We start from the raw sequence: 144179 nt of genomic DNA on the forward strand, positions 1-144179 counted from the left end.
AAATTCCTTCCGCTTTTTTTCACCTCCTTTCTCTGCCATGCTGTTGTTCTTAGACCTCAAGGAAGAAGGCAGCACTCAACTCTCCCTCAGAAGCACACAGAGGGCTCAAGCAGCAAGTGGCGAAGCCAAGAAGAAGCCCATGTACATCAGTAGACCCCAGCACTCCAACAAAACCAAAACTCCTTTCTTCCCAAACCAAAGCCAAATTAAACTCATACTTTTCATCTCAGGAAAACAAAACAGAATCATAGAATCATAGACTACTTAGGGTTGGAAAGGACCTTAAGATCGTCAAGTTCCAACCCCCCTGCCATGGGCAGGTACACCTCACACTAAACCATGCCACCCAAGGCTCTGTCCAGCCCGGTCTTGAACACCACCAGGGATGGAGCATTCACAGCTTCCCTGGGCAACCCATTTCAGTGCCTCACCACCCTCACAGTAAAGAACTTCCTCCTTATATCCAATCTAAACTTCCCCTGTTTAAGTTTGAACCTATTACCCCTTGTCCTATCACAACAGTCCCTAATGAAGAGTCCCTCCCCAGCATCCTTACAGGCCCCCTTCAGATACTGGTCTCCATGCAGCCTTCTCTTCTCCAGGCTGAACATCCCCAACTTGCTCAGCCTGTTGTGCCAGGAGAGGTTTAATCTAGGTGTTAATACACAGCATTAAATGGAAGTTTAAACAAATGTCAACAAAACAACAGCACATCTTTGGCTTCACCATCCCAAGCCCTAGCGACAATTCAAGCAGTGAAATCACATCAGTATCAGAGATGCTTATGTAGTTTGGGCATTCTCCCACTGGATACTGTGCTTGCCTTCTCTGAATTCCAAAAGAAAGTATGTTATCCAGCCCTAGCCTTTTTATGGCCAGTTCTTTCAGGCCCAGTATGTGTTGCCCTTCTCTCCAGCTGTAGATTGTCCTCTTAGTAAATCTTGAGCTGCTAAGCATTCACAGGAGTCACCCCTCAACTGCTTCCTTGCAAAAAACCTGCTTCCAGCTAAAACCAGGCTGGCACTAGAGAACTTTTGGGTTGTACAGAAAACAAGCATCAGAAACACCAGTAGTCTCACCATATGACAGAACAATGTGATTTTGCATCACTTGCTACTTGTACAAACCTTGCACACGATATTTTCTGTGGCAGCAATAGTAAGAAGTAGTGGAGTACGTCTGAGACAGAAGCAGCCTTTTCCTGAAGTACCATGCAATAACTTCTCTCATCATTACAGGGAGCAAGTGGAAAGCCAATACTGCCTGGCAAGGTCTCCAAAGCTAGCAGCAGGATGAGGAAGGGCTCGCGAGCTCACAAGGGAACAGGAGAAAAAGGCTACCCTCATTTAGAGGAAGTCTATGTACCTGCCATTTCATGTTTTCCTGGAAGGTAAAGAAAAGAATGAATTTCAATCACTTTTCCTGTATTCAGAGTTGTAAAAGTGGGTGATACACAGGTATGTTACAGAAGCATTAATACTGGGGGCAGAGCCTAGCCTGCCTTAATCCTCAAACCTTTAGTTCCGTTTCATGCTATAGATTTGCTATAGTTCAGCCTCCAGCTTTGCCTACAGCCATGGACTACATAACTGTCTTCTGGTTTATGCTATAGAACAGTTATGACAATGGATACACTAAGAAAAAGCAACTGTTTTCCTAGGGTTTTCATTTCTCTTCCATCACCATCTCTTACGTATTTCACACTGTTCAACTCTATACCCAAATTGCTCACAAACCCGTAAAACAAAGACCTGATGGGATTAATTCTCATCAAGCTCTTTCCTTTTCTGAAAAGGAAATTGCACTTCTTGTACCTCAATCTGCTCATTGACGCTTGCTTCACATCTATGAATATCTACGACTCAAGCACATATATAATTATTTATTAAAAGCCAAAATTAGGATACCAAATTGTTGCACAATATACTAAAAGTCTTAGGAACATATAAAGTACACTTTAATATACATTTAAACTCTTGGAATACACCCAGTCTTAGGACAAGCAAGGATGTTTCTTTTCAAATGCAATTAGCATCTCTCTTGACTGCTAAAGCATCTGTCCAACTTAATATACCATTGTAAAAATTTCTTCCTGTGTAAAACACTATGGACCTCTAAACTAAGGCCTCCTGAAGCAAAAAGTTAATTTTTAGCTTATATTTAAACAATATTGTATGCAATTGAAAGTTCTGCATTATATTCTGTCAATGGTTTATATCAAAGTAAACTTCATATTTGTTTAGATTCTCTAAAAATACATTCTGTGATACTATCTGATCACAACTGCCAATGTTTTACTGCAGAATAATGGAATCACAAAGCACTAGTTAGCTGATCTTCATCTCTGTTGTTTCTTAGTTTGGCCATAAATCAGCAACGGTTAATTATAGATCCTTAGTCTGACAGTAATGTGTAGGGATGTCTAGGCTGTCATTATTCCATTTGGACACAAAACACTTCATAATTGAAAAATCGTAGCAGAAATCTATGTAAAAATAATAATAAAAATGTATTTATATTTTTAACATACTTAAAACTATTTGTATCATAGTAACCTGTAGCTCAGGACAGTGTAAATATGAGTACTAATTTTTATATGAAGGAGTTTAGTCCAAACATTTATGATCTATTTATCTCAAACAACCAATAACCACGCACCAGGGCAATTAGCTTATATACAAGAAACGATTACTACTCATACTTCTGTAAAACACAGAACTGAGATTATCTTACTTTACAAGCTTGACAAGGTGAGAAATTTACTCTCACCTAGATCAAGTCTGAAAAGCATTAGTCATTCAGTTATGTAGTTAATTTGTTATAATTAGAATTTTATAAAACACTTACTTTATGTGCTATGCTTGCTATAACCCATTCTCTTTGACTGTTAACAGCAGCAAGCTTTTGGAAAATGTCTATGGAACAAAGGAAGTCACATCAATTGAAGTTTTACCACTTAATATTTTTCATTTTACTAATCAGATAATAAAGTAAAACACTGGGTAAGTTCTTTGAACCATGACCAGCTCATTTTACTCTGTTTTTTCAGTGCATAAAAAGGCAGTAATTTCTTAAAAAAAGATGTGCTTTTCCACAGCAATTTCAGTTTTCACTCGTTGGAGATGTCTACAGTAAATCTAATAACATCTTATGTAGTGACCATCTCAAGTATTTTAAACCTTTTAAGCCTCACACAAAAAGTTATAAGTGTCCTTATAATTTAACACTTACATGTCATGTTGACCAACTTGTCTACATTATGCTGCTGTTCTCCGTAATCAAGATAGCCATTTGCTACTGTTTCCATATACTACAAGTAGGGGGGAAAAAAACAGTTTTAAGAATTTATAAACCTAGAGTGTAATCCACGGAAGTAGCCTGTAGGTGGTGCATCAGTTTCACAAAAAGAAAGGCAAACATGAAACATCTTGCATGCTTTTGCCGTAAAACTTGTCAGGCAACAGTAGAGATCATGGAAGCATGAGAATTCAAATAGCAAGTGTAAAATTCCACAAGAGGGAGACCTACTGAAGACTATCGAATAAATGACCCTACTTCCAGGGCCAGATTCCCTTCTTTGCAAGCTGCTAGAGGTTGATAAGTGTTTTGTGGCAAATTACCACTTTGTGTTTCTGCTCTCAGACTTTTCCCTTAGCATCTACTGTTGGGCACTCTTTGGAACAGCTAACAGCTATTTTGAACATAGGTAACTGGTGGGAAATGGTGGTCAATCTTTTTTAATAACCCTAACAACTTCCTGGTCAAACATATTTTCCAGGAAATGAGAATTACCACAAGCATGTAATGTTTGTTAGTGCACAAAATCATTATGTAATTCTCAGCATCACTTATATATTGGTCTTACATATGGTGGCATTTTGAAACTTCCAGAACACTGGGGAAACTACCACAGTTTCAAGTAAATGGTACAGAGAGGCTAGAGCTACAGCAGCAGCACATAATTTAGAAAGAAAACACAGGAGTTGGATAATACTATGCAAAGTAATATTGGTAATAACAATTAGCATTTTCTACTAAAACATCCCAAAACACTTTAAAATCAGAACAGCTTTTCTTATCTGAAACTGCCCAAACAGTAAAAAAAAAAAAAAGTTTTAATGCTGCATAGAACAGATTAAGTTCCCTAGAAGTTCAGAAATCATAAAAATTGCATCTCGTGGCTTTTTAAATTCTCTATGCCAGCAACACATGCATAGTAAAAATGATTATAAATTACACAATTTGGGTTCCTGCTGCTGGGGATGACACTTGCAGATGTTGCCAATGTCTCAGCAGGCGGCTGCATTTTGCAGTCTGCAAGCTCCTCAAAAAGTATGGCTAACCATTAATGACATACAACACTGGAAATGCCAAGCAGTTCCTGTGAGAACCATATCCATTACAAACTAGTAACCTTTAACTTCTGCAGGGAAGTTAAGATTTAGGGATGTTTCAGACAGGTGACTATCTGACCAAAGGGCTGAAAATGCACTATGGGTTCTCTGAAATACAGGTGGCTTCGTAAATATTAGTGAATGATGACTACATTCTAGAGGGACACATTTGTTAATAAGATTATAACAAATATTTTTTTCTAGAAAGAAAACTACAAAGAATTTCAAAGATATTCAGGATATGTCATATCTCACTGCTAACTTGGCACTGATGAATAAGTATTAGAAACCAAGAAGTGAAGCAGTATTAACACAGAGCAGTAACAATCATGCTTCGTGATGCAAAAGTCCTGCAGTCCCCAAATTTAAACCTGTTTCAACATTATATCACTACACTTCTACTTTTGAAAAGTCATTTGGTACAGTTCAAGGTGACCTTACTCATCCTTCTTTCCTCCTGATTGAAACAATTGTGCTGATTTTTCTAATTCTCCTCCCACTTCGGGAGGGATTTAAATCTCCTAACTAAAAGACCTGGGTTAGTACTGCTATATTATAAGGACAGTTTCTTTGTACACTAGTGAAAAGAAAACCCCCACATCAACTGATTATGTGCAGAGGAATGGACTCACTTCTTTCCATAAACCAAGAATTTATGTACGCTGTAATGATCTGACATGCAACATATTGGACAGAAGTACTATGAGGAACTCTACCTGAGCTAGATTTTCAATAGCACCCAAGCTGTGGAGCATTTCCCAGTAAAAAAGAAAAAACATTTAAAAGTTTTTTTAAAAAAAGGTAAAAATAAAGAAAAAGCTAGAATGAGAGAACACTAAACATAAATGCTCTGTTTGTTATGAATGTTGAGAAACCTTAATTCCAGTGGTTGAAGTCAATGAATTCTGGAGATATGTAGCACCTTCAGAGTTCAGAATATCTTAGAGCAAGTAGGTAAATAAAAACACAGAAGTGAAGTTTTAAAGGTTTTAAAACTGGAAAAACAGTATAAGCTTTGGAACACATGGAAAAAAAATACACAAATATCTTAACAGATGTCTGAGGCTTAGTCCTATGAATAATGACTATAATAGCCAGAATAAAATTGAAAGCTATTTGGTTTTAGTTAAGAACATCAGGCAGCTAGGAGGAATAGGGTTAGGCTTTCAGTTTTCTTAACTTACTACATTATGGGAATTTTACATATCTACATGGTAAAGTCAAGCACAGGGTTTAAGGCTCAGAGCAACAACCAAGCCATCTGTTACAGAGATTTACAGATTGTTTAAGGTTAGCAACAACAGACCCTACATAAGGAATATAAGAACTTGAGCAAGTTATTCAGTAACAGTGCATATTCACTCTTGTAATCTGTTTGTTTGCAAATCACATCCTCACATATAGAAATATAGGTACATACATATAAGAACATACATTTTTATACACATGCAACAATGCAAGTCATATGCATGATGCTTATGTGCATTCTTTCATCCAAGCAAGAAACAGTATTTTGGTATACTGACCTGATAGCATGGATCCCTTATTAATAATCTCAGACAGATTAATACTCTAAGAAAATGGATGGACGAAGCTTGATTAACCCATTCCCTGTAAAAGAAATATTCCACACATAAACCAAATGCATTTTAAGTGTTAAAACATGTCAAAAAGCCACTTTGATTTCAGGAATTGACTAGAAGATAAGTGACCTGCAACAGTTGTACTATAGTATAGTACAACATACTATACTATAGAACTTTTAATACCACTTCTATTCAAACATAATAACAGCTTTAAATAAACTCATTTCATTATATGACCATTGCCAGGCCATCATTTGTTGTCACTGACCTGATGCAGGAAAGTACATCCACAAACTGATCATGCTTTGATATAAACTTACTTTAAGTGTTTGGATCAAAGCCCAAAAGGGCAAAATCACCAAGAAACCACATATCAAACTTCAGTGCACAAAATACACATACATAAAAATATGGGTGCTACAGAAATAAAAATAGCTAGATTTGAAATATTTTGTTTAATTATTGTAACCTATCCTGGGCAATTAGAAAGTAATACTATTAGTCCTTGGAATAATTTATTTAGTTCAAATGCCCTTGATATGCTTCCAAATAAAACTTCCTCCTTTATATTTCTCCATACAATTCCTCAGCACAAGCCTTGGCAGAAAACACAACTCAGATTTGCACAAAGCATCCAGGGGCAGTAAACCTGCATAAAATACCAGTAATGGAATCACTATTTCCATTGTCTCTTGAAGGTGTATAGCCCCATTTTCCTATTTAAAATAAACATAAAATTGGACATCTCAATAGTGCTATTTCTGTTGTTGTTTTAACTAAGAGGACAGAATCTGTAGTATCTGGGCAAGCTTCCAAGGATTGGAAGAAGTCTATGGGATGTGGCAGTTCTCTTCCATTTTTATCATTTGCAATTGGGAACAATTCCAATAGCTAAAAATATTTTGATAAAAATAAATGTTTTACAAATACATGCTAACAAAATATCAGCCCTTCTATGCCAATATGCTGCCCAAAATCTTTTTTTCATTTTTGTATGGTTCGTTACTTGGCCACTTTAGAATGGCGCAAAACTTTCACAGAAAGAAAACAGCAACCTGTATGGAAAATTTGTTGGTCAGATTTTAAAGTGGCCTGAAGATCATTACCACAGTGGTTCTACAAATTCATTCTTTCAAAAAGCTTTGACTCTTGACAGAAGTTAGTTTCTTTAACAGAGCAATGCATCTGTCACATTTCAGAGCAGGGACAGTAATTCTCTGAGCATGGTTATTTGCGAGTCGCTTCTGCTACAGTAACATTTACAGTACACATTGCTAGATAACTTAGTGTATGTAAAGCATATGCCAGCAGGATTTTTTTCTGCTTGCTTAGTTATATTCCTTATCCAAACTACTTAAGCTAAGCTGATCACAGCTTTCTTACCTCCAATCAGGACTTCCGCTGACACAGCAATGCCAGTAAGTGGGTGTGATTTTCTTGCACCCCAACCAACATCAGTTATGCCAGCAGAAGTATGTCATGCAAATCAAGGTGACAATTTCAAAGGCTCTGACACAATGCAACGGCAGTATCTCCAAAGAAAGGACATCATCACAATAAAGTATTTACAAAGGGCAACTAAATCACCTTAGTAACTGCACTTAGTGCCTACTCATACGTATTTCACTGATCTTACCTGAGTGCTTTGATTTGTAATACAAGAGGCTGGTTTTGCTGTATCATCATCATCAACAGCAAGTGCCAAAGAAAACAAAAACCAAAATATGAGCTAGGTATGCCACAATGTATAAATAGAACTTGGGAGGACACAATGTGAATTCTTAGTTTTTTGGCAAATTAAGCTGAGCCACAGACATCCCATTAGTGGGTACTGGGATGATAAAGTTCAGTTGCAAAAAAGAGGTACCAGATTTACAAGTCACTTAAACTCACTGCTATTTAGATAATCAAAGATGAAACCCATAGTTCCCTAGTTAGTTCTGAAAAAGGGTCTAAGCAGACTATGTGATTTTTTTTTTTTTAGGTGGTTCTGTAAATTCTGGCAGTTACACTTTAATACCTTTAAATGCTCCAGGATTGCTTCTTTAAGCTTCGGTACCACTTGGGATTTTTTTAGGTGTGCTTAGGCTTAAAAAGGAAAAATACAACCTACTGGTGTGTAGGAAAAGAAATTCTGGGTTTGGTTTGTTGCTTTGGTTTTGGTTTTTTTTTTCCCAGAAAATACCTTTTTCTGTCCCCACTATTTTTTTTTAGGTCTTCACTTTTTCCTTGCTCAAATGAGAGTAGCTAAGAAAGGGTTTTCCCTTTTTAATCCTGTTACACACACAAACACAAAAATTAACAGTAGCATGAACTTATCTGAATTTTGAGAGCAACTGACCTTTCTATATAAAGACAGCAGTCCCTAAAATACAAATAAAATCAGTAAAATAAAAATTAAATTAGAAAAGCAAGCCATAGACTACAGGTATCAGATATGGACAAATTATCAAGGAAACATAGCAGCTGTTAGAATTTCAGTCATCCAAGTTTCACCGTATAGCCAGTCCTTCCTTCCTTCTTCCCTTCTCCCAAAGACCGAGCATTTGGTCTTCTAAGCCAATACAAAAGTGACTGTTTAAAACTGAGATTATGCAGAAACGTGAAGCTGGCAGTTTCCATACAGAGGTCTAGTGTTGAAACATATATGCCACGTATATTGTTGAACCAATATGAAACATTATCTATGCATCTCAGCAAGAAAGAGTGACTCTCCTTGTATAACAATGTTTTCAATATACTGACCTGCAGATAAGTTGGTTCTTAACTAAAGATGTAAAGATCTCTTGAAACAGCTTACGGCTGGGATGTTTGCTAAAATTACTCTCATTCCTGTAGGTCACATTAATGAGGATTTAAAAGAGGAAAAAATGCTGGATTGCTGATTATCTTGCCACAAGATGATTGTAGATTGCCAAAACTTGACATTAGCAATGTTAGGAATCACAGAATCACAGAATATTAGGAATTGGAAGGGACCTCAAAAGATCATCTAGTCCAGTCCCCCTGCCGGAGCAGGAACACCTAGATGAGGTTACACAGGAAGGCGTCCAGGCAGGTTTTGAATGTCTCCAGAGAAGGAGACTCCACAACCTCCCTGGGCAGCCTGTTCCAGTGTTCTGTCACCCTCACTGAGAAGGAGTTTCCTCTCAAATTTAAGTGGAACCTCTTGTGTTCCAGTTTGAGCCCATTACCCCTTGTCCTATCATTGGTTGTCACCGAGAAGAGCCTGGCTCCATCCTCGTGACACTCCCCCTTTATATATTTATATACACTAATAAGGTCACCCCTCAGTCTCCTCTTCTCCAAACTATAGAGACCCAGCTCCCTCAGCCTTTCCTCATAAGGGAGATGCTCCACTCCCTTAATCATCTTTGTTGCCCTGCGCTGGACTCTCTCCAGCAGTTCCCTGTCCTTCTTGAACCGAGGGGCCCAGAACTGGACACAATATTCCAGATGCGGTCTCACCAGGGCAGAGTAGAGGGGAAGGAGAAACTCTCTTGACCTACTGACCACCCCCCTTCTAATACACCCCAGGATGCCATTGGCCTTCCTGGCCACAAGGGCACAGTGCTGGCTCATGGTCATCCTGCTGTCCACCAGGACCCCCAGGTCCCTTTCCCCTACACTGCTCTCTAATAGGTTATTCCCCAACCTGTACTGGAACCTGGGGTTGTTCCTACCCAGATGTAACACTCTACACTTCCCCTTGTTATATTTCATCCCATTTTTCACAGCCCAACTCTCCAGCCTGTCCAGGTCTCGCTGGATGGCAGCACAGCCTTCTGGCGTGTCAGCCACTCCTCCCAGCTTAGTGTCATCAGCAAACTTGCTGATAGTGCACTCAATTCCCTCATCCAGGTCATTGATGAAGATATTGAATAATGCTGGCCCCAGCACTGACCCTTGAGGCACTCCACTAGATACAGGCCTCCAACTAGACTCCGCCCCATTGACCACAACTCTCTGGCTTCTCTCCTTCATCCAGTTCGCAGTCCACCTCACCACCCGACCATCCAGTTCACACTTCCTCAGTTTAGCTGTGAGGATGCTGTGGGAGACTGTGTCAAATGCTTTGCTGAAGTCAAGGTAGACCACATCCACTGCTCTGCCATAATCCAACCACCTTGTTATGTCTTCATAAAAGGCTATGAGGTTGGTCAAGCACGACTTCCCCTTGGTGAAGCCATGTTGACTGCCCCTAATGACCCTCTTATCATTGATATGCCTTGAGATGGCACCAAGGATAAGGTGTTCCATCACTTTCCCAGGGATGGAGGTGAGGCTGACCGGTCTATAGTTACCTGGGTCCTCCTTCTTGCCCTTTTTGAAGACTGGAGTGACATTTGCTTTCCTCCAGTCCTCAGGCACCTCTCCCGTTTCCCAAGACTTGGCAAAGATGATGGAGAGTGGTCCAGCAATGACTTCAGCCAGCTCCCTCAGTACCCAGGGGTGCATCCCATCTGGACCCATGGATTTATGGATGTCCAGATTGCTCAATTGCTCCCTAATCCAGTCCTCATCAACTAAGGCAAACTCCTCCAATTTCCCGACTTCCTCTGGGTCCTCAGGGGTACGGGGCTCCTCAGGACAGACTCCAGCAGAGTAGACAGAGACAAAGGCGGCATTCAGCAACTCTGCCTTCTCTGTATCTTCCGTCACCAGGGCACCCACCCCATTCATCAGTGGGCCTACATTACCTCCGGTGTTGGTTTTATCTGCCATGTATTTGAAAAAGCTCTTTCTGTTGTCCTTGACCCCTCTCGCCAGGTTTAATTCTAAGGAGGCCTTAGCTTGCCTCCCTACATCCTCTGGCAACAGCCTTATATTCTTCCCAAGTGGCCAGCCCCTCCTTCCATGATCTGTGAACTCTCCTCTTCCATTTGAGCTTACCCAGCAGTTCCTTGTCTAACCACTCAGGTCTCCTGGCTCCCTTCCTTGACTTCCTACGTGTCGGGATGCTTTGATCTTGAGCTTGGTAGAAGCAGTCCTTGAATGCTAGCCAACTATCTTGGGCCCCTTTACCTTCGAGCAGCCTTGCCCATGGGATTTCCCCCAGCAATTGTTTGAAAAGGCCAAAGTTTGCCCTGCTGAAGTCCAGGGTTGCAATTCTACTTGCTATTCTGTTCCTGCCGCACAAGATCCTAAACTCCACCATTTCATGGTCGCTACAACCGAGGCAGCCCTCAACCTTTACTGCTTCAACTAGACCCTCCTTGTTAGTGAGGATGAGATCCAGCAGGGCTCCTCTCCTAGTCGGTTCCTCCGCCATTTGCATTAGAGTGTTATATCAGAATGTTATGAATGTTATATCAGAAGTTCCTAAGGAATAAACCATTTCAGATTTCAAGACATTAACAGTATGGAAGAATATTCTATCTCATGCATAATTTGGAACTATTATAATGGTATAATACAAGCTTTCCAAATAAGGAAACTATTACTTTTTAAAAATTTACTGTATTAGCTCTCAACAGTACACTCTGCCGAGCAGCAGCATGTGTCCGAAGCTGACAAAGGCAGGAACATCCACAGTTAGCTTTAGAAAGTTAAAAATATGCAATTCATAGCTCAGATAGTGGGTTAACATGAAAGTACAAGTAACATACCTAAGTATAAAGGCCTTCCAATGCCGCAACAAGCTTTAGACACATGAAGATGTTCAGAAATACAAGTGCCATCATATTAGCTTTTTATTTTTTTTACCTAAAGTTTTCAAGCTCAACAGCTTCTGTTGATTCTTGCCATTGACCACGGGGTTTTTGTTCACTGATTTTAACATTTTGCCAAGCTCTTGTCACACTGGTTCGACCATTTTCAAAATGTGTAGCTGGAAGTTGAGGAGGAAAGGGATACTGCTCATGAGGCAAACACTGCTTTTTAAGTTTTATAACAATGTTATCAGGCAAAAGTACCTTTTCTCAAGTTCTGACTTGAACTTTGGACCTATTACTTGACATTATAAAATACATCCCACCACCCCCCGCAAAATAAAATTCGTAGAAATTTTAGAATTTAGGTAGAAATTTAGAAATTAGGTAGAAAACTGATGAGCAAGGCTAGAAAACAAGAACATGGAGATATATAACATGTGAACAAGTGTCTTTTAAAATTTATAATAGTAAAGCTCAGTAGAATCTGGAACACAAACTCATTATCTGTGTTCCTTACCTGTCCTACTTCTACAATTGTACAGCCTTCATATTCTTTTTAGGTTGTAGAACTCAAGCATTTCAGCTTTCTGCTAAGAAGCAATTCCGTGCCTCTATCCAGGAAGGGAGTGCATAACTCCTGCTTCACATGGCTGAACTTGTAAGTCGTCTTGTCGTATCTTTTTACAGACTAGAAAGGGAGAAAATGTTCTGGTATACCAAAGACTCTCACCCATCATTGTGCATTGGTTTTCTCTGCTTCAAATGGCAAATGCAAGATTCACTACGTGAGCTGAGGTGAAAGAGACTTTACTGTGTCCTGTAAGTTTCATGCATTGATATTTATGCCAAAGGTTTTTAGCTGGAGTGTTTTTCTCCGAAGACAAACTGTTTATTGTTAAAATGTTGATCTTATTTTACATTCTTTACCACTCTTCATCACGTTGTAACTAATACATCTCAGCCTACCTTCTCAGGACACTGTGGAAGGGCATGGAAGAAAACTAATCTGTTAGGCTACTTGACTATATGTAACAATAGCTGGATAAAACCTGCTCAAGATTCAAAACAAAGCATTTTTTTCTGTTAAAATAAAAATTATAGCAGAGTAGGAGGGGCTGCAGGTCAGTTTCTTTCTTTCACACTTTTTAAATGAGATTTGTCCCACAGAGAAGCTCTAACTTAGCCAAAAAAAAAAAAAAAAAAAAAAGACATCCACTACACAAGACTTTGTCAATATGTTTAATCACAATAGAACACAATAATAGTATCTTATGCCTCTGCCACAAATCATTACTTTTAATTATACAATTCTACAGCATTTAATAATAGTTATTAGAAAATACCTGTTGGTTCCTTAACTGCACATTTAAGAGAGACTGAAGTCTTTTAAGATCAGAATAATCCCTAGAAATACAATAGCATAAATACACGTGTTAATAGTCACATAAAAGTACTTCTGTAAGCGTAAAGAAAGTTAATGGGCAGCAGTGCTACTGACAGAAAATAAAGTCTTCTGGTGTTGCCTAGTGGCCCCGTCTTGCATACAAAAGAATTTAGAGCTTCTCCAGAATGCCTTAGATCAACAAATGTGTAAATAAACTTTGTGACCAAAGTAACAGTTGTCATGCTTATACTGCATTTCAAATTAAGCATTCTGCTTTGGCAGCTAGTGCAAATTCCACTTGGGTCCTGCTGAAGTTCAAAGTAAGATGTCAGATACTATACCTCACAGAGATCCCATGAGGTTTTTTGTCTGCTGCTTTTTCTGTGGTCTTCAGCTTTTTGTCCTGATCAGGCATTGTGTATCACTGTCAACATCACGTGGCTAAGAACTCATTTCCTAAAAAAAAAAAAAAAAAAAAAAGGAGATAGAATTGTGTCATTGCAGCAAAAGCAACACGTTTTACTTACAGAACTGACTGATATAACTTTTAAGAAAAAAACAGCTTTTTCATCTTCTTAACATGAACCCTTGGGCATTATATGAGGATATCCTTTAGAATTCCAGATATTTACAAGAAAGTAATTAAGCTACCAAACAGAAGCCTTGGTTTCCCAAAAAATAAGTAGATAATACTGGCTTTCTTTTTACTGTATGTATTCTTTATAAGGATGCTTCCTCTTCTTCCGTCTTACTACCATTATTTCTCACTGTGGATTGGCTACTTATGCTACAGCAGTGCTTACAGGCTGACATCAAGGTTGTGTCATACATACTGCTGTCCAGACAACAGAGAATAGTTTTATCATCTAAATAAACAAGACAAATGAAGGGTAAAAATAAAAGATAATAATACAAAAGTAAATAATACATCATGCGGTCTATCAAAGAACCATGTAAATTTTCAGTGATTTGGCATCTGGGTCTTCTGACTTTCAGGTGAATGCCTTATACCGACACTGCCCAGCTATTTCTGCAGTGGAACACACAGCTTATTGCCACATATGAGCAGAGCTGTATGGCCCAGCCTCATCAGGATCATTATTGCATAGCAGATCCACTGCAGACAAACATTTAATTGTAGGTCTGACTTCCCACCAAAGGCCACAGATTGTTGTTTGCATAGTATCAAACATTTGTTCGCTGAAAATCTTATAAAGCCCTAGAAAGAAACAGAAAGACATAGAAAAAGGATAGTAAAGAGAACTCTCTTGCTTCCACAAAAGCAAGTGTATTGATGTAGATCCTGCTCTGGGTGAAAAAAGGATAGTCAGGAGCAGTCTGAGGCTGAAGAATTCTGTCAGAGAACTGCATACAGCTGTAGCATATTGGTAGAGCACCTCCAATTAAAAAAATTAGATATAATTTGTGATTATTTTGTGATAAAATACCACTGAGATCCTTTCTACCCATCTTACTATTGGCTAAACATGGACCATATGAATGTTCCCTTTGGTGTGACTTTAATAGGATTTTCTATATGAAATACGATAGCTTCCTTTTCTCTTTGTGCCGTGTGGAATTCCTCTGCTATTGATTTTTATTCCTTTTCCTCATAAAGGCAAAAAAGAAGAAAACCTGTCAGAAAACAAAAGCATGGTAAAGTACCAGAAGCTGCTGCTTCTCAACTGAAAATCAAGTTATTTTCCCAATTACAGGTTCTTATCTCAGACACAGGACTACCCAGAATGAAACTGTTAACAGTATGAACTCATGCACAGCATTGACTCAATCTGGCAAGTGGCCTGCAAGCCCTGTTCATCCATTTCTATTCTACTGAACAAGCTTTTATCCTACCAGCAGTCCCTCCACAGATAATGATTCCCAAGAAATTCCTCCTCTCTTCTCCATGCATCCACAATAACAGGGTTATTAAAAAACACCTCAGAACACTTCTGTTGTACCAGTTATCACTAGGGAATTAATATAAACAGGATTCTGCCAGTCAATTCAGACTAAAGCAAATGAAATTAAATTATTTCCTTTGCTTCAAAAGCAGTGAAAGAGCAGTCATGTACATTGCTAAGCATGTTTAAGAATCCAAGACTAAGAAAATCCATGTATTGTTTTAGTGATATGTGTATTTCATATCCTCTCCCTTACTAGCCCAAACCATTCGGCATATTACTGACTCATGACACAATGCAACCACTTCACATTTGCACAGTAAAAAATACTGTGAAACTCACAAATTATCAACTTGCTCATGTGTATAAAGAACAGATTTCACCCAATTAAAAAATCATGAAGATCACATACAAAACAATGTGTCCATCAGCAAATACAGTTAAGGCTAAAAATTTTCAGCATCATATTTAAAAAAAGAACAAACAAATAATCCTTGGGTGAAACCTCTACACCATTAACAGCAGGATTCCCAGTCTGGCTACAATTTAATCCAAACCTGTTAGGTCTTTGTGATTATTTACAACATCTTACAGCTATAGGCCAACCTTGTTTTAGGGCTGCAAGTCCAATGCTTTTGCTGTTTGCAGTATCTTGGTAAAGATGAAACAGAGTAAAAGAGTTCCAGGTACAGAGTAAAGGTTCTTTGTCATTACAGATCCAAATGTCCCTATACACAATTGAACCTGACAAACACCAAGGCAAATCCTCTCCGTGCTATCTGAGGAGGAAGGGATGCAGTTGACACAAGGATGCAGTCCTCACCCTGCTCTGAGGACTTATCCTGAGGTTACCTTTACATTTCCTAGAAGCTCCTAAGCCAGCACACCTCAGGAAGAACTTCAACAGATAGAGGCCAGCCCTGGCCACAGATGGAATCTGCACAACCTCTTTGGTCTGTCAGCACAGTGTCACCACAGGGGCACAGCTCACTGGATTGGGAAACCTGATTCAGGTTACAAATAATCTCTCCTACTTTAATCTTGATTACTTTACAGCTTGTCCCCAAGTAGTTCCACTGTACAAGGGCAGGGACAATAAGCACAAAGGAGCATTTATCCACGCATCTTAGTGTTTTACCCTTCAGATTTATTAGAGAGATAAACCTATCTATCAACAGGCAGCTGCTGGTGAAAACAACAAATCCTTTCCCCTTTCCTTTCCCTTACTATCCCCAGGCACTACCTGCTGCTTCTTCAGCTGATTTGACCCAAACCTGAGCCAACTTAGGCAGAAAACGTGCCTCCCTTTGTACAGTCAGTTTTCTACCAATTGAGATCACTTTAGTGTGGCCTGATATGTATCTCTTCTGACAAGGCAAGGAGCAGGAATGCACCACTGTAAATAAGAGGAAGAAGAGCAGAAAACCCTTTCATCAGTAGCCAGTCATTAAATCAGGTACATGTATTAGCACCACACCCCAATGAGGGGCAGACAAAAGGAAACAACCCCCCGTTTTCCCTGTATCAACCATGAACCTGAGAGAAACCAGACATTAAATATTTCCTTACCTATTCCCACAGTTATTTGACTTACCTGAAATCACTGAATAAGTTCCCAGCCCTGTGTTTCTTCTTTACTTGTGCCAGCAGAAATTTCCATGGAGCCAGGCTATTAACTATCCTCATAACTCTCCCCCAGCTATTAAGCCAGCCATGAGTAATGTATAAGAAACAAACCAAACAACACTCACATTTCACTTAGGTTGTGCCAGAAAATGATTGAGATGAGACAAATCTTTAAAAGAAAAGAAACACACTGAAAGGAAAATGTCTTTACATCATAAACTCTTATTCAAGTCCATTTAAAACAATGAAATAAGAGTAATATTAACTAATTCATCTTAACTGGGGATAATTTCATTTAATTAGTTATGCTAATTCAATTACATAGGAAGAAAGATGCATTCTGACAGTGCTGGTATGCAGGACAGGACAAGAAATGCTCCAAGAACCCTGTCAGAAATGAAAGAATTCATATGATGAGAAACAGGAGACAAAGGAATTACCACCACAGACTTGATCTGTGGCCCAGTCTAGTGTCTGTCTCAGATGACACAAGCACATAAAGCTTCAGAAGGTGGAAAACAAAAAACCCAAAATAAATGAAAGCAGAAAGATACGTTGGAGTGTAAACCTACCACCACAAACTATAGTGTAATGGTTTGAAACTCCCGTAAACAAAAAGATGTCTTACAGCCTTTATGATCCTTATTAGCAATAACTACTGGATATGGACATTTGTAAGCCAAGTAGTTGCTTGTTTTACCCTTGAATTCCTCTCTTAATCCCTCCAGTGCCTGAGTTCCACTCCATAATTATACATAGAAGGTTAACTGGCTTAAAGTGGATAAAGAAGCAGTAGATATGCTAGATCTTGGCTTTAGTCAGACTTTTGATGCTGTTGCTAGAAAGGATTGTATCTAATACCACAAGCTGGGAGCGAAGTCAGGTGAAAATTCACTCCATTATATTATCAGTATAATATCATCAAAGTAGAAATGCATTTCAAATACTCTTAAAATGATGGCAAAAGAAGCATTGAAAAGTTTCCAAAAGGTATTTTTCCTTCTCCGGTCTGATGAAAGCAAAGGGAACCCTGGACCACTTCACTTGTTCCCAGAGAGCACAGCAGCCAGAACTGGTGACAGCCCACGTCTAGGAAATCCTACTGATGAACCCATACAATGTCTGAAGAATATTTCTTACTCATTTTATTGACTGAATCACTACGGAAATCTACACATTTTCTACAACTGAAATCTTCCACGTGCACAAACTTATTAAAGAAAATTAAATTTGAGATAACTTCCTTGAATATTCTCTCAGGATTAACTAGGGTCCAACAGAAGATTCCTGTTTTCCTAACAAATCAAAATACTCAAGTCACTGTTGGCTTAGGGCTTATTTTGTTTTGTTTTCCTTCTGCACCACCCCAGTTTCTGTGGAGCCACAAATGGTCAGGCCCATTCTCAGATTCCTGGAGCCATGCAATATGAGTCTCTATGCTATTTCCAGACCATAACTTTTATCTGCCTAAAGAACTTTTAATCTGCCCAAATTCACCCTGTTAACCTGCAGCTCACAGATGTAGGGAAGAGAAAAAAAAGATTTCTGAGGTCTACCGAGCAGCTCTGTGGCAACTTAAGCATAATAGATAGCTCTGTGAAATCCATCCTTTCTGCCCTTGCCATCAGGCAGACCTTTCTCGGGAATTGTACCACTATGGCTTAGAGCCTCTGGAAATCAAAAGGGGCTGTTTAATACTGAAGGCTCAGAGCTGGTGAAGGCGCAGGGCTGGGGAAGATGTCACTAGGTGTGGGGGAAAGATGGGGACAAAGCAACCCTTATTTTAGAGGCACTACTCCCAGTTTGCTGGGTGAGATCCGGGCTGAGATGCACTCTGGGTTGCCTGGTGGCACACTGTACCAACACGGCATCATTTCGAAGCACAGAGATCCCTTGGAGTCACCACACCTTAACCATGACTAAGCAGGCCTGCCTCAGCACTTGGGTTCCGTGAAGTCTTTTATACCAACGTGCACACTTACGTACCTTCCTAAACACTAACGTTATGCTTTGACTTCTTTAACACCAACTTTGAAACCTTACCACAGCTGGAGTATGTGACTATCCGGTAACTCTGCGACAAAGCAGTGACACGATGAAAAGCCAGCAGCCTGACCTTGCCACCTCCTTCGCCCTCCCTTCCCCTCCCGCGGTGGGTTTATCTGCCGCGGGGGCAGCGAGGCGCTCCGGGCCCCTCCCAGAGCCCCCTGACCCCTCGCCCGGTCCCACTCACTCGGCTCGCCCTGCTCCGCTCCTGGCTGCGGCACAGCTCCAACAGCCGGAGCTAAACCGCGCCCCGCGGGCCAATCGCAGGCCGTGTTCTTTGAAGAGATGTCCTCACCGGCCAATCGCATGCCGCCGTGTTCTACAGCTATGCCTTATCCTAGCGATAGCGGCAGCCGTTGCCATAAGAATGAACCAGAGTAGCCGCAGCTCTACTTGCAGGGGGCCGCCTCCCGTACTGCTCCCCACAGCACCCACCTAGAATATAACCTGCCTAAAACAAAACCAGACACGGCCTTCATATAGTTCAGTAGATTTTTATTGCTTTTACCGACTTTCTGAAACATTACAAAAGATAATTTTATTCTAGCAGTAATTAAAACAACAAAGGCTGGATCTTTCACATTGAAGATAAGTCTGAGAGTTGCATTTTTCCTGTATAAACTGAATGTTGATTTTGCATTCGGAGTGATGTTTTCATCTGCCTTGGGTTTTGTTGTGAAGTAAGAAAACATCAGTGTAATTAGAAAAGCAGTCATAAAAACTTCGAACCGTACGGTATGTAATCACATTTCAAATAATCAGTATTAAAATCAAAGATGTAGTTCAGCTACAGATGCCGAACCCTGGAAGACACCTTTGCTCAGAAGAATCAGCAACGCAGAAAGAAAAATAGTATAAATGATGTGTCTTGCCAATAAAGTCATTTAGAAAAGTATTGATTTTCAAACTCATTATTCCAAATAAACGTCAACAGTTAACTAAATTCATATGAAAGTGTCTTTAGATTAACTTCAATGCCAACTACACAGTGCAATGAGTTTTCACTAAATGACACAAAATAAAATCAACTCAAAGTCATTAAGAAATTTGCTTTATTTATAGCACTACTTTTATGCTGACTCAAAGCTGTGTGCCTATAGTCTTAAAATTTGCTGTACAATAAATTACTGTTGATATAAACAAAGTTATTTCACACACTGGTACTGTACTTGATCATTATTTGACCTAGATGAGTAATTAAAACATTACTAACCATATAAAGCGAAAGGAAAACTAAGGTCACGGTGGTGCTCATCTAACAGACTACATTGGTGAACTGAAAGTCATCTCACAGAATGTATGTACAAGAGAACCCTCCAGAATGGTGCAGGCCCCGTGACACGACACCTATTTGTTACAGACCCAATTTACAGCCTTTCAATCTGCCTTTGCAAAGGGCACAGATTAGGAAGTGACCATGTAAAGAAGGAGAAGAAGCAACAACTTACAGGAGAACTTCCATTAAACGTAGCAAAAAATAGCCAAGACAAAGAAAAACCCCCAGTGGGGCACCAAACTCTACCCTTACAGGTTTTATGATGACAAACTTGGCTATTTGGAACACTTCACTGAACAACCATAGAAGATATTGTGTTGTAGCTGTGAAATTAATCTAGGAGAAAGTGTAATTAACTTGGGCATATGTAAACAGAATACAAAGCGTGTCACTGTAATACGTATGAAAATACTACAAATGAGTTCTGTAGAATATAATTTAAACATGAGACTGCATTTTAAGTGAAATATTTTAGACGATAATTTAAATGGCGTGGTCAAGGTTAAGACCTACACTTTATGTAAACATTCAAATTTATAAATAAATTAGAAAAAGGAAAAGAAAAAAACAAAGGAGAGAGAAAAAGAGGGACTTCCTGAGGTGGCTCTGCAGCCAGACACACAGTAGCACTATGTTCCATTCCGGGAAATCAAGGCATCTAAAGAAAGTGCAGGGCTGTTTATTTTCCTCTAACAGTTGGAGTGGAAATATATTGGCATAGTTTATACACAGCTTAACCCCTATGAAAAAACAATCAGTGCACAGCAATTACCACTGCTCTTTTGCATCCATTAAGGCAAAACAAACATCTACTTACGGTAAACTACATCCTTAGCTGTTTAATACTATGTGGGATTTTAAAGCAGAGAAGGTGTAAAATGAGCAGCGAGTCAATCATAAATTATCAGTGGGGTTTTACGCACTTCATACCAGATCTCCTCCTATTTATACAGAGGGGAAAAGTGCAACTGTAACATACTACTGACCAAGAACAGCAGAACTAAAGGTCACTGTAAACTGCTTTGCAAGTTATGGTATTTCTGGCACTGATTAAAAAAAAAAAAAAATCTACACAATTAAAATCAAATAAATACCTTGATTAGACTTGTAGGGCTTTGGTTTGTTGGTTTTTTTTTTTTTTTTTCTATTCAGCATCCCTAGAAAAATATCTACTTCCTGTAATATTGACCAGCACTTAACCCTTCTGAAGCAGAAGTCAGATACAACGTGTGCAGCACCAGGGAACCCTGATTTCAGACATTAAAGTTAAAAATCAAAGAAGCTTACAGTCATTTTTTGGGTATTTAGAAATTGTTACAGGACTGTGTACATGAAGTGTAAAACATTACTGGAAGGACTAGAACAAAAGTAATGTGTTGTGGACAGCACTACATAAACTGCCCAAAGTATCTTCCCTCTTTGATTCAGCAAAAGCTACTCAGTAGTCAACAACTGACCTGCAGAAGTGGTTGGTTTGTTTTGTTGCATTTTTGTTTTGTTTGTTTTGAGTTTTGTTTGTTTAGGTTTGGGTTTTGGTTGGTTGGTTTTCGGTTTGTTTTTAAATAATACAGAAAGTTTTGGGAAACCATCTGCTAGTTTCACTGAATCTCAGTTTGACTAGAGGGAAAACATGGGTGTTTTCTGAAAGCACACATACTCAAGCTAAGGCACAAGCTATGCTATCATCTAAGAATGAAGGAACATCTATACAGATCCTTACACAGGACTGGTCAAATTGGTAATGCAGACCTCGCTTGCTTTGCCACTGACCTGAGCCTTTGTTATGACAGTCTGGATACCATTATTCATATTGCTGAACGCTATAATTTACTTTCTTTAAACTATCCTCTCAGAATTCAACCAAATAAAAAAAAAAAGTAAAAAAGAAAAACCTTAATTACATTACACTGAAAGGGAATGGTACCAGTCTGTGTAACTTAAATGCTATCTTTAAATGTTTCTACTTATTTTGTTTTATTTTTGTAATATCCAATTGTCTTCCACCTCAAGTGGCATTTTCAGATGAACTCTGCCCTCCTCTGGAATCAGCTCCTTTTTCAGTTGTTGAGAATTTTATCATGTGGCCCACAATAAAACTCCCAACTCTGCCAAAAGCAGAATTAAGCAAACAGTATCTTCATTTTAAATGAGCACAGATTCGAATTAAAGCCACTGTAATACACCCAGAATGGGCTAGTGGCAATTCAGAATGTAAAAGAAATAATTTCAAAAATTAAAGCAAAAAACCTAAAGTGTAAGGCAAAAAACTATTAACAATGGAAACTGAACAGGTAATCGATCAAGATTTTTGTTTATACATAAAATTCTCATTATCTCAAATATTATAATGCTGAACACTAGAAACTGAAAATGCAAGTACAACTGCATCTTTATCAGTGAGCCCTCAATCCCATTTATTTTAATAAATGAATATTTATTTTCCATCTTGCATGATAAAAGTTTATACTAATTAAAATAAATAAAATGTTTAAAAAATAAGTTGGTGTGCTATCATATATGCCCTTTACAATGGAGAAGATCAGAACTGTACACACAAATACCACAAGCAATTTCTAATCCATAAAATAATACTGATCATAAACTTATTACAGAATTAAACTACAGGTAATTCAGTAAAATACACAATAAAATTAAAAATTAAGAAATCTATTTGATGAGGACATGAAATACTCCAAGTTTTCAGTCTTAGAGCTGGGTAAATCAAACTCTGATGGAAAAAATAAGTACCAACAGGAACAAAAGACTTGAAGAGAACTAGTGTGGTAAGCCTGTGTAACTTCCTAGAGACCAAATTGCCATCTGTATCATGTAAACATGGAGTGTCCAGAATGATAAATACTGACTTGGGACTGTAACTACAATTACTGCGCTCATTCTGCTACTGGATAATAATAAGAAATCAAGAGTGAATTTAAAAGGAAGAAAAAAGTAGTGGAAGAAGGTGTATACATATATATATGTATATATATATTAAGGCTTAACTAACCTGACTTAGGGCTCTAGGCCACTTCTGTAAAACAGGAGAGACAGAATCCAGAAAACACTAGCATGTAGTGGAGACATAAAACACAGTAGTTCTTGTCAACAGCACATTAATATTTGTTCTATGAAATCACAAAAAAAGTATACCCTGCAAAAAAAGCAGTAACTGCCTGCATGGAGAACAAACTTCTGTAGCACACATTATAAACAGAGGTATTGCAAAATTTTAAGCAATGTGGACCGGGAATCAACAGCAAAAGCTGATTTAACTTCTATGCACATACTGATTATGGAAAAAAAATACGCATTCATTACAATCTTCCTATTTAAAAATTAAAATAAAATTTCCAATAAAATAAATAGCTAAAGTGTGATTACCACTCATTTGTAGGAAAATCTTCTCATTATGCAAGCATATCTACAGTGCCCTAAACAATGGCAGAATTAAATATATGATGCTCCTTAAACTGGAAATCACACTTCCACGGTATAATATCCTACAGCTATATATATACACACACAAATACAGGCAATTCCCCTTGGTTCACTTCTATAAAGATGTTTCGGCATCCACATATTTCACAACAGGTGAATCTTCCACGTTTATTTTCACACTTTCTGTTTTTTCAGGGCTGTTTGAAAGCAAAGAGGAATAGGTAAGGTTTGGTTCACCAGTAAAGGTTAACTTTCAAATATTTTATACTTCACAATGAACACTGAAAAGTATTTATGTAAGGATACTTTGATGACAGTGCATTTCTATTGCATTCTACTAATTGTTAAATACTATTCACAGACCAGTACAAGCTTAAAGAGAGAAAACATCAATATCTCATCTATATATCCATTTCCAGTCCCACTGCTTTGACTGATTCTAGCAATTTGAAAGTGTTTTGCAAAATTTCTTAAAAATAAAACAAACCAAACAAAACCATCCAGTTAAAAATACTCAAAAATACATAACAGGCATTCTTATTAATATTGCTTAATTACTGGACAGGGAAACAATTCTATTCACAATACAAGACCAGGAAAACATTACAGCCTTTTCAAAATGGGAAACACACTTGTAATAACAGTCAGAAATCTGCATGAGTGTCTGTTCCAGAAGACCCTAAGGACAATGGGCTGGCTGTCACCTGAACCACTGACACTCCTTAGGGGCATAGCCACTGAGCAGTGGCTTATCCAAGGACAGAACGGAACATCCTGAGGTAGTTAGAGGACAGTAGAAAAGAAACTGGAGCAGAGTAAGAGAGAGGATTCTCTAGGCATGAATTTTAGAAGAGATGACGCATGCACTTCCTCTTTAATGAAAAAAAAAAAGTATTAGAAATTCATGCAAAAAGAAAAATTCTATGATTCCTCAGAAAATTAACCTTAATAAAATACCTAAGAAAAATTCCTTAGCAAGTGTAGTACATGGACGCCACAGAGGCTGTAAAATATTAGAGATGGTGGAGGGAATAAGAAAAAGCAATCTGGACCAGTTTGAGAAAGACTAAAAAGATCTAAAATACGTACTTTTCTAAAAAAGGTAAGATTTTTAAGAAATAACACCAATCCACACAATGGGTTGTCTGGGATTCCAAAAGACACCACCTGCTTCAAACTGCATCTTATTTGAAACCTCTATATCTGAAAACAGCAGTACCTACAGAACAATTTTTACCACAGCACTAAGCATCTATCCTTATTATCAGATGAAGACTGTTACTCAAATTAACCTTAAAAGAATTGAGATGGAAAAACTACTGGGAATTGCTTCAGACTGAGCAGTGGCAACATCCCTAAATTTCTCCATCACCCACTATACAAGAAAGGGATGCAAATGCCTCAAAACAGAAACCAATTGAGTAAAGGCTCAAGGAAGTCCTGGTGCCTTAACATTTTCCAGATTCATGCAGTATCAGATTGCCTCTTGGAAGAGCTGGTTTCTAGCACCAGTGGTTTTTATTCTCTATTTGTAGTTTTAGCAAGTTCCCTCCCAAGATACAATTTTTACCATACTAATCTCAAGGTAAGCATGTTATGGAATCAAAGCGATGTGTCCTATAGCAAAATATAAAAGAATAGATGGCATACTGAGTGGATCAAAAAATATTGCAGACAGGTCAGAAGCCTAATTCGCTAGTGCTGCATATAATTCTGTACTTACTTAACCTACTCAGGAACAAGAGTCAAGGGTTTCTTAAAAACCATGGGTATACTGACACACATCCTGTTATCTGTCTAATGCTTCTGCTACCTCTCCTCCTGACAGTCTCTTTTCTGTAGTACTCCAGTTTTAAAAATGCTTAAGGCATGTATTTAAACATTTTAAATGTTTAAACCATACAAGCTGAAGAGTCACTGAAAATGGTGCCTGCACTGAGTCTTCTCAGCTTTTCCTATTACAATACCTCCAAGTTCTCTCCTTGTTTCCTTCTTTACCTTTGGTTGACCTACTGTTGGGCAAAACAAAGTGTATTTCCATGCCTAGTTTGGAGCAATGCATGTGATGAATAAACAGATGGTATGCAAATGGCTAAGTGACCAGTCACTATTGCTGTTTCCATGACGCAAGCTCAACGGTACCCGATAGCTCAATTACGTATGAACACTCCCTGACATCCAACTGTCCCACCGAGATGTAATTTTCCATAAAACTTGCCAATTTCATATCGCTGAAACCTGTCTTCCTTTGACAGACTTGGCTGAAAGGGATCAACCAAGAAAAGATGCATGAAAAGATTGCATAGGCTTATTTTTCAGAGTCAAGTGGGCCCATTCTCCCCTTTTTCCTACATAAAAACTACTAAGCAATAGATGCATTGTGATGAAACAGTCCACAGACACCAGTCCCTATAAACTACCAGCCTTCGAGGAAGTTGCGGATATTCCACAAATAGTCAGGATTTGCTTTGCTCCCCTTGACAGATCAGCCAGGCAGGGACCGGAGAAAGAACAGCCAACCAACCAACCCACTCACAAAAAACAGGTGGCATAAAGCAACATTGGAAGTTCTGGACTTACCTTTTATTCCCACTGGTATTTTTTATGTTCAGGATCAAACAATTCCCATGCTCAGGTACACTCTAGTAAAACTTTTAGAAACCCTATGCCCTTTAGAGTAGCATACAGGTTGTATTAAGCACATAGAGTAACTAAAATTGTACTAATACATTTAATAAAATACTTGGAATTTGTTATAGAAATTGTTTCACTTCAGAGTAAAGAGCAAAAAATAAAAGTCAAGTTCTTCGAAAGTAACAAGTCAATGCAGATTTACAAACCACAAATGCTCATTTTTTTGGAGATACATTTCAAGAAATACAAGTACAGCTATTAGCTGCTAAACAGAAGACTATAGTTAGAAAACCCGTGAGTAATTATAGCTACCTCAGGTTAGCTCTGGTTACTTTGGCATTCTCAGTACTCATGGCAAGGGCCTTCCACTGTGCAGTTTTGGCCATTTCATCTGATATGTTTACAATTGAGGGATCAGTGCTAAAGAACAAACACACTTTCTGGTTAGTATTCCGTACCTTGCAACAGCATTATACTTACTGTCACTCATCATTTACATCAATTGTGCCTTCTTTCAATATTTACACAGCCACAAGTTGAGTTCATGTCTTACAAATGCATTTGAAGAAAAACGTGAAAATTTGACTCACTAGCACTGCCTTAACCACAGAGTATCTTGAAATAGTTTTTCACATAGGTATCACTAAGATATTGAGAATACTTGAGAGGCACAGATGATTTAGAAATGAGGTAACCAGAAAATTAGTTAACATGCTCAAAAAGAATGAAATTAAGCACACTATTCTGCTTTTATAAATCAGAATCATTTTAAGTTGCTCTCAAAATAATTAAGGGCAAAGAAGCAGATGTTAACAACATTTTGAAACTGGTGACTCAGTTGAGATTTAAAACTAGTAAAAACTAGCCCAAATTATCTAGACAGATTTCAAGTTGGTTTTCTTTTTCCCCTACACTGCCTTACTATTTTTCAAGTTTTTTTGCTGCTAACCCCCAAGCTCTGCAGAAGTTGACCTTCACATATGGTAAGCTTTCAAAACCTATTTCTCCCTTTGCCCTCCACACATTTATATGTACAGTGAACTTAGATGTTGTCTGTAGATATGTTTTCTGGTTTGTTCCATATTTAAACTTCAGAATGTACATGAGGGTATCTGTAAGAGTTCTTGAAACTGCACAGAAATGTTTCAAAGCCATTTTTTCCTCAGGAATCCCCACAAGATGCAAGACAGTGAAATATATAGCAAATACACGCACTACAGAGAGAGTAATTAGCAGCTCAAGTGTCTCTTGAAAAAGCTTTATCATTTATCATTTTCATTTGAGTTGCTAAAGTCTGATTAAGCCTACTCCTAGAGTAGACAACAGCACATGGCAGGAATGTGTATCTAAATCAAAAAATCTGCTTGTTTCCAACTTGGATCAAGGTAGAACTAATACTACTCTAGACCTGTAGGAAAGCATATTTTTCAACCTAGGAACCCTTAGTATTAGAGAGGCAAAAAAAGCTGGCAAGCTATCTGTCACATCTTCTGGGTGTGTTGAACTGCAGTAGAATATGTGACAACTAAGCTGATTCACGTGACTGGAGTGCTGCAGTGGATGGCTACAGGCTCTTCAGAAGGGACAGGCAAGAAAAGAGAGGTTGTGGGCGTGCACTGTATGTCAGGGAGTGCATCAACTACCTGAAACTCAACATTGTAAGTGAGAAGGTTGAATGTCAGTGAAGATCGGGGGAAGGCCAACCAAGCAGATATTCTGGTAGGTGTCTGTTACAGACCACCCAACTAGGATAAAGCAGGTAGGTATGTAGGTACATACATCTGAGCGCTGAAGGAACTTGCCATCAATGAAATTCCAGCACTTCTGTTTCTGGAAGCAAACCAGTAACCCTGTCCTCACATTTACTTTCAGAAAATGACCTCTTTAACTAAAAACAGCTGCCTGTAAACGTTTGTTTTTTTTTTTTTTTTTATCACAGAAATTTTACAGACTTCAGCCCTCACTTAAATAAACCATCGAAGAACTGCACACTTAAGACTTTTTCCAAAAAATCCTAGTGGCTGGTAAACACATGGCTCAACTGATGCTATTAGTTGCTTAATACTCAGTATTTCATGCACAGCAACACACAAGTATTCCACAAAAACTGACCAAGGAAGCTTCTTTGACTTGAGCACAGCTGGTCGAAATTGAGTCATCTGATCTGTTCAAGATTGTCATGTAAATTTACAATTAGGATGCAGTTTGAGAGAACAATGCAACACAAAAATGCTACTACTGCACCACGAGATAAGCCTTTATACTTTCTAATCATGGCTGAGTTAGAAGCTTGGGGAAAAAAAAAAAAATCTAACTCATACACAATCAACTTACTATAAAGTGATTACAGCATACGATACAAAACTCTTAAAAGACCAACATTTTTATTATACCTGTATTTTAGTTTTTTTACAGGAAAATCCAAATTCGCTTCTCCATATGCAAGGTGTATACTTTCATTGTCTCCTGTCTGAAGCATTCTCTCTGCCTCCTGTAAATTCCAAGTAAAAAACCGTATAAAATTACCTAAAGAGCAGAAATCAAAGTAGTATCTCATACTGACAGTTCATTTCCATAGGGGTAAAGGCCATTTCCCAACAGGACCTGAAGTCGAATGCAGAAGATACAGTTTAAGGCTTTTTTTCTTAGAAGTGTTTTATCCAGGTAGGGGAGATGGGAAGTGAGGAAGAAGGGCGTTAAGAGTTTTGTGAGAAATTCAGTTAGATGGTGTACAGTCAAGTGAGACTTCTATGGAAAAGTTATACAAGCTATATTACTATAGTATTCGTAACTAGCAGTTGACTTTAACTGCAGCTCTGCAAACATACACAAGCAAGATGTCCCTAATATGATGAAGAGTTCTGTGATTAATGTAAGCAAAGATCCATAATCCACTGCTTTTCTCTCCCTCTCCCTTTTCTCTCCTTCTAACCTGATGAAAGACAAAGTAAACAACACTTTGTGCTAACAAATAAGAGCCATAGATCATAATAGCATCGTTGAAACTGTGACTGTTCAACTTAACTGCCAGTAATAGTTCCTCAAGCATTAAATCTCATTAGTAAAAAGTTTCAAAGTATGTACTTGGTATATAAGGTCATATGCTCAGGACACTTAAAGTTCTTAAGTCTCACTGAGTATTTCCTAGCAACTTACACATGCTTAGTTTGATTGTTTTCATACTTACTTCTTTCTCCTTTTTCTTTTTGTCATCTTCTTTCTTCTTTTTACTTTCTGGCATAAGATCATCAAGCCAGCTAAGCTCTCTTTTGGTGAAACATAAATCCATGAGCTTGCGAACGAACACCAATGCTAGAACCTTAAGGGAACCATAACGGAATCATTTATATTACGCTATTTAAGTGAACAAAAATGCATACACACTTTCAGTACATTCAGAATCTTTAACTGAAGCCCTTTTTCATTGTGCTATTTCTATCTTACCACAAAATTAAATAATTTCCACCTTCAATAGCTATTCACAACTGCATTGTTTATTATCAGGAAATGAAAAGTCCTTGTGTTTCAAAAGTGAACAAAACTTGTATTACAGGTTCTTTTGTTTCCTTCCCACTCCCTTCTTTCTCAAAGTAGCAAATATGTTTTGAAGAGATCCTGGATGATGCACACACTCTTGGAAAACAATTAACTTGTAAAACAGAAAACTTACCATCATAGGGAAAACAACAGCAGCTGCAGAGGCTTTTATCACCCACAACAGAACTAGACAGGTGAGCTGAACAACTGTAAAGATATGGACTTTCCAGAGTGGCACATAACGTAGATATATCAGGTCAGGCTGATGTTTGGCAGGCATTCCAAATAGTTTTATACGGTCAAAAAACTGCATTGAAGAATAAAATCACCTTTCAGTTAATTGTTTTCTTTCCCTCCATAAGGAAATAAACATGTTTAGGGGACCCTAGAAACGTAAATTAATCCCAAATAAAATACTCGTTCAAGTGGGTGGGGGTATTGGTGCCATTGTGTTTTGTTGTGTTTCTTTCCTTGCCATTACCACTATAAAATTTCATGTTATTTCAGAAAAGTTGTTGCTCAGCTACACTACTGAAAGAATAAACGCAAAAGAAGTGAGAAGTGAAGGAACAACATTGTAGGAACGAACATCTGAACATGACAGTAAATTATCCTATATGTTAGTCAGACAATACGGACTTGATTGTTGTTCACATAAAGCAATGTGTCATTTAGTGTTAAATAAAAGCAAATCACTCATTAAAATCAAACTTTACCTGAATGCCTTTTAATGAAGATACTCCCATGTAAAGAAAGACACCATACAAAACTGGCATTGGAATAAACTGGGAAGGAAAAAACACCCACAGTTACTTGTGGAATTAACATGGCATAACACAGCAGTCCATATTAGTGAAAGACATTGACCAAGTTACTTCTGAATTTGTATTTTAAGTAAGTGAATTCTGTAAAAGCTGAGACTTTCTTCATAGAAGAAAAAATATGCATCATTGAGCAGCTCACAACTGCCATGCCTTATTGTTTTCAGACCCTCACATACTTTAAAACATACAAACGGTCAACTACTAAGAATTTATATGTAGCTCTAATTATTAAACTATAGCTGTGTCTCCATCTTCCCATTACCTAAACTTAAACAATCATTAGAAGCTACCTTTTTGTGAATGACTTGTGATCTGTCTTTGAACAGAGTTTTACAAAATTCTTTAAAGGTATAAGCAGTTATGCAATAGCTGCTACTTTGGCAACAAAAAGGTGTGGGGTTTTTTTCATTTCTCCTTTTAACTGCTGGCTTTAAAACAGCTAAGCAGAAGTTGAATGGATTTTTCTCAAATCTGAGCAAAAAGGCTACTGAACCAACTGCTTTTCTTCCAGTGAAGTCTTTGGAAGGGCACTGTAGATATAAATTAAGAGAAAAAGTGTAAACTGAGGCCACAATATAACCTGAAAAATCTATTACACCGTGACAATGCATAAGATAATCTTGACACTTCAAACATCAAAGGAAGTTTAATAAGCTGAAGAATGAGAAGTGAACAACATAATTTCTGCTGATCACTTTTTAAACTAGATGAGTTTGTTTCTTCTGCTGTATTATATGGCTTCTGCTCAAGTAACTTTGTATTCTTATCAGACTCCTTCTCTCTCCGTTTATGTACTTACATGAAAACTACAGAATAACTATTTTAAGTAAGGAACTAAAGAAACTAAAGAATAGCTGGCAAGAAAATCAGGTAATATGGAAGAAGGTAGCTTTCTTCACTACTCAACTACATTTCTAGCTTGCTCAGCTTTCATTTTCTTACATGTCCACCCACTGTTTTTATTCAATTAACATCTGTTGTTAAAAAAAGCAAATTAAGAGTGAGTCCAGGTATGCTTTAATTACCATAATAAAACTTTGTAACATTATGAAATGCTAAATCCCAATATCAAAATCAAAAGCACAAAGAAAATATTTTGGGACAACTATCTTTTACCTTTAACACCGAGGTCATGAACACTGACAGCCCCATCAGGACAAAAATCATCAATCCTGTCACTCGCTGCTCCCGGATTCCCAAAAATTTTGGTTGCTCTCCTGGTGCTGAGCATTCAGATTCAACTTTCAGGCTGTTAACATGACTTATAGACAGGACAGTTGCAGCAACAAACCACGGTAAGCCCATGATAGAACATACCCCCAACATAACACCAACCATGAGCAGATCAAGATGATAGCCACAGCCTTTCTGTGAAATTAAAAAAACAAATAATGTTATAAACTTTCTATTTATTACACAATATTTGTAACTCAGCTGGTAAACGAATGATTACTAAAAAAGTTAAATACTTCGAGTGTCCACAAAATAGTATTTGTTCTTTTTTAGTCAATATATCCATCTATGTAGCAGCTGTTGGCAACATTTCACAAACTTGCAGAGTGAATCCAATTTAAAATAAACCTGACTCACACAACACTCGAGCTTTGTGAAAATCACTTTTACCTTCAGCTTATGCTCTTTCCTGTTTATAATAACAGCTGTTATTTGTTGATCCATGAAAATGAGAATAGTACAGAGTAATGCAGGAACAGCAGCTATCAAAAGTGTCCACCAAGGATTGCTTCCAAGAGGATCCATGAACCATCCTCGGTTTTTTAGGGTGGGCTGAAAAAATAAAGATCCACAACGAGAAATTACTAAAATAAAATGCAGATTTTATTGCTGCAAACAGCTGCAAATCAACAAATGAACAAATCAACAGTCTTTTAAATACGAGTTTAGACTTTTTTCCAATGGCTTTGACCAAAAGACTGATTTAGCTGTTATGTGTGAATATTAAATCTATATGGAATGGAATCCATTCCACTCCTTCAGTTTTGCATGTTTGCACAAAAGAATGCTTCAGTTTCAGAGATATTATAATATAAAGCATAGTCTATTCTGTTATTCTGTCAGATGAGACATACATCCAAAGCAGAAAAGTTACTTCATCAACTAATTTGTAAGTAAAGAAGATAAATTTCTGTTCCTACACATTTCTATCATTCTACTGTCCACAAAACCGCAAGCATTAAAAAAGGTAAGTTTTTTAAAAGGCTGTATTTCTTACTTCAAATTTCTCTGGAACGTGAAGCTTAGGAGAAGGTACTCCTATGAGATAGTCAATCAAAACCATTATTACTATGGTCAGAAATACTGCAAAGTCACTGATGGTAGAACGCACCTATAAAGAAATGACTTGTGTTAACTCTTGCTTTTTTATCATTGTAATTTGTGTGTAAAGAAAGACAATTTTCTCCCCTCTGAAAAATGAAGTCTATACTACACCACTGAACATTAAATATACTTTCTTTTTATTTTGAAATTTAAGCTGCCTGCCAGAACAGCATGAAGCTGCAGAAGGCAAGTATTCTGTACAACCGTTCATCCCACTACCTCATTTAAAAGTGACCTACTGCAAGAAGTGAATTACTTAAAATAATTCCTTCCTCATCTTCCTGTCCCCTCAACCCTACTAGGCAGCTGGGCAATCACAGCTAGTGTCTTGTAGCTTGATTCAATCACAGCACTGAATTGTTCCAAATCAATATTGATACATTTTATGATGGGAGAGGGATAATTTGCAGCAGATTCAGGTTATCAGAAGTGACTTTACTAAACAATAGGAACACATCGTAGGAATGGGCTGAGGTTTACAAAGTATCTAACCACTTTACACTGGATAGCAGAAATAAGCTGTGTAAATCACTCCAGGGATAATCATTATATTAGCCTCTATTAGAAACAGCAATCCCCTGAGGAACTACTCAGAACCCTTTATACGTCAACAGTTTGGGGAAAGCAGTAAGTCGTTCTGTACAGCTAGATGAGGAAAACCTAGCAGCAGTATTATCTCTCCGAATGGTACCTGGGCAGTACCCAGTAATACAGGGAAACAGACTGTTTTAGATCTTCTAATGTTTATAACATTTAGAGAGTAAGCACAGAATCTTCTGTAGCCAATTTCTTTCCTCTAATGTCTTCATTTTTGGAATAATCAGTTAATTTTCTTGTTTAAAGTTTGGATTGTTTGGTTTTTGTTTTTTTTTTTTTTTTTTTGTCTTAAAAGAAATCTTGCAATACAAATTTCTGAAGCAAAATAGAAAATTCAACTCCTCTAAGTTATACTAATTTTTTATCACAACGTAAAAATACTCTAATCAGAATTACCTTAGTTGGGAAATAGCGTTTGGTCTTGAATTGCTTAAGGAAAGAGGAGAGGAAAAATGTTGTAAAGAACAATATGACAGACCAGAAGAGAACATCTGGAATATATGGTCCGTGACGCCCACAAGCTGATCCATGAAACACACCATGCAATTCTAAACATTCCTGCAAAGAGAAAAACTTCTTAAATTCCTGTATTTTATTCATTTAGTATATTCAAGCTAACTTGCAGTTTTTAATATAAAACACATTTGAGAATTTCTACAATCACAAACAGGGGGGTTCTTTGCTTCATCTGCCTGAAATGCCAAAAATGCATGCTGTCTGTTGCAGAAGAGCCACACTGATTATCACTGATTATTTCAGGATGACAAAATATGCTGGAAGATACCAGAAAGGAAACCGCTTCTTTACATGCACCTCATTTCTGTTTCTCAAAGCATCACATAACTGAATGTATAAATAAAGACTGAGTACTAAGCCTGAGAAAAGCAGACTATTGACACCAACTTTCAAGCCAGCAAACATAAAAAATGATCTCCTCAGTTTCTCCCATCTTTATTCTTGACTTTGTTCTGTCCCAGTACAGTTAAGGAAAAAAACCAGACTCTTATAAAATGAGCTTTGTCCAACTGTAAGAAGAAAAAGTACTAAAGCATCATATATAATACGAATAAAAAAGAAAACTAAGTCGGATGATTCCTATCGAAAAGGCTTACTGAAATGCAAAGTAAAGAATTAAAGCAGACACACAGACTATGAGGAAACAACAATAAATTCAGTAAGCAGCACTGCCACAACCTGGTCTATAGAACAGGTTAATTTATTTAAAATTTAAGTGAAGACAAAAATTCATCCTGTTAACAATGTACTTTGATTATAAACACCACCAAATCTTGGATCAGTTCTGTATCTCTGGGAAGACTAAAGATGTTTAAGAGAATGAAAAGGTATATAAGTAATAAATATAAGAAAAATATAAAAACTAAGTTCAAAACTGCCATCCTATGTGATTATGGTAAAGCAGGAGCCATTGGTCATACATAGAAAACACTGCAGCTACGCCTCAAGTAATGCACTGAGATTTTTCACAGTATTTTTGCTGTGCAAAATGCCTACTTTCAGTTTGAATGCCTAGGCTCAGACACAATGAGAGCACATACATGGCTATCTGCTGCCATTTTAGATATCCTAAAATGGCCAAATTAGGCACACAGAGTTATGAAACACAAAATGCTTTCAAATCTACGCCTTCAAACAGTTCATCTGTTTTCTTTTAACTTCCCAGTTCCCAGGTAATTATTTTCTTCCAATCATTATTTAGGTAGTTTATTTGATTCTATTGTAGTTTCATGCCAATGTTTAACAAATGAAAAGTATTTGCTACCACATTTTAACTGCAGATTCCATCTTCAGTTTTTTAAGAAAAAAATATTTGTTCACTCTTTCCAGGAAACTGAGGGAAGCAATTTCTTATTTTTTCATCTCATCGACATTCACAAAGAAGACTCTTCTGCCTCTTAGAATTCCAGTGGTTACCTCAATCAGACGTTTTATGATATTACTGTGTATTATGATACTTAGCATTTACTGCCATGCACTCACTGATCCGAGCGACTACAATGACTGCTTAAAGCATTATGGGAGGAATAAAAAATTTCAAAATATAGGTTTAAAGACAACAGTCCAGGTTCAAATATTTCACGATGAAAGATAAAAAAAAAAGAAATCAAGAGTGGTACTCTGTATTTAGTTTTATAGACACATACACATACACACACACACACACACATATATAGCTTTTAGATACTCACAGGAACTGTAAGATTATTCCATGCTATACTTTCCACAGACTTATTCATATTACTCCATACCCGCAAAGTTTCATTGCTGGGATTCTCAGGAGCAGCACACACACATCTGAAGGGAATTAAAAATTAATGTATATGCTTTTAAGCTGTTGTGCCAAAGTGCACTGATGTGCAGTAATTTCAAACATCCTGAAAAGTTTAAACCACAGTTTACCCCAAGTTTTATGAAAGCAGCAGAGTATAAGGCTCCTCCTTACATGACATGAATTAGGATTATTGGGGGTGTGTGGGGAAAAGAAGAATCAAAGAGACAACTGCTCAGGAGGTTTAACAGATTGGACAAAAAACCCAAACTATGTATTTTAAAGATTTAGAAGCAGGCAAGACATTGACGTAATTATTTGGCTGTTCTGCCAGTTTCTATATAGAATGACACCCTATAATAAAATTAAATAGATAATATATGTAGACTTCTACATATTGTGAATAAAAGATTAAGTTAAAAATCCATTTAATTTTAGAAATTGGTGCAGATGACTCAGTTTCAGCAACTCCTTTTCAAACCAGACATGTCATTAGCTACTAGAAGTTTCTTATTCTTTTCTAAAATGTTGACAGCCGTTTATCTTGCGTTTGGCATGCTTTCTGATCTACACATGACAAAACTGGTCATCATGAAGTAAGACACCATTCTTGAGTATGTAGTGGGCTAACTGAAGATAGAAATGCATAAACTATTCAGATTTAAAGTAACTACATACATACTGTTTTCAGTAAGTTTTTGTACAACTAAAAGTGCCCCTTCCAACTGCAGTGGTTTGCAAATTTGGACTGCAGGGTCCTTTCTGTCAGACAGGTTGACAGACATACATATCAGTTAAAAAAACCCAACCAATCAAACCAACCAAAACCATGTAACATACTGAAGATTATTTGAAAACATCCAATTAAATCAAAGCTATTTAAGTACATCAAACCGTAAGCTTAACACATAAACATTTATGTAGAAGAGAAACAGAGTAAGCAAGAAGTAAGTCTCCTCTTTCTATGAGATTTGTCAAGATACCGAAAAACCAAAGAACCATAGAAGGGCAAGCTTGCATCCTGATGGAGTGAAGATAATGAAGGAAAAAGCACTAAATGCTCATGGGGAGGTTTGGAACTAAACTATCTTTAAGGTCCCTTCAAACCCACACTCTATGATTCTACAAATATACTTTCCTTCCTAACTGGATCCTAAAGTAACAGCAAAAAGAAATAGGAGAATATTGGAAAGCAGTAATTCCTATGAGGTAGCTGCAAACAGAGTAACTTATACAGCTTGTGTATAGAATGTGAAAGCTCTCCATGCCTCAGCTACCTGGAATTAATCCTCACCCAGGTCAGGTAAACTATCATGATTTCTAGAAGTGGAAAGGCAGAACTGTTCTGATCTAATCTCCAGACTGACCTTTAATAAAGGTGCAATTAAAGCAGGCAGTGTCACAGCCCCTTATCCCTTCCAACCACCCACAGCTAACACAGAAAATTTAATCCACAGCATCCTGAATAGAATTTTTCTGATGTTTCTCATGCCCGTACCACCCCCAGCATTCCTTCTACCCTTCCTAGGAGAGGCACACATTGCAGCTTAGTAAATGGTATGTCTCTGTGCTACAAACATTTTCATTAGGTATTTTACTAACAGACAGAAACTTTGTACTTACGAATATAAAGTCAGTTTACTCAAGTCATTGCGCATATTGAAGGCATACAGCTCTCCCAAATGAAAAAGCTTTTCCAATGCCTCATAAATAAATATGATGCATATAAGTGCTGCAAAAGCTTCCTCAGTAAATCGAGTGATGTAACACACAAGGCTGCTGGCATCTGTGGCTACAAGCACTATGCATAAAAATGCAGTCCACAGACCAATGCTAGTTCGCAGGGAGAGGTAGGAAAGATCATAATCCCTGTGTGAAGACAGAAACAGAAGTATTAACTGAGCCAAAAGTCACTCATATTCTATTTGAAAAAAGATACTGAGGCCAAGCTCAAGAGGCAGTCACTACTTTCCTCATCCTTGACATTAGATCCAAAGGAAGCAGAAACTTTTCTGTCTCCTCTTCCACCAAATCAAAGCAACGTTGCAGCGTGTTTCTAGGATTGAGAGTGCAACTACCTAGCTTGGGAAGCATCATGGGAATGGTCTTTCTAGAATTACTTAGATGTTTTCTCCTAGAAGGCAGATCAACCCGTTTATCCCTGCATAACCAAAGCCAGCATCTCAACACAATCAGAACATCACTTTTATTTAAGTCCTAGTCACTACTTATCACCGATTTTCTCAGCAAGGCTCACCAGTGCCTCACAGCTTGGCCAAACTCCATCCATCTCTCAGTCTCTTGACGCTGCATTCGTATCTTCATGGACGTACACTTTTAACACACATCTGTTTTCAATTAAAGCTACTGTAACAGGCTAGCAAGTTAGAAAGTGCATCAAGACAATACAAATATCACTTACCTGCAAAATTTAAATAATATTTTTTCAAATACTAGAACTGGTCCAGTGCTCCCCAAAATAGTAAGAGGTTGCCCAGCAAAGAGAGAATAGGCAATCCCAGTTAATGAGGCTCCAAAGAGAGACTCTATTGCACTCTGTTTGGGGGAAAAGAAACTGCAGTAACTATGCTGCCTTTCAGGTTAGCATTTAGCATCACATCTGCATAAACAGTTTTAAGATGCATTAACTTAGAAACAAGGTGTAAAAACATTGCAATTAATATTGATGTTTGAGACAAAAATAACAACACAGTTTTGCAGTTACAATACCATGGAAAAAAGATTTTGCAAACTTCAATCCCTGAGAAACATAAAGCCATCCAAAACCATGAGAACAAGTTACTAGTCCTGCCAACTATGGAGGAAAAACATACCAACAATTACCACAAATTAAGAAAATAAAAGTTACTCAACATGTAGTTTACAGAAAGAATAATCTGTCTCTGAAAAGAAAACAGACAAATATATTGCAACATACCTGTACTAAAACCTGCATCAGTCAACCAAGCATTACAAAAGAAAGAAACTTGACATGGTGGAGGTGTAGGGGAAGCTACAGAACAATACTAGTTTATGCATACATGACACCAAAAATAGATGAGCAGTAAAACAATGTCCCTCCTGGTAATGCATTTCTTTTCACTGAAGTAAGATACTTAACTTCAGCTCATGACTTAGGTGTCTTAACACTTTTCTGCTAAGAAGAAGTTATGCTGCACCTCAAAACAGAAGGGCAGGACTTTTTAGATGCTAAAATGATATGAAAATTACTTGAAAATAGTTAAATACACCATTTATAATTATGAGAAGTCATGGATTACAGATTAAAGGGCTCCTGGTGGAATTTTTAAGTGTTTGCTATTTTACAATTACACAAGCCTAAGAAAACAGTATTTATGCAAAGTTAAGCTCCGAATCAGGAAAGATCTAAAACTGGGCAAAATGGTTTGCTGTATTGGGGCTATTAAAAATGAAAACATAAGTCCTTTGTTAATTACATTAGGAAAAAAACATATATATAATCACAGTCTCTTGTTTTGCTACCTGTGAATTAGTGCTTTTGGTCAGTCAATGCATTAACCTTGGGGTTCTCAATCAGGGTGGCAGGGACAGGAGTACTGTGGAGGTGATGACCTCTGAGAATGTGAGGGAAGGTTTCAAAGACAAACTGTGTACCTTACAGTGTCAGCTACTGTGCTTGAACATGTGTGTGCAGTAACTAAATTTTATATTCAATGATGCACACCAAGTATCTGAAGGCAGCAACAAACCCGCAAACAATTCCAGATAGCTAAAAGAAAGAAGGTGTTTAAGAATCAAGCTTTAAAAGGAGCATATGTTCATAATTATACATAACGCACATTCAAAAGTTACATCAACATTTTGATAACCATTCCTACATTTACAGTGGCAAAAACAGCACATAGAACGATATAATTTATTTTGGCATTTGCCATCAGCTTGAAGTGCTACATCAATAAACAAAAAACCTGAGTCAACAGCACTACTTGAAACAGACATAACAGTTAACTAAATTTTAATATAATACAAACTTAAAGAACTTGATCTAAGTATCAGAATGATTTTTATAGCACCATAAGCTTTACCAGAACCTTAAAATTTGTAAAGGAGATGTCTAAATACATCTTTACTTCCCCCAAGAGGACAGAGCCTTGTTTCTTCATGACAGATTTACAAACAGAAAATACACTTCAGACTAGTTAATTCACAAGCCAATCAACAAAAATACTAAGTTATTAACACTGGTGATTTTAAGTATTCTTTCCCTGCCCCCAAAACCAGTTATCTGCTGCCCAACATTAACACTACCAAAATTTTGTACGTGTATGGTTTATATTAAAGTCATTTACAATTAAGAGTATTTTCTGCTCATAAACCTTAGCCACTTTATAGTTCACAACATACCATTAGTGAAAGCATATGCATATCCTGTCCATTACTTAAATACACAATTGACTGCTACCCATACACTGCAGGCATTATCATCCTCATAGGCCTACTACTCAAGGCCAATACATGCTCTTGACTATCCACCTTGAGCTTCTGACTTTGCCTAAAGTAGGCCTAGTGGGATGGTGCACCTTTACTACTATTCATTATTTTACGTAGCCAAAAAGAAGGCAATGCAAGCCTTTTCTCAATTCATGAAAGCCATTCATCCAATAAGGCAGGATAAACATTTTTTTACCTCCACTGTGCATCTTCTCCTGTTCACATGGGTTCCCCACATTTTCCACAGCAATTACCTTTTGGGGAAGATCTGCTTTGGGGCAGGCTAATCAAGTGCTGTGGGTAAATTCTTCAAATACAAGTATAAATAAATGAGACAAATGCACACAGTGACTTGCCTCTGAAGGTCTAAAAGCCTGGCCACTACCATTCTTTGTACTCACTATTCTGCCTTGTGTAGCTTCTCCCAGGAGCCCTCCAAAAGTGATTACAGGAGACATACAGGCACAGTATAGGAAAAGAATCGAGGCCAGGCACTGCAGGCTTAATGCATCCTTGAAGTCACTCAAGAAAAAAGGTGCTTTCCTTTGGATGTCAAGTATCAAACCACCAAAAAGCCTAAATAGGTGAGATGAAACTCGTCAAACTGTACACTAGAGGATTCTAGCTAGTTCAAAACTATGGGCTACACATGACTGCCAGTGCCTACTGCCAGCACAAATTAGCTATTTCATAATCCAGATTAAATCATAACAGTTTAAAATGTAAATGAGAATCTTATCTATTCCATTTCAGTAGTATTCTAAATATAATCAAGCAGGTTATCCACATTTTTAAAAGCTGGCTAGGTATTTTTGTATATGGGCTAGATACTGAAAAAATTATCTTTGCAAGTGCTTTTACCTAAATAACGCTTTAAGTCAAATCTGTCTTAAAACATTCAAAAGAAGGAACAGAAGAAACGTACTAAGCCTCAACCAAGACCACTGCATTGACACATTTCAACATCACTACTTCAGTAAGCTGATTCAAATTCTCTACATGCATACAGTTAGATCCATAAATAAATTTAGGTCTACTATTTTTAACAGTGTTTTCACCTGGAGTATAGAGATATGCTAAAATGGAAATACAAAAATCAAACATATGTCAGTTCAATTGAGTAAATTACTCGCAAGAAATTAAAAAGCTTTTGTCAGTTTCCAAAAAATTTACAAGATTCCAAAATACTAGGTTTAATTTGCACCTACAAAAAAAAAAAAAATTATTTTGAATTATAAAAAAAATAATTTAATATTCCATTCCTAAAAAAAACCAAGAGTCTCATCTAACAATAACTGTGGGCAGAAATTAACCTCTCAGCTCCACATACTGTCTGCAAAACAGCAAAAGTTAAGTATAACAAGGCCAAAATAGTAAAAATCAACACAAATGTTGTAAAGTCCTTCTTGCAAAGGTATGAGAAAGATGCATTTCATTTGGAAGTTCATTATTTTGGGGATAACATCATTGTACATATTTTTCAGAATTTCTCAGTTGATTTAATCCATACTCTCATATGAGACATTAAGGTTTAATCTTAACCAGATATTTCCAATGTTGGACTTTTTTAGCAAGTATTTCAGAATAAACTGGGAATAACAATGCAAGTCAACTGAAAGGAATTCCTTCAATTTTAGTTTAGATCTAAAAGAAACCTGACCAAATCCAAAACATAACCAATACCAAAGTATTTTTTTCCCCTTTATATATCGCTGGATGTTCCATTTCATACATGTTTAAGAAAACGTGTATTTCTTAAAAAAAAAAAAAAAAAATTGAAATTTTTAGTACCTAGCCCAATACTGAAAATTGCATATTTCTGCTACAATTGTGATAGTTGCATACTCTTGACAATTAAAACATAAAGCCAAACTCTTAGAGTCAGTTAGTTAAATTAGGCAGCATCTTATACAAAATCCTTCGCAAATGTGTTGAGAAACATTGCCACAGGCTTGAAAATGCTTTAAGGGATTGGCATTTATAGGCAAGAATTCAACACTTGAAAAGGAAAAAGGATGCGCTCTGACACTTCTACCATTATTTTTTATGTTCAAAGGTCACCATTAAAAACTGTGAAGGTTTATTACTTTTATTTCTTTATGGCAGCTAGTATTTAGGAAAGTGAACACACCTTCCAGTTCTCTCAAGTTCAGGTCCAGCATGATGGCCTTCTTCTTTGAGAGTCTCTCCTGTAGCAGTAGATCCATTTGGAAATTTAGGTGCCTTCCTTTTCTCCTGGGGGCGGTAAAGGTGGGGGAAAAAGAAAAGAAAAATGTCATACTTTCAGAGTGCCTTTACACTAAGAAGTATAATTCAAAGACAGCATGCAGAGACTCTATGCCTCCCAAACCTTCAACATGTTCCCAGTTTATCAGCAGTCCTCCATTTGCCAAAGTCATCCTGAATACAGACAACTACAACTGTACAAAACTCCCCAAAAGCTCTTACTAGTAGTACCTTGCACAACCCTATCTTCCCTCTTTCTACAAGAAATATGTCCCTGAAACATGATGAAAAAAGGGCTACCTTTTCAAAACACAGCAGAGGCTCAACCATGATTGCCTAGAAAGTTTTAGGTTTCTTTTCCCCCTACCTCAATCATTTCCAGAGCAGAGGCCTCTCGCTTCCAACAGAAACTGACCTCACTTTTTGACACACACAGTGTTTAGCTGAAGTGCAAGTAAGAAGTCATTCCCGTATAAATGAGAAGCCATTCCCCTATTAAGCAAGCTGCTCACGAGCTCCTCATAAATTTCTCAGCCCAGCTTGCCTTGCAAAAAGCCCTAAGCCCTGCTTATTTTGGAAAAAAGTTAAGTGGTAGCTTCAGGCTATTCTTGAACAGACTGTGCTGCTGTCACCCATTCCATTCCACCCACATCCCTAAACCACCACTGGATTCAACACCAATGTCAACCTTCTGAATCGAGAGCACTTTTGATCCTGGCAGCAGCAATTCCCCTCAACTGTGAAGAAGAAGAAAGGGAAGAAATCAGAGCCCCTCTAAGGTCCAGCTTTGCCCTGGCTCTAATTCTAAGCTTGCGCCACAACTGAGCAATATGATCCAGTTTATAAACATTCTGTGAACATTATATGCTAGCCAATACACATTACAACATTTCAATAAATGCTGTATGCAAATAAAAGTTTTTAGAAGAATTACAATATTCTTGCTGATCATTCTTTGATTAATAATCAAATTTATAGTATGCACTAAGGTGCAATTTCTGACCAATTCTCCTAGATCTCACAGAAACTCATTTCAGTATTATAAAAGGAAATACAGTAAATACAACTTACTTAAAAGTATAGAAGGAAATGGATCAACACTTTTTTTGTTTCTCTGATTGTTCTGGTATTCACTTATATGGATAATCCACTTTTTCTTCCCAAATGTGGGGACTCTCCTGATGCTCTACTGAAGTATATATTCAGTACACAATTTACGTGCATGTTTTTGTAACATTACCTGGGAAGGAACACTTTTTGGTGGTTCAATTCGTATAGATGGATCCCACTCTCCTGGAGGCAAGACTGTCACTTGGTCTAAAAATTCATCAATTCCTGACAACAAATCATTTCGGTCTTTTGCTTTATAGGCAACATCATGGAAAACCTACAAGAAGAAATTACGAAACAGTGGTGGTGGTTTGATTTTTTGAAAGAGGATGTGATTACAAGGAACACTTCACTATTTTTTAAAAGGCACAGAATATTTTTTAAAGGTCCTCAAAAGTTAGGCTTTTACTTTAGTTGCATACTTTCGCATTAAGAGCTGCCTTAAAAATTAGAAGTGGCAACTAAAGCTTTTAATATTCAGTTCTCACACTGTACAAGTACTGCATTAACAGACTAGAAGCCAATTGTAAAGTGACCAATTTCTGGTTTACATTTCCAACTTTAAACTGTTCTAGAGTAAAGAAACCTTAGAATTTCTGCTTGATAGCCCTAATAATTATCAGCAACTCAATAGGTGGTGCTCAATGGGAAGTCAGAATTAAAACATTCTAATTTTGCTCAGTAAGATAACATTAGTCTTTAAAATCCGAATTGCCCCAGGGCTCTTCAAAACCATTCACCAGGGCTAAGCATATGACTTCAAGATGCCTAGTAAAATCCTAATTTTAATTATTTGACATCACTTTGATTCAAAAGAGATCTCTGATGACTCTATCACATTCTTAAACTTACTGTCCAGAACACTTGGGCAGTTTGCTGTGTCCTTTTAGAAACACAAGAGATTCATAACAGGCTCAGTTTCACTTAATAGTTCAATTTCCTAATTTAAGACAAACAGGAAATCTATACACCAAAGCTACAATTTTTTCAGAAATACATTTTCTTCAAGAAAGATAAGAGGAAAAATTAATTTACCATTATCTACTTCACTAACACAAGAAATAAATGGAAAACTGTAAAATTACGTAACCAGTCTGGGGGGTGGGGTGTTTTTACCCCTGCACTCCAGAATATTTTAATTAAAAACAGTTGGTAAGCACGTTATTATAGAGTTCTTTAATCACAAGTGTTTAAAATATATCACTCACATCATCTGTCATAAGTGTTGCTATTGATCTTCCAATTTCATGGTACTGTGGAGCTTTTCCTGCTGGTCCCAGCAACAAAAACAAAAACCTGTGGAGAGAGCAATCAAGAATACAGCTGACTCAATTGAATATACCTCAGAGGGGGTTTTCAAACTAATGCTTAAAGAAAATTTAGCAGTGAAGTAAAAACCCTCCTCACCATTTCAGATCGTAAAGACTGCTTCAAGACTAAGAAAAGGTTGGTCTCAAAGTCATTAATAAAAGGAACTCAAATCCTGAACCAAAATTACTCCAAAAGCTTCCCAATTAAGCCTAATTTTTCAAGTTCTTATAATGCCTGATATGTAGTAGAAATCCACAGGCTAGAGCTCAATGGATATTTCCTCCAAGTTATACGCATTTCTGACATTCCCACTGGCAAAGACTTTTTTAGTGAGGGCCCAGGAGCTTTATGACCTTCTCTAGCCTCTCTGATGATCGATCAGCATGGGAGTTAAATCCCTCTTACTTGCTGTGACAGGGCTTGTCACACAACAGACACATTGATATATTTCAAGCAACACACTGAGCATACTCATACAGACATATCCTGGTCCTGTATCAGTGGAAGAGAGTCTGTACTTTGACTACCTAAGAAGGCAAAAGTGACATTTTGGGAAGCGAATTCAATCTGCGTGTGGGTCACACCGTATGTTAACAGTCTCCATTTCCAATCAGAATAACAGTTATTACACCACCAAACAGGATTAGTATCTTATAAATTCAAAAGGATACAAAGCAGTGAACCTCCGTAATCGTTTTCATGACCTTCTTCCTATACTCCATGAAAATAAAATTTCTAAGTACAGACAACATACTTTAAAAAAGTAGTGCCTTCTTTCCCCATACAGTACAAAAAGCTCAATGTTATCTTTCCTTTGCAAGGTGACTGTCCTACCTGAAACTGAAACTGCATCTTTAGAACCAAGTATGCTATTCCAAATCTGCAAGTCTAAACCATTCTGAAAAATTTAGGACAGGATAATTTTAGCTACATTAATACAATAATCCGTATGCAGAAATTCTGGAACCCCAAGAAACATTATGAGCAACTAGTCTCTGAATATTCTCCTGTTTATTTATAGAATATTGCTAAGATTATTTTTGCCTTTCAGTAAGAGTGTATAAATTGAAAATCACTAAGCAAGCACTTTGATAATTTTAAAATATTAAAAAGAAAACCACTAAAACACATAAATGTACAAATTTATGCCAAACACCACAGAACAGACCAACACATCAATGTGCACAGAAAATGAAGTGCCTTCTATGATGACTGACAAAACAACCTGCCATCTTTATCATGGGACCTGCATTTTGATGTTTGATGATCTGTGGTAAATTACCCACAGTATACTGTGAGACCCATGATATCAGGGGAATGAGGGTAGGTGCACCAGGAAGGATAGCATATTGCAGATTGAAAACTAATTCAATGTATTGGCTGCAGATTGGTTACCCCAGTGTTAGCTACGTAGATTTGGGCATGTAATTGAAAAAACAAGTTTTTCCACCACTGAGGTAATTCACATACAGAATATTTCTATACAATGAGCATAGTTTCGAATTAGACAGACTTTCAGACTTTGTGGACTCTTTCTCACTGCCACTCTGTGCCATGCTGAAGGGATCTATAGCAATCTTCATACTGATATTTAAAATGGCAACACAAGTTTGGAAAATTCACTGCTTTTACTCCAGGTCAACTATCAATTTCAGCTTCCGCACTTGTTTAAAACAGCATCATTATATACATTTAACACATTCAGAGACTTTATGGTGGATCTCATTCCTTTAAATTTGGTACCAAATGACTGACATCATGTTAAACAAAAGTTTACATTTCTTGAGCTTAATACAGTAGGTATAAAAAGGTATAACTTTTGAGATGTTAAATATTATCATCTTGTGTAAGTAAAGCCAGACTTTCTAAGCAGTTATTTACCGTGTAGGAACCGGAACTTCTGTGAGACCTGAGAGCAGCACAGCTGGGGAGAGCCTCACAAAAGCAATAATAGGTCTTTCTAAAAAGTCTACTTCTCCCACTAACACATTTGACGCTTCTGCTCCTGCAGGTATTTTCCTCATGAAGTTCATATCAACCTATTCATACAAAGATGAAACAAGTGTTTATTCCCTTTCATAAGTTTATCAGTATTTACTAGACATCTGTGCTACAAAGGCAAATTATATATCCCACAGTACAGAAAAGACAAACATATGCAGAAAACGTCAGGCAGTCAACTAATAAACTGTTTTCTAGAAGTCAGAATTACTACTACCTACCATATTCTAGAAGACTCCAAACTGCAAAACCACCTTTCTAATATTGCTTATCATAACAAACATTTTGTGATAGGACATAATAAAATCTACACACGAAATTAACTAAGGAGAGTTCATGTAATTACACATGGTTTCTAGAATGCAAACAGTTGTTTCACAGCTGTATATTTCAAATAGGTCATAATTTTGAAACATAATTTGTATGTTTGTCTTCATTCATGAAGAATATGATGGCTAAAAATACTGACATTCGTTTCTGTAAGTAATTATAGAACAGCATTAGAAAATGGTACAGCACATGAACTCTGTTCACATAAACACAAGCAGCACTTACATGGCTATCTAGAGAACTTACGGGTGGCCTCTTGAGTCCCACACCAAGTGTGCCACAACTACAGTGCCAGGAGGCTGACTTCTGCCCAACAGGAGACAAGGCAGGTGTACAGAAGGACACGCCAAGCAAAAACAAAAACTGTGACAGAGAAGCAGGAATATATGGCCCCTGCCAGGATTAGATGTGAACTACGGTGTAAGTTAGCTTTCCTTAAGCATAATTAACCAATTTTCGTAGTGTTTCACAGATGGAACTTGCCCAGAAAATTTAAATTATGAAAGAAACACAAAGGATTTACAGTATGGCACAAGATTTCCTTCAGAAAGTGGTATTGTATGCTCCTAATGATTAAGATGTACAATAATAACTTTTCTACAGCAAACTCATAAAACATACAAAACAAATTTCCTTTCAAAGCCCTCTTTACAAAAAAATCCCAGAAAGTCTGTCCTAGGGAAAATGTTACAACACTATCTATAATATTGTTTTTATAAGAGTCTTTATAGCAAATCTGAAAATACTTCCCTCTGCATGAGAAAGTACAGCAACTGTACTCATGAAGTTACCATAATAATGAAAAGATCAAAGGAAACAAAGTTCCGTCCCACTGGGAGGGCTTTCAAATACATTTGACATGTTTAGCCTACACTGTATTGTGGCACTTGTACATACAAGTTACAGCTAAGTACGTATGTCTTGTGTACACTCTTACACGTGTGTACCTATATGTTTCTTAGTTGTAAATAAGAGGGAAGTTATAACCACATTTTTTGTTACATAGTTATTTTGTGCTAAACATTAAGGTTACTTACTTTACTAAAATCAACCGTGCTATTTTCTCTGCTTCCTCCTGCCCCGGTACCTTTAACCTCTCCACTTTTCCCAGTGTCTAAATTTCCAGGTGCTGATTGTGGAGATGCTAACAGCCCTAAATTAAAACAAAAGGGGCAAGTTCAAAACGGTGTACAAAGTGAACCAAGTATTCGACATTACCAACACTCAATGTGGCAGCTTGCTTAAAGCAAATGTGCAAGTTATTCAGTAAGGGTGGCCTACATTAGTATCATAAATGCAACATTAACAAGTCACTGTGTTGTCAAAATAATGACATCATTAAAAAATGTAAGTATTGCCCAAATGATGGCCATTTGCAGAACAGTCACCAGTAAATAAGAGCTACTTTAAGTGCAGAAAAAAAATAACAACTGTTGAACGTTTAATCGTAACTGCTCTAGTAGACAGCAGACAGCATCTTTGCTATATTTAGAAGTCCTCAAACACAAAAAGCGACACCTCTGCTCCCTAGTCTTCTCTATAGGAGTTATTTCAAATGTAAAAGCCTTGGCAAGCCACAGATTACAACTACAAGGAACACTACCCCAGTAGTTAACTAACTTGCACAAATAAATTGTGTACTACATGAAGGATAGACAGCTTGCAAACCATGATTCCCATCTACAAACCAAAGCTCCAAGTATTGACCTCACCAGATATTTCTATACGAGATGGTGTCTCTTAACACATTAGCTGAAGAGGCATGTGCAATGAAGCTATTAAACATACAGCTTCCTTTTGGCACCTGCTTCAAGACAAAACTGTTTTATGTAGCTTGCCATGCTATTAGCAACAGTGAATTCCTGGTTCATTAAGGGTGCAAAAGGCAAATAACCCAGGTGTTCGTACACCTGAATTCCATATTGTGCCATGGCTATCCCTTCCCAACTAACATTTAAAAGCTGGTCTAGGCATGCATAACCAAGCCCAAATCCCATCTTTTGCACAGAGCTTTTACTTGTCCAGTCTAACATGCACTAAAAGTGCATTTGGCCTTGCTTGTCTACACTAGACCTTTAAGATATGGCGATAAAATCATGCTTTAACATGCTTTCAAACCCACATTGGACAAAGAGCAAAAGTCTCAACACTGTATTACATGCAGAAAGTTTGTATTTAGGCCAAGCATCACTCAAGTCAAGATAAAACTGAAGTCCTCACTTGGCTACCTGTTGGCTATTGTTCTATCTTAAGTACTACTGCATAACTAATTGCATCCATCTGTGTTTATAATTCAGTAATTTGACTTTTTGAGCATTTCAAATGATAACCGAATTAACTTTGATTCTCTAATTCAGTTAAAAATAAAAAATAATAAAAAAAAAAATAAATAAAAAAAAAAACCCACCAAAAACAAACACCCTCATTCAAAGAGCCATCATATCAAAGAAACATGCAGGCCCAAGCCTTTACCATTAATTTTCATTCTTACAGTTCATAGGGATGTAAGTGGTGTGGATAGCTTTTCCTGAAGCAAAAACCAAATGAAGTTAGTAAGCTGTCATTTTCTTTGTGAATCCTAACATGCACAAGTAATTAGCTAACACTAGAAATACAACATTAAGTAAGCTAGGGAAAAAAAAACAACAAAGCAGTCACAATTCTACCCTCCTGCTCCAAGATGTATGCGTTATTCACAAGAATGACTAACAGCAACCAATCACCTGCGAAATCAGCTGTTCAGAGCCTTTTAAGTGCATAAGAGTTGATGTTAAAATGTATTTGTAGGACCAGAAATAGAACAGAAATATTAAGCAGTTGTTGCAGAAGAGCGTAATGTGAAAGTGGATACACACAAACTTTTTTCACGTTCCCCCCCCATATAACAATAAAGGTAACTGATGAAAGATGAACAATAATGCATCATTTTGCCCTTTACACAAATGCTCTGTGAGCAAGAGCAAGCAGACTAGAACAAAATGTGGATAGACAACCAAAGAGAAGAATAGAAAATAAGGATTCTACACATTAGCATACACTAATGTATTTCAGTGATACCAATTCTTCTAAAAGGTTTGCCTTCAAAATTTCTCCAACCAGTCACAGTCAAGATTCACAAGTTTTGGCACCAATACAAGAACATCCTTCTGATTTTAAACCACGTGTAAATAGCTTTCCTTCTGCTAGTCTTGCAGCTGGACAGACTGCTCTGCTCACATGAGAAGACGACTAAGTTTTCAGACCTGATCAAGCATTTCCATATGATACTGCTTCATTATGTATATCAATCAGTCTGATATTATCACCTCTAATTGTGAAATACTTTTACTGAAATCTCTCACTAATGGAACAACTTTTCTTCTCCTTTCCAGTTCAGTAGATACAAACTCAAAGGCTACTGCTAAAAGGAAGTCTACCTAGTAATTTTTCTGGACTGAAGACAGAGAAATTAATCTAATTTTCCTAAAGCCACCAATGGGATCTTTAAAAATACACAGTTCTCTTCTTGATGTTGCTAGTTGGGCAGATATACCACCTGTCTCCTTCGAAAGACAACAGTTGATCAAGTCTTGAATAAGTCTGGATTAAAACACCCTAAGATCACTCAAGTTAAATACTGAAAACTACATCTTCACTAAAGGTCATGTGCATTTTTTTTAGCCAACTACTCTTAGTTTACTACTGTGATCATAAAAATCTAATGGACGTTATCTACTGGAAAAAGAAAGCAAGAATAATACAGACATTTGCCTCACTTCTCTACTTCAGGTAAAAATAAATACGTCAAGGAAATAAGAGCAGTTCAACACCTAAGCAGGATTATTCAAACATAATTGTGTTTATATAGGCAAAGTTTATGAAACACAAAACTTGCAAATACAAACTCACACTATATTTGTATTTAAGGAAATAAAAATCAATTTTTAAAACTAAATTCCTATGAGCCTTAATGTGAAAAATATTAAAATTGCTCTTAGAAGACAAATATGTACAACTTTCTGAATTACAATTTTCAGTATGTTATTATTGTAAAAGCAAAGCTGTTCTAAATATTATCTTACTCAGTTTTAATGTACATTTATCAGTGAACCAAAAGACTTCTTAAAACAAGACACTTTGCTCTTGTTCACAGACATTAAGAAAGCTTAATGATACTGGGGAATTAAGAGTGTTCACCTTCAGCTGTCACACAGCTCTCCCTCTTCCTAGCTCTATCTATGGAATTCATTATCAACAGTTTCAAAGATGGGAAAACAAAAGCTGTTCTTCAACTGATGACAAAAGAAGAACAATATCTGGACCTGTTACAGACTGATGATCGGTTGATGAAAAGCGGTAGACTGAAAGCGGCCCCCCTCTTCCATCCTTTTACAGTAATTCACATTAAGTTCAGTAACCTTCCAGCTATTTATAAAGACCAAAAATAAAGTCTTAATAGCACAAGGTCAAAGATAGATGAATGCTACACAGAAGAAAACCACCTATTACAAAATTAACATGGTTCCTAATGCTCACAGGAGGCAAACTCAATTATACAGATGTGGAAAAAGTATTCAGATTGCAATATTCTAAATTACTAGAGAGGGAATACAAACCGTAACTTATAGTGGAATGGACCAATGGCTTGGGGAAGAGTGGCTGGAAAGTTGCCTGGCAGAAAACGATCTGGGTGTGCTGACTGAAGGCTGGCTGAACATGAGCCAGCTTGTGTCCTGGCAGCCAAGAAAACCAGCAGCATCCTGGTCTGTATCAGAAATAGTGCACCCAGCAGGGCCAGGAAGTAATAATCAGATTAGTCCAACTGCAGCCCCAAAGTCATAGTCTGAGAATGTCTTCAAAGGCAAGTCTACAGAAAATGTGTCTCTCTGTTCAGACGACTTCTTGAATTAAAAAAAGGGGGGAAAAAACCCAGAAAACAAAAATGTCTTCCATCATTATTGGTGTTCATCTTTCTCTGGAAAGACTTTCATTTATGGATTAACTGGGAAATCATCCCTTCAGATTCTTCCTTTATGAGAAACATAAAGGCACAAAAGTAATTTGAACATGACTTGGAGATTCTGGTGGAAAGCTCTGTTAGTGGTATCAAAAAGCTCTATTAGTGGTATGTTAGGGCATCAAGTATTTGATCTTCATTTGTTTGCCTTCTCTTGGGTTCTAAAGACCTTGCTGGCATGAGTCATCCTGTCAGATGAGTAGAAAAGTAAGAACTGGATGACTGATTACAGCTGGTTTAGTTCTGGTTTTTTATTACCTTTGAAAGATCGCCCATGAGAGAGAATAATCTTAATTCTTGTATTTTCCCATAAAGAAGTGAAAGAGCCTTCTGTTTGCTTTCCTGAATTTAAGTAAAGATAGACCCCTACTCCAACTCAATACGACAGCCTACAACTTCGCTTGCTCTTTGCTTCTCAGTGATTCGGTTGCAAAATGTGAAGAGAGATAACCACAGCCTTTTCTCTGTCAGCATGTTTTCACTGCTAGATACAAGTGTGCTCTTACTTGTTAAACAAGTGAAGAAGGAAACCAAGAAAAACACCCCACACCCTAACCCTCCCCACCCCCAGGAGGAGCTTAAAGGCTAAAAGAAATGATCTTAAAACCATTATCTATCTAGAAGAATCCTGAAGTCTCCAAATAAGTGATAATTTTGCAAAAGTAAAGGAAGCATAGCAGTATGCATGCAGAATGCACAAGTTAAATATTTAGGAAAAACTACTAAAGAAGCTGTCAGAACTTATCCATCCTTTCTTTCAACTTACCTATACATCCACATACCTTTTAACATGCAAAGAACAATAGCTTTGCAAGGCAAAAAATTAATAAATTGCTGAGCTCTGATCTACAAACCTACGCTTACCTACCTTACCATATTTTGCGTATCTAACACAACAAAATAATGATCAAGTGTCAGATACTGACGCAGAGCACTAATGTATAGCTACCTGAAAACAGTTTTAGATGAACTGAACCTGCCAGTTTCATCATAAACTGCCACTGTTTTTAATGGCCCTTGTTTTTAAAAAAACAAAAGCAAAAAGAAAACTGCTTAAAGACTTCATGATACAAGTAAGCTAGGAACATCACTGATAATTTTATCTTCCCTAATTCTTTTCATATTCATCTCTAATACTTCACTACATCTTCGGCTCTGAGGATATCAAACACTGGTTTAAAATACTAACTCAATCACTGACAAAAAAACCCAGCAAAGCAAAACCTGACACGGACTGTAGGTGAGTGAAAGGAAAAGGCCACCATTTTTGACATTTTGCTTATATGTTACATTTTAAAAACATTATTCTTCTTTAAATTACACAAATGAAGGTTAATTAAACATTGTTCTTTTTTTGCTGGCTTTTGTTAAAAGCTAAAAAGTTAAAAATGCCAAACAAGGAAATAGTCACAACTGAGAATAAATAAAACATGCAGGCAAAAGTAACAGTTATCACATATTCCTTTGTGCCAAAGTTATGTGCCAAAAACATCACAATGCAAGTGATCCAGATGCAGACAGCATCACACACGGACAGCTTAGATTGCAATAGTTGCCTGGTGTTTTGTCAGTATTTTCCTTTGTCTTCTTTTCATGGCTTTCCTGCACTTCTAAGTCCTCCTCAGGTGGGTGGATTATTACTGAAGGAATATCATCACTGGCAGGTGACACCAGCAATTCCTTGCCCTGCAGTGGCTGGGCACTTGTGGTTGGCAGGTGGCTGCAGGTAGGACTGGAGGGTGGTGTGTTTTGAGGGGTAGTTATAGGGGTTGTACACCTTGAGGCTGACGGGGTTCCAGCTCTCGAAGAAGGAAGAAGGTAATTGAGAAGAACTGACAAACGGTTTTCTCCTCTCAGGGAAATATTTGAGGCAGAGAGACCTGTTCGCAAAGAGTGGCGGGAGGCTGAAAGGCCTTCCCCCAAGATAAAACAAATGAAACACCATGAGGCTTAGAACAGGGCCACACTAGAAAACAACACAGACACAAATATGCATTAACAATTTACATAGTAAATTGCAGGGTTTATGGGCAAAAAGAGTCATACTCATGCAAATAAGACAATTGAAAAAAGCAAATCTGATTTCACACAACAGGAAAGTCTCAAGAATTACCAATAATACTAATTAGAATGGCAAAGATATGTGGGAGAAGATATTATCTTAAAGTCAGTATTATTTTTTAATATAACAAAAAAAAAAAAAGAAAACTGTATCTCTTAAAACTGACTCTTTAAATTTTCCTGGAGGGATTTCTTATTCCACATTGCACAGCAGCTACCTTTAGTGCCATCCAAAAACTACATTCAAAAAAATCATTAGCAGCCAAAACATTACAAGACTTCAGTTAACTGTACCCATTATATACAAAAACTTATTTTTAAAATTGAAATATTTCAAAATGAACATGATCAAGCATATCTAATCATGTTAAATGCAACTGTCTTCCAATAAAAGTTTAGGTTTAATAATAAGTTTTCTAGTCAGCTGTAGTCTCAATAAGTATTTTTGAAGAGGGCATGAGGAAATGCATTATCCCTTCTGCATTTCTTCTTGCTGTGACTTACCAAAGTTCCCAAACTGCATAAAATCATGATCCAAAATTCACTGTTACTTTTCTTGCCCTATCCACTTTCACTGTCCCTCTAATTTCATATAAAGAGAACATAGTCTTGTCATGTTGCCCTCAGATTTAAGTTTGTAATGGATTTCAGTTCTTCATTAAACAGGAAAAGAATGTTTATCCTCATATCAGTACTTCCATTAGAAGGTTTAGCGATACCATTCCTCTCACAAAACCACAAATACTTTTCCTGGGATGGCAGTCTCCTCAAGCAGAGTACTGATTACTTCTCCTACAATCCCTGAAATCAAAAACATGCTGTTTTCACATACCACACCATCAAGCAAGGGAACAGCAAACTAGACACATTTAGTCTCACATTTACACTAGGCACTACAGAGACTGACACGTTGAACAACTCTACAATAACTTACAAGGAAGAGGCATGGAAAGTATGCCTAGGTAAAAGTCACATACATTTTCCCCCCCCTCCAACAATGGAAGAGTGGATCCTACAGATACAAACTTGATTTAAATTGAGAACAAAAACCTCAAAGATCAACTATTAAAACCGCAGCACAGTAAAGACAAGGGGACCAGCAAACTGGTTGATTTTATCCACATTAATCACTACATTAATAACTAGACTTCTGCCAGTATATCTGTGATGAATCATGAAAATGAGATATCCTAACACACAGGTGTAATAAGGGCCCTAAAAGGTATTATGCACATATGCAAACCAAACTGGTTTGGTTTACCAGCCTATTAGAGGGTAACCATAGGATTATAAAGAAAAAGTAAATTGGTACACGCTGGCAAAGAATTAATCATGTTATACTGGTTTCTTATTTGAGCATCTATCCAATATTCTGTTGTGGGAACAGTATTAGGAATAAAATACACTGGAAAATGGAAGTGACACATGAAAAGGAACTGACAAGCAACAGACCTTGAATACAAAATTCTGAGCATTACAGTTTGGGATACAAGTATTCAAGGATAGGTACAACCACGTTTCTATGTGAAAATTCATGTTTGCTGAAGAAAACGGGGAAGTCAGAAGTCACAGGAGGAACTATGTTCTTATATAAATTAGTTGTATTTTCATTCTAGAAAAAATAATTCTAAAACTATCATGGAAATATTTATGCATGCATCATACATGCACTAGCTAACAAAGTATCAACAAGCCGGGTCTTTTGCTGGAGCATAATCCAACTAAGTACCAAACTGAGAAGTCCCTCCCAACCAGCACTTAACTAAATGGAACATGTAAGTAATTAAGCATCTTTCAAGACAGGAAAGGAATCTCACTTCAAGGAGTGATTCATGAAATCTGTACTAAGTTTTCACTAGACTAAAAAATTTCCATTGAAATAGTATGCATGTCAATGCATAGCAAAAAGAAAACAAAGGACAGAAATTGAAGTAGTGGCCATAAGAAATACAAGAATAAAGTATGCTTTTCTGCAGTATATATTGCCACTTGGACTTTGCAACTGGATATCTAGAGTAAATATTTTAATATTCCAGCATATTTTTAGGAACTGGTTGAATAAAAGAAGTGGTACAGCCTATAAAAAAGGTTGCTAATAGCTTCCTAGGTTTTGGATTCCTTTCTTCCCCATTAAACCCTCTCTAGAATACAAGGTAAAAAACAGTTCTCCAGCTAAAAGTAGTTTCTCCACCATTAGCACAGTGAACTTTTTCTAGTTATATTAATACCGGATTAAAACACAGCAATTGTCAGCATCACTGAACTCACGACACAACAACAAATCCCTAGTATAAAGACTGAATAAACAAGTAGGATCCATCTGATAAACATAAAGCTATGCCACGATGCTGAAATACCTCAAAGATTACACATTTCATTCGAGCATATCCTAAGAAACGTTAGGACCAATGTAGGTCTATTTCTGTACTTCAAAACACTAATGCATGCTATGTATACAGGCAGTAGCAGAATGAGTGAAGTCAAAAATATATGGAAACATCAAGCACAGCTACATATAGCACGCACTGTTATCATTAGTTCTTTGCTTACTTATCAAGAAGGAAACGCTTTCCTGCTATTACCGAGTTTTCCTTCATCTCCCAGTGAGAATATTATTTAACATGTTAGAACAAACTGGATGCTACAACTTCTCTCACCATTTCTTTCAAGCAAGTGAGGGTCAGAATGTTTCTTGCCTATATCTGCAAAAGACCGAACCAGGGGAATCCGATTGCTGAACTTTTTCTCGTTCTGATGATGGTGCCTTTTCAGAAGAGCCTGTCTCACGTTCTCCCTTATGGATTCATCCAGCTGGCCAGAGGCAATCATGTTGTCCAAAACCATATCTGCATAATAACAACAAAAATTATATACATTGCTATCAAATCACTCCTCCACTACATTCAAGAAGTGCAGTTGCATCAAATAATAATTAAAAAAAAAAAAAAAAAGGGCAATCTATGTAAAAAGAAAAGTATTTTCCTTAGCAAAGTCATCTTCAAGAATCCACAAAACATTTTCAAAGATTTCACTAAACAAGCAAATGTGAGGTTAAGGAAAGCACAACATGCAGATCCAAGATAAAATTTGCTAGTAGCATCATTTTAATACGTTACTTAATATTTTATAGTCCACTGTCATTTACTTCAACTTTCAACAGTGACTCCTTTTCCAAAAAACACATCTATGTATTAAACAACCCTTCAGTAGAAAATGAACACACAGAGACAGAAACACAATGAAGAACAGACTTAAGACAGTCCTAACCTAGTGTTTCCTATTTTGAAAGTATACAACTATATAAAAGTGGAAGTTATTAAAGAATGAGATGAACTGCCTAACTCCTCCATCATTTTCAGATGCATTATGTTCTTGAAGCTTTCTACCAAATATCATGGGATTCACATGATGCTTTACAAGTAGTGTGAAATAAAAGCTACTAACATCATCTAAAACTAGCTATTCAGCCGTCAAACAACATCAGGTTTCAGAAGGGAAAGCAATACGCTCACGCTAGGAAAGAAAGCCTGCATGTTTGGAAACACACATGGTGTGACTTTACAGCTGCCTTTTTTGTTGTCATTTTTATTAATTTAAGAAATGAATTAAAAGTAAATTATAAACCAAAAAATTACTTTTAAAAAGCATGTATTGAACACTCTCGCTCACTAAAGTCAGGAAAATAGGAAGAGAATATAAATATCCTGAGCGAATTTCAAACACTTCAAGATAAAACAAGGACACATTTCAAGCACTGCCAGAGTTTTTAATGCCAAAACACCCTGTCCTTCACATACGTGTTGGTCAGCCCTAAGCCTAGTGTGATTCCCAAGAAGGCATTCCACTGTGTGGTACCTGTAGCAAAAGATACCATGAAAATTATGAAAAACTAGTTTAAACACCCGCAGCCTAAGCAGATTATATTTGTATCTGTGTCAATTTTATATTTATATATTTTTATTTATATTAAAAAGTCTTCAAAGCTGATTTTATAATATCCAAAATGACCATGTGATGATTAGTGAGGACACCAAACATATTAGGTCAAACAACACATACAAAATTTATTTCTGCTCACCTTTCAAAAAGGTGGAAAAACAAGCAAAACCCAGATGTGCAACAGTCAACTGCACTAATGGCATCAAGTTAACATCACCCAAATTATGATCAATAATCATGGTACTAAAGCGCCCAAATAAGTCCTAAAATACTCTAGCAGATATTTATATTTCATCCGTAGAAACAAAAACAAAAAACACATTCAGGAAGTAGAACATACAGAGAAATTCTGGGCCTCATCCCAAAATATGTAATAAAGAAGGTCCTACTCATGCAGTGTAGTTCCTTGTGAGTAAAATTTGTAGGACCAGATGAAGAAAACTGCAGTAAGCATGCACATACCTGTTTCCTCAATATAGGATTTTCAAGAACATATAAAGACACTATAAAAACATCTCAAGTTATAGATTAAAATTTAGGAATAAAATAAGTTGTAAAAAGTGTTGCTTCAACCTGCTATCTCATCTAATGTGCTTGCTCTCATGTCCAACATGACCGTCCCATTAAGAATACAGCTTCGCAGTTCAAAGAGACTGTGCAGAGACAGAGTTGCTACATAAGGTTTGCTCCATCGATCACCACCATCTTCAACATCCTCTTCAAATTTCAGCCACCTGAAACACATACACATCTTTGTATTTCTCCTGGAAGACACACAATTTGGCAATCAATCCCATTCTTCCCTGTGGCTCCATACAACAAGAAACAGAAAATCCCATCAGCTCCTACCAGCTTTCATTTTTTAAGACATCCCAAATGACTGACAGCCACAGTATCTTATCAGGCTTTTTAACCACACTCAGCTGTTTCAGATTTTGCCAATTTTGTTTCTTTTGGTTTGAACAATACCTGTTTATTCACAAGTTCCTGTGAACAGTGTGGGCTTGTGCCTTATTACTTGATTTCCATATCTCAATTTCTTTGGTATTTTAGGCAAGCTGTCTGAAACAATACAATACCATGTTTAAGCCTCCGAGGGCGCTATGTGAGACATTGAAGAGCTGGGTAATACTAATATGTGTAAGTGTAAATTGATACTGATCCAGACTCACAGGCACTATATAAATTGAACTTATGCAAAAGTCAGCATGCAATACAGTAATGAGAAGTACTGAACACAGAAGAACTTACTAAAACGTGTATGTAGAAGGAAGCTACTTGACCAATAGAGGCCAAAAATAATTGTGGCTGTAACGTTCATACAAAAAATTAATCAAATACTACCCAAGAATGTACGGAAATATCCAATTCTAATATATCAGCAATAATAGAGCAAATAGCTTTCTAAGATTGCAGATACTGTGCTCCATGGCTGAATACCTGTATTTATACCTAAACACAACTGTACCTTTCACAGTGCTTGGCATGATCAATTTCAGGAAAGTCAACACAGCACCCGTTAAGACTGAGGGTCTCTTGGGAAACCATACTGAAACCATACTCCTTCCAGAGTTGGAGAACAAGATTGATAGTTTTGTTTTGCTAAGCATGAATTGAGAGAACAACTCTTATAGTTCTAACTTAGACCTGGTTTGCAGTTCTTTAAATAAAAACCAGGCAAAGATAGATATACTTTGAAACAATCTACTTGTAGCATACCTAGCCGTTTCTTTCCATTCATATTCTTCTCCATCTCTGAAGCAAAGTTCATCCATTTCAGTGAAGAGATCATGGGGAATGTGTTCATCATCATCTTCAGTACCCAAGATAAACTGCACTCGTTGGGATGGTGTGTCTTGAAGAAAAGGAGAAACTGAACAATTAAATGAAGTCATACTTCTATTATGGAAGAAAAACCATTTAACAGTTAAATCTGCTCTCAGTTAGAAATATGTAGTGTGATATTGTCTTCAAGACAGAAGAGTAACAAAATGTTACTCTTCTTCTAAAGAAATGTGGACATTTCTTTAAAAGGAGGCCCTTTTAAAATTTTTGTTTCTGAAAACATCTGGAAAATTATGTTTATGTAACATAAGTACTTTTACGTCTTCTATAGATTAACAATATGAAAATAAACATCAACAGCAAAATTGGTTAAAAGTGAAAAACTAATATATTGAACGGCTAGAAACCTTGTTTTCACTTTGAGAACAGAATAAATGATATCACTGTGCTGTAAACTCTAACTAAAGGGCTGAGATTCAATTCTGAAATGAGTTCTTCAATACAAACAACATTCATTATCAATTAAGATCTACAGCTGATTGTTTCTACAAACATAAGATCAAATGATAATTTCTATTTGGAAGGGGAAGTTTTGAAGATGGACAAAAAACTAAGAACTGCAGGAGAATGTTGAAAGCAGACTTGTCACAGCATTCAGATTTGAAAACTCCTTAGTTTCAGATTCCATACCCTGCGGAGAAGGACTTGGCAGTGTTGGTCAAAGAGAAACTTAACATGAGCCAGCAGTGTGCACTCGCAGCCCAGAAAGCCAACCGTATCCTGGGCTGCATCAAAAGAAGTGTGACCAGCACGTGAAAGGAGGTGATCCTGCCCCTCTACTCTGCTCTCATGTGACCTCACTTGGAGTATTGTGTGCAGTTCTGGTGTCCTCAACATAAAAAGGACATGGAACTGTTGGAGCAAGTCCGGAGGAGGGCCACAAAGATGATCAGGGGACTGGAGCACCTCCCATATGAAGATAGGCTGAGAAAGTTTGGGCTGTTCAGCCTGGAGAAGAGAAGGCTGCGTGGAGACCTCATAGCAGCCTTCCAGTATCTGAAGGGGGTCTATAAGGATGCCGGAGAGGAACTCTTCATCAGGGACTGTAGCGATAGGACACGGGGTAACGGGTTCAAACTTAAACAGGGGAAGTTTAGGTTGGATATAAGGAGGAAGTTCTTTACTGAAAGGGTGGTGAGGCACTGGAATGGGTTGCCGAGGGAAGCTGTGAATGCTCCATCCCTGACAGTGTTCAAGGCCAGGTTGGACAGAGCCTTGGGTGACACAGTTTAGTGTGTCATGTTTAAATGACAGGGGGGTTGGAACTAGATGATCTTAAGGTCCTTTCCAACCCTAACTATTCTATAATTTTATGAAGAACATGGCTCTAGTCATAGAAAAGTGACAGCGAACAGCATGGTGTCTGCATTTGAAGCTCCACATTTGATGGAACATTGCACTGTAACTTTCTCATTCTTCACTCTAGGATTCAAAGAGGATTTGAGGTCTTGAAGAGACATTACTAAGAGTACTGCCAAATAATTTGATTTCAGAGAATATGATAAAATTGTCATCTCTTGAGGGTTAGGGGTGGGCTGGGGTGTGGTGTCTAAAACTTAAAACTTAGCAGACAGAACAGTAAGATGACTGAAATACATATTTTAACAGCTCATTGATCAAATTAGTATGGCAAATGCTGCTTTGCAGCTATATTCATAGTTTTGAAAATCTTGAATGACAGAGGAAGAATAAGACAAGACTACATAATCTGAATAAAGGTGTCTAATTTAAACACATTTTTATGCTACAGACGAGTATTATGAAGCTCTAGTCTAACCTAATCAGTACAGGCTGCTGAACATTCATGCAGACAGCTGGAACAAGTCCAACAACTTCTGAATTAGATAAAACACAACCATAAAATCCTTGCTTGATCATACACAGAAGGACATTAACTTTAGTGAGAATAAAAGAAAACACAAAACAGACACCATTTAAGCATAGAGTAGCTACTACAATATCATTTTCAAAAGACATGACGAACTGACACAACAGATTTTTTACCATAAGATGGAGATTCTCTGCCATCCTCTCTGTCAGTTTCTTTTTCTTTTTTTCTTTTGTGATGCCTGTGCCCACGATGCCTGTGCCGTCGACGGCCCTGCTTTCCAAATGGGACGTGAACGCCAATATACACAGCTCTGTGGCCTTTTCAAGAAAGTTTAAAAGGAAACAATTAAACAAAAAACCACTTCCTACCAAAATTCAGTGCCTTAGTCAAAAAGACACGGAGTTTGCCAAAAAAAGAAACCCAAAAGCACTTGGCAAAATTACCTTTAGTGAACCAATATTATCATTTCCTTTCTGTCCTTCCTCAGTGCCAAGGAACTGGTGCTATATTCATCCCCAATAAACTGAATAAAAACATGGCTCAATTTAAGAATTTAGTTGTGAAACTAGTAATATAGAAACACGAGCTTGACCTGTAACATTGAAAGAAGCTACTTGATAAACACCAGGGCAATGCAGAGAAATAACATAATACTCCTCCTGTTTGAAGGGATTCATACCAGGATAGTCCTTATAATGGCAAGATGTAATCTCCTCATTCGGTTTATGAACTTCATTAAGAAATTACCCACTATTTAGAGTCTGCAAGGAGTTCTCTCTGCTTGAATGAAGTGCCAGTATTTCTTGAAGTACCATAGGACACACTCAGGTGAACCTGATGTTCAACTAAACTATTTGGTATCAGTTCAGGAGCATTAAAGGAACTTGTACTTGCAAACATACACCAAAATATCAAATAACTTATAGAGAAGGTCAGGTGTGGGTGGCAGAGGGTTTCTATTCTAGAATTTTTTAATAAATTTAGGGAGCACATTCTCAAATTAATACATGCTACTATTTAAAATGTATACTTTGAACATCTTGGTTTTTCTTTGACCTTTCACATTAAGGCAATGCTAGCATCAACAACTCAGTAAAAGAAATCCATCAGCAGACTGTTATGGACATATTACTACCATGTTTCCTGTAATGGAGTTAGCATATACAATAACCTTTTCAACTCCTTTTTTAAACAAACAATCTCAGGAAGAGACAAATTAACTATAAGCCTAGAGCTAACACTAAATACTTTGTTTCATACTGTAGAAGAGTTATCACAGAAAACTGACATTAAAAAAGAGGAAAAGGAAGTGGGTTCCCAGCTCTTAGAGAGATGCAAATTCAGCAGATTTATAGAAGACAAGTCCTGGGGGTCCAGAACTTGTGACTGCACACCACATACATGCACGCACATACACTAGATTAAGGATACTGAAAAAAACTGGGTGATTACAGAGCCTTAAAGAAAAAAAAGAGGTGGCAATATGTCTGTTACCATAAAAGTCTGTCGGAGAAACTTTTTTCCAGTAAAACGATTTCTAAACCCCAAGATACACAAAACTTTCATAAAACAAAATTCAGTAATAATCACAGAATTGCAGAATAGTTTGGGTTGGAAGGGACCATCAAATCTCATCTAGTCCAACCCCCCTGCAATGAGCAGGGACATCTCCAACTAGATCAGGTTGCCCAGAATCACATCCAGCCTGGCTTTGAATGTCTCCAGGGATGGCACATCCACCACCTCTCTGGGCAACCTGTGTCAGTATTTTATCACCCTCACTGCAAAGAATTTTTTCCCCACATCCAGCCTGAATCTCCCCTCTTTTAGTCTAATACCATCACCCCTTGTCCTGTCACAACAGGCCCTGCAAAAAAGTCTTTCCCCATCATTCTTATATGCCCCTTAAATACTGAAAGGCAGCAATAAGGTGTCGCTGGAGTCTTCTCCAGGCTGAACAACCTGGAGAACAGTTCTCTCACTCTTTCTTCATAGGAGAGGTGTTCCATCCTTCTGATCAATTTTGTGGCCCTCCTCTGGACCATCATAATGCATAAGTAAGTTCAGCATTTCATTAATTTGGTCAAGATTCTTTTTCAAATTACAAACAGCTGATTCTTGACAGACTTCCAACACTAGTTTTTAATTAGAGTTGATTAGCACTGTGACCAAATATGAAATCAGGTAATTTAAAACCTATCTGTTTACATGTAAGAGTGGAAAAGACATCAATTTGCTGAAGCATTCATCAGTACTTTTTATAGACAGAGACTTTTCTTTTGTGAGATTCTTCTGACAAGACAACGTAGCCCCTGCCAAGGCAGCCTGACCTCCACCCTCCACAATTACTATGCACAATGCAATTCCCAGAAAAGCAGAGCAAATGTGACACCTAAACATAAATCAGTGTACTTGATACATAATATGACTAGCTGGCACCATTAACAATGGTCATGTTACTGATGCCATCATGATAAAATAATCTTATATATAGGGAAAGCAAAAGCACTAGGTTAAAAAATTCAATGCATTACTCACCACATCCCACTCAAAGCTGCCAGGAGCAACCGACTGACCCACCACTCACTGCAAATGTTATCATCCCTGTTAGGATTTTTGTTTTGTTTTACGTACTGAATTAGCAAGTATTAAACTTGTATATATAGTTACACATACACAGTTTTATTTGTCAAACTGTTTGATTTTTTGCAGGAACTCTTTTTTTCCTAAGAGAAGCTCAAATGTATTTCTAGTAATAGAGAATTCTGTGTTACCAGACAAGAAGTTTATGCCCTTTAGCAAAACAGCAGTCTGACTGAACATTATTTTAAGTAGAAAAGTTGGAGAGGAACAGGTATGTTGCAAAGGGACAGGAAAAAAGCTAAGGAAAATAGAGCTGAAATAAGCAACAGAACAAATATGTTTTCAGACAACCTGTGACCATAGCAAACTGCTTTCCTACCCAAAATGCACTGGCCTCTCAGTTATTTCTATGTCCAGATGTCTCCCAGCTACTCCAAGGCACACTTAACTTAATAGGTTCTTCCAACTTAGCCCTCAGCCTGGGCAGCCAGTCCATAACATTCAGGATTACTTTCAGCTCCTGAAGGAAACGTGAAAGGAAGTGCCTTCTCACTACCCCAGGACAAAGACAGGTTATCCTACTCTTCTGTGCCCATGCTGCCCAGAAGTGAACATGTGAACAGCTATTTCCTCAGATGGACACTGTCTTGCAAGGAAATGCGAACCAAGAATACCTTCCCCCAATCACTTCTGTACATGCAAAGTGACCAGACTGCTACACCTGCAACTGTATTTTGGGTCTAATGTAAAGTGCTGACAAACAAGATGATTTTCAGCTGTTATTAGGTAAAATGCATCACAATCCAATGTCATAATATCAGAATAACTTCAACAAAACAACTTGATGATGAAAAAGAACCGCTGAATTATTATTTTTGTTTTCTTTTTCAGAGCAACCATGGGGGGTGTCAGTACACAAGACTAACCAAGGAAAGTTTGGCTGTTGCAAACAGCTTATGAAGGCATCAGCTGTTCCCTAAGGAAAAGACCTCTTTTTGGCACCATGGACACACATAAACAGACATCTCCACTACTACATATGAAATCCAAACCTACTGCTGGTCAGCATACTACCACGATTACCCACAAACATGTTACAGATATCTGCAACTGTGAAAGGCAGAGCAAAACCGCATAATAAAAGTTGGAACAAGCTTAACCTTAATTCTAATTACACGAAGCAAAGTACTGAAAAGTCCTCTAAGAATAAAGACAGCTGTATTGAGCAGGCATGTGTTCCCGTAAGTTGCATTTTTCAGACAGGGCATCTATTAATGTTTGCAGATGCGCAGATGATGTTTACTTAGAAACACAATTTACAAGGAAAATCAAAACAAAACAAAAACCAAGGAATTTTTTTTCCCACCCTCTCATTCCCAGTGAACTTGGCGAGAAAACTTACACCTTACAGACCTTCACCCTGGCCACAGAAAGCCAGAAAGGCAAGTAGTACAAGAGCAATGGAGAAAATGCTAACTCCATATAAAGCCTGGAATTTATATTACTAGCATCAGTGTTCTGAAAAAGAACACAACCTTTCACTTGAATATTGTTTCTAAAAGCTTGAAATTATATGACCTTCAAAGCTTTATTCACACGAACATCTGTACCACAATACCACTCTCTAGCAAAGCTTGTTACAGAATTACTTTAAATCAATAACCAACAATTCGTAAACAGCCTGATACTAAATTTAGTAATACAAATCTCAAGAGATAGTTGTTCATTTTAATCTAGCATGACTTTATCCAAGCTTAGCTGTTCAAATCCACCAAGAGTATTTACTACTTAAGGGCCTTACCAGTATGAAACAAATTTTAATGCTAGGAGCATGCTCTATCACATGGTTGGTCTTACTCCAAAAGTCAGTTTATATCAAGTCCCATAAAAAAGGCAGAATAGAAAATGTTCTAAGATTCCTGATTTATCCCCAAGGCCCCTAAGAAACCAGTAATAGAACACTTCTAAAGTCTGAGAGAGATCAAAACCATGTACCTGAAAACTGCTGTGATGTGGCAACCCTCTAAGTACAATTCCACACAGAACTTTCTTTTTTCCAACCATCATTTTATTAGCTGGACACCTTTTAAGCTTCATAGAAGGACATTCTTCCCATGTTAACAAAAGAGCGCAAAGAGAATCACTATGTATGTGAATTCTCAAATCCTGTCACTTAGAAATTTGAAATGCAGAGATCATATATTAACTACAGTTGTAAGGGACATCTGAAGGTGGGCTTTCTGGCCTGATCTTGCTCAAAGTATAGCCAACTTCAAAGCTGAAGCCATCTTTTTGATCAGGTTAGTCAGGATGACAACCAGCCAAGCTCTGAGTATCTGTACGGATAGATACTCTTTAGCCTCTCTGGTCAACCTGTTTCAACATATAACAACAGAGTACATGAAACAAATATCTTAATATCCAAGCAGCACTTCTAATATTCTGCTTTCTGTGTGGTGCCCTTTTCACTGTGCACCTCCAAAAAGAGTCCAATTCCATCTTCTCCATAGGCTACAAACAGTCTGCTGAAGACAAAAACATAGTGGCAATAACTATCACTTTTTCAAAAATCTTCAAATAATAATCTGAAGATAAATCACTAATTTTATAATAAAGTTTTTATTTATTTATTTAATGTCATCATCTATCTCATTCCAGCATGGAGCTTTCCAGTATGGAAAAAAAAAAAAAAAAAATGGCGGATTTGTGGGAGAGATCCTAATCTGTTCCTGAAGACAATAAAAATGGGGGGGAAAAGTAGCTATTCAAATGTCTTCTAACTCACATCCCCAGATACGTTACCCTAGTAGGAAGCACTTGAAATCTTTTATCATGTCATGCCTTGGGATTAGTTCCCGTTACATTACAGAAAATACTTGCACACACAAAAATAAGCTCAATGCAATTTATTAGCACAATTCAACTGCAATTAAATGTACAATTTAATATTCATGCAAAAGCTCTTTGTGCGAGACAAACCAAGTATTTCAAAGTAAACAGCTTATTTTATGAACTTCTCTCACACAAAACATCTAAGAAACACTAAATTTTTTTTTTAAGAAATGAACGTCGTAAAAGTGAATGTAAGCTATTTTAATATAATTTTGGTCTTCCAATTAAAACTTCAGTTTTATGACCATACTACCTGACTAACCATTTTATGTATGTGTCAGGTTATAAAACTGCAGTTAGTTACTTTTTTATAAAATTCCTGATGATGTCAGAACAGAAACATTACGTTTCAAAATAATAAAGGGGGGAAAAAAGCTAGGACAAAAGCTTTCTTCTCCAAGAATATCTTCCTTAGAGCAGAACAGAAAACCACACCACAATGATTTATATAACATACCTACAATATGTTTTTAAAGCAAAAATAAAAATAGTAATACTATTGTTATTCTAAATCATTAGTTACAATAGATACAAAAATGTTGACTCAGTTTCAGTATGAATACTACTACTCAGTCCCAACTCAGTCAGAAAGATTATGAAGTTGGCTATCATCTTCTTTAGCATGATAAAACATCTTGTCAACAGCCATTCATCAACTGGGGCATGCAGAAATGCTTCTTAGCTGCTGGGACTATTCCACAAATAAGAAATAATCAAGTGTCTCAAGTACACTTATGAAGTTCTGTTTCAATAATAAGAAGTAATTTCCCTCAAAGAGGAGGACAACAGTAGTATCAAACCTGCTAATTTTTTTAAAGCTTATACAATTATTATCTAGCTAAAGAATACGAATTTTGAGGTGCACTAGTCTATGCTTTTTATATTCGGCTATTGTTAGGCTACCATCAAAAAGTCTCATAATGTAAAAATGTTAAAAAGTCTCTTACCTCAAGCAACTTCTATTAAGCTTCACTTGCCAGGAGCTTACAATATGTCCTTCCAGTGATTTGCAAGTAATTTAACATGCAAATAAAAATTTCAAAAATTATAGTAATTTCAAAGTATTGCGTTGGTCAAAATCAGAAGCAACTTCCAAAAAGAATGTTCTAGAAATCAGAAATAACCCCCTGCCTCCAAAACCTACAACACATCAACACTGAAAATTGTGTCTAGACACTGGGTGCCCTGTTGAGTTTGGGGGTTGGACTAGATGATTTCCAAAAGACCCTTCCAACCCTAATGATTTGGTGAAAACTGTGTTAAATTAATAGGATACAAAGTCCTAAGGAATTTACCTGTGAACTGTATAATGCAGGATTTCCATAGCAAAAAAACAATAACTAAATTTTCAACACATGATGAAGGTGCAGCAGTGCAAGCCTAATTCCAAACACTTAATCAAGACTGCATTACAAATCATACAAGGAAAACATCCTCTATTTTTGTGACTTCTAGAGAAGGGCTGACCACAGGTAACATTTATTTCTGAATGACAAGGACAAAACAATTTATCCTGCACCAGCACAACTAGTGCAAGTGAACATTTTGTTCAAGTTGCACGTCTTGGAGCATGCCTCATATACCTAACTCTACCGTATCTTAACAGATACAGTTTTGCTTGCTCTCAATTCAACTCAAACTAAGGAGCAGGCAAGATGATCTTTCCAATTCATTGGATGAAAGGTGGTCTGCAAGAATCATTAATGACCATCCCAAATTATCTTTGCTTTCAGAAGTAGCTGCCCATCATATTTTTCAACTTTTTGACCAAATAAAAAAATACAACTTAATGAGAAATAGCATTTCAAAATTCTTTTTTTTGTTAAACATGGCTCTTTTCTAGACCAGTAAGGGGGTCTCTTAAAGGTTCGAATATTCATTCTGTAGTACGATAATGCTAAGAAACCTGTTCTGTACTGCCTAAATTAGTACAGTCTATGACAGAACATAAAAACATAAATACTAAGCACAGTCTTCAAGTGCCAGCAGCTACAATGTCCTGCTGCATTACTTGTGTTCACCTGCTCCTGCACGATGTTTTCCTACAAGATTTACAGGAACTATTCATGGGGTTTTGAACAGTTACAATTTAGATGCATTTAAAGGGTAGAATAGTAAATCTGACACCTCAAAACTGAAAGTCTTAGCAGTACATTCTACCACAAGTCAACATGTAAGTTTTCTTAGTTCTCCAAAGTTCTTTCATAATATTGAAACAATTTCATACTACTTATAACACATTAAATTGCAGAACACTCGCAAAGTAGGTTTTCCACTTAGACCTACAATTTCCACTTCTAAAGGTTAAAAAAAAATTGCAAGATTAATTATCTGTCCTTACCAACTAAGATTAACTGAAATGCACTGCTGTTTTCTTAAAGGAAATATAAGGCTCTAACCATCAAGGTATCGTAGGGTCACTTGAAATGTGAACACTACTCACACCTGCAACAGGATAGTGTGAGATTCAAGTAGCTACTACTAAAGCATCTTAATTCTTGAAAACTGGTTTTTGGATTTATGCCACAGAAAACTGACCTCAGATTGTTTCTGGAACAAGACTTTTGTTAAGTGTAAAATCCTTATCTCTGCTATCTCTGTAACTGGTCTGCTAAGAGTAACAAAATATAACCTTTTTACTTTTAACTGCATCTAGTAAATTCATCCTCAAATCAAGGTGGAAAATTAGCTACATATTAGATCCTGGCAATATGGTAATATAAAGCCAAACATCAACTCTGATTTAAGAAAGCTTTCCATAAACATGGTTCTTAACACTAAATGCCTTTTATAAGATGGCATGAAACACTTCTGCCATTAATATTCTTGCCTTACTTCCAACTCCTGCCTTTGTTATTAATCTCATTCATTGCAGTCAGAGTCTGGCATCAAGTTAAGAACATTAGGTACTCTTAAAAATGTTATTTTAAGATGTTATTGCCCTCTCTAGCCCTTCTGTAAACTGACATTTGTTATTTCAAAGTAAGGTCTTAGAGCTTCAGTAAAGAGCAGTACCTTTCTTTAGTATACAGGCAGTCTGCCCACAATTGCAGATTACCATCTCCATCCATCTCTCTTAGAGGAAGAGAGTTACGAAATAAGTAGCCTGCGCCTAACCTTTCAAACCAAAACACTGTTGCTCCCAATCTGCATCACACTTTCCCAGCCACCATAAATAGAATGCAGAACTTGAGACGCCCTGGCTCCAAAACCCTTTAGCATCTGGCCCTCTTTCCATTAATATTTCATCACAAAATTTCCAGAAAGCAGCCAAATACTAACACCACCAAGAAAAAATTGCTATAGTATTAGTAGCAAAATTATGCCTTCTACAGCATCAAACCAATTAACATTAGTTTGTACAGGCTTTAAAGCAGTTAAGCATCATCTGTCCATTCTGGTTCTTAAAGGTTTGGTGCTTCACATAGAATCACAGAATGGTTAGGGCTGGACAGGACCTTAAAATTATCTAGTTCCAACTCACGGCCTTGGGCAGGGATGCCTCTCATCATGACTGAGCTGCCTCTCCTTGAAAATGAAGCAACACACACTTCTGGAAAGGTTCCAAATTCCTCGAACTCCTTTTCAAGTCATGAGAAAAACTAGTTGGAAGACTGGGCTGAAACAGCTTCGGGTCTTAACATACTTACAATACCTAATGCTTGACTATGGGTCCTCCTAAGCCTACAAGACAACATGCACAAGTTAGTAATGAAAACTAACACTATCCAGAGGTTTCTTACTGCTTGCAGGCAACAATTCTAGTTCTCCCCTTGTAAGACTTTAATACCAGAATTAAAAACAAACCCTCAAATCCCACATATCTACTTTAAACATACTAGCTTACAAATAATGATCTCATCAACAAACAGCTGTAAGTTCACATTAATTTATCCTCTAGAACAACCTGAATCTAAAGAATCTCTTCTGGTGAAACTCAGTGAAGATAACCAAGAGTCATAAAGAACTATTTACATACCTTTCTCTTCTGCACAGGAAAGACCTCTTGTTCTTATGTTGGAACAGTTTCCACTGAAAAGGTCAAAACACATGCCAGCCCTCCCTTCCCCCTTCTACCATTGAGAAAAAAAAAAAGGTACAATTTTCTTACAAATATGTAAGATACTAAAAAAAATATGTCATCACCAAAATAATTCCCACTTACGTGTAAAAATATGTGCCTACCTGAAGCTGATATGCAATAAACCTACTGGAATACATTTTTCTTGTTAGATAGCTTATTAGTTATTTAACCTCTGTACAACCCCTGTCTAGGTCACATCAAAGAGAGGTGGCCAGAGGAAACATAAGGCCGCAGGGCTAAGAACAAGGTAAAGACAGCGAGATCTCCTCATCTCCTCCTTTCAACAGCTGTTGATTCAATTGTTCATGAAACATTAGTCTCAGTTTCACCTTAAGATAGGTATCTGCCATAGTCAGCAATACAAATGTTTGAATTTCCCCTACCAGCCTGAACCCCCTGCCTTCCCATCCAGGATTTTATGCAAGTACAGTGTTTTACTAGCTGAAGCACTCCTGCAAATGTGCTACAGAAGAGCCTGGGGAAGCGATCTGGCTGCAAGTTCCCATGTCATTCTTGGTATTTGAGGTATTACAGCTGTTCATGCTGCTACATGGCACACTACTCAAGCTGAATGCCTGCTTCCCCTTAACCCCTGCCTCCCTGCATATCACACACATTCTTTTTCTGGGTCCTCTCCCAGACAAAAGCAAGAGAAGGAAATGAAGGAGGAGACAGCTTAAATATGCACTGAAGATTTAACTGCAGAAACAGACACAGCGGTGGTTTCACCACAGCTCAACTCTATCTAAATTGGCATTGCTGCAGCCTCCACCACTGTACCTCTCAGCCTCATATTCACACTTCCTTCCTCTGCTCAGCACTGGTACACATCCATCTGTGTGGCAAATACGTTTGGGGTGCTCAGCTGCTGAGATCTTTCTTACTATTTTCCTGTGTGAGGACTGTTACACTATCTGCTGGCTTAAGATACTTCACCAGGCTTATGGTACATACAGTCAGACAAACAAAAGTACCAGTAAAAGACAGAAAACAGTAACAGGCTGAAGGGAATAATTCAAGAATATGACTGCAACAGCAACAAACAACTTTAATCACAACAAACTGTATAAGAAAATGTGACAGCAACCTAAATCAACTTTTCTCAGCTAGGAACTGGTGCTATAATGGCCCTCCAGTGTTTGGAAGCAGTAGGGTGTCAGGAAATACTGAATCTACTGATAATCATCTAGCATTTTGCAAATGTTAATTAAGCTTCAGAACAAGTTATGTGAAAGGTGAATAAACAAGATTTTTAATACCGGATCTCCGTAGCTTTTTCCTCTGGCATCTGTGAATCTTCACCCCAATCTATTTCCTTTTCAAGTCAGTATCCTACATGAAGTATTTGATTTCAGATTTTGCGATATGAAACTAGCTTAATGCTATTTTTGTTGCTAAATGCAGGATCCTGAGTCAAGATAACAAAGACTAACAGGGTTCCATAATGTTTTAGCTGACTGCAGACTGCATAGTTTACCATGGAACTAGAAGCACTGTTAGCGGTTCAGACACTTGGTGTTTAAAGTGCGTGACCACACTCACAATGATACTTAACTTGCAGAAAACAAAATAAACATCTCCCTTATGACCTCAATTTCCTGAGTTTTGATTCTGCAGAACTTGACATCGTTCATGCTGGGAAATCACTCACTGACAGCAATCATCTTTTCAAACCTACAATTTCAGAAGCAAACTTTCCTTGGAAAGTTTCACGCATTTTTAATTGTTTAGGGTTTTTTTGGTGGGGTTTTTCTTTTTTGTGAGATTTGAATAGCAGTGAGTATTTATTAACATGCACAGAGACGAAAACAGGGAAACAGGGCACATCATCAATAGGGCTCATCAGTGATTTATTCCTAGAATTTCATCTTGGCTGTAAAATCCCAATTCCTTTTAGCAGTATGGAAAGCAAACCAAAAACCGTCATAAACTTACTCTCTAGTTCTTCTTTCTCAAAGTTTGTATTGATAGTAGAGCTGATTTTGCCCATATCCACAACAGCTTCTTCATCATGACCCTGAAGAAACAAATGCAAGTTTAAGTTAAAACTAAACAGAACTAATTTTTTCTTAACACCTAAATATATTCTGCAGTCCTGACGCTGTTTGTCAAAAACCTCTCAGAAATTGAGAAAGAAAATGCTACTGCAAATCTATCCATCCAATTCCTGAAGAAAACATGACCCTAAATTGAAGGAAAAATAGAATCATCAACAAATACCATGCAATTGCCTTTTGCAATACTAATGATATCGATTCATGGATCAGAACATACATTTCAGGAATGTGATTCTTTAAGGTTTATGTTCAACAGCAGTGAATCTACTTCAATAAAATAACCAGCAAATTAACAGTTCCGTAAGTTAACATTGGGACAATTAGGGTGTGAGATTTTCTAGCACAAATAAGCAGCCTTGGCGAACCAAAGGTTATACAAACGGGTGGCGAAAGAGTTGTGTAACTGAACTTGGGGGCCTTCCCTACACCAACAGTTTTAAGAAGACCAAAATATTTGTTTCACTCAGGTTTCAACAGATACCTTGTTAACCACACCCCATTAAACCATATTTTTTATGCACAAAGTTAGAAAACAGCAATTGCAGATGATTTGTTCAGATTCCTCTACTACTGAAACCATACCACTCATAATGCAAAAGCACAGTCCTCTAATCACACTTAGCACATTGCTAAAGCAGACCTTTAAACAGTCTTTTGCTCACTCTTGAAAAAAAATATACCTTAATATAACTGAGCAATAGTAATCTCATAAATTCATCCCAGAAATGACATTGAACCGACATTGAAGTTGCCTTTCTTCAAATGTTTACATTCTTTAGAATACAATCCACTTGTAACAGCTCACAAATTACAGCCTCCTGGCAGAAGGCTGGAGGTTCTCCAAAAGTACTGCCTACACTACAGGTAATGCTTTACTCTATATCTAACTGTGTCTAAGGGCAGGCTCGCTGCTGAAGAATACTGTCCCTGCTTTCTGCATGAATCAGTTTTCCATTAGCTCAGTTCACCAAAGTGACTTTTCTTGTGGCCACATGACAGCTAGATCCACCACAAATAAATCTGTTTGATCACCATTTCTGGCAGCAGTCCACTGGTACATTTACATTGATCAACACAGAATCTGTGACAGTGGTTTTTGTGAAAGAAAAAAGAAAAAGAAAAAAGAAAAGCCTAAATCAGGAGTCTTACAGGGACTGGGAACCCCAACAGTGTTGACATTCACCTAAACTTTGATCTTTGAATTATTCAATAGTGCAATGCTTTATATATAGAACAAGTTGGTCATCTCACAGGGAAGTGACAAGGACGAGAAACAACATACGTGTGTAACAGCTACAAGTTAAAAAAATTGGTCTTAATAAAGTAGATATTTATTATATTGTATTGTGTGCACATACACACACACACAAAGAAAATCCTAATCTTTGTTTGAATACTGAGGAAAGTAGATTAAAGAATATGAAGATAAAAAATGGCACATAAAAAACCTCCCGTGTTAGTTAAAAAAAAAAAATTAAAAAAGCAGTTAGATCACATAAAAAAATAAAAGCAGCAGCACTATGTAAATAGGCAAGATACAACAGTGGCAGACAGCCAAATAAACCTCTAAATAAAAGATGATTCTGAGCTGTGTCCCGAAGAATGGTGTTTTCAAGAAAGGTTACACAGCAGAAGTGGAGACTTGCATGAATGTTAGAAAAATTAGAACTCCTGCACACTCCAGACAGCTTCAATCAAGTAACTCAGGTGATTAAACCAAAGCCACACTTGATGCGCATATCTGCCAAAATGTTACAATTAATGAATCTATTTGAAGAATAACAAATTAATGAATACAAATGATAGATCTATTAATGAAGAAGTGGCAGAAATTCTCGAAGTGTCACAGTAATAAGATAGAAGGTGGGGGCTCCTACACCCCAAAAAGCCCTCTAGAAGATGCCTTCATAATGTATCTCATCTCTATCCTCTCTCTTTTTCCCTATCTTTGGCATGGTTATCAAAAGCAGTTGCAAAATAAGTCTTAGCTCTTATCTTTACTGAAGATGGATTTTCCAGCACAGCTTAGGAAACATATTTTTTACATGCATAAACCCAATAGCAAAAAGGCCTCCAAGGAGCACTACCAAAAAGCCTCAAATAACAATCTTTCGAGGCACCAAATAAGTTCAGCAAACATTTAACTGCGTTGGTGAGGCCGTAACACTACCAAGGAGGACTTACCTACTTTCTATTTCTGTGTCACTGAGATGAGGTGGGAAGTTATGTGACCGTGATACACTTCAGTTCACAGAAAGAGATATACGCACAGATCCTGCATGTTCCCAGAAAACTCAAAAAGAGGAATGAAAATAGGTGAAGTATCACAAATCCTCATTTTAAACGTCTTATGAGGGAAAAAACCCTCTAATATTACAAAAACTGCCATCAAAACCTCTTCCACAATTAGTTCCATGGTTACAGTCAGACTGATGAAATATCCTGCACCTAACTTCCCCAACCTCCTTTTAGGACACCTGGAAGCTTTCCAAACACAGGCTTTGAGCAATAAAGGAAGACAAAGTTTCTCCCCAGATTATACAAACTACCACATACTGGTAGAAAATGACATACACACATGCAAGAAAAGACTTATCTCTCAATTACATCCTGAAACTGTTACTTGCTGTATACCTTATGCCATGTTATTAATATTTATCACCCTCTGCTTCAGTAACAAGAGGTGCTTTGCCAACCTTACACATATAGAAGCAGCCTTCAAACCCACATCATGTGAAAGTAACATGCCTTTTGAGATTAGATTACAGAAAGGTATGCATGCCCTTGCAAACCATTCTATCACTATCTCAAAGTACTCAATGTATGCAAAGACTTCTCCAAGAATAAACCATTAGCAACCACAAATATCATACATGAAGAAAAGTCTTTCAACTTTTGTTTAGAAAAGCACAAAGCATCATTTTAACACAGCTGTTTGTGAGGCCAATAGCTAATGCCACCCTAAGGTACTTCTGGCTCCAGTAAGATATTAAAAAAACAAAGAAAAAAAACCCCTAAAATTTTCAAATGCTCTATAAAATTAATTCCAAGCTACAACTTTTCCTTGCTAAAAATAAAGTCTGTAGGGCATAGGTTTTCAGTAATTATAGAAGAACTACCATGCCACTTCAAGGAACAGAAGCGAAAGAAAAAACACTGTCGAATTCACAGCTGCTGAATCAAAACACATTCCCACTCTAGTTATCTCTTCTACTTTCTGAATCTTTGCGTACACAAACAAAAAGAGATGGGATTGTTTAAAACTCAACTTCCCTTTTGTAGGCAGAGAGAATGAATTCATCTTAGAGCAAACACTCCTCTGCAGATTACCATCCATTTCATGTGAAACTAGATGTACAATAATCCTACAGATGCCCAAAAAGCAGCAGATGAAGATGAGGCAAGATAAAATTATTAACTTGGAATGCATGTAACTTTTCAGTCAAGAGACAGAATAATGGAGTAGGGAGAAAAACAACACAAGCAGCTACAAAGGTGCCCCAGGGAGAGATTAAACCTTCACCTTTGGTTTGCTTTTCCACAAGAAGATGGTAATTTATAAAAATAAATCCAGAGTACTTCAAGGAAATTAAAAAAAAATAAAATTAAAAAGTCATCCTAGAACACTGCATTAAAATACACCAAAATACTTTTTCCTAACACCAGATTTGCGGATACTCACAAACATGGTGTAGAAACAACCTTCCAGTAAAACCCTCCTATTCAGCCAGAGGTGCCTACATATACTACAGCATGACTTATCAGCCTTCTGACTTTGCCTCGCATGAAAATGAAACACCTTTTCAACTGCTGCAGATCAGACAAGACTTTCAAATACTCTTTGCTCTAGCAGAATCCCATCAGAGTTCCTCTTGCTACCTCCCATTTTCAAATGACAGTCCAGGAGAAAAAGAGTAATGCCCTTCTTATTGCAGACAAACAAGTATTCAGAAATTGTTTACGCTTTATCTACCTTCTCGAGTATTTGTCTTCACTTAGCCTAATATAGTTTTTGTACCTAAAATATTACGGTTATATTTTTTTTTTAAAGTAGTATTTAGGAAAAAGGTCAATCCTAAATTGCATGCATCATTAAGGAAGGCATTCAAGTTTGCAAGAACAACTCCAGCACCACGTCTTAGTTACCATCTAGTGGACTGGCACAAATATGACGCAGAGAATATTAAATTTAAAGGGAACTTTCCACCGTCATCTGTACAAGCTCTTCTCACCATGCAACTCAACTAATCTTATGCAGACACATACACATGACAGACTTCAGACAGGCACACTGCCAAAATGCATTACTGAAAAAACACTTCCAAGAGATACAACTTTAAAGCAACAAATGTTTAAGGTACTTGAAATGTAACTCAATCAATTCATTCTAATGATAGACAGTGATCATACAAATGGCTGATATGGTGAACCATAAACCTCTGAAATCTAAGTAGAATACAGTAATTATGTTGAGAATAATTTGAACTCAACATTTAAAGCCATTATTTAGCTAAGTCAATGTTTGTATGCCACATTTACAACCCCTCAGCCCCAAGTTCTTCCCCAACAGAGTTGGGCACTACCTGCAGCACCAGAAGAGATAGCCCTAGTGTTCATGGGAGTAAACAAGCAGAGCACAGAAGAGGACACAAACAAACAAAAAAACACCATGCCCCAAAAACCCCACATTACATTACTACTTTCATGCTATAAAGAACCTTCACTGCAGCATTTATTCAAGTAGATGGGGGGGAAACGAGAGGAGAAAGAAACCCACAACCAACCAAACCCAAACAACAAGGGGGCGGGGGGTAGTGTTTTATATTTATGTACAAATATTTTAAAACTAATATTTTTTTATAGATAGATACAAACCCATTTGTATTCTCACACAGCTACTGAAATACATTGTTCAGATTAATTAAGAACCAGCAGGGTCATTCATGATTCATTTTCACAACAGCATTTCCCAAAAGCTTTGTTTCAGAAACCTGCATTTCTATTTCAAGCACAAACAATACTCCACGTAGTCAGGAAACAATATATCCCTGATTTACAGAATGCACACACAGCCTCTTCTCCATTCAGTCTCTCAGAACTGCAAGCCATTAGGCACTAATACTTTAAGGAAAAAATAAAAAGTAAAAAGAAAAAAAATATCAGGCAAGACCAGTGTTATCCCCTAATTTTGTAGGACTGCAAGTCTATCAGTGACACAGCAGCCCTGGAAGCCATAAGAAAAGAAACCAGAAAATGAATGTATTTATTAATGCCATCTGTGACACTGCATGCAGAGTTCAATGGTTATCATTCTACCTCTTGGCAATTATCAGCACTAAGTCTACACTCTGCGTCTCCCACTGCTATACAGAGCACTCAGTACCCTTAGTTAAGAGTGAGTAAACTGGGAAGTGCTTTTTCACGTGGTTCACGTGCAGGAATGGCCAACAGCAGCACTTAGTAAGTTCTAAATATATTCTAAATAATATATTTTACTTCTCTGTCAGACTGATTCTGCTTTTAAACCAGAGGTAAGATGAGCCTATGGTGGGCAAGACGGCAGGCATCTCTGGTTGCTGCCTCCTTGAAGGACGGCCAGGATACAAAAAGAAAAAAAATCACAGTTCTGTCTAAATAGTAGTAAGTGAGGGTATTGGAACTACACGATCTTTAAGGTCTCTCCCAATCCAAACCATTCTATGATTATTCAGGGTATTGAACAGTCTTCAGCTGAACTGCACAAGGAATCCTACAAATGCATTTGAAGTAAATTCTTAGTACTGGTCTACACAGCAATACTGTATCTTCATCAGTTGCCAAAGTGATGAAACACTACCCGTTCTAAATCAAGCAATCAACCTAACAGCCAAGGGAAAATGTACCAAATATAAATGGGCACCATCTCATTTCGTCAGCGTACAATTTTTAGATAGCTTTGCCTCTAAATATATATGGATTAAAATTATTAATAATTCACAACCAGAACACTCGCCAGGTTTAAAATAGGAAGCATACTATATTGATGGGTTCCCCTTTGGTTGTATTTGCTATGGTCTCATTTGCACAGGAACAGCAGCTTTTTCCCCCTGCTACCATAGTAGTGGGCACTGGTCACACACTGCAGCAGACTGTAGTACAGCTCACAGGTTTTGGTCTCACAACCCCCTACACCACCACCCCCCCTTCCTGTGAATCTTATCTGTAGTTATACAATTACTAATTAATACAACTATCCTCACATGTAAATGAAGACTCCTCCTAATCAAAGCAATATTTGGATCCTCACAGGAAGGTTCGATGCTTAGATTTCAGTAACATCATAGTTGTAATCAAAGAAGCTTAGAATACCTAGAGAAGTTTTTCTAGCCTACTAATCCTCTAATTAACTGCTCAACTTACCCTACTAAATACATCTGACCAATCTGCTTCTAGAAGACTGACAAAAAAAAAAAAAAACAAACAACCCAAACAAACAAAACCTAAAAAGCAAACAAAAAAACTAGAAGAGCTATACAAACCTTGTTTGGACAAGTATGTCCAATAGACAACACAGACTTCCATAGGGCTGTCCAGAAGTTGTAATTTACTTTTACTTTTCCAAAACTGTTAGTAGAGGACAGTGAAGACAGACATGTATGTGTGCTACTTTAAAAGAAAGAAAACACACACACACAAAAAAAACACCACACCACAGTCTGGGGAAAAAAGCAGTTCTAAACACGTTCACATTTTGTTTACTGAACAGTTGAATATCTAATATTTATAAATAACTTTATTTCAGTGGTTCTAGCAGGCCACTGTCTCAGTGAGCATCATAACCTGCAAGTTAACTCATGTTCCAGACAACTCAGGCACTAGTCCTTGGTCAGTAAACACAAACTGCTTATGTTAATCAGAAGACAAAATTAAATTGGGAGAAAAAGTCAGGAAGAGGAGGAAGCATAAACACTAACAATAGAGTGGTCATAGCAGTGACTGGCTGTCAACTATAGCACACAGTGGAAATCTGTCCAAAAATCAATGAATTAGAACAGACACGAGAAAAAGGGATACCTTGATTTATATTAAGGCATTACTAAAATGCAAGAGAATATTTGCTTAAAATTAGAAGCCTGTTTGAATTCAATCCGAGTGTTTGGCAAGCCAAAAAAATCTACCACCTGCATAAATTTAGCAAATAATCTCACCAATCTGACACACTAGAGCAAGTTCCATATCTAACATTAAAGTAGTCATTTTACGAAGTTGCATTTTATCACTGCCTCACAGACTAAATTTCATTCAACAAATTCATAGCTCCATTCATTTTGATTTCTAGAATTGCAGGTAGAAAAGCAGTAGAGGAATCTTCATAACTAGTCACCTCAGACTTTCGCCTAGTCTTCTAGGCATGCCCAATGGGTTCTGTGTCCAGAGCACAATGAAAATCAAAACCTGATCACTGTATTACAGAGACCCTAACAAACAAGACCACTGCATTCACATGTATTTTAACATGTCTAAATGAAACTCTTACTTCTTATGTTCACACAAGATAATAGAAAAATTAAGTGGTCATCTTATAAAATTCATATAATCCAATCCAGAGGTCTTTAAAGCTTTACAGCTTAGGAAAATTCCATTCAATAGATTTTAGTTTCCAAGGAACTCTAAAGTAGCAATCCCTCTTACAGCAGTTAAACAGCAGTGATAAAGACTACCCCGTACAAGAGCTAAACAATAGCTTGTAATGCTGACACGAGAGTTCACTCCTTCACCATAGAAATCCCCATAGTTTTGTAGCTATGACACTGATGTTTGAAGAAAACACTGTCTCTGTGATCATTTTACTTCACTTACATAGCTCATTAAGTTAATTTCATTTTTGTCAGAAGGAACAATGAATATGCTATTTCAAGATTCTTTACCAGAAAATTCCCTGCTATACCTGCACAGAATTACTGAAAGCCACATTTAATAACCTTTAAATTAAGAAAAGATGACTCAAAATGGGGGGAAGCTGGGCAGACAACAAAAAACCACACACACATCAGAGGAAAAGAACAAAACTAACTACAACATCGGCAGCACAACAGCAGCAAACACTGAAACATGCTGCAAATCTAGTATACTCTCATAATTGTAAAAGCACACTTCCTTTCTGAATTAAGCCAGTTACTATGATTAAGCAATTCCTGCGACACAGAAAATATCCTCCCTAATACAGAAATCTCTACTGCAAGTATTATTTCTAGCTCCAAATCTTTCAAAGATTTCTTCCCACAACCAGTGAGTCTAAGGTAACACACCATTCTGAGACACAGCTCCTACATACCACTTGCAGAAAAGCACATTCGAACCATTATCAAGTTATATAGCTCTGTTTACATACAGGTTGCATTTTCTTCCCTGGATGAGCTTCCTCCATGCTAATGTGCAAAAGTGGTGAATGTCCTTGTACAAGACCCCGTAATGAACCTCCCAGGAGATCAGAGACTGCGCATACATGACTGCTTTAGCTCGCTCTGCTTGACACAGATGTACTCCAGGAAATCGCTCCCCAGCCCCACAGCCAATCGCTCCCCTGTGAGTCCCATCTCCCAAGGCACAGACTGCAGCTACTTCGGGATCGTGCAAAAGCAGAATGGGCAAGACAGCAAGCTTTCAATTGCAGCTCTGACAATACCAAAAAAGGACTGAAACAGAGTTCCACACAACACTTTCTGCATCAACAGCAGCTAAGAAGAGCTCCAAGGTTATAATTTTTGCTTTGATTCAAGACTTCATTAGCACTACAAAATGAAAGCACATTTGCACTTTGGGTCCCAGAACAGAACAACCCAGAAGTCAAACATCTGCTAAGTTGGTTTACAGCTGTATTACTGACCTTTCACTGAACACTCATTCCAAAGCAATTCTGTTTTAGGTTTGTTTTTTTTTTTTTTCCCCTCCCTACAAAAGCCATATCTTCTTGTTTAGCAAAATAAACCAGAGCTCCTTAAAGAAATCCTCTTTCCCCCCTGCTGTTGAGATAAAAACTGCCATGCTGTTAGCTAAAATTCATTTCATGTCTCCTTTCAGACTATGATGGCTCCCTGTTTCAGGCACAATATGAGTAGCTATACTTTTTATTTCCTTAAGCCAGCCTTACAAAAACGCAACGCAACTTCCACTCTAGCAGATCAACAGATTCAGAGCTTCATTTCACTCTTCCCCTCTTCATCACTGACATACCTTAATCTCCTTGTCTCATCAAATAACACATAGAAAAACTGGCTCTTTAAGGCATTATGCATAACTTAACCTTCATGACATAACACTGCCTTCCTTGATCTTTTTAATTCTTTCATTCCTACTCCTTGGATGATGAAAACTAGTAACAAAGCTCGACTGGTGCCACCCCAGCCACCAAGACAAGTAACGTACTGGTCACAAACTCAGGATAAGCACCACCAGATGAAGAAATGCACTGTAAAGATGATATTTACCACCTAGCAGTTCAAAAATCAGAAGACCACACTGAGCTCCCATCACTACCTCTCTCAGTCCAGAAAATTCTAAGTGTAACACACGTATTCTCAGCCAGTGCTGACAAAAATTTAAAAGTAGTTTGTTTCCACTCTGAAAACAGACATTCACTCTTACATGCCTGTGAATCTTTTCACTTCCAAACTATTGAAGGCCCCTCTGTTGCTTTCCATAAATGACAGTAAACTAAATGACTCATACAGGAAGAACACAGTTAAACTGTATCTGAAATCCTATCTTAGTGCCCTCTTCTCAACTGAGCATGCTAAACCAAACCTATTCTTTTCCTCATACACTTCTTCAGCTACTCAGATGAATACCCAACCAGCTATGCTGAACTCTGTTGTGCTGGCTCTCCCACACTTGAATGCAGTCCTCCTTAGTATAAATCTGCACTAGAAGTACTTCAGCATCTAGAATTTGGTTTGTTTAGCTTGAGGCAGGCAGGGTGGTGAAAAGGGAAGAAGGGCTGTTTATTCCTTTGGTATTGGAGGGGATGGGGGTTGGGAGGGGGAGGCTGAGACTCACACCTTTGCTTGCTTTATTTTGGTACATTTTGGAAAGAATATTTACTTGGCTTAGAAACTTAATAAACTGTTCTGAAGCAGTTTACTGAAACCTCTTTCTAGTCTGTAGTCAACCAAATAAAAAACCTTCAGTTTTTTCATTATAAGCATGGAAGATTTATTCATTTAAGAAAAAAAGCTAGAAAGCAAAGAACATGCCCATGTAAAGCCAAGCTATAAAACCCGATATTCTAAAATCTAAACAAGTTGTTTTTCAAACAGATGGAAGCTTTTGTCTTTTAAGTCCCACATCAAAATAGTTTGTGAATAAGTGTCTGCTCTTACCAAAGAATTAAAGAATAAATACCAGGCAAAAGCTTCGCATTAGATGGAGAACACAACTTCAAACCGTAACTGTCTCAACATGCTTAGCTACACAAGTATTCTAAAACAAACTGTAGGCAAATATATTCAAAATTATCATTGAACATGTACAGTGACAACACTGAGAACTCAGAGCAAAACTATTTGTACTGCAGCAGTATTTCAACCATATGCTTTATGCTGCAAAAGCATCCTTATGAAGTGTATGAGGGCTTTTTGGGGAGTTTTAAGAAGAAACAGAAACATAAGTAGCTATTATGAAACATATACCTTTTCCATCAATTGTTCCTTCTTAATTTGCACCTTTAATACCTCTTCCAGTTCCATTTTTCTGAGCTTACCTCTGGTTATAAAAGTACTTTTTTTGAAAGACAGGTCCAAAAAATATGTATATATTCTCCAGACAGAAAAGAAGGATTTCATCTGAGCTGTTTGCTCTTTGCAGAACTTTTAATCTTTTCACACAAGCAATATGGAGTCCATGATTTCCTTGTATGCAATACAGGCTTCCATTAAAAATTCCCCTCAAAATCAACTAAATTGAATTAATTCCAAAACCTCTGTTAACCATGGGGAAGAATGCAAAAATGTTAACAATGGATTAGAAGAGTAGTTTTCACAGCACTTGTTATGACCAGTTTCTGGATCAATCTGCAAAAATATCCCCCATCACGTCTTACAGCAACACCAGCCTTAAGACGCCAACAAGCTGCATATATTTTTAAAGCCACAAATGAGAGTGCTATTACAATCCAAGTCTATCATGAAGTGGCAGTAAACTGCCTTACTGCAGGGTCTGCAGTCTCCAGCAGGCAGAGCTGTGCTTAATCTGCTATTCTGAGATGCCAGAACACAAGTACATTTCTCCTTAAGTGGCTGCAGTGAGCAGAACCATGCTCTCAACAGGATTTATCATGAGCTTAAGACCAGAGCTATCAAACCTAGCCAGACAGCAGAAGGAAACTGAGCACTCATTTGCTTGCAAAGAGGCCGTACTGACATTCCCTCACATCTAGCCCTGTAAATTGGTAGATCTGGCATGAGATTTGCACTGGTAATTAAAACGCTGGGAGATGGGCTAGGAGGGTGTTCGAGCTACATCCATAACCTAAACTTAACCCTTCCTTGCATGAACAAATTATACAAAATGAACATGATGATCTTTCCTAACACTATAGCTCAAAAAATCCAATCCAGCTCACTACCATGTTTCATCATGTATCTGAAAGGATAGCATCCATCGAATTCGAAGCACCTCACTTTAGAGAAGAAATACCCATACACAATACACAAGAAATACCCATGAGACAGTAAGACAACACTGCTAAATGAGGCTTTATTTTGGAGAGGGGAGGAGGGAGCCAGGTCACAGGGGAGTCAGGAGGGGAAGCAATATTATAGGGGAGCATGCCAGAGCAAGTTGGATGACAAGCTGTCTGTTAGTATGACAGATACCACTACAGATGGTTTTGTTCAGCTTTTTAAATGGGAACCTACTAACTCATATTAAGAAGAGTCACTTCCTACAAGTGTTCTGTTACACACAAATATGAGCCAGTCCTCTAAGGAGATCACAGAATCATCAAGGTTAGAAGCGAACTCTGGAGATCATCAAGTCCAACCCCCCCCTGCCAAGGCAGGGCCACTCAGAGCAGGTTACATAGGAACTTGTCCAGATGGGTGTTGAATGTCTCCAGAGAGGGAGTGTCCAGATGGGCAGCCTGTTCCAGTGCTCTGCCACCGTCAGTGTAGAGAAGTTCTTCCTCATGGTGAGGTGAAGCTTCTGGTGTTTTAGTTTATGACCACTGCTCCTTGTCCTGTCACTGGGCACCACTGAAGAGCCTGGCACCATTCCCCTGGCACCCACCTTTGAGATATTTACATGCACTAATGAGATCCCCTCTCAGTCTGCTCTCCTCCAGACCAAACAGGCCCAGTTCCTGCAGTCTCTCCTCAAAAGAGAGATGCTTCAGACCCCTGATCATCCTTGTATGCTGGACCCTCCCCAGTAGCTCATCTTTCTTGTATTGAAGAGCCTAGAACTGGACACAGTCTCCAGATGTGGGCAGATGTTATTCCCTTAGCAAAGGAACACAGAAACCTTCATAGGCAGTGGTTCATCATTTAATGAATTAAACACATCCATAAAAATCAAGAGTTTGACTGCCTACAATTATTTTACAACCTTCACATAACAGCTAGTTCCCAAAAGGTACACCTGCATGGGCTATTTCAGCTTGCCTCAGTTTGTACTGGCACATACAATTGGAGCTGAGTGGTTCCAGAAAAAAAAAAAAAAAAAAAAAAAAAAAAAAGAGGAGGGAGGGGGAAGAGAAAGAAGAAAAAAAAACCCCAAAATATAGATGTGTTCTGTGCAGATATTCTCTGGTGTATTGCCCTAGTAGTAAGCAAAGTTTCTCAGCACATTGCAGGACAGCTGTCACAAGCCACTGGGACGCCGCGAGCAAGCACGCGGCAGATCTCTACTTTGAGCCCTCCTGATGTTACACAATTATACATCATTCTGAGCTGCATACTTACTCTCTAGTGAGGATACCAATGATGTTTATGATCTGAATTGTCATCAACAGCAAGATTACTATGTACTCTATTGTATAGGCTACTTCATTAATTACCCTGCAGTCCTGATCTGGACATACTGATCAAGCAAAATTTTTAGAGTACTTATTTCTGGACTCAAAAACACTCCTCAGTAGACAGATGGAAGAAATTTACTGCATTCAAACAGAACGGTAACAAGAATTTTACTGTAACATGCATAAACATACAGTCACCATGCAAACGGCATTGAGCTACGCTAGGGGATTTGGGGGGAGGTTTTTTTGCTGTTGGTTTTGAGGTAGGTTTTTTGACAAAAGAATGAGGATGCTCTCTAAATTCAAAGCTGCTCTACAATAGATCTCTATTGCTTGCCTTTACCTAAATTCATCTCTAGGCATTTCGGCACCATTGTTGAGAGATATTCTGATTTTTTATCCTACAAAAGTTTTAGATCACCTCACACATTCAGAAGAACTATAAACCAGGGCTGTTTCAAGACTATTATGGCGACCTAACCAAGGCCATACTTAAGTGCTCTACAATCACTTGTAGAAATATTAAACATTCATCTCCTAGAATAATACATGGCACAGAAGTGAACAGCTGATGAGTCCAGATATGAAGCAGCATAATATGGGGCAGATAATTTTATCTGGTATGTAATGACATTATTTGAAGTACGAGTGGAGGAAAGGCTTGCTTTCCCTGACAGCAGATCCTCAGGAAGCAAAGAGAAAAGGAAGTAAAACTCCAAGTCTGCTCATGACCGCTGCAATTTGAATCTCAGCTTGAGTATAACTGCTTGGAGAACAGAGAGATACCATGCTCATGTCACTTTCCCTTCTCACAATACTTTGACTAGACATTATACCATCCCTGCCTTACATTAGATCCGATGTTTCCCTGATCGTAAGAGTAAACATTTAACTCAGTTGTCAAGGGTTGGTTTTCTGAAATGACTGTTTCATTTTGGTTCATCGGGTGTTTTTATGAGGTTTGTTTGGGGTTTTTTGTTGGTGTTTTTTTGCCATCTTCACAAGTTGAATCAGTTTATGGGAAAGGAGACAAGACAAAGGAAGAATGGCACCCCCCCTTCAGAGACCAGGAACTACTCAATCTAGCTCAGCCTCATCATGAAGCCATATCTTAAGACATGTACTTACTTGCCGAAATTCTTCCATTCTGAAGCAAAACAGAATATCGTTAAAGGCTGAAATAGCCTTTATAATGGAAGATGTTGCTAGACAACTGTCAACTTCAAACTTCCAGGAGCCAGCCCAAGATCCTTCAGATGGCTCACTGAAGGTACACAGCCACAGTTAGATCACAGTTCCATGCAGCTTAAGCTGTACACTGCCTTCCAACAGCACAAGTACAAGTTCAAGGAAAGACTGATTTTAAGTGAAATTAGAGCACATACAACTAGGAATTTAGACAAGCTTTTGCCTTTCACATTGACTTCTGGAAGACAGAAAATTATCTAGCCTTGCATAAAAATTCTGCTGCCATGACTTTCTTGTAAGGGAAATTTGAAATTGCAGAGTAAGATTACACCAGATCTATGCTCCTTGAGATGCAAGTATAGCAATTTTCACCAGCTGGCTTCAAAGCATCAAGTCATGTCCCTAGATACAAACTCTCCTCCTGCATTCTCTGCCTGAACTTGAAAAGAGATTCAAAAGCTTTAAAATGCCCTCACAGACACAAAACTAAAATACTAAGTCAAATACACAGTAAACCAAACATTAAGACAAACATATAAAATACATCATCTAGACTGGAGACCTAAGCAGAAGACCTTCCAGCAATATGAATCCAATATGCTACATCCAATGGCTACAAGAATTTCAAGTTATCATTTGTAATTCAGGATTTTCTAACTAGTAGGGAACTTTTAAATACTGGGGGGAAAAAAAATGCAGGAGTTGATCTAATCAATGGCAACTGCATCTGGCAGCCAATTGAGTTTTCTACAAACATCAGACAAGGGAAAATAGACAATGAGTGGAAGAAAACTGCATGACATTTCCAATGATTTAGAAACAGTCTCCAGAGTAAGTAGGTCCTTCTAATGCTAACAAACGTTACACAGCCATTTACACAGAATTCAATATTTGCTTTTACTGTGACATATAAAATAGAAACAACTACAGCTTACAGCCCTGAGGGCGTATTATTTTATCTGCAATGGGATATCTTAATTACATATGTATTAATGGAAATTTAAAAGTCTTGACTGTTTTATTTCTGAGGGGAAGAACATTTTCACTAGAAGGCTTTTAGCAAGCAAACCAAGCTTTCCTCAGTCCATGATCCCAAAAGACTGTTTTCTACCTCAAGTTGATACAAGAGAGAATTTGAAAAATGAAATGCAAGATATGTCAGAAGCAACAGTCAAGAGCTGTAATATTGAAACTTTTCCACCTACAGATAAAAGCAAAATATAAAGAAATATTGAAATAGGAAAAGCTTGAATGCACTTGTTCCTCTAGGAAACTCCCCATGTTTCTAATGCTAAAACTTTCATTCACCTAGATCATATGTATATTATAAGCATATCCATCCCTTTTTCCCAATGTTACTTCCATTAAGTCAGGGCACACACAAAGAAATTAACCTGTCCACCAAATTATTTGCTATTATTCTCACATTTCTGACTCTACAGAAAAAAAATCAACCTGTAAACCAGGCTGGAAAAGTGTCACCAAACAGCACCCTGTTAAAATGTCCTAAATACAGAACAGTCAAATTGGCTTATACTACATGCTAACATTATCCAACGAGATTGTATCTGAAATATGCAAAGGCCCTCAACTTCGGTAAAAAATTATACTTTTTTACTGAATTTTTACTATAGTATTCTATTTAGGGGACTATGACATCATAGCTTTTGGCCATCTTAACATAAATTTCAGAGCTTTTGACTGAAATGTAATTAACTAGAAACAATAATTACATATCTGATTTTAACAACCTTTTACAGACTCCCTCAAAAACCAAGGTTTCCAAAAGATCTGTCTTTAAAATCTGAATCAGTTTCCATTGTTATCAAATCAACACTAGCAGAAGCCTTACTTTAAGGAAAAAACATATATAAAGCAAAATCATTCAAGCATAATGAGACAAATAAATGGCCATTTTAAAATATTTATAACCAGGCCAACTGTCTAATGAAACCTATTTTTGTTGTCTGAGGCCGCTGTGCATTGACAGGGACTCAAAGAAAGGGTAACACATCCTTGTCACTGGGACAGAGAAACTGTCCCAAAAGGAAGCTCTTCCTTTAAAGGGAGACTGAACTGCTCCATTTAGAATTACAGCATTCATACAGGACACTAGGGGGAACCTGAAAATCATCCAGTTCAGAAATCACTTGTATTTGCTGATGCTATTAACCCCAAGTTTGCACTCACAGACAAGTTAATCAGATATATGAGAGGAAGATAACTTTCTTCAGACCACTGAGGTCATGATGCTTAAACACACTAAATTTAGTCTTACAGACACCACAACAGGAAAAAAACATGAAATTTTGATGACTTCAGAAAGGAAGCTACTGTACAATAGTACAGAGCACTACTGTTATTCTCTATATTCTTATGGTTCTTTCAGCCTTTTCTACTGAAGAAAATGATAAAGCTGCATACTCAAGTAGCAAAATGCTGCAGAAGTATGTTAAACAAAAAGTTGCTGAAAAGACTGCAATGCATATACACTTACGGTTTAGGAAATGCGACAATGAAAGCAGCCTGAAGAAAAGTTTATTCTATGTATTTGAAGCTTGTTTCCACTTTTGACTAATTCCATAATGTAACTGTGGTTTTGGTAACAACTTATTAGCAACTTACATTCACAAACATGCATCACTAACTTACACACATTCACAGTATCATCATGAACACACTGCACAATTATATCACAATTCAAACTTCTAGAATCACTGTGTCACCAGGATCCACTTCTGCTCTGGGTCTTGCTTTGAATTTGCAAGGTAATTCCACATTTGTAATAACTCGAGAAGAATTAAGTAGCATGAGAAGACAAAGACAGGCATGCCGGTTTGAAAGATGTCATTAGTAGCATTGACAGCCCATCTCTTTGTAAGAAGGCAGATGAAGGAAGAGGGTGGTGGAAGACAGATCATCAGTGGTTTCCTGAAACTTACACCTTTTCTTTAAATCATAATTTTCTTAATAGCTCTGTGTAACTACTGACACTTTAAAGCAGTATTACATTCCACAGCTAAGCTTTCTCCTCTCCCCTTCCTCACCCTCCTCCCCGCTCCCCCGCCCCCCCCAAAAAAAAAATCTTTCAGATAGATAACCATGTATTTTCCAGGTGTGGCAAACTAACTTGACTCAAGTCTTTTTTACTAATGTTACCAATACCACAATCAAATAATGCATATTAATAGAAAGCAAAACCATTTATGGTTGGACTCAATCTTCAAGGTCTTTTCCAAACTGAATGATTCTATGTTTGTGACTCTCATGTAGACGCATCAGTGCCAACAGTGCTGAGTTGGAATATCCGTAACATTTAACATTAATCCTGAAGTATTGACTCAAAATTTTACAAACACTATCCTCTTCACGCTGATTTTATGAACAAAAAGCAATAAAGACACAACACAAAAAAACTTCTGCTTAAGTTGCTTTTATTGGAAATTCATGAAATTACAGAGGAAAATTCTACCTATTCTAAATTAAGAAGCCACTTTAAGGAGCTGCTATTTGTAAGAGGACAATATATGATCTAAGAAGCCATGAACATAACTCTCCCAAACTATACCACTCTGATAGTAAGGAACCACATCTTTACAAACACATCATGAGCAGGCCTTGTATTACAGATGCTTCCTACTGTAGTAACAAACAGAGACTCAAAAAAAAAAAAAAAAAAAAAAAAAGAGGCACCAGAAAGTATTTAAAACCAGAAACCTCACTCAGCCCTCAGCTCCAAGGGAAGACAAATTGCCCTGTGCTCAATCCTAGACTTGTCTGTTGTGCTGTAGCTGTAGGCTGGGTGGCACTTTCTATGACAAAAAGACTTGCTTGTGCTCAAGTGGGATCTTAGAATACCACAACAGGACCATATCAATTATTCAGTTTAAAGCAAGTAATTCTGCATGTTTCATGACATCTAGACTCTGAACAACTTTGATATAAAGCATTATTCCCATTAATAAGACTTCTGGCAAATTGCTTGCTTTAAGTTTAACACATTAACAAACGCAACCAGCTGAAGACATTTAAAGGCCAGCTATCTCATCTACAAAGACTTTTGCCATCAGCTGCAAGAGGTTTGCTCCTTTACCACTGTGTGAAATTATTTACATTTTTTGTTTCACTTCCAACATAGAGTTAGTTTTCTGGTTTGGATTTTCTATGACTTGGATTGATACAGGATTAGTGACCTTACTATCAGATAGAATACAAAGCATATGCTTGTTTTGACACTTTTGTTTACAGGTGATGAAAAATTAGGACATCACTACTGATGACTGTCTCAAAACACAATCATTAGATATATCAAAGAGAAAACAGGATTATTTTTGTAAATTCTTCAATTTCTAGTACTTTAATAAAGCTGGTTTCTTGGGACCTCACGGGTTTAAGCAGCCCTTTCTATAGTACATATAGCACAAGGCAGGGAGAATCAGACTTCAAAAACACCAGCCACATCCACGTCTTCATTTACAGTTCAGTTTTCATTACTATCTGCCTAGAATTAATACACTGGAAAAGGTGCTGTGGGTCTTAGACTATTTGTTAAAGAGAAGCCATGCTTTGAAATAGCATGCATCAGAAGGAACAAGGAATGTGCTTTACCTGGACCTTGGCTATTCATGCCAAAGAGATACTAGCACAGTAAGATAAGGAAAGGTGACATTATCCTACTTGGAAGGAACTTGGTGTTTAGTTCTATACGAAGCAGTATATGAAACACAGCAAAAATTTCAAAGAGAGCAAATGCTCTCTTTTTCACTTTAACAGAAGTGAACTTGTCTACAGCCACTGAGAGAAACTTCTGTCCAATGCGACAGTACAAGTCACTATCAATCTCTGCGGATATGTGGAGAAAGAGAGCCAATTTCTCAAAGTCACAAAACATATTTTTTTTATAGGAGACTTCCCACAAGAATCCTTCCCCCTCACAGGAATACAGACTCACTGCCCACATAGGACAGGGCACCCAGTGACAATCCAATGCCTTTGAGGCCATCTGCTATCCTGTTAAGGATAAAAGAAAAGCACTGGATACTTCTATGACGAAGTTGGAAACAAACAAAAAAAGTGGGGAAGGTGGAGAACAGCAGCCTTGCCAAGGCATACATAAAATGTTGCTTGCTGTAACACATGAATTTCCCATGGTATTCTCAAGAACTACCATGGCAACAGAGCTTACAGAAGGACACCACCTTTGCCTTGCAGTACTCCTCACAACAAGCCAATTTCTTGATTGGCTTATCAATGATTCTCATATAAGCATTAAGAAGTTGGAAGTAGTTCCCAGATTATTCTCCTCCTTCCCATACTATTCTTCACCTCAGGAAAACTGAAAGAATTAAAATATGTTTATCAATGATTTGTTAGTGAAATATTAGACTTGCACAACACAAAATTATTTTGATACATAGCTTTAAAGGAGACCAGTTCTCAAAATTGAGATTGTGCCTATTCTTTATTTTTCCGTAACCATACCTTCTTCCATTCAAATTTAGTACATCTTAAAGATAGACACATACAAATGAACAATCCATGCACCAATAAAGAGCCATTAAGATATCATTAAATTGTACAGCATATTGTACCCATTCATGGCATTTGGATTTATTTTTTAGTAACTCTCAGAGACAGGAAGTGAAATTTTCTTTCTTTGCCCAGGAGCCTGTTCTGTACTATCAGATAACTGAAGCAAGAAACAGGTTTTTCAGATCATAATGTTGCCATAATACATTAAACTGTTTACAGTCGTGTCATGTATCACCACAAACTTAGAATTGATCCTGTGAGCTTGGCAAGAAATAGCAGTAATGTTAGTCACAACACAGAAGCCAATATGCCATCTTGGAGGTATGCATTCTTTACTCTTAAGTAGAAACTCAAGCATGTTGTACACTTCCATTTCCAGAAACAAGCTTGCATATAGATACCCTGTCACTTCCACAAGTACTCAGCTCCATTGCCTTGCCTAGCTGCAATCCCCTCGGGCTCTTAACACCTTCCACAGCATTATTCCCAGCCCTGGCACCTACAGGTCTCTCCCCAGCTTTTGCAACCTCTGCAGACTCTAAAACAAACTGAAACCTCTGTTTGGAGAGACTGCTACCATTCTCCAGAAGCAATTTCTAAAAACAAATATGTATTTATCTTGTTCCCTGGTGCCTTCAATGCCAACAAGATCACTTTTTGGCTACGACCTCCCCCAGTACCTGGAAGGGGACACTTGTGACTTTACGCAAAGTATACACCTGTGGTAATGTCAACTGAAAAGTATCCTGCAGCAACCGCTTACACCAACAGAGAAGACTACAGCCTCAGCTGCTTAAAACTCAATTACCTAACCAGTGGTCATCAAGCCCTACAGATTTCTTCTAAAGATAGCCAAAGAAAAACAAACTTTTTGCCAAGAAACTGAAGTTAATCATTTGTGAATGCATTAATCCACAATACAGTTTTTAAAGTGTAGACCTACTCCCCTACCCCTTCCCTAAAGAAAAATGGCAACAGAGTTGATGTATGTGCTCTAGCAGTTAAGCACACACCCCTTATACACATTGAAACATATGGAATCTGATCTGGAAAAGTACACATGGTTTGAGGACTACTGTTTTAACATGCAAATTCTCACTTTTACATCGCCTCCAGAATCTGGAAGTTAATAATCATCAGACAGACAGCCTTGGCTACCATAAAGGCAAACAGAGTAAATATACAGTCATACAAGAAACCACTGAATGTCACAGAGAAATTAGTCACCTTACTTAAAAAAGCAGCATTTTCCAAGTTATTTGCTGTATTAGGATTGGCTAAAATCCCACATACCCAATCGGTTACACTAAGTCAGTCCCATCACCAATGAGAAAAGTGCAGTGAGAAAAGTTTGCCTGTCTTTTCAAAAGGTTCTGTCCACTCAAAGCACAGAACGCAAGTAGGAGGTATATTCTTTGGCCTTTAGCATATCAAATTTCTCCAGTTCCCTATTTATATTTTGCCCTTCATTTGTGTCTTTACAGCAAAGGAACTTACTCATGCTCAAGAATTAAAAGCCTCAGATTAACACTATATGTCTTCACTCAGTAGAATACAGCCATCTTCTTCCTTAACTATACATGAGCTAGCTATGTACCAAATACATCTGCACTATACAAGTTATAAACAAGTGAAATTTGTCTATAAACAGACCATAATTTAAGTACATTTAATCATGTCAAACAAAATCATTTGTGAAGAGCTGTGCCATTAAAAAAAAAAAAAAAACAACAACCACCTAGCATCCTACCCCTATTTAATTTGTTCTCTTTCTTGGGGAATCAGATATTTAATCATTTTTTGTGTCCACTGTTCTGAAGGCTTGAACCTATGATTTTACTTAGTTTAAAAAGAAATGCTCATTCTATTGACTTTAAAGAAAAATACAACTTCTCAATAAATTAAACTTTCTCAGCTGAAGCTTTACCTGGACCATCTGGGTATAAAGCAAGACCCAAGATTATATATCCTTACCATACACAGAATCACATACAATTACACATTCCAGTAAAAGCAAGCAAAGTCAATGTAGCTAAGTACATTTCAAAACACATTGAAAATAAGCTTTGGTTATGTTTCTAAAAACATCTGAAGTAATTGCAAACATTTTATACAGCATCAGCAGTTAAGGCAGGTAATGGATGGCAACACTGATACAAACAACAAAAAACACCTGGTTGATGTTATTCCTTTTTTGATTGGCGTACATCAGTAGTTTTCAAAACCCCAAAATTTCCACAAAAATCATTCAGAAAAGCTTTAATAAATGTCCTGGTATTCAAAGCCTAAAATTTTAACTGTCCAGTAACTGCGTTTGTACAATTAATTTGTAAGCTGGAACATGCCTCTCCATCCTATCATTATCTATGTGAAATTCAACCAAATGTTACACAAGTGTATGCCTACTTAATTTCCTTTCTGAAATCTCTCAATGGCAGGCAAGCACAACAATGTTAATAGAAACCAAGCTGAAAAAGGAAAGGATCCCTGCTGCTCTTGGGTTTTATCACTTCCTCAAATAAGCTATAATAATTATCAGATGCTCTTTGTTTTTATATAAACAGTTTTAAAATGCATGGCTGGTAGGGTGTAGCCATACAAAATGAAGAATTTAACTCCAACAGTAACACCAACTGTGGCTATTCAATAAGAAGTTTCTTATTTCCTTTTTTGTACACAGAGTCTCTCTGGAAATATGTTTGACATGTTAAAGAAATGCAAGTGCTTACATAATAGTATATCCTCACAATAGCGCTGTACCACCCAAAGAATAAAAAAAAAAAAAGATAATCACTAGCCCAAAACAAGCTGCAGTTTAAATACAATCTTTCCAACTGCTTGTTTCTTTTGAGTTTTTTTTTAATAGAAACAAAGAAGCAATAAATGTAGCAGTAGTCTAAACAATCTTCAAAACTTAACCAGGGGAAGTTGGGAAGTTTAGATTGGATATAAGGAAGAAATTCTTTACTGTTAGGGTGGTGAGGCACTGGAATGGGCTGCCCAGGGAAGCTGTGAATGCTCCATCCCTGGCGGTGTTCAACGCCAGGCTGGACGAAGCCTTGAGTGACATGGTTTAGTGTGAGGTGTCTTTGCCCATGGCAGAGGGGTTGGAACTAGATGGATGATCTTAAGGTCCTTTCCAACCCTAACTATTCTACGATTCTGTGAATGCTAATTAAAGAGTTTGCAGTCAGTCCTTTGACTTCACAAGTTAGCCACAGAACCCACAGAAGGATTCCTTCTGTTAAGTGTTCTTTCTGGGAAGCAACTAGAAAAGAAGATATTTGAGTTTTATCAAGCACTAGTAAGCACCAGTGCAATTTTTCAGTTAAAACCTCTCTATGAAAGATACAGAAGTGAAGAAAGTAATTCCTACAACACAGACTGAAGCTGCAGTTTTTCCACCTGCAAAAAATTATGTTTAGAGATATCAGAGAGAAAAAGAGATGAAAATTCAGACTTTTCAACTGAAGCATCTCCAATATGGCAGAACTGTCTCCCCTCTACATAATAACATTTAATACCTCATTAAGTATTTCAAGCTAAGGGAAAGAGATGTATATTGTTACATGTACATGACCTGGTAAAACATGAACATCACAATCTGTTGCATTTGGTCACTTCTAGCTGAGAAGACAGGAAATTATGCAACATCATCAGCCAACACAACAGCATCAGCCAACTAAAAACACTAATAATTATTATTAATCAATAGCTGCCTTGCAAAAATAGCAGTCATTACAAGCAAGTTTACAATACTGGAGTTGCTAAAATAATATTGACATGATGTGTCTTACCAGAAACCAACTGCAAGTAGAACAAAACGGTCACATCAACCTGTGTCCTTTAAATCTGTATTGCTAACAGAATTAGATGGTAAGGTTTAACAGTTTAACAACATAAAAATAAACGGGCACTGCACATCTCCCAGGGCTCAGCCAACAGAGGCAGCTAACAGATCTCACAGCTGTTCACACAACAAAGCTACAAATGGCACCAAAACACAGTTCAAACTTATGCAATATGCTACAGGGTGAAGTCTCCAACATCAGCCAAAACAACAGTCACACACATGAAAGATCTCAAGTCCAAAAACTGCACAGGGAGGATGTCACTATCCAGGTGCTGGGCTGCAAGAAGCACCTGCAGCTCCTTCCTGGTGCTGCTGACAGCAGTGGCCTTCTCTGAAGGGCTGAGAGTCCAGGTGAGGAGGGGATGAACACACTGCACAACAGGAAAGATAAACAGGAGGTCCTGGGAGGTCTGCTGCTTGCTGAACAATGTTTTGGGAAGACTGAGGCTCTTCAAGTCCTCAAACTATTGCACTTTCCTGCTTAATCACGTGGACACCAGTGACACTTCTAAAAAGCAATGACTGAGCAAATCAAGAGTGACTACTGAGCACTATGAGCAAGGGTGAAGAGGCTAGGTGGCACTTCCATCTCTCCAGTTAGAAGCAAAAGGCTCAGGGAAAATGCATCCAGAGGGTCAACTGCTAATAACAGTGGTTATTAGCAGAGACTTTATTGCTATGACCATGGGAACCTCTTTCAGGAACCAGGATCCACCTAACAAAGTGTGGCAAGAGTACCTTTTGTCACTGAGCACATTAAACTTGTTAAAAAACTTTAAACTAGGCATGGTGGAGAAGGGTTATCACACTTAAGAGAAGAGACGACATGGAGAACATGTGACAGAAGGCTCCTAAACTTCCATTGTGAAAGAGGCATGGCTGGGGGCGCATCTCAAGCTCTTGCACATAAGCACAACAGGAGGACTTAGTCCATGTACTGCTGCAGAGCTATAACCTCACAGGAGCTGCAGAGTAACAGCAGGACAACTCCCATGGTTGGACTGCTGCAAAAGATGGGTACAAGCTCCTGAGAAAAGTCAGACTGGAAAGTTAAGGAGCGTGGGTTTCAATCTGTGCAAAGGATTGGTTACTATACTGCTCTGCTTGGAACATATGCTCTGCTGAACCTATTGCTCACAAACAAGGAAGAGCCAGACAGAGATGTGGAAGTCAAGACCAGCCTTGACCACAGCAACCATGACATTATAGAGCATAGAGTCCAGAGAGAAATGAGAAAGACAAATAGTACAGTGTACAGTGCAAGACAAAGTACATACAGCTAAGACATGGCACTTCAGGAGAGCAGATTTCAGCTTGTTCAGGAAACTTCTTGGGAGAATCTCCTGGAAGACCATGGAGGTGTAGGAAAAAGCTTGTGAGAGCTGGCTGATCTTCAAGGACAGCCTCCTCAAAGCACAAGAGGGACTATTCCTGCATGCAGGAATTCAAGCAGGCCTGGTAACAGACCAGCATGAAGGAAAAGGGAACCTGCGACTAAGCTCAAATGCAAAATAGAGTACATGGAATGTGGAAGCAGGAGTGGGAGGAATATACAGACATTATCTAATCATGCAGGGGTGGGCTTAGATAAGCCAAAGTTCCACTGCAGTTGAAACAAATGATGGATGTAGAGGGCAGTACAAAGAGAAGAAAACATTTTATTTTTTAACTCCAAAACTGAAGTTATACAACAGAAACAGAAAATAGATCTTTGTACAAAAGGGCATTATGTACATTAGCATCTGGTACACATGCTTTTCTTAAAAATGTAAAAGCAAAATCTGAAGAATGGGAGCTTCTAAATGTGAATTTGAAGTCTGATCAGTGAGCAATAAACATGATTTTACCTTACTGGTTGTACTAGCTTACTCATAACCCTGTATAAAAGAAATCAGACATGCTTCTGCTTGGCATGACTTCTGAGATCCAGAACACAGCAGCCTGAATCTCTTGACATGGCAACAGAATTTTTGCCCTGAGAAGCAATCACTTCCAGAAGTGGACACTAAATGAGATTCTGTTACAACATCTCTATGAACACAGGTATGCTTTAACCTCTTTCTGCTCTTTGGTAACAAATATATACAAACAGGACAGCCCGATTAGAGATTATTTAGTGTTCTGATTACCCTTTGCTAGTCATGGGGTTCAGAAGCGGCACTTTTTGTTGAAGCAAATTCTTAGCTTTTCCTAGCAAAGAATAAGAGATACCACCACCCTTGCCATAACCTGTGTATTTACAATCACTTTGTTGTCTTTTTCTTCATCCTACAATATCCCAGGCAAGACACAGCCAGCATATATTTATTAGACACTAGTCATGGAAAATGCAGAGGAATCAGCCTAGTGCAACTATGAGCAGGCGGTAAAAATTAAAATACCTTAATTCCAGAATTTATAAAAGCATAACTTTTCCAAGACGTGCTGTCCACATATACACTCTTAATACACACATGCCCCCATAGTGGAAGATAATAACTGGAGAGGGAAAAAGTTAAATTTTCATGTGAATCCTCAGTTCTCCCCAGCTAAAAGCAGCAGCCCTCAGCTAACAGATCCTCAGCTGCATAGCTGTACTGTAGAAAGAACAGTAGCAGAAGGCAGAGTAGGTGGTCAAATGGCAGAATTCCAACATACATAAGGTGGTGGGACAATGGAGGACACTGCCCTATAATTCCTCTCTGCAGCCTCCGCCCACATCCCTCATTCACAGGAAGCTCCACTTTGTTTGGAGACAGACTCCAGAAACTGTTAAACAGAAGCAACAGTTTGACAACAGGTGCCTGATCTGGAAAATTCTACTGAAGACTCTCTTTTAGTTAAAAAAAACAACTTCAAGTCTGTTTTTAAGTTTAAAAATATTTTAGTATTTCAGGACACTGACTTAGCCTTACTGCCAACAAAACAATCTAAATGCCTTCCAGCAAAACTATGTCTTATGAAAAGTATTAGTACTCATTCTATATCATTTGTAGAAATTTAAACTTCCAAAGAGATTAAGTAGACACAAAATAAAAATAGAATAATATATATATATACACATATATATAGATATATCTCAGCAAAAAATGAGTCACAAGAAACTTAAATATCTCTCACAGGAATCTGGGAAAGAAGGCAGCACACCTATACCTCAAAAAGTACCATCTACTGAAAGAGTTCAAAATAAAAATCTGAATAAGGTCCTACTCTTCAAGTTGACATTGTGTTCACCAAGAATAATTTTCAGTGACGATGACCTGAAAGAGTGTGGGGGAATGGGAAGATCTATCAGGAATGTTACTAACTACAAATGCAGGGGGGAAACAGTCAAACTCTAAGAAAAACATAAATCTACCTTTTAGAAAAGTGGATGCTGAAGGAGGACACTAGATGATACAAGTATGGCATTGCAAATACTTCTGCTAAAATAGCACTTGCTAGAATTAATAAGCCAGAGGTGTTTCAAGGTTATGAAACATTCTAGCATTGCTGAAGTGAGACAACTAAACCAAAAAAAAACTAAACTACCCAAATAGGACAACTATTCCATTACATAGCTTTGAGTCAATTTAGTTTAAGGCCCTGGAGCAGGAAAAACAGTATCTGAGTTAGAGCTAACAGCCTTTCCTGGGCAGAAGTCACAGGAGCATCCAGGCTGTCAAATACAACACAACAGATTCCAAAACATTACGTCAGGCAACACATGGTGTACAGACTCACCTGACATTGGACAATTTACAGGAATAACTGCAATTCCCATAAAGCACAAGGATTCACTCTTTTTTGCACATTTGTGAAAATGGAATAGCCTTCCTGCTGTACAATCCTGGCACTGTCATTGGAAGAATAAAACATCTGATCTTCTCTGCAGATAAAGAAACTATAACTCTTAGTCATACCCTAAAGACAAAATGACTGAAAAACTTCAAGGAACAAAGTTTTCAAAACTTATGTAAACAGGCATGCTGCTATGGAACTAAAACGGCTCCATCTACTGGTTAAAATACACTTTGCCATGACACACAGTCTCTGCTGCAGCAAATTTAATTCCCAGTGAAACAAGGAACTCTGAGGGTGCAAAGCACAAACTAAGACAGACTCTTACAGATAATCCCTTCTAACAACCAGAGATATGCTGGCAAGGTAGATTTGAGATACTTGCGTAACCGATGTTTATTCTCAGTAACACAAAAAGGAGCTTCCAAGATGACAGGACTTTCTAAAGGCAAATTAAAAATAATGTAATATTTTCACTTACTGCCAACTGTGAAAATGTATATTTAGAAATACATATTTAAGAACATTGTAAGATCATCAGTAGAAGAATCAGTCTCATTTTTGCATTTGGACATTTAGAGATATACAGGGTTAAGCAGTTTGTGGAGCTTTTCTCCATCTGCTTACTTACAAACACCTCATCTGAATCTCACTATTTGTATCACTATTTCAAAACATTAGCTAGACAGCTATCTGAATTTCAGCCAAAAATTTGACATGTCCCTAAACTTTATTATTCCAGAATATGCCAACCGAAAAGCACAGAAGTATTCTTTCGAGATCTTCTCTAAGTTCAAGTATATTCCAGTTATACTCTATTTTATCAATCACTATTTACAGAGCAGTTCTATTTACTTAGCACACTAAAAATGCTGTGTAACAGATATCCTTGTGTAAAGGTTATCAATATTCAAAAGCCAACAACAACCACAGTGATATTTCACCATGCTCCACCTACAGAAGCTGATCAGTCACATAGATAGAAGGCAACGACTATTCAACTTAGTACACCCTACTGCTTGTTTTGGACAGCAAATAAAACTACTGCAATGAAGCCTAATAAAAGTTCTCAGGTAACACAACAAGTTTTTGACAGCCGTGGTAACTTTTTAAGAACTCAAGAAGACTGCCAGCACATACACTCAATAGCAGCTTATAGTACTTCAATGAAGAGGTGATCAGACACTGTTCACAGGCCACTGCATGGTGCAAGTTGTAGAAACTGTGCACCCTACCCAAACAACACAATACAGAAAAGCAGCTTGTCTCTCAAAAGTCATAGATTCAAGTCTGCAAGGTTGCCAAGCTAGTAAAATTCTCTCTCATCAGGGCTATTCAGCTAGGCAGTGCCACACCAGTGTAACCATATTGCTTTAAATTGTGGAGAGTATGTGTTCAGCCAGATGCCATGTTCCTGTGGGGGAGGACAGTTTCCTGCAGAGTCCTCAATTTGCAGTGCAAACATATCCTCAGTTACCCTTGTCCAGACATAAAGGGAAAACACCTGTTGGAGCTTACTATGTTAATATGAAAAATTTACATGTACCAGCATAATATTCCTTGGAGACCTGTCATCTGACTTACCATCACAAAAGCTAAACGTCAAATAAGGCAGTCAGTAACCACACAAAAGAACACTTTCCACTACTTAATTTCTAAAACAGTAAGTCATTCAAGATATGTGGAAAGATATGAATAGTCAGTTTCGTAAAACTTTGTACTGATGCTACTTACATTCTTATATATGAAGTGTCACCAAGGTAAACCAAGACTTACAACCTATTCTAAATGGAATTGTTTCAATAATCATCTAAGAGTTAGCTAGACAAAGTTACTAAGCTACCTGAAATGCAGTAACTGGACCAAAGCTTAGTTCAGAAACCATATGTAACAGCCTAGCTGCCACCAAACACCTGTCGCTCCCCTGAAATCCATTAATGAAAAACAGATTCTTAAAAAGCACTTTGTAGTTTTGATTATTAAACCACTGAAGTTGTAAATACCAGCAGCTTCTGATAATTTGGATATTTCCTGTCAATTTTTGTATATTTTTGTAATTCAAGTGGCTCTGACTTCTGTTACCTTATACTCCTACAAGCCTTCATGGGTCTTGTTATGTATTTGAGAAGTTGGAGTACCAGACACTACACTGTTCACAGAAAGATGCATCAGTATAAAGGAATGGGCAGACGACATTGAGGCAATAATGTGCTGGTAAAATGGGCTGAACCTGAAAGAGTCTTCAGACAAAGCCTAAAGCAAAAGCCCAAAGCTGTCATTGAAACACAACCACTACTGAACAGGGAAGTATAAAACCCATCTGATAAAGTGCCTGCACAGCTGTTATAAAAACAGAAGTGGTAGCCGATCACGTAGTCATTTCAGAAAAAGCACATGGACACTAATGCCCTCTTCAGTGAGATACGGCAGACTACATCACTTTAATGCTTTGATTAGAAAAGCCAGAAGGAGAAGCCTGGAAATATGCCCTTCACGAACAAAAGCCACTTTCAGTTCTGTCATCATCTGCAACAGAATAGTGATAAAACCAGATTTATTTCATTGAAAGAAAAAGAATACACAAAGAAACATAAACCCATTAGTCAGCCATACTGCACGGTCTACAGCCTTGTGGACATTTTATGATATACATGAAGTAGTATCAAACACTAAAGAAAAAGGTTTTCATCTACCTCTTTTTTTTTTTTTTTTTTTTAGGATTACAAAGTATTTTGAAAATATTACCTGTAAAACATCTGGAGATAGAACTGCAACACACATTCCTTTAAATGCTACTTACAGGTGTTGCAAAGAAACCCACAAACTATCCAGTAGTGAATACCATAATAACAAAAGCAAGAAGCTAGAACCAAGATCACTGGTCTCATAGTATCAAGCATTTTAATACCTCCATTGCACCTATGAAACTCACCACTGTATAGAAAGCTACATACTAATATGTTCCACTCCTATTAAACCAAAAAAGAAAGACCGAAAGTAGCTGTTGAGGGAAAAGGAAAAACAGACAAGCAAACAACTCCTCCTTCATTCATAACCTCCAGCTATTTTCAACTCAGACTTCCTGAGGCTGTTGCTCGTAATTTACTAACCTCAGTGTATCTATCCTCCAATGCTTGCCCAACCTCCCCTTCAATCAACAAAAAACTTGTGTACACATTGCACAGCAAGTATATGCATGAAGTCCATACACCAAGTGAAGAACCACCCTCTTTCATTCCGAACCTAGAGCCCAACTGATTTGACCATGTGCCTCCTCATCCATCTTCACTTGCTCTCTCCACAGGAGCTTTATAAAGCCTTACCTATCACTGTCCCATCATCTCTATGAGACTGACAAGTCTTAGCCTGTTCAGTCATTTCTCATCTAAGAACTAATTCATATCTTGTTGCCCTTCAGTGAACCTTTTCCAATAATTATAATAATAATAATAATAATGATAAGGTGTCTTTTCTAAGCTGAGGTGTAGAACAGCTCACAGTATATAAGGTATCAAAGAAACACGGATTTATGCAGTTATATCTTTTTTCCTATTATGTTTTCTACTCATCCCAAGTGTTCTGATCATTGGCTGCTCTCTGGTTATAATAACTTTATCAGCCATTTGTTTCACATCCCCCTTCTGACTTCGATGTATACATTGTCACCAAGTAATCTCCTCAAAATACCGATGTCCTAAACATGTGAGGATTTTCTTCTTTAAGACCGGACCTAAAATACAAAATAAGCAAGTTTATACTTTTGATTAAATAAACGGGGGGAGGAGGGGGAGAAACTGACTGACAGAGGTGCTCTTCCACACAAGAAGCAGCAGAGCTTGCTTATTACATATATCTAATATACTACATATAGTAATACATAAACATTGAATCACCTGATATACCAATATTGGAGGAAGGAAGAAAAGGAAACGTTATGGGGTTCTTTGTTTGATCACACTTCTGTATTTTTAAACCACAGCACTTTTCAGATTTAATTTACACTTCCTACAAAGTTCTTCCATCTTACTGAGATTTTTATTTCTGAAAAAACTATGCACAAGTAAGCAGGTCCAGCAAGCTCTGCTAGCAGGAAGATAGCTTGTACTACAAGCAGCACAGGATTAGAAAAATTAACCTCCCGTATAAAGATAGGCTGAGAAAGTTGGGGCTGTTCATCCTGGAGAAGAGAAGGCTGCATGGAGATCTCATAGCAGCCTTCCAGTATCTGAAGGGGGCCTGCAAGGATGCTGGGGATGGACTATTCATCAGGGACTGTAGTGACAGGACAAGGGGTAACGGGTTCAAACTGAAACAGGGGAAGTTTAGATTGGATATAAGGAAGAAATTCTTTACTGTTAGGGTGGTAAGGCACTGGAATGGGTTGCCCAGGGAGGTTGTGAGTGCTCCATCCTTGGTGGTGTTCAAGGCCAGGTTGGATGAGGCCTTGGGTGGCATGGTTTAGTGTGAAGTGTCCCTGCCCATGGCAGGGGGTTGGAACTAGATGATCATAAGGTCCTTTCCAACCCTAACTATTCTATGATTCTAAGTTAAACTGCACTGTCAAAAATACTCATATTTGGGATTAAGTATCTCTCATGTATATAAAATTATACCTCTTGCACAGAAAAAACACAACAAATCCCACACTGCTATACTATGTAATTGCCTGTCCTTTCTTTGAGCCTTTATATACTATGTAATCAGCATGTTCTGTCCTTTCTTCAAGGCCATTCAAGCCATTTACTTCATGAAGTTTCCCTAGAAATTCCTTTTTTCTAGTTCCTACCAATCCTTCTGCTCTCTCACTTTTCTAACCATCTCAGCTTTGTTTTGGCTGCAGTTACCTCCTGAAAACACTCTGCCACCAAGAACAGGCTCCTGTGTGTTGTCCACCAAGAACACTCCTAGGTGCTGCTGTTGCAATGAAACCAACTTGGACCACTCCTCTGAGCACCTCTGTTCAAAACACCTACACTAGAAATGACCGTTTAATAGTACAGCAGCTCATGCATCTGTCCCAAAAGCCACTAGTTAATTTCTGTTACAAAAGAACCTAAATGACTCCTGCCAGGCCTGGCTAATGTGCTCAGGGCACATTAACCTTCATGAAGTCTGCAGTCCTCTTTTCATCTGGATTAACCTCAGGGCAACCATTAGCATCTTTTACTTCAACCCTCCACACCTGAAGCCCAAAGCTTTTGCAACTTTCCCATACAGCCTAGTATCTCTTTACTAGATGGAAGTATTGTCCTGCCTGCTAAGACATACCTCCTACAGAGGGGCAGGGTAGATTTAACATGACTTAAACCTATCAGTCTGCCCTTACCAGTAATTAATCTCGAACAAGCCAACACGAGTTGGGAATGTGCCTTTTTTGGAAAGGGACAAGAAGGTGAAGCACCCACCTAGAACAGACCTACAAAACTTTCAGAGGTGAGCATATATGTTAAATTTTAAAGCAAATGTACAAGGATTGCACTAATCCAAGGAAACTGCAAAATTCACGAACCCTACATTACCAACACTCCTGTTATAACAAAGGAAAGTCACACTAAAGTCACATTAAACACACTGATGTCACAGGAAGCTAACACTTCATTACATTGCCAATTTTATCAACTGTGACTCAAGTCTCTCCTTGAAAAGTAACAGAGAGATGATGAAAACTCACATGTTTTCAGCGTTATTTGTCTATCACAGTACTCTTTGTGTCACAAACCACACATCCCTCCTCTTCAGGCACTGAAAACAAGTCACTGTGTGACACCTTTCTGGAAAAGGCCCTGAGGGTGAATATCATAGTAAGGGCTCAGAGGCTCATTAACAAAATTCAGACCTTGAGTCATCTGAAGGGAGGGGAAATTACAACTGTGGAGCCACATGTATTTTTCAGCAGCACAGGAAGTAAGGCAACACATGTCTGCTTTACTGAGCCACCGGCCAGGGAAGGAAATGAACTCAAACTCCGTACTTTTGTCCATGTCCCCCCACCAAGGCTAGAAAACTCGCCGGAGAACCGCATCCGTCACCAGGCCGGGCTGCGCGGTCGCGGACCACGAGGCCGAGGGGAAGCTCGCCACTTGCCATGTGTGCGCACTTCTCCCTCGCCCAGGAACTCGTCAGCGAGCGGGGCCGGGGGCAGGGAGAAAGGCGAGGCCAGGGGCGGCCTCACCTCCCACCACCGCCAGCACAAGCCCAGCGGGAACATCACAAAGGAAGGGGGAGACGGGGTAGGCGCAGTCGCTGAGCCCACGCCGCGGCGGCGCCCGCAGCCAGCGGCGGAACAAAGGCTCCGGCTCCAGCCCCGCCACCACCCCACGAGGGTATGGGGGGTACACGGCCGCGCTTACAAGGCCAGTACGCGGGCACACCTGCGCGAGGGGAGACGGAGCCCTCGGCGCTCACGTAGAAGCGGCACTTCCGCGTCCTGCCGCCGCCGCCGCCGCCGGGTGGGGAGCCCGAGGAGGGTCTCGCCGCACCCCGACAAAGGGTAAGCTGAGTGGTCCCAAGCACGGCGCCAGCGGCGCTGCCCCACGGCGGCCCTTTGTGCGCCCCACTACCACACACCACAGCGCTCCCCACCCGCGGTGTTACCGTGGTGAGCAACGGTCTCATCTGCTCGCCCGCCCGCTCCTCTTCCATCGCGGCCCCGCCGAGATCGGCCGGGAGAGAGGCGCGGAACGGGAGGCGTACGGCGCGCCGGGAGCCGTACTCAGCTGGTAGAGGCGGGAGGCGCCGGTTGCCTCAGGACCGCGGCGGCCACGACTTCTACCTCCGCGCCGGGGGGCGGAGGGGGCTGAGCCCAGACTGACTCGGCGCGCCGGCTCCCTCCCCCCGCCCCCCGTGCGCGATGGGCAGCGCCGCCAGCCAATGGAAGGCAGAGACAGCGCTCAGCGCGGCCCACCCCTGGTGCGGCGCGGGGGGGTTGCTGGCGCGGAGCTGGTGTGGGGTGTGCGCGGTTCCACGCGGAGCCGCGTGGCGGGCTGCCCGGCCTCGCCTCAGCTGTCTGGCGGGCCGCGCCGGCCGGGCTCTGCGAGCTCCACTCACGGAGCGGCTCCAGGCCCGGTGGCCTCTATGAGGGACAGCAGCTGCCAGGCGGGGAGAGGTAGTGCTGCCGGTGAGGACGGCAGCTTGCCGCTCGCGTCGCATAGCACCCCTTCTCCCTTGCCAGGCTGTGACCACGCACGCTGAAATTTTCCATGCCAGGTGCGTGCCTGGGGCTGATTTTATTTTAGAGTTAAAAAAAGGTAAAGAATAATTCAGTCATTTCCAAAAATAATATTGTTTGCCCTTGTGTAAATAGTCCAACAATCCTTTATTCAAAAGGCGGGGGGGAGGACGAGTAGAGTCAAGGTTGTGCTTCTGGCTGCCTCTGCAAAGCTTGACTCCAGTAGAAGTTCTTTAGACAGAAACAGCTGTTTCCACATGCCTGGTGGAGATAACACCTGCCTTGTCTGCCTCTGTGAAGATTACACCGTCCTCCGACACATTCAGCTCTAAACCACCTTGTGCTAATAGGACTGAGCACCCACAGGCATAGCAGATGAACTGTCTCTTCAGGCTTCCCGTGTGTGACATGCTTAATACCGCACATCGGGGCTTCCCAGAGCTAGACCCGCTGCAGATTGAAGGGAACGTGTATGCTGTGGACCCTCTTTTCACCTCTGAAGGCAGCTCAGGACTTCTGGGTAAGTTGTCAACAAAGCTGTACCACCATAAATTCAACAAGCTGACATGCACCAGCAAGAGAGAGATGCCGCATAGCTCCACAACAGCCAGTATCATGGACCACTTTTGGAATGCTTTGGGCTTAGTGCTTATTTGGTAGGTTCAGCATGGGAACACTGAATAGCTTGGAAGTCAGAAATAGCAGTTATTTCACTGCAGGCCCAGTCGCAGCTTGTCTTCTGAAAGCAACAAATTCTGGATAGGTCACTTGAGAGAGGCAGAGCTTTCAGGATCAGACTGGGGTACAGGAGGTGCAGTGCCAAAGGGCTGGCAGGCTGACTGACATAGATGTAACACGCTCAAGACAGATTGAGGAAGGGGAGAAGAATGACTGGGTCTCAAGCAAGCCTGCTCACATGGCGATAAGAGAGCTGCTGGTCCTATCAGTAGCTTTAGAAGCAGTACATGAAAGGAATGTGTGCATCAGCAGACATTATGCTGGACTAAGAACACTATAAAAGGAGGCTTTGCAGAGCCTGTAGACAAAAAATGTAAACCTGGCTGCAGAGGCAAACCAGGCCTTTCCTGCTGCCTACCAGCAGGAGGCTTACATGGCGTTAGAAACCCCCTTGCTTTGGAGGCTGGCCACAGCATAGCAAAACACTCGGAACCTTTGAGCAAGGGCAAAAAGAGCTCATTGTTGACCAGTAGTCCCCTCCATGCTTGCTTTCAGGAAAGGCATTGGAGAGACAGATCAGTCTGCAGGTGGAAACAGTTCACTGTTTCTCTGAACAGAAGCAAGTGTCCTGGAGAGAACAGAGGGTGCGTGCATTGTTGGATGGTACTGGGCACAGATGCGATCCTGTCCCCAAGGCCAAAGCTCCTGACCCGTACAACTTGGAGGAAGCTTTCAAATGAATGACTTGGCACGGGTCTACAGCAGGTCACTATAACCTGTACTTTGAGGAACATGTTAGTAATGTAAGCTACACCTGCACAAAAATAATTACTGTGATAAAAAGTGCCTTGATATACCTGCAGTAAAACTGTGACCTGTTCTGTCCCTTCCTCTTCCAGGAACAGTACTGGCAGAGTTTCAACTCAGATAAACCACTGAAAATGATCTTGCACTAGACAGCATGGGTATAATGGGAGTGGATTGTAACTTCAGGTCCCACAGAGTTAGTGCTAAGTAAATGTCTTGCATGGCAGATCACAGAGGTCCTCCTTTGGTACTACCCTGAACACAACCCATCTTCACAAGCACAGAACTTCTCCATTCTCTGCAGACTCAGCCCAGAAAACAGTAATATCTAAACTAAGGACTTCCCTTAATGTGCAGTAAACTACAGTATTTGGTGAGGTTACTCAGAAGACAGCAAAGTGTTTCTCAAAACTCAGCCAGAGTGAGAAGAATGTTTAGTCCATTAAAGAGGAACCTACTGTGAATGTCAGTCAGGTTTAAAGGATGTTCCTTCTGCATCATCCTCTTGATCTCTGAAGGGGGGTCTCTGATGAGATGCTCTAGCACTCTTTTTTCCTCTGGCACCAGATAATACCTAATAGACAAATCAAGGCACAGTAGGGCCCTGCGTTCATTCATCATACTTCCTTTGGCACACTGTACTGAGAACAGTATCTGCAGGTGAACACCCAGTCATTTGCCAAGCTGAAAAACTTGTTTGTTCACTGCATTCCATCTGGCCACCGTATGTATAGGTATAGGAGAAAAGGCCAGGCTAGCTTCCCCATGCCATGCTGCCTTAGTGAAAAGAAAGTGATGCATCTGTTCACATCAAGTTGACCAGAACTTCATAATATTCAAAACCTACATTTTCCACAAAGCCATTACTGACATGAAAACAGGCCAGCTTTAGGCATAGGAGCATAAGTACAACTGTCACTGACACACAAGATGACATATGAAAGGAGATGAATAGGGTTCATGTGGCACTGAAGAAGTGAATCATCAGTTTTTAAGAAGATAATGTATCACCAAAAGCTTTATGGTGCTTTTCCTCCACTCCTCTTCCTTCCTTTCCTCCCCCTACCCCTCCCCACATTCTTGGACATGGATGGAAGAGGCAGAAATTGTTAGATAAGACAGACCTCTGATTAGGAAATTGCCTGTCTCATTAAGGCAGAGCAATCAGTGTCAGCTTTGCACTTTACTATCCTGCTGTTTAATTTCTTGCCAACTATCAGGCGTTTTACAGGGCTCAAAGGGAGGAAGTCAGGGGCCGATAAAAGCACCTTACATTCAACACACTCTAGTCATCAGCTGCTCTGGCCTCTGGCAGGAAGTTACCATAGACCTCCCAAACAGGATGAAAAGATGGTGTTTGGTGGGATAACTGCAACAGCCATTAGCTCTACCAGAGTAGTCTCTTTCTCAAGGCTTTTGTCTGTTAATACTGGCTGTTCTTACAGGCTAACATAACATCATTAATGAAAACATGGACAACTTTACCTGGTGCAGGTACTCACAAGAGGAGATCATTTGGGGGGCAACAGTAGAGCCCCTAAGAAGAGCCCTAAGAATGGTGACGGAAGAAAATGCTAGGAATCAGTATTCCATAGTCCTTGTCACCTTTTCTCCGCAGAGAAAGCAGATATCATTTCCATGGCTAGGACAGACTCAGGCTGAGTAGGCATCAATTGAAAGTGAGCAGGAGAGAGGACCCGAGGGGGAAAGAATATAAGGGGACTGGCCCTTCTTTCTCATTAGAGCATCTGATACTGGCAGTAGTAAACAGTAATTCAAGAAATGAAATCACTGAGTGAGAAGGAAAGGGGTGTGATATGCAAGCAACCAGTTCCTATAGCTGCAGTAGGACAAATAGCATTCAGATAGGAGTGAAAAAAACTAAACAAAAGGGTAAGGGGAAAGAGACACAAATGCTAGTGCAAACAATCGGAGATATAGAAGGCAAGATAAACACCTGGGTAGGCTGGGAAGACTGGCACCAAGCAAAAAAGTGGAATAAACTTGGGGAGAAAGATGCTGATCTCTTGGGGATCAGAAAGGTACTGGATGTTATAAGGGAGGTCAGGGGGAGAAGGGGTGAGGAAAGAAACACACAAACTAAAGCTGCCAAAGGAGAAAGAGGTATTCCAGCCTAATGCCCTTAAAGACAAAGAAAAGGGTCTAGGAAGGGAAGATTCCTCTTCTGAGAGGCAGAGTATAGCAGAACGACTGAAAGAGTCTCAGGATGCCTGCCAACGTACTTTCTACATCACAGTTCAAAAAATGTACCTCTGTCTTACATGGTATCATCATGTATGCTTTACATTCTGAGTACCAGTTTGCCAAGTTCAGACCACAAAAAAAACCAAAAGACATAAAATAAAGCAAATAAAGCCAGAAGATGTTGCATTTTGAAGATGAGTGTCATATAATACTTAACACTAAAAAAAATGCGGGTTACGAGTATCCAAATGAGATACCGTCGACTGAAGATTGATTGAAGCTCTTGATGCTGTTTGGCTAGCCATCTGCAAAAGAATAAATACCCCTTCCCAAACTTGTGAAAGGTGTCATGGAAGTCAGTGCTTATAAAACAACTGGACATATAAAGCCTAATACTAATAAAAAACAGAAAATAAAAATAATAATTTCACCCCCAGATGAGTAAATAATAAAGTAATAAATGCATCCTAAGTCAGCACAGCTAAGATAAAACACTGAGAAGCTGTTCATTAAGGAAATGCTGTCACATTTTGTAATGTAAAAATGGTCTTGTCAGAAAAAAAAAAAAAAAAAAAAAACAAACCAAAGCCAAACCTAAATGAAGCAACTGTCTAAATGGAGGCCATCTCATGAACACATGAACAACAAGGTCAAATCAAAACCGATAGCAACCTGCATTCTGTCACATCCTAAACCAAGATTTGCAAGTATTGACTGCTCATCTCCACAGTGTGTGGGTGTAGTATTAAATGCAAAATTGTGACTAAATATTTATTGTATATTAATATGGTAAGAGGTCAAAGTTATTCTTGTTTCTTTCCGGAAGATTTATTGTTCAAAGTTGTTTTTAAATGCTTATGAAGAAATAATAACAGGCCTCAGGAGTTCATAATATAAAGCTAAGAAAAGGAGACTAGAGGACAAGTGCCGCATGTTTGAGGCATACCAAAATTACCAAATTCCAAAGTTGAGGCATAATCAATACCTCTCCTAAACCCACCTCTGTTGTGATTGCCGTCAAAAGAGATTTCAGAGTAAACAAAACAGTGATGTCACCATCTCTACAGTCACTAGCTTGTATAAGTACAGGTTCAGATGAGTAAAGTAAATTTGAAAGGAATATAGCAAGTCAAGACAGGTTACTTAGGAAATAAAATAATTTCCACTTCATTCTCTCCTAAGTTCTCTCTTTTAGAATATCGGTTGTCTTTATGTTTCTTTTTAGCTCAGAGAAAGAAAAATACACCTTTGAAACAGGTATGTATTTGAGCTGTTACACTGTTCAGAAAGAGTTTTTAGTCTAAGAAAATGTGTTTTACGTTGTATTTAAGAAAAGAAAAATCTGCCACTTACTCGTTTTCTGGTATGTCACAATAGTGAAATTAATACAGACCTCTGACAGAAGGGAAAGATTTACAAGCTTCAGTGTACAGAACCTGGCCATTTTAGAAAGCATGGTCAGATAGTATGAAAAGTTTCTAACAGACTACCAAATGTACCAAAAATAGTGTGTCCATCTATAGCTATTTATCTCTCTTTAGTATCAGCTTTACTTATACGCAGTACCTACCTTGTCCAAATACAGTAACACAAACAAGGAATTGGGCAATCAACTGTAGCAGCAGCAGACTTCAAAGAAAATTTTCGGTTAAATTTCTATACATATATGCAGCTGATTTTTGACACAAATTTGTACTTCTTCTTCCATCCAGCTTGTGTGCAATATCTAAAACACAAGAAATTTCAGCCCCCTGTATAGAAAAGCAGTGAAATCCATCCTCAGAGTGAAGCCTATGGTTTAATACTCACTGGGCAGAGTGCCAATTCAACATCACCGTGGCCAACTCACTGCAAGAAGAGGCCTTCCTGACATTCTGCCTTCACATTTTCTGCTCTGTGGTAGACATGATATTTACTTTTTTTTCTAGGACAAAAAAAAAGAGGAACAGTTGTTTAACTTTAAAGGCGACACTGGCACAATTTAGCCTGGTAGAAGTTTCTTGACACCAGCATAACAAAGGTCTAGGGAACCCTTTTAAGACAGGACTAGGGCAAACTTGAGAAAGCAAGAAACTACTTAGTTTAAGATAGACCTTGAAGTACTCATTAAGGATTTTAGTGTGTAAATGCCTGCAGTAGGAGAGGACTCTTCCAAGAGAAGCTTCAAAGAAGTTCTTTCAAATCCTGTGGTCTCACACATTTCACAGCTGCACTTGTTCCTTGTTAACCATATAGGCTCTCAGTGCAATGTTTTAACCTCACCCATGCAGGCCTTTACATCATTAAAAAAATTAGCAGCCTTTATTATAGCACTGCTTAGCCTAAAGTCCTGAGTTTAACCTTTAACCTGTTCCACAGCCAAGGAGGACTGTTAAAGGTTAGTCAACATCTGTAAAATTTCTCACATGCACAGAAGAAAGATAACAAATAAACACCAAAGATATTCATATATCCTGGGTTCCAGGTACCTGAGGTAAATTGTGCAATATTGGACACCAAATCTTTTTTCCCATAAGGTTCTTTGGATAATCATAATTCTTCCCACGCATTTTCTCTTCCATCACCTCAGGGAGTTTAATCATGCCTGTTGTGATGAAAAGCCAGCTAACTTCTAAGTGAGTTTGGACACCCTCTGGACTCAGTTCCAAAATGCCCAATTAACTGCATGTCAATTATCTACATATAAAATGCCTTCAGAGTTAGCATTTCTATTTCACAATGTCATACCACAAGGTTCAGGATCTGGTGAGTATACCTTTAAAAACAGTTGTAACATCTTCTGCATTAACATAATTTTCCTTTCTTTCAATTATCAGTTTAAACATAAAAGGGGTGGTTTAACTTTGTATCAGTAGGACCATTCTTTACTGAGCATGCTATCAGTAGCTTAATTTTTATTTACTTAATTCTATCTGAGCTAAAACAAACAGACACATACACACAGAGAAATAAACACTATATTTAGTGCAATCACTAGCTTTCCAAATGAGGTATCTTTACTACAGACTATGTTTTCAATTTGTTGTGACGGTCTTTGCTTTCTGACCAACAACATGGCCAAAAAGCACGTCTAACTTCAGATACTTATTTTCTATACTTGAGAAGTTTCACCTCTTGAGAAGTGAGGTACTTAGGGACGGAAAACAGTGACATAACAGAGTTGTAGCCCTTTTATTTAGTATTTAAATAAATCATTGTAATGAATCAAATTATAATAAAATATTATCTGATTACAGATTGCAACTTAAGTGTTTTATTAAATATTAACAAATTTCTTAAACATTGCCTTTTCCAATTTTCATGTTCAAGCATGTATGTTGTTTTTCTCCGTAAGAGTTAGGAAACCTTTACTTCAAAGGGAGAACTAAACAAGAAGATTGGAGTTGTCAAGAATACACCAATAAGACAAGGAGGCAACTCTTTCATGCCTGGCCTCCTGAGAGAGAACAGATTTAAATGCTGTTCTAACAGATCATGGAAAGGATAGTGAAAATGTGTTTGTTGATGAAGGGCTGATGCAAATGAGGTTACATGTCTCGCTAGGTACAGCTTTGTGATATTTTGAGAGAGGAAGTGGTGGCCTACTTTGCTTCCTCCCTCACTTAAAGAGAAATACTTACTGCATAGATCATCATCCCCACTATCTCTGGTTTTCTGTCACTGGTAAAGGAACATGAATATAAGGAACACCTATTTACAAGTCAAATTAATGTCCCACATTTTGTTATGTTGTAATTAACTTTAAGACAACAGTACTGCTAATGAGCTGTATGTGTTCCCTGATGTAAATCAGATTAGGAATTACTGACATTATAACCTCCTCACGAGGGACTGTTGGCAAAGTTCCTTATGTAAATGTGACTCCTAGAAAGTTCAGATCTCCTATCTGAGACTTCTAAAAAATAAATACCATAACAACATACTGCGTTAAGATTCTTAACTGAAAGGAAAAAGAATCGATGGCAAATTTAACTGCATTGTTCAGGAAATAAAGCGGTTACAGCACAATTCCAGAGATTACTTTCCCTCTGAATATTTTTCTTAACAAAGACAACTTGTCACAAATCTCCAAGTCTAAAAAGAAAATCAGATCACATTTGGATATTTTCCTAAGCCACTGTGAAGGTACACTCTTGTTCTTGTCATTCAGGTCTTTTCAAGTCACATGCTTTCTCTGCTGATGACTTACTCTATTTCCAATGTGGAAATCACAGGGGTACAAATCCCACCTGTTAGGCAATTTTGGTCAAAGAACCTATGAGGGTTAGAGTAAGAAGAAAGCAGCCAGAAATAAGGATGGCCAAGTAAAGAAAGCAAGGTACAGCATGATCTGTCTCAATTCCTGAATTGCCTGTACTCCAGCCTACAGGATTTACTGAGTGAGCTGGCGGTCTGTTTAGATGTGATGGCCCTAGGCCATCACCATGAAAATGGAAACTGCTACCTGCACTTTCTGTGCTATATGGCCTACGTTCTTACAATATTTTTGAAAGTACAAAATCGTAAGTAAATGCTCTTCAGGACCATTGTTCTGTCAACAAATGGAGCACATGTTTCTGCAGCTCTCTGGTAACTTGAGGAAGAGTCAGGTTACAACGCATCAGCCAGCTGGGAAGCTAAGTTTTCCCTTGTGATTGAGAACCACCAAGTTGTTTTTGGCAAGATACAAATAGCTATGTCCCCAACAAGCACTGAATTTCCAGTTATGGAGAAGTTGCATTTAAGAGGTTCAGATCTGAATTATGGACTTCACCTTAATTCAGCAGCTATTACAAAACAGTTTGCCTGTCAAGTTACAGGCCGATCTGGAAAAAAAATAAAATTATACAAACTCAGCAAAAGTTTAGTAATGCACTTGCATTTGTCTAGCAAAGGATTAAAATGTCTGTAGCCAGATCACATCAGTTTTCAGTTTTAGTAAAATGTAATTATTTATCTCAGAAGTGTCCTTTTTTATATATGTACGTATATATATACACACATTGTTGGAGCCTATCCGTATCAAAATTTAGACAGAAAAGATAAAGAGATTCTTGGATTTTCTTTCTCTGAATTTGCAAAATTAAGATTTTATCTTGCCTCCCCATATTCAAAAATCATCTGGCACATTCAGATTTCATGCAGGTGCCTTCAAAATCCCATTGTACTATGAGTTTTCATTTCTTGTTTATTTCTTATTGCAAAAAAGTTGTTCTGCACAGCTTTACAAGTCGTAGGATAGGTCACATTATATTTGTGCTTCTAAAAGGCTCTTTATACTCTTCACAATACTACTTTTTTACTATGGTTTACTTGAAAGGTACAAGATAGTTTAAGAGTCTCAAATTCCTGTCTGATAATAGAATTTAGATTTCTTGAAAGACAAAAATTTCCTCTTTCTGATCATGCAGCTCACCTACCATAGCAAAAAGTTTAAAAACACATCATTTGCTCAGGAATTCATCCAAAGTGACTTTAGTAAAAACAGATATTAGATTATTTATGAAATATTTGCAATTGCTACTTATTGAATACTATTTGCCTACTATTTTTTCTGTCAACGTTCCATCTGCTGATGTAGTTCAATATGTTATATTTCTGCTTTTTAAAAACTTAAAGTAGAATCAGTATCTAGAGAAATTAAGCTTAAATAATAAGGAAAGAGAAAACACCTGGAAACAGAATATGGAAATAGATAATTTGTGAAAGAGACTTGCAAGACACAAAAAATTGCTGACATGTTTTAAACTGGGCTACCTAACCTGAAATGTTTTATATCTGTAAGATGTGTGTATTAATGACTAGATTGGCAAATATCCCAAATGAGTTACAGTGGCTACTCTAAAATTTAAGAAAATTTGGGTTCTTTAATAATGCACATGTAACAATTTAAATTTCAAATAGCAAAACCTGGAAAAAATTAGGAAAATAGGCATAAGCCTTGAACCTAACTCATGACCCTTACTTCAAGCCAGCTCCCAGTTATAGAACTCTTGGTTACTTTGGTGACTTGCATCTGCTAAAATATTCCCAGTCTAAAGACGAAATCAAAGCAAGGATCCCTGTGTTACTCTCTTAGGGATGGTGTCATGAAGGCCACCCACATCATTTGGGCTCATTGTTCAGGGTACCTGTTAGAAGAAGTGTAAAATGGTAAAAACTGCTGCACTGCATCAAAGCATAGTTCTTTATGTTCCATATTCTGCTTCTGACACTGGCCTGCAGCAGAGGCTTAGCAATAAAAGAAAAATAAATAGAACAGTTTTAGTATGATCTTTCCCCTAGTACATTCTCCCAGTTCCCAGCAACCAGCACAAGATCTTTTAGTCTGAAGGCTGTCTCCAGAGTACCATGTTCAAGAGCTGCCAATAGGCAAATTGGCCATGACTTTCTCCAAAATATATTTGAATTAATTTATACTTTTACTAAGCAAACAACTACCTTTTGCATTTAAACCACCTTGTAACTGAAGAAGTTGGAGTTCCCCGTTAAGTTACAAGAAATGGCCAGTATCGATTTCTTGCTAATTTCCCCCCATGTCACATGTGACTTTGTAAACCTCTGTCATTTTCATGTCTGAGGAAGGGCCTGTCTTTTCCTGAGGACAAAGGTGACCTAAAAGACCAGGTCACTATGGTCCCTCCTTTGCGTGAAACTCATCTTGTACCACTGAACCCCTATCCTCATCTCCAGCTCTGCTGTACTCTGAGGCACAGCTGTATGCGGTATTGAACCTGCAGGTTACTGACAGTATGTCCTTTTTATTTACTAGTCCTTTCCTAATCATTTCTAACATTCTGCTGGTTAGTTTGCCCACCACTGAATATTGAGCTCACTTTTCCACAGGATTATCCAAAGTGATATGACCATTATTTCACTAGTAATTTTTATTAATTATATTTATATATATTTAATTTTATTAATATTTATTTATTGATTTTTATTAATATTTTATTAATATTTTATTAAATATTTATATTTATATATTTAATTAGTAATTTTTATTAATTTAAAGCAGTGGCTCTGAGGTACATCAGCAGACTCATTAATACTTTGTGAAGAGTAGCACAGAATTTCTGTTCACCTTTAGTTTTGATACAAATTTTCAGAATTCTTTCTTCTAAAAAAAAAAAAAAAAAGGATAATATTCACTATCCTGGTTTAAGCATTTTATCAATGGATACAAGAAGATTTTTGAAACTCAGGTTTTCACCATCTCCAGAACAATGGAAGTTCCTATGGCACCAAAACAAGAATGTTGCCATAAGTATAAAGCATCATAGGACAACAGCAGTAACACTGCTGGAAGTGGTATTAAGCTGATTTTGACTATGTTGACTTTGATGATTTCCACCAGTGATCTAAATGCGTGATACACTTATAACTAACATATACCATTTTCAAGATCCCATGTACAGCACTTAACTCTCCTGCAGCCTGTTTCTCTGTTTTATTTGAGCTTTGAACTTTTTCTTTTTCCTGTATTTATAAATCTGGATGTAGAAGGGGTAGAAAAAGCCAAATATGCCCTCTGCTGTTTCATTCTTCCCAACACTATTTGAATAGAAAGACCCATACTAAATTTGTCTAACAGAAAAACATGTTGTCCTCTATGTAGAAGGGCTAGAAAAAGACAAATACAGTCTCTGCTGTTTCATTCTTCTCTGGACAAGATATAGTCTGAGCAAAACTCCTTCTTAATAAAGATTTGCAGCCTGTGTAAATAATTCTGTCTACCCTGGCTTGACTGCACCAGTGTCAAGCAGCCCATGTACAGCCTAAGCAGTAGCAGTATATCATCTCAAAAGTGTGCAAGGAGAAACAGAGGAAGAAAAGCTGACCAAACATGAAACCATTCTGAACTGAGAGCTAAGTTGGCACATTAGCATGGCATTCTGCTGAGGCTAATCACCCTGGTGAGAAATAGTCCATCTAGACATACCCTCAAACAGTTGCTGACATTTCATGACTCTCCTTTTCCTTTCATGGAAACTGCCATTTATAGCCAAGAAATAGTTCTTATTTCATTCCTTCCCAATTTCTGGATCTAAACCAGTACTAGATGTCTGTTTAATAAACCCATATGAGAGTTCCCAGTTTAAAACTGCCACCACCCTGCTGAACTTTGAAGGCAACAAGCACTATCAATGTTTTGGCATTCCACCTTATCTCCCTATCAGCATTTGTCTTAAGCTTGTATTTATATTGTTTTGTCAAAGTAAACACAGAGACAATTCTTTTTATCTTCAGCTGTGTAGTGTGGTTTGAAGCGCTCTTGTCATTTTCCTTTTTAATCAGTCCTGCTTAAGCTGTGACTAAAACACCCACTTGCACCTGCAGGTACAGAAACCAGGTTTACACATTCAGTTCTGACTTATAACAACCAATGGTTATAATATACTTTTTGTTCCCTAATTGCAAGGTACAATAAGAGTATACAGTTTTGCAATCATTATACACACTTTTTGCTCTATGTAATACAAGATTACTATGGTAGGTACAGAGAAACACGTTCCAGAAATCTAGCATATCAAAATTGTCTGTAAAAACAAAGTTTCTAATATTTGATTTCTCAGGGAAAATATACATAATAATGACAATGTTAGACCCCTAGTTTGGCCTCTAATCATAGAATCACAGAATAGTTAGGGTTGGAAAGGACCTTAAGATCATCTAGTTCCAACCCCCCTGCCATGGGCAGAGACACCTCACACTAAATCATGCCACCCAAGGCCTCATCCAACTTGGCCTTGAACACCACCAAGGATGGAGCACTCACAACCTCCCTGGGCAACCCATTCCAGTGCCTCACCACCCTCACAGTAAAGAATTTCTTCCTTATATCCAATCTAAACTTCCCCTGTTTAAGTTTGAACCCGTTACCCCTTGTCCTGTCACTACAGTCCCTGATGAAGAGTCCATCCCCCGCATCCTTGCAGGCCCCCTTCAGATACTGGAAGGCTGCTATGAGGTCTCCACGCAGCCTTCTCTTCTCCACGCTGAACAGCCCCAACTTTCTCAGCCTGTCTTCATACGGGAGATGCTCCAGTCCCCTGATCATCCTCATGGCCTTCCTCTGGACTTGTTCCAACAGTTCCATGTCCTTTTCATGTTGAGGACACCAAAACTGCACACAATACTCCAAGTGAGGTCTCACGAGAGCAGAGTAGAGAGGCAGGATCACTTCCTTCGACCTGCTGGTCACGCTTCTCTTGATGCAGCCCAGGATACGGTTGGCTTTCTGGGCTGCGAGCGCACACTGAAGCCGGCTCGTGTTCATTTTCTCATTGACCAGCACCCCCAAGTCCTTCTCTGCAGGGCTGCTCTGAATCTCTTCTCTGCCCAACCTATAGCCGTGCCTGGGATTGCTCCGACCCAGGTGTAGGATCTTGCACTTGGCATGGTTAAACTTCATGAGGTTGGCATCAGCCCACCTCACAAGCATGTCAAGGTCCCTCTGAATGGCATCCCTTCCGTCCGGCGTATCAACCGAACTACACAGCTTGGTGTCATCTGCAAACTTGCTTTCAGATCCTCCAAGATATTTGTTACTGTTAACTGCATTTCAGTAAGAAACTTGCTCTCCACCTTCTTCTCCTTTACAGTTTAATTTGAAAGAAAACCAAAACACTACTGAAAAGAACTGATCATTCAACGTTAACATCAGTTCAGTAAAGCCCTGCACAAATCTTCTAATTCAGGATATGGCTTTCTTTGTTCAAGTTTTTAAACTAGGTTATATAGAAACTTATTAGAATTTGTCCTGAATCCGGGACAATCACCAACCCAAAACCCTGTATAAACTCTAAGCTCTGCAAAGTGTAATACAAACCAAAGATAGAAGATTGTAGAGGGAAATAAAAGGCCAAACATTAGCTTCATAATTTGCCAAGAAAACTGTGGATAAAAATAAAGCGTGGAGGTTAACTCTAATACTTGGCTGCAGGAAAGCTTACTTTGCTGACAACTAGAGTTTATAATAACTCCCCAAAGAACTCCGGCACTAGTAAGAACAGACTGCAAGGGTTTACGTTATTTAGAAAACAATTCCTTCTAGAGCCAGATTATTAGCTTTCAAAAGCTCATCTGGCTTTCCCTCTTATCAGTTTTTAGTTAAAATAGAATTCTTTAACCAACAGTATTTTTGGACAAGACCCAGAGTGGATAAAAATGGTTTCACTAAAAGATGACAGCTTTGTGACAGAGATGTTAAATTCCATTACGTCTCAGAGCAGGAGCAACAGTAATTGGACATTCCTGGCTACCATACATTCCCTCTACAGAGGAAATTTCTGGCTACAGAAGGTAAGAATTTTCCCCTGCAAGAAACTACACCCAAAATACCTCAAGTGTTTTATTATATCACTGCCTTTTCAAGACACCTAAGCCAGACACTAATTACAATCCTAGTGCTTATTGCTACTACCACGTTTTGAGTTTTACACGTTGTTCCATACAAGGGTGTATGTTCCACAATTTACTTCTACCACTGAAATGCTCTGTTCAAACCTAGTTCCCAAGAGGGAGCTTATATTAGCTGTTTGCAGAACTCATGGCAGTTCGGAAAAGTCAACTCAGAACTAGTGAGACTCCTTCCCTTGTACCTATTATTTCTCACTCCATGTCAGAAGGCTAGCATGTAGTCCCATAGCTGTATGATTTAATCTGAATCTGGGCTACTACAGTCCTGTTCTTTGCACGCTACCATTTACCTCTCTTGTACTAGCACTGCTGCTTCTGCAATTGTCAGGGAGATGAGCCAGCTGAAAACCAGTCCTACAAAAAGGGATTAAATTTTGGCTGCCTTAGCTGTTGAAGGATAGAGGATGACAGCAGCCCTCAGTAGTTCAGCTATCGTTGCTGCAATACTACACCTTTATCCTCATCTCCAATTTGCCCATCACATCAGTCTCTTTTGTCCCCTCTGATTTTCAAAAGCCTTGTGCTTTCATCTTGCAGCTTCTCACTATTAGCTGAGGCTCCCCTGACCTGCAGTGACAACTTCCTATAAACATAGATCAAAAATATTCATCTTGTTTACTTACCTTGCGAGACTTATATATATGACTCTATTCTTTGAAGTACTGGCTATGTCTGTGCTAGATACTGCACAAATACAGAACAAAAATTTCGTCTAAAGACATAAGGTGATAAAAATTACATATCCTAGATCCAGTAAAGCAGCCATTCCCAGACTGTGTGATGAATCAGTAGCAATATTTCCAATGTTGCTGTTGCCATTACTGACTCATAGCAAAAAAAAGAGTTGAGAGGTAAGGAGCATTTGTGTTACTGCTAGGTTGGACACTACTAAATAAACTAGCCATTATGCATGCTCACTGTGCCTGCACTTCCATAGTCCATTCTGAAGGAGGAAAACATATGTACTACTGTGAGGCTCAGCAGAGGGAAATATGGTTCTGTAATGAAAAGCCGCTCCAGCTACAGGTGTGTCTTCAGGAGCATCAGTGACCCAAGCCAGTAGGCTTTACTATGAAAGAGAGAAGGGACTGCGCTTTTCCTAACTGTCTAAACACCACAGACACTGGATTTCCACTCTGCCTTCAGAGACGTTCCAGCCTTGAGCCCAATTTCATCTCAGTTCTAGCAAATAAAGTCCACACTTTTTGGCTTTGATGGAAGAACGCTGCATGTTGCCTGCATGCTGCTGACACAGAATGCCTCACTGCCTCCCATGCTATTTCAAATATAGACATTCCTCAAGAGCACCAAGCTCGCAGGATGAAAAAGGGGCGACTCAGCATGTTTTTTTCAGTTAATAAGGTAAGGACAAATCAAAGGCCATTTCTTCTATTCCTCCTACAGTCCTCAAGCAAGATGCATACTATAAATCTTGGTCAAACCAAATTACCTTTGTTAACAGGCCCAAACTTGAGTTGTGGTAACAAAGTCTAGACTGTGTTACTAAAATAAGACAGCAGAAACTAACTACTCTTTGGACATACTTTGGTAGTAGATTGCCAGCTGCTACATGACCGGTCATGATAAGAACAACCCTCCAGCAACTATCCCACAGTGACTTTGTTCTCCAGGTAATAACAACTTCAGTCACTCACTAGAACTCTACCACCCAGGAACCCGGACACCACAGCTGTCGCTTTTCTGCAAAGCCCATTTCTTAGCCCACCTTGCCACACAAAATCTCCAGCTCAAAACTGTGTTGCTGCCTGGAAAAGTATTTTTCAACCCTTAGGCCTGTGGGCTTATATTGCCTTTTAGATCCCACTGCAGGACATGTTTATAGGTGCAGATTGGAAAGAAAATTGGGCTCTGCTGAGAAACACACTAGGCAAAGGTACAGCAAGAGCCTGACTGAGAAGCAAGAAAAACACATAATCCAGGCTGCACCATTTCCATTTTAATGGAAAGGTAGCAAAGTTGAGAAGCAATGACACATTGGTTTTAAATGCTAGTAAATTGATGGACTAAAAAATACTACTACAATGAAAAACATAGCTGCTTGAACTTGAGTACAGCATCCTTAAGATCTGGAGCACAGCAAAAGGGTCCCACAGAAGAACATTTTGGATGCTGGTAAGATGGTCTTCACGGTACCTTGTATATTTTGTGTTTGTAGTCTCTCATAACAATGACATATCACAAAGACTGAGCACAAACGTAACAAGCAGCCAAAGGCCATTAACTGCTCTAGCTTTTAGTGTCAGACCTGGTTTTAGTCCTGTTGCCTAAGACTGATGACAGGCATAAAGAAATCGAACAGTTGGCCTGAGTTCATCTCTTTGGAATTAGCCTAAGCACTACAGCCTCTCTTTTTGCTTCTGCTAACAGAGATTGATTTGCATTCACTGTTCCATGTTGTACCAAAGTACATGGCTTCATGCTGAGAGCCTGAGCCTGTATCACACAAAGCACTGCTGCTAGGTTAAAATCAACCTTCTGTTTATTGACTATGGTGCATATAATGTTTGCTTCTTATGTTATCTTATTGGAACAGCTTTGTAGAAATAGAAGTCATTTAATAACTCCTTATCAAAACTTCAAGCCAGGTTTTTATCTTTCTGCTGTTCTTGCAAAGGATATTATTTGTGAAAATTTAATCTAACCAGCCAGGGACTTCTTTTTGTTTATTTCTATGCCCATGAATTTCTTTTCCTGTAAGTAGTCAGTCAAGTTTATCTACTGGCTAAGTTGGAAAGTAGTTATGTTTGTACCTGGATATACTTCCTCCTATCTCACTGTTAAATGTCAGTATCATTGTTTTCAATACAATGTATGATTTGTAAGGTAACTTCAGATGCTAAGTGCTATACATGGTGGATATGATAAGTAGACATTTTGGATCTCATAAGTGCAAACAACTACAACGCTTTTTATGAGCTTAACGCTCCTGAAGACTCAGTGTTGGACATGACACTATTCTGATGAAGAAGAATGAAAGATTAATAGCAGGCTTGGACTTACAGCAATTGCCAAATATACATTTCTAGAAAAAAGATGAGTGGCGATGCTGTCTTCTGAAGAATCTGTGGGAATCTTAAGAATCTGAAAAATCTCACTGAAGAATCAGTGAATGAAGAGTCACTACAATAATAAATGAACAAAATCTATTAAGCAGAGAAAAGGAAAGAGGATGCAAAGGAGAAAGACTGATGGCTTTCCAGAAAAGGTTTTGATTCTTGCTTTCATTTCCTTTAGCTTTATGGTTAGCTGTTGCCTAAGGAAAACTCTCTGATTGAATACAGCACACATCGCATCTCACTTTAGATGCAGTAATCTTTGCATGGAGAACTGTTTACAAAAAGTTGCATCAAATCCCTAACTAGTTCAAAAGGGGTGTGTGCAAGTTATTATTTCACTAAAGATAAGACAATCCAAATAAAATCTTGTTTCTGCTCCTTGGACCAGAACAAGAAAAGGCTAGTTTTGCAGTAACAGGGCGCCTTAACATCAGGTGTATTTTGGATGACAGAAATTACTTCAGAGATTGTCAGCTTTATGCCTTGATTGAGGCCTGTAAAGAAATTGCAAGAATATCATCCAGATACCCAGAACAAAATGTTTTATTTAGCTATAAATGAGTTTCCTTATCTCTAAGTTTCCTAAGTTCCACTAAGAAGAAATGAGACTTTTTTTCAGTGTTGCTGTAGAAAGTTCCGTTCATGTGAATTAGACTGACAGTCTTTGTATCTCACACTATCCAAAAAGAATGTCCCATACACATATTAGCTCATTTACTGTTATGAATTGTAACTGCTTACAGCAGCACAAACAGCTCTGGGGATTATTTGATGTAAATTCTGCAATTGCTTATTTCAGCGCAGCTCCAATGCCTTCAGTGCAGATTTATATGAGCACGAAGTCAGAACTGAGAACCACGCTCAGCAAAGTTTTCGCACAGTTTAGTCCTACTTACAGAAAGAGTTATTTGGTCTTTCCCTTTAAACATATTTGAAAAGCCTTACAAAACCCCTTCCTCCCTCCAACACACACACAGGTATTGCCCGATGTTTTTACATCCCACTTAAAGTGCCTTCTTGCCTTTACAAAAGAAAAAAAAAAATGTAATTCTGTATTAAAACCCTAGTACAATGTCATCATTGACATAAACAGAGCAGCCTCAGGTTGGCATAACTGAAGCAGAACCCCTCTGTAGACAGCTGCGTTGGGATCACATGCTGCAGACTTATCATGCTTTCACCATGTCACATATTTATGATCCCACAGGAAGATAAAACTGAATAAAGAGCTGAGTCCAGTGATACTTTTAAAATAAGTGAGAGCAGGTGAAAACACGCTCTGCTTAGGCTGCGCCAAGACAGCTCATTCAAATACATGCAGCAAACATATCCCCTCAGATTCCAGCCTCCCAGTGAACTTTCTCCTGCATGCCTGTCAGCTGCACAGAGTGGCTCAGAAAATTGCTTATTAGCTCTTGGCAGTAGTATTTTACCCTTATATCTTCTAAGGTGCTTAATTGCTAATCTGAGGAATTTGGGCAGCGGTGTAGCTTTGAGGATCCAAACCTAAGCTTAACTGAATTGCAAGTGATTCAACCTGACTCATTAAACACAGTTGAAGAACATACCCTGTCAGCAATACATCCTTACCAAGTCCCAGATCCAGATTATGCGCTTTGCCTCCTGCAATCCACATCCTAAAATTTCCTGTGCAAATGGCTAAATTACTTACACTTCCAAAAAACTGGCACTTCTAAACAGCTTGCAGATGGTAATTCATAGGCCAAGTAGCTCGTTTTTCATCACATTTGGATCTAAAATTTTAAAGGTAAGAAACCTGCCATACATGGGTTACACATTCTGCACTGGTCCATTATCTACAGTGATTAGCATGTACTATTTCTTTTTCTGTGGTTGTTTTCAGGTTCCACACCTTTGCTTGCTGGCACAAAACACAGAGTGAGGGGATACCTATATTGTCTTATGGATTTCACAAACAAAAGTACTCAAGTTGTGAGGCATTAGAAAACAAGTTCAGACATCATTCAGCTCAACTGGCAAACTCCCTGCCTGAAAGACACTCATTAGTGGAGGAGTAAGACTATGTAAACAGAAGCTGGGTACCCAAACAGTTAGGGTTGAAGAATATGGACAGCACTTTTCACAACACTCACATGTATAAGGTTAGCTTATCCTTATCCAGCTCATCCTATTAGTTCTTTCCTTAAAGTAGTTTCAAAGTTACCAGAAGGAACATGTCACAGCATTTGACTGATTGGCATACTGACAACTTTCTTGTGTGTCTGAAGAACTCTTTTAAAAATGTATTTAATTGTCATGGATTTCAAAAATCTTTATGAATACACCATTTACAAACAGGAATTTTGTCTCTTCATTGGTAAATGTATTAATTTCATTTATGACAGAAACGTGTTATTTCACTGTGCTATGAAAATAACTGCACAGAACTTTTATGACTACACCAACCACCTTGGTTTCTCTAAGCTTTCTCTATAATACGTGAGAAGAATATGTCAGTTTTTTGATCAACTACCCTTTCACCTGCTGACAATGGATATAGTCAAGATAGTTCAACTAGTAGCAAAATTAAGAAATATTATTTCACCTGCTTTGTCACAAATACATTATTCAATTTTTCCAGTATCTGGTGTTTGTCAGTGTTTTGATTAGATAGTTCACCCATATACTCTCTCCCTACCGAACAACTGCTAAACCATTACAGTTGGATGGAAATTACATCTGTTCAGGAAGTGTGCATAGACAAGAAAATTACTCCAGTCATTAATTAACTTTATGACTCCAGTCAAAAAGTCATTTCTGATTTTTCAATAGTTAAAACAAAGCTGTATCTGCTTTTCAAATTACTTAGTACCTGTGATGCTTAAGCTTTGATATCCTTTGGGAAGAAGTGCAATGTGGAATACTTTAGATCCCCATCATCTAAAGTGTCCGTTACAATGCATAGGCAATTAATAATGGAATAAATCAGAACAAATTACACGCTGACAGAATAAAGCAATGCTGGAACAAAGCAAGTGAAAAAATACCACAAAGCTCTTTGTTTCGCAGGCGAATCAGTTTCATCATCCTTGTAACAAGATCATGCACTGTAATTAACTGTTAGAAAGCTAGTACTGTAAATAATCCATGTTAGCTGAAAATAGAGTGTAATGTCAAAGTATGTTTTTGTTCAAGAGTGTTAGCTTTCCAAGCCTCTTTCACAAGAACTGACCATAGAAAATAGGTTAAATATTCTGGATAGTGGGTTAGACACAGACATTTTAATTAAGCTGTAACTTAACCTCTGTAGTGAGACAAAGAGCAAAGAAAGACACTACTTTATGTACTTCGTCTCGATAAAGAGAAAAAAAGAATAAATAAGGCTTCGTATAATTAAGCAAAATGTTCAAAAATAAGTGGTCTTGAGTTGCAGACCTGATCCTGCAAAATCTTGTCTCTCAATGGTTCCCACTCAGGTAAGAATATTTATAGAGAAGACCCATAGCACTGAGTTTTATGCTTCCCTCCATGGAAAGCAGAGGATAAGAAGATGGAAAAAGAACAATTCCATATGTAATTGTATACACTGTCATGTTTTGTTCTCTTTTATAGTGACCAAGTGACAGCCAGTACATTTCCACAAAGATATATTAAAATGTCACATAACTAGAACTTAACTGCTTTCAAAGTACCTGAGCTAGTCAGAAGCACAGATGGAAGTCAGTCTGTCACTCGTGAGCTGGCCCCAGTGTCTCAAGCCAATAACAGGTATTAGTGACACAGCCTTCTCTACAGATGCTTGCATTCAGGATACACTGAAGTGTCCACCTTTTTTCCAGAGCAAAGAAACTCTCTAAGACACCACTGCGCTCAAAGACATCAATGCTTAACCATGCGCTACTACAGATGCTGTAATCATTCATTCTGTGGTCTTCAGAACTGTAGATTTTTTCCACTGGCAGAATAACCTTGGCAAAACACTTCCTTCAGGACATCCCCCATCTTTAAACTATTCCACTGTCACTTCTTCTCTACTCAGTATTCTCCGCTTGTTTTGACTTCTAAGATCCCTACAATTTCTTGGCCTCTCAGTTCAGCGTATTGTTGACTGACTTACTACTTCCACTCAGCAGGAAGATAAGCCCTTTACAGTGACACTACAGGCCACTAATCTGTTTAGCAGACACATTTAGTCATTTGGGATTAGGCAAAATATAGCTGACAAAGCAGACATAATTTGAGCAAGGCAAGAAAGAGAGCAGACTACAGGTTTGACTTGAGCCTGGCGAAGTTTGCCCCAGAATATTTTTAGGATCTGCATGCAGCTATTTCAGAACCATGCACAATTATCTTTGCGAAGTTGCGAAGTAAGGGTGAGGCTTTTGATAAACAGCAAAGGATGAGTATAGTGCTTATCTGTAAAAATAGAGAACAGAGGATCCTAGAAATGACAGAGCACTTAGCCTAACACTTCAGGTTTTGGAAAGACAACAGAACAAATCTTTGAACTGTTATGTAAGCACCTCAAAGATAAGGACCTATCAGCAGGGATTTGCTAGTAACTAGTCACTTCAGTTGAAGGTAATATCCTTTAAGGCAAGCCTAAAACCCAGTGCCTTTATGGGGCATCAATGTTATGTTAAAGTTTTGATGCTGTTTCATTTAACAATCTCAATGGCAAGTCATGCCAACATCACAAGACAAATGCAAAACAACATGAGAAAAATGTATTCGGAATGATGAGTTGTCAATGAGAAATTTTCCAACTGTATCAACCTGTGTTATGCAGAACACTGCTCTAAGGCCCCAGCTGGTCAGTATATGCATCTGTAATTTGGAAGCTGGTAGAGACTTACTACATCTGCTAGTAATGACAAAACTGGAGGGAGCTGTGAGCCCTCAAAGGTTACAGCTGAAAGCAATTGGGACAGCAATGAATAACTGCCCTGGGTCCCTTCCAACCCCATTTTCTATCACTCTGTTTTTCCTTCATGTCTAACCCTTATGCAAAGCACAAGCTTTAATTCCCTAGCCTGACACTTAATAAAGCTTCCCCTTATCCATGTTGTGCTTTCATTCAATTCCTTTTGGCCAATCCAGACAAATGTGTGCCTTCTCTCAGGCTGTCACAACTTGCTACTTGACTGCAAGTTCCTTGGGAAGCGGGCTGCTTTTTACTGTATTTGCACACCCCAAACCTTTGCTGTGGTTTCTGGCAGTTTACATGTTACAGATCAGCGAAAAGAAAAAGGGAAAAGGGGAAAATGGAAAGGGAAGAAAAGAACTGAACATAAAGCAGGCAGGCCTTTTCTTTGCCATAAGTCATAGTTGTTGTTTTCAGTATTAAAGTATTCTGAATGCTTTTGAACAGGACAGCAGACTGGGCAGGAACTGACTTTAAATTTGCATTCACTTTCAAGTTGCATTCTTTTCATGGAATACCTAAGGCAAGAGTATTCGGCACTGGTATGTACTAATGGCACATGTACTGAGGGCTGACACATGGAAAACGAAGCAAAGTCTGTATAAAATGAAATCATTCCATACAAGGACACCAGGGCCTGAGGGATGGAATTACCAGCCCTAAATGGTGCAGCAGCCAGCTTATGTGATGTCTGATCCTGCAGACATTGAACACACATGCTCAGCTTGACTATGAATAACCCTATTGAGTTGAATGGAATTATTTACAGTAGTAAAGTATGTGCATCAGCACTCACAGATTTGGGGTTTAGCACAGAGCATAAGAAAAAAAAGAGGATGAAACCAGAAGTTTCCTGTGCTACAGAGAAGTTTCAGTCCATCAGGTCTGCTCAGTCTCGTTTGCCCATGCCTGAAACTTTCCTTTCTGTGAACACCCGCTGTGAAGTCTTCCTAGCAAGCAGATGCTCCCTTGTGTCAGAGGCACTGCTGTTCCTATCCTAGTACCTACACAATCTTCATACTGCTTCTGGATATAAGGTGGCAATAAAAAGCACCCTCAAATTTGGCACCTGTGGCCTTTTCACTTAGTTCAGAGAAACTGAATCACAGAAACGGTATTTTCATTGACAGTGAAAACATACAAGGCAAGAATAAAAAAAAAAAAAAAAACACAAGCTTTTACAGGCTTTTACCCCACACTGGTATTTTCCAAACTCCCAGCCAAACGAATACATATGTCCACGGTCTTTGAAGGCCAGCCCCCATATGCGATGCCTCTCCTCTTCCCTGTCTCTGTTAGAAGTCATTCAGACCTGATTTTGGTTTGCTTAATGGTTTTAAACTTTTATTTTTTAGGGAATGATGCAAGTCACTAGATCCTAAAACATACCTAAGCCACACCACAAAAAAGAAATTGTCTATAGAGGATTTAAAATAAGCCTGCATTCTGTATGCTGTTCTGTTTTAGGGTTTAATCACTAGAATGGAGATTGGATGATACCATGGCCAAAGCACAGGATTGACACTTAAGAGATATGGCACTTAGCAGTGCTAGGGGAACAGTTGGACTTGATGATCTTGAGGGTCTTTTCTGACTTAGCTGATTCTATGGCATTTATCACTGACCGATACAAATATGGTTGGTGATTCCAGGCACATTATTCAAATTCTGTGGCTCAGTTTCCATCAGTGATTCACAATATCTATATCCAACCAGAGACTTCAAGTCTGATACTTAGAGACCTTACACTCTGCATTCTGGAAACCTAGCAGATTTCCTTTTAAACATTCCACACACTGCCTACCCCATATCTGACATTTTCAAAGGAAGTGAGGGAAAATAAAAAAAAGAAGTTTAGAAATCATAGGGATCAAGTTGTAAAGTGGGGCTGAAATTAACATCCTAAGGCTTAATTCATTAATGAAAACATGACAGGAAAGTGTTCTGGACACCATATGTTATTTCTTACATTTTCCTCCCTGGAGTTTTCTTGCTCCAAAATTCATGTTCACATACTAGTCCCTGTAGAGTCAACCTAAAGGCTTTACAGTTATGGAACAATTGGAACTGAAATAGCCCCACCAGGAAAGTGCTTTACAGCAGAACACCTTTGGCTTTGGCATGGGAAAATAATACCAACAGCCACTTTTAGGTTAATACTTCTGCATTGTATAAGAGGAAGTAGTATGTGCAGCCCTCAGTACTCCTCTACCACACCAGTTCTAAAAGGGGGGGCACAGCAGAGCACAAAGCATGAGCCAAAAAGCTCTTATCGGGTTCACTATCCATCCTGTACAGCAAGGCAGCAGGACACACAACAGGTGGCTGAGATGACGGCAGCAGCGCTTCAGATGCATCACAGCCACCATCTCCTCCTTTGAAAGTAGCAGTGCACCGACGCAGAACTGACTGCAAGGCAATGGCACAGAGGTGGAACGATCCAAGATGATGTGTAACTACAATTAATCCCTCCTGGCGTAGCCGTACTCTGCTCAGACGTCAGCAGAAGAAGTTGAGTTTTGCAGTTAGAGCTTGTTTTGCTGAGGTGGGCTAGAAGGAGGTGTACAAGCTGAAATACAGCTTTGCTGTCAGGAGCTGTGGCCACAAGGGCCAACTGTTCTGAACCTTAATGGCACAGTAAAATGGGTAGCACCTCCTCCAAAGAGACAGGACCTGTGTGTAGACAAGATATTGTTAAGCTATGTGGTTGACCTTTCCTTCTGCTTTTTCCACCTGAAGAAATTCAGAGGTGTTAGCATAGACCTGGGTGAATTATTCTCACCAGTGATTTTACCAGTAGTAACTCCTGACGCCTTCAACATGTTTGGATTTTTACTCTGATTAAAATAATGCTAGAAAGTCCTCACTGTTTGTGTTTTATTTCAAAGTTGTCTGAAAAAGAAAAATATCTTTTAAGAAGGAATTATCAGTAAATACTTGTTCATGGGGTGATTCTGAACTAAAAATTGGGTTTAATTTTCATCACTCTTCTTGCATAACGAAAAAGTAAGAAGAGTCCTGTACACATCCTTATTATATACTGTCAGTGCACTGTTTGCTAAGATTATACTGTCATAGAACAATAGACATATTTGTATCGCAGGCTTCTTTTGAACAAAGACCATGTTGCAGCAATTTGGACTTCTAAATTTTTCATGGATGGGAGCTTATCAGAGAGAAGATACTGATGGGCCTATTTAAGCAAGTGGACAGATAGAAGCCATGGAATAATACTGAGATGCACAGCTAACAGAATTTGGTCTTTTCATAAGAATAGAGATAAGCATATAAAAGCAGTTCCTTTGTTTTCACTCCACAAATCATAGAGTCGGCCTCAAGGCAAGTGGAAGCAGCCACATCCATGCCCTACCCAACAGCAGGGAAGTAGGTTACATCCTGCAATTCTTGATATAGCTGCAGTGAGCTGAATTTATCTGAAAATTATTGTTGGAGAACTTGCCTGAACACAAGTAAAGGTTGTCATAGACCACAAGTTCACTGGAATTAACTATTTCCAGCATGGCATGTATTTGATTTCTGGCTGTGGCTTACTTTCAGTCAGTGTCAAGGCGTGGGTCCAACTCAGAAAGGAGACTTGTTTCAGCAGCTGAGATCAATGCAGCCCTCAGTACAGGAGAGAGTAGGTAGAGGCTACCCAACACAACAGTTTTTAATGGCAGTGGCTTGTGACCCTGGGAATGAGACTGGGTGCTTTACTAAGCAGAGGCAGCTCCAGGGCTTTGATAGGTGTAAAACACTCCTGAGCTAACAACTTTGAACTGGATATCAAGTACAGAATAGCAGGGACTGCATTGCCAAGAAGGCTTAGGATAACATACAGGAACTCCAGAATGACTTCTCAAGGCAGTCCAAAGTCCTGGAGCTGTTAAAAAGTCCCTGTAGCCCACCAGTGCAGAGCAGAGGTGTCACATTAGCAAGAACCTGAGTTAACCTTCCAACAAAGATAGCTCATTTACATTTCCTGGTATTTAATATATCTAATAGTGTGTATTATCCTCATGATTCCTTCACTACAATGTCACTGCTAGTTCTATGGTTTCAGACACAATAGTTTCATACAGCTAAAATGTTTTTCCTGGCCACAGAAGGTTTGCCTTGACCGGATAGCAATCCTCTCAAATGTTTATCTTGAGCTCTTAGAGTGTCTGGCCCATGGAAACACAAATAAAAAAGGATAAAGAAAAAAGCAAGCAGGGAGGACTGAAAAGGGAAACTGGAAAACAAAGATATAAAGAACAGAAAAGTGAGCTAACATCAAAGACAACAGAAGAATAGCTCCATCTGACAGAATAGGAAGGTGTGGTATGTAATTCTTGTTTACTTTTGTATACAATAATAGAGGGGAACCAGAGCAATTCAGTAGAAGGCATTATTAGTGCTTGTGTGTAACAGCACACCTGAAATCACCAGTGAGGAGGTTTAACTTTACCAGGCCATGCTTTTACCTGAAGAACCATCTTCATTTGCGCCCTTAAGCTCCCTTTGATATCATCCAGTAGATCAGCATTTTGCCATATTCCACATCCTTGAACTGCATGTTCATGATTCCACAATGCGTGTAGAAAGAAAAGTCAAGCTCACTGCTTTTAAATGCACTAAACCAAATGCTATTAAATGTTAACCCTAGGGCCTTTACACACTTATTTAAGAAAGAAAGGACAGGGCATTACACTGCTAAAATCTGTTTGTCACAGATCTAAGCCAACATGATTTCTTTGGAATGGGGCAGTCGCATGACATAGTCAGTTATTGCAGCTCAACCAATAGCTGGCAACTAGTTCAGCTGCAGCAAAGCAGCCACTCTCTATCAAGAGGTCCCAGATGAGAGTGCAACCCAGGCTCCTGGAGACAAGCTTCCAGGTGTGGCACAGCATCAGGAGCACTGAGTATCATGCCTGATTTTAAAGACTGAAGACATTGAAACAGCTTGCTCAATGCCAGGCTTCATATGAGATATTTCAGCATGTAATTCCACTGACACAGGGGAACTGGGCACCTGCCTTGCTAGATCTCCGCTTTCACATCTTACTGCCTTGTTTCCCAGATCTGGATTAGATAGGATCTTGGTTCCCTTGTTAAAGTTGATTTCTGAGAAAGATGAATAGGGCAAGATGACACAAGTACGTAATATGTTGGTCGGTTTTAAAAAAAATAAATAGGTAAAGTAGAAAATTCCATTACCTCATAACTAAAGGGCCAAGAAAACACTGAAGCAAACTGCAAAATAAATTTGGAGCTGATAAGGAAGCTGTTATACAGAATATAAGCATTCCAGCCAACCCTAACAGGCAGTGTCACTGAAGCTACAAATTAGGGTTTACAGGTTTATAAAGCAGAGTTACAGTAACCACATTTTCAAAGGGGAAGGACAACTAACTACGTGCTCTGAGGCTTAGTATTTCGAGATTGCATTGCACCAAGGAGGTAGCTCCTTTATTATCTTACACATACTAATTAAAGGCACACTGTGCCTTCCCCTACAGCATCCCATACTGACCACTGCTGGAGAAGAGGAATTGTCATACTGAAGCAGGCCTGAAAATGCATCAACTCCCCATGACTTGTGTCAAGGTGCCATAAGGCTCATTGCTGGGCAGGGGAGGGCTATGGGGAGCTGGAGACCGAACCTGCTGCAGCATCACTAGAGCAGCCCCAGGCTGGGCTGTAATGGGGTGCTGGGCAGGGTGGGAAGAGCCCCTTGGGGAGGCTGGGCATGGCCATTAGTGCTCTCTGTGCCCTGACAACTTATGAAAAACAATGACAATTATTCCCGCTTGCTAAACAGTTTTTCTATGACCAGGTCAAATGCAGTCTCCCAAATTACTCTAAAAAAAAAAAATATTCAGCAACTTTTAGGAATAATATCTTTGTCTAAAGTAAGCATCAGAGTGGGAAAAGCAGACAGACCCAAGTTCTGCTCCTGGTCCTGCTAATAACCTGCAGAGGGTAAGTCACTTGTCCCCAGTTTTACCATTTTACAATGGGAGGCCATGAAACACTCCACAGCTGTAAGCAATAGATATTAGCTATGACCAGAAGAAATGGGATAATTTTGTGTAAAACTATTTTGGAAACATTAAGAATTGAGGTTGAGAGGGTTGTTTTGTTTGTTAGCACATGCTTTATATTGGGCTACTTTCTAGCTAATTTATGTCCAGTCTCCATTAGTTGCCAAAAGTTCAGATGATACAGTTCTGGGAAAAAGACGACTGAATGCATTTATAATATTTTAGGATTATGTAGAATAGTTTATCATATCTAGACATCCCTGTTAAGGTCAGTACAAGAATGTATCTAAAACTGGATCTGTGCAAGCAGTACTCCTAACAAAGAAAGATTAAAGGTGAAAATACAGGCAAGGTGGTCAAAGCACATGATAGATTGTTTTGTTTTAAACTGGATAACTCCACAATTTAGCACATTGTGTCCTTCCACATAATGAGTGCTGTTATCTTGGGACTTAAGTAGTAAACAAAGAAAATCTCTGCTCTGCTGACTTCAGAGTTGCTTTTTTCTGATATATCATTTATAGATTATCATAAATTTTACATGGGTCATAAGAACAGATGTCACCACCGTTCCAAGAATCTAATAAACAAACATATCTAGGTATCAGACACAATAAAAGCAAATAAATAAAGTTCTTGGGGCATTGCTGGTATCTGTAGCTGATGAGATGCTTATAGGCAGCTTTGCTGAATGAAAACCTATGACTTTGAAGTAATTTTCAAGTGAAACTTGAAAAAAATACAGAAGTTCCATTTAGACATGAGACTAGCTTATTCTTCACAGACATACAGCATGAGCAAAAAAAATTGAAAGGATCTAGACCAGTTTTCCAGTGACTCCACAGGGCAAATGTGGCCGAAGACAGCAGTTAGCAAAAAAGTCTGTAAAGAGTAAGCAGTGGATAAAGGATATAAAGAACAAGGGCAGGAGGTTGGGCTGGAAATATAACAATGTCATGATAATCTTGAACTTCATGAAAAAGTAGTGAACTGATTGCAGGGAGTCTAATATGTCACAGCCAAAAAGATGACGATTCACTTGCCTTTATGGCTTTGCTTTTAAACATGGGTGATGTGAGACAGTATTGACTCTCTTGGAAAGGTCTAAACTCAAGTTGTCTCAAGTACCTTCACCTCTTATTGACCTGGAATTTTGTAATAAATACTAGAAGCAATAATCCCCATTGGAACTGTGCTATCATGATAGTAAGAGGTTGGTTGGCTTGCATCAGTGTTTGGTTGTTGTCTGCCACTGAGGCAGGGAGACAGTCAGAAAGCAATTGAATCTCTCTGATGGTACTGAAATTTTACTCAGTGTTCACCAAGTCCTTTAAAAGTGTAAATTAGAGTTTGAGCTGCTGAGGGGGAAGGGAGGGGAAAAGATCAGGACCTAAAGCCTCTTTTGTATCAGGTAGGAATTTTCGTTTAAAAATTAAAACTTGATCAGTTCCCTAACATGGGTAGAAGTCCTGTGTAAGAGACCATGTCACTCTCAACTCAAATGGCCAGAAGCCATCGTTTCCACCAGAAACAAAAGCAACTAAAAGCTTTAAATCCTATCCCATTGTAGGAGCACAATTGAATTCTCTTGCCAACATGAGGACGGAGTATGCATAATGACTGCATAGGACTGACAGTCTGTGTGGGAATTACTGAAATCTAGCTGCAAGATTTCCATATACAGACATTTCCTGCCATGAGAATGTTACAGTACGAAATCTGAATCAAAAGTAATCTAAAGAACAAAAGCATAGGCTCTAAAATAGCAAAGAGGAATAAATTATACACAAAGAACACTTCATACATTCAATACAGACATTTAAAGTAGAAGATATCAAGGTCATATCCTGCAGCCTTTATTCAGGCACATCAATAGGAGGGCGTTGTTAAAGTAAAGCCTGAGGCAGTATCTGACCTTTTTAGGTTATTTTTTCCCCTTTGGATAAGACGGTTATGAGATGCTGTGCATGAATGTGCATGAATGTGCATACCAAAATCAAACACACATTTGCAACTGAATAGTATCTATGTTTCAAAGTATGATCCCAAAGAAACTCTGTAAGTAGTCATAAAAGAAACAAGACATCTGGGTCTACATTCTCTTAATATGAAAGCAATCTAATTTTGCAATAGACAAAGAAAAGGAAGTTCAACTACTCAGCCATTACATCAGCCATGCTTGAAGCAAACACAACTCCCATGGAGGTTTGACGGCCTGTCAAACTCATCAAAAAGTGAACTAATAGAGGTAACATGCACTGAAGCAACCCTGCCCACCAGCCTCCCAAGAAATCTTGTTTAGCATGAAGAGAGGTGTAATCTGTGACTGTATCAGCTCAAATACCCAACTCATCCCTCTGACCTGGAATCTCATTGCTCAACACAAGGAGAAATACAAGATTTCCCAAGAAGTGTCATGATGGAGAGCAGCTCCTTCTTCCACAAACAGTGTATGTTAAGCAACACCCTTGTGTCCCCATATACACAGGCATCTGAGAGGAAAGCAGCCGCCATCCATGTCAACTCCCCTTCCATGTTGCCCCAGCTCAATCCCACTACAAAACCAAGAACTATTAGGTCCAAAATGTTTTTCCACTATTCTCACTTCCTTTTTTCCTCTTTCAATAGCTAATGGAATTTACTTACAATTAAAAAATCATAATAAACTATAATAAAACTTTTACAATTCTAAGTGTCCCGATAGTGGGTGTGTGTGGAGAAGCAGACTGCTAGAGTATTACAAACCTAGCTCTGACACTATTATATAGCACTAATATTATAACACTTGATACCTGTTCCATGCACTCCCTGCAGCTCACTGCTACCACTGTTGATCATTACTTCATAATACCAAATCCAGTGTTATCAGAACAGCTCTTAAGAGTCATATAACAGGCACCTGAAAACATTCATATGCCATTGTAAATGGTACACACTGGTACCTATTATGCCTGAGCACTTATTTGCTTGGATAAATGAATAAACTCTTGCTTCTTTCAGTGTACACTTAGAACAATTTCATTTTACATAATTTTCTGCACCAAGCTTTCAGCTTCTCCTAGAAGAAAACAGCTTTGGAAAACATACTAAAACAACCATGGGATATAGGAGGGAAATAGGAACCCCTATGTGTGCTGGGCTGGCCTTGGTGCCCCCTTTAAGGAGGGCGGAGCTAGCCGATGCAGAGCATGCAATTTATGCGTGTGTAACATCTCCCTCTACTGGCTAAAACCGCACGGTTAGCTCCTAAACAGGAAGGTTTTCTCTGGAGTAAGAATCCTGAGATTAGGTTACCTCCCATCCTCTTCTTCTTACACACATTTGTAATCTCTTCCTTTAATCCTAAAGCAGACAGGGTTTGTGTGATGGAGGAGGCCATGATGAACTGGGCTTAGTTCACCTGAAACTCTTTCTTGATGCTAAAGTCCTCAGTGACATGCTTTGAAAATGAAGCGATGTTCAGCAAGTGCAATAAGGCTGTTCTTGGGAACCCAGGGTTGAAAGGGACAGTTGCTTTACAGAACCTTTCATCTCAGCTTACAAATATCCTCTAGGTGGCAAGGCAAAGCTGGGATACTTTTCTCAGGACACTTTCATGACACATAGCACCTGCACTCTTGCTCATTTTCCAGCACTACACAACAAGCTCTCTCACACTCTGGCGAACTACTGGTCCTTATAGAGCCTTAAGGATACAGCTGGGAAGGTACAGTTCCCATATATCCCGAGACTAAATGCATTAAGCTGACTTAAAGACATTCTAAAGTTAATCTGCTCTTTTGTAAACTGCTATCAGAGTTGGCCATCTGGATTTCCTGTGGACAAGAAATACAGCAAAGATTATCCCTTCCATTAAAAATGGAGAATTCACTTCACAACAACCATCCTGAAATGTGGCCTACACTATAGATTCTGAAGTTCTTGATTTGTAGGCTACAGACACTAATGTTTTTCCTGCTACAAGACTGCCAAGATCAACAAATAATGAAAGGACTATTTTCTATCCTAATTCACACAATTGTAAATAAGGTAAATAATTGAAAAATGTTAGTTATTCATAGCAAGTGAATGATATCCTTTTCATTGTTCTCCATCTTTTAAAAGCCCTTTTAGTTCACCACTGCTTCCCTTTTATTTACCTTCCTCCTTTGTTTGATAGGCTTTTCTACATTTCCCTTCCCTGCATCAAGCATTCGGGGCAAAATCATTCATGCAGAATTCAGCACAGGAAAACAAACACAGTATCTCACTCCCATATTCCCAGGAGGGAATTAGCTGAAACTAACAATTCTTGGGAAACTGGCATGGAAAAAAAAAAAAGCAGGAGAAATGACTACAGCCAAATTGTCAGAGAAACTGTTAGCACTCTACTAGCTCAGGAAAATGGGCTATTTGAAACACTTTCTTCTAAGTACTCTAGCAAACTATAGGGTCGTTTGTGGGGATAGGAGGTGCACAAAGCCTAAAAGCATTATTGCCTTTGAAAGGCTTAGTGACTCCTGCCTGTTGTGGGAGAGCTCACTGCAGAATGGACTCTTGTTACCTTTTCAGCAGACATATGGTTCTATGAATAGAACTTGGCTAATGCCTCCTTTGTGGAAGTCTTTAGGAAGCTTTTCATTTTATAACCCATTCCATGGAACTCGTAAAGCCATAAGATAAGAACGACATTTTCTAAGGAAATTATCCAGTTCTAAGTGGCCTTTTTAAAAATTATTTGTGGCTAATCCTGTTGTATCTCCTTTGCTACTCAAGGGACAGCAATTATCACAGCCAGCAGCAGACAGGCTTGAGAGAGAACTTCATTAGTTTTAGTCTTGCATGAGTAAACCTAAGAACAGCACTTTGACAACACCAAACACCCAGACAGCTTCTGTAAGCTACAGCTGTCCAAGTCACAGAGCTAACATTCATCACAAGGCTATGATTATTAGTACAATACTACACTCCTTCGTTCTGTGCTAGAAGCTCTTCTGACTTGTCTTCCAGCTAAGGAAGACTTCAGACTATAAAATGACCTGAACTTATAATTAGGAACACACTGCTGGGTTATAAGCATTGCTCCAACAGCCCTCCCGACACAGATGTTTTGATACTCAGACAATGTCTTTTTTGCTCTCCTACTTACCACAAACACACGAACTTAATGTATGGCTGGGAAGGCAGGGAATGACAGCCAGACTCTGTTTCTGTGGTGTAACTGCAATTGAGGTAATATTTTTGTGAGCAGAGTAATGCAGCTAAAAAGAGAAAAAGCAACATGCCTATGCCAACCAAACCTTTAAGTACTGACCATGCTGTGAATAGCTGACTAGCGAGTCATGAACTGTGGGCCACGGTTGGCTGTGGGAAGAGGGACAAGAAATCATAGGCTTTAGCTCTGATCCAGGACTGCAAGAAACAAATGAAAATGTCCTTATATATTGCATGAGGACATGACTCAGTTACCTGGTGGTTAAAGGTGTGGAGCTCTCACAGAACATGCCTAACCTCATGTCCCACAAGTTTAAACAGCCAGTAGTGGATTTCACATTACCATTGCATCCACATGGATCAGATTCTCGACAAGACACCCCTGGTCAAAAATACTTGAGGCAGTATGGGTTATTCTAACCATAATCCTTGCAAGAGGCCTGGGCCAGGCTCAAGTTTTCAATGGGGGAAACAGAAGAATAAAGAGGGGGGAGGAGAAAAGGAAGGTGGGGAACGTCCCAAAGAGCTAAAAACTTGCTGACACAATAGCGAGTTAACATCAGAGTCAAAATTAAGAATTTTAGGGCTATTCCAGGCTTTTCTTCCCATTCCCCCTCTCTTGGAAACAAGGCCAAGGCATACAAATTATCTGATTACAAACTTAGAGACCTGCTAAAGTTTTGTGAGCTGATTTTATCTTCTATCCTGCAGGTTATAGGAAGTTTCCTGCACAGCTCGCTCATAGAATATTAAAGCATTCCTCCTTCTCCAGTTACTCAATTTGCCTGCTTGAACTTCAGACGTAGAGATTCATCCAACTTGTACCTACTTATCCTCTCCAAAAGTGCTTGCCATCCCTGGCTCCCTTTCACCTTAGAGCGTGAAGATGTGCACGCACATATACAAGGTGTGTTAAGAGGTTAAAAGGGTGAATTTGTGCTGGGAGCATCATGTAGACGATTGGAGCCTCAGCTTGGCACAAGAAGAAAGGCCAAGACATGCCAGAATTTGCAGAGACATATTCCTCAAGTTGCTTGAACCATATTTGGCTTTCAGACTACTAGCAAAGACCACAGGACTCAAGGTCATCACATTCATACAGTTGTTAAGCACCTGAGCACACACGTAGCTAATTCAGTCCACATCTGAGGTGCTGCCATACACGGCACTTTGCCACATGCATTCCTCCCTGTACTTCTCCCTCATGCTCCTGACAAACAGCAGCCGTTACAATCACATCATTCATTTCACTGTTATAGCCTCCAGAGCAGACCAGCCTAGCCTGCGGGTTTGCCTTCCTCTGCTGAGAGGAAAAAGTGGAGTGTAGCTCTCTAGGATACCAAGCACGTGTTGGCAACGTACTGGGGCTGAAGAGGCATGGGAAAAAGAATGAAACCCAAGCCTGCAGCCCCAAGGGCAATGAGAGATTGCACGGCACTGTCTGGACAGGCTGCCCACACCACTTGACTTTTCCCAGCAGCGCCTATCCTCAACTTTACTTGTAAATTAACGTGCTTAAGCCACCCATGCCAAGTCTTGAAAGAAGAGCCTGGCAGACACCTGAAGCAAAGTCCCTGTTGCTTATATGAAGCCTCTATTGCTTATATGCTTCCTGACCCTTTTGCAAGGTCAGAAAGGATACTCTTGCCGAGGCTGAGACTCAGAGTTAGCTCAATTCAGAGCTCAGTAATCGATTTCCCTAGTGAGACAGAATAAGTCAGTCTGTGTGCCTCAACAACCGATGTGTAACAGGGAAACAGTGCAGCTTTTCTCCAGGTCTGCAGAGCTAGGCTCTAGGGTTACAGATACACAGCATGATTTAGAAGGACTTTGAATCTGAGCTATCTCTGAGATTAACTTAGAGTATGGAATATAGTCACATTAACAGTACTTTGGGTCAGTTAGCCCTGATAAGAAGCAGGATCTGTCCTACAGGACAGCAGCTGGGGATCTTTTGCTTTCTACCACTAACCTCAAGACCTTTGAGAGGAGTAAGAAGCTGGCAAATGTCCCCAGCACAGGATCAGAAGGCAAAGGTAATGCTAACACTTCTCAAATCTCTTGGGGAATGATCCCTCTGGCGAAAGCTAACTCCCTTTCTTTCACCAGGAACACAGCAACTCTGTCCTGAGACTTCTCTGGAGAAAGAGGAAACTGTTGCCATATGAAGTTGAGGAGAGGGCAAGTGAGAAGAGGAATGTTGCCTCCTTGAAGAACAGAGGCTGTGCAAGTAACAGATCATGGTTGAGAAGAGAAAGGTGACAGATGGGACAGGGAAAGGAGAAGTACAGTATTACAGAAAGAGCACAACATAACAGCCAAACATGTTAATATTGATATAAAATAACCATCAATATAATGCATTTGGAATTGCAAAACCCATGCAGCATCACAAATCTTGATACATGATAGCATCTGGCCATGTGCGCACACTAATTCCCAAAACATTTAGGCGTCTCCTTCCTTATTTGCTTGAAGAGGAGCTATGCATCTAACCAGGATTTGGTAGCTTTCCACTTTCATGCATGTCCCATGAGCCCATAATGAATTACAGGTAAGGCCACTGATTGGAACACTGTTTCTGTCCCACAGACGATGCAAGGTATGGGGTGGGGGGTGGGGAAAGACACAGCATCACTGTATCTGGAAGCTGCTAGCTCCAAAATCATGCTATGCCTTCAATGTACAATAGATTTAAGGTTGGTTTTGTTTTCTTTGTAGGCCCATTCCCTAATGCTATCACCTACTGCATGTTCCAACCTGCCTTAAGCACCATCCTATTCACAAGAAGTAATTTTGCAAGAAATTGAGGTGATTTCAGCATATTTCAAGGTATTAAAAACAGTTTAGCAAGTATCAAACTCTGAAGTAAAGTGGATAATAGACATTAATCACCCAAGTAAAGCCATTAGTCACTTGCACAGTTTTCATGCTGTACCTACAGCATCAATGAAGTCAGAACGAAAGAGCAGCTTTCTCCAACTTGCTATAGCAAATCCAGGTGTTAATTTAGTGGAATAAAAAATTTCACCCCCTGTGATCTCCTCCCTCTCTTTTATTAATTACTTTGGTACAAAGATTTCAGAAACAATTTTATGCTACAACAAAAAGGTTATGGCTCGTCTGGCCACGAGACAGTGGTTCTGG

The 144179-nt window shown here is 38.5% G+C and overlaps 1 protein-coding gene across 3 annotated transcripts; it reads right to left on the reverse strand.

The window, feature by feature from the left end:
- Positions 1-19169: 19169 nt before the first annotated feature.
- On the reverse strand, positions 19170-107248 carry SLC4A7 (solute carrier family 4 member 7). 3 transcript variants are annotated; one of them, XM_080609757.1, is made up of 26 exons: positions 107184-107248; positions 73142-73223; positions 61821-61964; positions 59691-59826; positions 58545-58705; positions 56690-56878; positions 53528-53884; positions 48013-48128; positions 46526-46683; positions 44542-44629; positions 43464-43610; positions 42129-42232; positions 40399-40573; positions 37947-38080; positions 37148-37393; positions 35445-35550; positions 33634-33795; positions 32534-32647; positions 31927-32088; positions 31420-31671; positions 30196-30264; positions 29613-29786; positions 29130-29261; positions 28336-28433; positions 26255-26362; positions 19170-23505 (listed from the first exon to the last, which is right to left on the reverse strand). In XM_080609757.1, the coding sequence occupies exons 1-26, from the start codon at positions 107229-107231 to the stop codon at positions 23424-23426; spliced, it is 3744 nt and encodes a 1247-aa protein (XP_080465883.1). In that variant the 5' UTR covers positions 107232-107248; the 3' UTR covers positions 19170-23423. The 3 variants fall into 3 exon arrangements, with proteins under 3 accessions (XP_080465883.1, XP_080465882.1, XP_080465884.1); XM_080609756.1 differs by having other exon boundaries at positions 56678-56878; XM_080609758.1 differs by lacking the exon at positions 53528-53884.
- Between the last annotated feature and the right edge of the window lie 36931 nt (positions 107249-144179).

The sequence above is a fragment of the Psittacula echo genome, assembly GCF_963264785.1.
Source record: "Psittacula echo genome assembly, chromosome: 2".
Lineage (NCBI taxonomy): Eukaryota > Metazoa > Chordata > Aves > Psittaciformes > Psittacidae > Psittacula > Psittacula echo.

Bases quoted from the DNA above. Each gene is read 5' to 3' on its own strand.
- SLC4A7 (XM_080609756.1), bottom strand. From the start codon at position 107,231: ATGGAAGAGGAGCGGGCGGGCGAGCAGATGAGACCGTTGCTCACCACG. The intron at 26,363-28,335 runs GTATAATAAAAA...TTTGTTCTTTAG, and splicing joins GTAAAAAAACTAAAATACAG to CACTGATCCCTCAATTGTAA. The intron at 23,506-26,254 runs GTAGCTATAATT...GCTTTCAAACAG, and splicing joins GTAACCAGAGCTAACCTGAG to CCCTGAAAAAACAGAAAGTG.